Source organism: Peromyscus leucopus, chromosome 15 (genome assembly GCF_004664715.2).
Source record: "Peromyscus leucopus breed LL Stock chromosome 15, UCI_PerLeu_2.1, whole genome shotgun sequence".
Taxonomy (NCBI): Eukaryota; Metazoa; Chordata; class Mammalia; order Rodentia; family Cricetidae; genus Peromyscus; species Peromyscus leucopus.
This window is the reverse complement of record NC_051076.1, coordinates 35596385-35740563: the sequence shown is the minus strand read 5'-3', so window position 1 is coordinate 35740563 and position 144179 is coordinate 35596385. Positions and strand designations below refer to the sequence as shown.

General features: G+C 39.7%; 1 protein-coding gene across 2 annotated transcripts; it reads right to left on the bottom strand.

Moving 5' to 3' along the window:
• Positions 1-39273: 39273 nt before the first annotated feature.
• Positions 39274-104225, bottom strand: Prrx1 (paired related homeobox 1). Of its 2 annotated transcripts, XM_028864428.2 has the most exons (5): positions 102939-104225; positions 53420-53595; positions 49097-49278; positions 45347-45418; positions 39711-39795 (listed from the first exon to the last, which is right to left on the bottom strand). In XM_028864428.2, exons 1-4 carry the CDS (start codon positions 103177-103179, stop codon positions 45364-45366), a joined length of 654 nt encoding a protein of 217 aa, XP_028720261.1. In that variant the 5' UTR covers positions 103180-104225; the 3' UTR covers positions 39711-39795; positions 45347-45363. The 2 variants fall into 2 exon arrangements, with proteins under 2 accessions (XP_028720260.1, XP_028720261.1); XM_028864427.2 differs by lacking the exon at positions 45347-45418 and having other exon boundaries at positions 39274-39795; positions 102939-104224.
• Positions 104226-144179: the final 39954 nt, after the last annotated feature.

The following is a 144179-nucleotide window of genomic DNA, read 5'->3' as shown; positions in this document are numbered from 1 at the left end:
TAGTCTTTCTTCTATGTGCTCACTCCTGGCCTCTCCCTACGTCCCAATTTCTTCTTACACCAGAAGATTGGGTTAAGACACACTCTGAAGACCTTGTTTATCCTAATCACCTCTTTAAAGACCTTATCTGTGAAGATAACTAAGTTAGGAGGCATTGGGTTATGACTTCAATATATGGCTTTGGAGAGAATATAAAGTAACACATCACATTCCTAACCCATAAAGTTCCACAAACAGCTTAGTAAACATCTCTTGGGAAACAATTTCAGTTGATAAACAACTCTATATTTTTCTACCTTTAATTAAATTTTTGTTATCTCATTATATTTATTAAATATGAGTTTTCTTCCAGAAGGCTCTGCTTTTCATTTCTATACACAAAGATTATATGTGTGTTATCTTTCCACTTCAGACAAGAAGATTCCAAGGTACCCATGTAAATAAATTTCTTGTAGAACACTTGTATCAGTTTGTCAATCATTTGGACTCCCCCTAACCTCCTACCCCAATACAGTTTCCCAAAGCCTCTCAGAGAAGACAGTATTAGCTCCATCAAACCTATAGCAAGAAGACTAAGCTCAAAGCCACTTACCCAGGGAATCCCTAGTCCCTTCATTTAAATCCAAATCTTGTAATTCCAAATGCTATTCCTATTTCTATCAAACTGCTAACGAAGGCTGTAATTTACCCCCAGGTGATAAATACTCTACTGCCAGTGCTGGTCCAGTCCCTGTCTCCCGGCTTCTTCCCTGTGCTGACTTTGATAAAGATAAAATAGGCTCTGAGTAAAGTGTTACACTGTCAGTGAAACTCGACACTGGGAAAAAAAATCAAGTCCAAAGACAGCTCACAGAAAACCCTATTTGAATCCCACCTTTGCCACTAGAATACGTGTCTTACTTAAATTCCTCAAGCCTCTGAGGCTGGATAGCCTGGTTTAATATAACACTTTCCAGATGAATACATTGTTCTCCGAATTCCATTTTTCTTAACAATAAATAGAGTTCACACACATATCATATTTTCATTATTCATCTTTTGTTGATAGGCCTTTAGGGTGGTTCTATTCTTCTGCCATTGTGGATAATGCAGAAATAAACATGGATGTGCAAGTATTCCCATGCACTCAGAGTCCTTTGGGTAGTATAGCTAGGATGTACGGTAGTTCTATTTTTAATTTTTTGAGAAATCTCTGGATTGATTTCCATAATAATTCTTCTTGCTCACACTTTGACTAGCAGTGGATGAGAGTTCCTCTTTCCCCACATCCTCACAAGGGTTTGTTGTCTATTTTCTTGATGATAGCCATTATGACTAGGGTGAACTGGAGTCTCAAAACAGTTTTCATTTGCATTTCTGTGATGATAAGGATGCTGAACGCTTTTGAAAATACTTACCCACTATTTATGTTTCTTCTTTTGAGAATTGTCTCTGCATTGCATTAGTCTATTTGTTGACTGGCAGTTTAGATTTTTGGTGTTTATTTCTTTTATGTGTAGATTCCAGCTCATAATGATTATGTGTATATAGTTATGAGTGAGGCTATAGACAATTCATCTAGAAAAGAGAAGAGACTGAGATGATGAAGAGGACAAAGGTCGCATGTAACACAATAGTGAAACGTTTCTACATGTATGTTTTCAAATCTGTTCCCTAAATTGTAACACACATCTTCTTAAGTAACCATTTTTTTAACTTGTTAATTAATTGTCACTTTATTTGGAAAATGTTGGGTAATATATTGTGGATATCTCAGCATATTAGGTAAATCGCCTTCAATTTGTCTTCTTTTTCATCAATACAACATATAGTCATACTTCCATAGTTCAAGAGGTCACCACCATTTGCAGGTAGATCCCTTTTGGAAATAGCACACACATGGCACCACACTGTGCTTCCGGGCAGCAGGGTTCGGGAAATAAGGCATAGATATGCCTCCTCGAATATGAGTTGGAATCTCAGTAGGATTTGTGTTATTTAGAGTGTATCAAAAATGATAGAGGATTAGGTTTCTTTATTCCAAGCCAATACATGCTACAAAAAGATAATTGGAAACACAATTTCAAAAGATCACATTTAAATTCTGGATTTAGCACCCTCACTCTCCATATTGTTGAGAAGTAAAATGAATGCCACCAGTCCTTTCCCTCATAATTAGTTATTACATTTTGCTCAAAGTTGCAATTGAAGGCTTTTGCCAGCAGTTGAAGGTCAGTTCATCTGAGACCAGGATCACAAAAGAAGCCATCCAAGAAAATAACTGGACAGACATTTCAGTCAGAAGGAAAGGCAAATGCAAAGGCTGGAACAGGTAACAAAGTTACTGTGGTGGTGGTGGGAATAGAAACAAAGTCACGTGTGTTGAATGTAGTGAGCAGGAAGCAGTATGACACGAAGTTGAGAACATAACCAGGGCATAATGACATACATGTGTGAAGCCCAATATGGAAACACATGACGTTGTATTCTAACCTAAAAAGATTAACTAAAAATTATTTTAAAAGGCACACCTAAGCATCTTACTCCATTTTATGTTCCTATAACAGAATACCACAGACTAGGTAGCTTATAATAAGCAGAAATATACCGTTCATAGTTTTAGAGCTTAGGAAGTCCAAGATCAAGAACCTAACACTGGGAAGGAGCCTTCTTGGTGTTTCCCCCATGACAGTGGTGCAAGGGAAGGGAAATGAAGGGGAGAATCAGAGGCCAAAGCTCATCAAATTATAACAATCAACCTCTATGGTGATGGAGGGCAGAATGGGTTAAGGAAGATACGATCCTTATTGCCTTATCACATCTTCAAGGACCATCTTTTTTTTCTTTTCTTGTTTTTTTTTGTCTTTGTTTTTGTTTTTTTGAGAAAGACTTTGTGTAACAGCTCTGGCTGTCCTGGGACAAGCTTTTTAGACCAGGATGCCCTCGAACTCACAGAGATCTGCCTGCCTCTGCCTTCCAAGTGCTGGGATTAAGGGCATGCACCACCACTGCCTTGCTTAAAAGACTGTCTTGATACCATTAAAATGATTATTGAACTTCAACTTGAATTTGGAAAGACAAGTATTTAAACAATAACCCAATAATTACATTTACACATCCTTGAAGATGAAGTCAATTATTATAAACATGATGGGAAGACACTGACATTGGGCAAAGGTCTGACATAGTTAATGCTTTAAGAATTCTATATATTGGAGAATGAATTATAGATGTGAAAGACGGAATGTAATTGTAAAAGTCACGAGAGAGTTGTTAGCAACTGGAATGAGAATAATAGTTTGTAGGATTGATGGAGGAATTAACACTTGTTGATTGTTAGGCCAATAAAAACAAGTGAGAACATATTCAAGGTTAATGAAAGAAACCTGAGAGGCAGACAGTTGAACGAACCTCTGGAGGCGAGGGTCATGGAATCTGAAAGGGATGGAGATAGACTCCACTCCAGACTCACTAAGACAGAAGCCATAAAATGTGTATAATGCTGGGAGTCTATGGAGGAGACAAACCCAGAAGCCTAAAAACTTTAAAAAAAGGAAATTGCTCATTCTAATAAATAGATAGTAAATCAGAAGAATAAAATGCATGAGGAAACAAAAGGAATGGGGAGATCTTCTTAATACATTTATATCATTCAATAGAGTATAAATTTTCATTTATATACAAACCCCATTTCTCTATTAAATGAAGACTAGAGCAGTATAAGCCAGGAATGTCATGGTGACCTTGGAAATAGGATGCTATTTGTTGTCTTGGCTTTCCTTTACTATAGTCTTTACCATAGTATCATAATACATGTGCGTTTACATCATGATTGTTGCATGTGCACATTCTCTTTCATGAAACATTAATTCTTCAATGTCTAGATTGGTGTTTCACTCATTCTATATGCTCCAAATTTCTAGCCACATAGCCACTTTTACATGAGCAAGCAATGAATGTTTATTGACTTAATGGACACAGACACTATATAAATAATTTACCCTTCTTTACACTGTCCCTTCTCTTCCTTCCCAGTAGAGTATAAGATTACATGTCTCCTATTTCCCTGTGTATCTAAAGCTCTAGTCAGCCTCTGCATAGACAGTTGAGTGTTGTTGCAGATATAGGCTATATTTAACCTGATTGGCATGGTCAAAGATGTCTGATAAAGAGAATATTATAAGGGAACATGCAGTTATAAGGATCATAGATGGTGGGCAGATCAAATCTCCTAAAGACCCTATGAGAAGGTAAGTAAAATATCACACTCATCCAAGGAACCTAAGTTTCTGTCCACACCAGTAATCAAAAAATAGTTGAACATACTAAAATCACATGCTTCAATTATGAGGGGGACAAAGTCAGAGTTGCTTTAGAAATTGGAGTTTAGTCCATTTACATTTATGACTGCTACTGAGGACAATAAGTCCAAGGAATGCTTAGAAGTCTGTCTGTCACATTGTTTTGTGTGGAGCAGTTTCTTGCCACATAAAACAAGACTGTAAGAAACTTTATCCTAATAATTAGCTTGAATTTACTGCACTAAGACTCTTCATCTTTCTTCTTGATAGACACCGAACACTTCCAAAGCTTTGTGTGTCCTTACCCACATCTTTCTTAAATTATGGTGGAATGGGGAAGAAACTTGACTTTCTCATTACTCAAATCATTCCTGTTTTTGTACATCTTCTTTATATCTACTTGCATCTCTGTTGTGTCAAAGAGCCCCCAACACCAATGTTTGAACCCTTGACACAGCACTTCAGTAAGGCCCTGTTCCTTTCCTAAAACTCACATGCTATACCAGATGCTGGTATAATGTCATTTATGGATGGTTTCTATAACCCAGATTTCCTGGTTGATAACATCATGGAATGGAGATCTGTTATATTATTTTGCTCCCAAAATTAAATTTGTAATTTACTCATCTACCTTCCTTTACAACTCTGCCACATTTATTCTCCAGTGATATTTATGTCTACTTGTGTATATAACTTTGAGATATTCCTAAGGCTTTTTCTTGACCAATGTATTAGTGCACTTCTGTTTATGCATGCTCTCTCCCTTCCTCCCCCATGGGGGTGAAAATGATGCACATGAGGTGTGTGTGTGTGTGTGTGTGTGTGTGTGTGTGTGTGTGTGTGTACATGTGTGAGCGTGAGCATATTTGAGAAGGTCCAAAGTTGAAAGTCTTCTTGGATTGCTCTCCACTTTATTTACTGAACTGGAGGCTCTTGTTGAGCCCAGGAATTGCCGGTTCTGAGTAGTATAGATAGCCAGCTTGTCTAAGGATGCTCTCTCTCTGGTTCCCATGTACTGGAATTACAGGGAATTGCTATACCTGTGGGGTTCTGGAGATCCAAATTCTGTTCTTCATGCTTCCAGGTCAAGTGTCTTGTCCACTGAGGCATCTCCCCAGGCCCCGATTTTATTCTATAACCTGATTTTAGGCTGTGCTGAGAGACATAGCCAAGTTGTATGTCATCTTCAAGAAGATGCAGACACACCGATGGGACAGACTTGGCAGAACTGATCGATAGCTTGGGGTTCTGCTAGTGACTTTCCCACCAGAGCTCATTCTTGACTACACGCGGCTCATTCGGTTGACTGGCAGAACGACCCACTGTGACATTATCTTTTACTTCTGCTTGGCTTGGCCGAAGCTCTCACGCTGTGTGACACCATGTGAGCACTAATTTAAAAATTACAGTCAGAGATGACACACGGGGATTGAATGCTGTAGCAATGACTGTAGCCATGAACTTAGATCTCAGTTTGTTGCTCTTGGAACTTAACATGTTCTAAATCTTCTGACCAAAAACTTAAAAACAAAGAAAAAATATTCTCTGCTGACTTCTGTGCCTACCCACAGATAAATCTTTAAAGTGTACATTGAATAATGGTAACCAAGCCAAGCAGTGCAATGCAATGTAAACACTTCAAAGAAAATAAAATTCAAGTATGGCCAGCTTGTTACTTGACACTGTGAGAACCTAGGCTGTGCCAAATACGAGGTTCTTACTAAGCCTCACCACATACCTGACATCAGAATAAGTCACTCAGAAAAAGTGGAGCCAACACCATGACTTTCTCTAAACATTTCCCCCCAGTGTCCTTTAGTGGAAGTTTGAATTTCACTTCTTCAGGCTAAAATGAAATTCCTTAAATCTTTCCTTGCATGACTTGTTTTGAAACAGAATAAGCTTTCTCCTTGATTGACCAAAATAATTATGCCTGTGTGCAGTTTCCAAGATTTAAATTGGGAATAAATCTTAGCAGGATAAAAAAAAAAATCTGGCACTGTGTTTTCCTGAGTATAAAGAAATGGGGGCAGGGTACTCACTCTTTGGAAGTTTTAAAGAGAAGCTCATGTTTTGGGACACTAACTGTAGCACTACCTTCTGAACATGTCTTATTACCACTCACCCCCAACCACAAGAGTCTGGGTAGCACCTGAGCATGTCTGTGCTCTAGCCAGTGGGGACATTTCATTGCCTTTAGTCTCCTAGAATCCCTTTTATTCTCTTATCCACATTTTCTTCCAAGCTTTTAACTTATGCTTCCTATTTTTTTAAAAACCAATAACTTTTTAATGTGTTTAGAATTTTCCTTTTAAAAAGATATTTCATTATTTTTATATGTGTGTGTACGTGTGTGTGTGTGTACGTGTGTGTGTGTGTGTACGTGTGTGTGTGTGTGTGTGTGTGTGTGTGTGGTTATGTACACATGAATGCAGGTGCCCTCAGAGGCTAGAGGAGACAGATTTCCTTGAATTGGAGTGATGGGCAATTGAAAACTGCCCAAAGTAGGTGCTGGGAACTCAGGTCCTGTGCAAGAGCATACATTCTTAACTGCTGAGCCTTCTCTCTAGGTTGATTTTTTTTTTTTTTTGTGGTAAGGCAAGAACCTAAATGTCTTCCTGAAATAGTCAATTTAACCACCATCATATCTCTATTGAATGATAGTTTGCTTTATGCATATTAAGGTAAAGAAAACCAGTAGTAAGATTATCAGATATCATCCTGATCTGCTAACCATGTCAATCAATGCCTTTATGAATAGGACAGTCTAAGCAACTGTATTAGTATAAAGATAGTTAGAAAATGACTGTAGCAAATGAGAACAGGCCCTCACAGAGAGAACACAGTGCAGCCCACGAATCAGGGAAAAGCTGGGCTTAGCTGAGCAGAAATGAGTGTAGCTCTAGACATCCAAGGAGGGAAGGATGAATAGTTTTCCGGGATTCTGGCCTCTGGGTGGATAATGTTCAGAGGTTTGTGCCTGTTGTTGATATGATTCCTCAAAGCTAAAGATACTTTTATGATCAATCAATGCCTTTACGAATAGGACAGTCTAAGCAACTGTATTAGTATAAAGATAGTTAGATGGAAAGTCATCAATAATTGTTACATTGTGGGGAGATGTCTTTAAAGATAGGAAATTCCAACTCATCCCTCCTCTTCATTAAATAAATATACCTCTCACCCCCTGCCCATAACTCTATACTCTTAAGCTTCCCATCCTTTGCTTTCCACAACTTGAAACTCTTCAGCATGCCCTTGTGCCTGAAAGCTTTGATGGCTACTAAGCTTCCCCTAGAGGGGTATTTACTTGATGACATTTTAACTCCCCAGAGATGGAACAGAAACAGATGACTCTAGAATGGGCAAATTATGTGTGGCCTGACTACTCAGTTATCGGTTGCTTTGGATAAAGTATATCACTGTTCCATATCTTGCTTTCCATGTCTGTCCATGGGAGATCTTTGAAACACACCAGTACTGATGTAACACCCTGATCTCTAACAGAAACCCATGATTATTGTGCTGTGAGATTTTCCTGAAATACACAGGCAACAGATTCCAGAGTCAGGCTGTCAAGGGAGTTAAACCATGTAGATATATTACTTAGAAATTTGGACTTGGAAATGACAATGGTTTAGGGTTGTCCATCTCTGAAGAGAAGAGAACTGTGCTTTCCTTGTTAATGGAAAGTTATATTCCTTTAGACCAAAGCATTGCTGAAGATTGAAGTATGGGGATAAAAACATGGACACTTGGATCACTAAGGGCCTGGAGCACACACACACTTGTGTTTTCACATAACAATTACCCCCATCCCCTTCCTTCCTACAGCTTGATGAATCATGATGGCCTGTGTTCCTCTGGATAAAAAATGAGCAAGGAAACCAAATTAGGCTGTTTGGGGAAAAAAAAAAAAAACTTTATGGAACCTGAATCTTGAGCATATCAACAACAGGCACAAACCTCTGAACATTATCCACCCAGAGGCCAGAATCCCGGACAACTATTCATCTTTCCCTCCTTGGATGTCTAGAGCTACACTCATTTCTGCTCAGTTAAGTCCAGCTTTTCCCTGATTCGTGGGCTGCACTGTGTTCTCTCTGTGAGGGCCTGTTCTCATTTGCTACAGTCATTTTCCAGTATTTGCAATCAAAAGAATGTAAACTAATAGAACTTTTACCTGATTGAAGCAGCTGAAGTTCCAGATACCCAGTAACTTGAGCGAGGCTTCACTCCAGTGTAAGCAGAGGGCAAACCCAGATGGTGTGGCTCGAGGACTAGCTTCCTTTCATATCTGGTACATGCACGTACTTTTTGTCATGTGAGATACCTATCTTTCAAGGGAATGTATTAGTGCTGAGGTTCAGGGGGAGAAAAACAGTGACATCAGCAGTATGCATGTAAGCAAATGCTATTCATTAATGAAGTCTCTCTGCAATAACCTTTCTGTTGGCACACAGGACATGTTATCTTTTATCGGTGTATGATTTCTATGCTCTTTAGCTTTGAGGAATTTGTGTTTGACTTGTAGTCATGCAGAGTTTTCTCTTAGCTTAAGACATGTTTCCAAAGCCTGAAAGTAAAAGTCACAGAGCCAACTAAGGAAGGGTTACCTTTACCTTCATACCTGTCTGTCAAAATCCACAGCCAGGGAGGCCATTGTTCCTTGGGAAAGGATGTATTAATGCTGTTTTTCCAAGTGGTCATTTTGTGAAACTGCCATGCTCTCACCAACTGTGCTAACTGACCACTTCTTTTAGACTACCTTCTAAATATGTATGTTACATAGTTTTATACAGCTCCCAACCTTGGTAAGAGAAGCTTCGTATTGCAGTGTGCAGTGGTTAAGGCAGAGGCTCATAACTACTCGAAATACTGAGGATAAGAAATTGTGAGTGCTCAGCTGTGGATGGTACTTCTGTAGCAACCCTCCCCATACAGAGCTAGAGAATATCTAGAAAGAGGGGGCAGAAAAAATGTAGGAGTCTGCTGTGGATATCGCTAAGCAAAATGCTGATTGGCCAGTAGCCAGGCAGAAGTATAGACAAGACAAGCAGAGAAGAGAATGCTGAGAAGTTGAAGGCTGAGGCAGAGAGACGCTGCCAACCGCTGACATGAGAAGATGTTAAGATACTGGTAAGGCACGAGCCACGTGGCAACTTATAGATTAATAGGAATGGGTTAATTTAAGATATAAGAACAGTTAGCAAGAAGCCTGCCACGGCCATACAGTTTGTAAGCAAAATAAGTCTCTGAGACACTGCCAGCCACTTCCATGAGTACCAACATGTAAGATACTGGTAAGCCACAAGCCATATGACAAGGAATAGATTTATAAAAATGGGTTAATATAAGATGTAAAAACTAGATAGGTAGAAGCCTGATCCATTAGGCCAAGCAGTTTAAATAATATAAGAGTCTGTGTGTTTATTTTATAAGTGGGCTCTGGGACTGCCGGGGCTTGGCAGGAGCTGGAGAGAAACTCCCCAGCTACAGGAGTCAGGATGGGAAGGAAGGCTATGACATGATGTCTTCTGGACTGGACGTGGTTGTTGTACACATGAGCCCACAGCAGGTGTGGTTACCTACATAAAATCAAGCCAGTCAAAATTCCAGCATGGATGGAGGAAGGACCCCTAAGGCTTCACTCCTAGATGAGGAACTACTGACCCGTGATGGCTACTGGGGAAGGAGGGAGGAGCCATTTTTACCTTCTGGGGTGTGGCCTCTGGTAGGTTTTCCACACATCAGTGGGTGACCCCATCATCAGGTGCATATGGGAAGCATTAATTGGACCCAGTGAGTTAAAGATGAGTAAACAAATAATTTTTTTAAAGGAGGACATGAAGTTGAGAGGGGATAGGGATGGAGCCTGGGTGGAGCTGGAAAGGGACGGGGGTGGGGATCCAATAAAAATACATTGTGTACATGATTAAATATTCAAAGGATACAAAGTATTCTTTTGAAAAAAAGACCATTTCCTCTCAGAAGCAATTTCTGTACCTTCTACCTAAGCCAGTTCCTTCTCTTTATCAGTTACTCCCTACACTTTAAAGGTACTGAGTGTGTCCTGTTCAGTCCACTGCCATTGCTTGCTCAGGGAACCCCTTCAGTTTTTCTAAGTCTTCATCTCCAGTAGATGCCTTTTTGAAGTCTGTGTTTCCCCTATTGTTCAAAACAAAGGGCACATCTGACGCTGTCCTCCAGCTGTTAATAAGTCTGGAATTGTTTCTTATAAGTGACTTGAGATAGAGCTCCATCCAATTTCATTTTCCCCAAGAGAATTCCAATTGTTCCTGCTGCAATGTATCAACCAGTTTCTTACTTCCCCAGTCATTTCCCATATTCCTTATATCATGCATCAAAATGCCATGGTTACATGAGTGCTCTATTGTGTTATATCAACAGTCTGTCTCTATACCACACTTTCTAACTCTGAAATAGTTTAAAAAACAAACAAACAAACAAAACCCTTCATTTTTTTTCCTCTCAGCCTCTTCAGAAATGAATTGCCTGGTCTTTTGTCTTTGCTCTCTATGGGTCTACATACATTTTAGAATCAATCTTCAAAAAAAAGTTGGAATTAATCTTTTGCTCTTGATAATATCAACCTAGTTTATCTATACATACAATTTATCTTTCTACAATTTTAAATCTATAAAGTTCATTATTTATATAGAAATATTTATTTCTATATGAATATGATTTTATATTTATCTATTTATTTATATATAAAAGTTTATTATACATAATTATTATTCAATTAAATATTTAGGTTATTTTATTAGGAGCATTCTGGTGGCTAAAATTTTGCCACCATCCATAATTAATTACTTAGGATGGCATCATAGATATCAAACTATTTTATAAACATGTTCTCTCTGCTACCAAACATCATATCATGAGAAAATTTAACTGTGCGCATAACATAGAAAGAGGAATAAAATGCATCTCAGGTACTGAAGCTTTAGAAGGACCAATTGTCCATCCTCTTCAAGGCAGATTGCAGACACCATAACCATAGCTGAAAATAAAAATCCCCTGTATTTCATGTGTTTGTAACAATAAATAACCATAGTATTATCATTGCTGTAGAGAAAACTAGAACTAAACTCTTGGGGTCTGGTCATCCCATATTTAAATAGCTCCCAATTATCTACCAACTATCTCTTTGTTTTTTTATTTTCCTGAACAAAAATCCAATTTAAGTGTCCCTACTGTGTTAGTTGTTAAATCTTTTAGCCTCTCGTAATTGAGAACAGTTTCAATATATTTTTTCTTTTCAGTAACACTGATGTTTTGAAGCGACCAGGCCAGACATACAGAGTTCCTGCAACCTGAATTCACTAGACTGATTGCTTCCATCTGGAGGTCATTCTCCTTGTTTCTTTTATCTTCTATTCCTATAAACTAGGAGTTCAGTATAAAGAAATAATTAGCTTCATGTTAAAGATGTTGAATATCAAGATTTTATAGAGGATGTAATGTATTTTGGGTTGTGTCACATCACATAACACAAAAAAATCAGACTGTCCTGTTTTGGGTAATGCCAGTTTGAGTATTTGATTATGATGTTTCCACTGTAATACTTTCTTCCTTTAAAATTCATATAGTTAGAAAGTAAATTGAGGTTCCACGTGAATATATAAATTTTAATTATTATTTCATGTGATTTTTGTCATAGATTTGGCAATCCTCACCACACTCAATAATTTTATCACAGAGTTGAAAAATGGTAGGTATTTTCTTCAATTATAATTGCTGTATGTATTAGTGTGTGAAGAAAATATTATTTAGTCAATGAGAAAGAAACCATAATTCCTCTTTTTAAATGGGTATATATCTACCCTTTATATCTGTTTACCAGTTTTACAATATACTTTTATAGAGAAATCACTTTCAGTGGTGATTTGGCCTATGAAATCCCTTCAGGCTGACAACATCCCTTTTAGACCTTGAATTCTTGCTTCCTGCCATATAAAGGAGGAGAAGGAGGAGGAAGAGGAGGAGGAGGAGGAGGAGGAGGAGGAGGAAGAGGAAAGAAAGGTGGCCCCAAATTAGAAATAAGAAAACATTTTTCAAACTTAGGACCCTCCCCCACAATCGACCACTTTTGCAAACTATTCTTATTGTGTTAGTGTGGAATTCTAGCTGAAACAAAACTCCGGATACCAATTCCTTTGCTTTCACCAGGGAGGCATTCCTGAAGTCGGCATAAGTGAGAACTAGGAAATGTACTCTGAAAGGATGAGCTTTAGTTTTTTTTGCCAAAGTCAACTAACGGGGACCAGATTTACCATCTTACTGGAAACAATCAAAAACACATTGGACAATCTATCTGGAACAATTTTCCGGGCTTTGGATGAAAGACAACAAGGGATAGTGTTTCTCACAACATGGGAAATAAACAGGCTGAACTCTGCCTGCTCAAAGTTTGCTCCCTTAAGAGAGTTTCCAGACCCTCTTTCAGAAGTAGGAGTTGAGGCAGTGTTCAGGTCCTTCTTTCAAAATATATAGAAGATGAAACTGCAGAGAGAAGCTAGCAAACAGTGTTCAGGTCAATTGATTAAGCTGCACAAGAGTATAACTATATTTTCTCCCGCTCAGATCTGGAACCATACATGTGCTATAATTACCCAATGCGGGGAAATACCTACCCAAAGAATTAAAGCTACAGTCCATGGTAACATGTAAAGGGCTGAAAATAGTGCCTCCTTTTACCAAGCAGACTGGAAAACACCTTAATTTGGGGTTATTGAATAAGATACACAGAAGAGACTTGCGTCAGTTCTAGGAAATGTTGCTCCTGCAATCCTACCTAATACATCTGAAAAACAACACTCCACAAGGTTAAACTCTTTTTCCTATGATTCAACTGTATTTCAGAAGAAACTAGAAGACTATGTATAGGAAGCAAGCATTTCTAGCAGCTAACAAGCTGACGTTCACAAAGTCTGGTATATAAAATTAAAGAAACACCATGTACACAAAGAATGAAGAATGTATGACTTTTAGAAATGAACATCTCAACCAACTGAAAAGACACATTAAAATTACTCACAGTTATTATAATATACATACACTAAGCATGTTAACCAGAAATATAGGTATAACACAGACATTAATAAAACTTCTAGAAATGGAAATTAGTCTCAGATGAAAATACATTGAATGGAACAAGACATCACAAGGATGAGATGCAGCAGGAGAAAATGACAGTGATCTTGAAATCATAACAATAAAAATTCCTATGCAAATCACAGGGGAAAATAATCACAAAATTAAAGGCCATCAGTGCATTGTGGGAAAAACATTAAGTGCTCTATATATGTATAATTGAAATCCTATTTAAAAAGGTCACAAAAATGTATTTAAAGAAACAATTGTTAATAAAATTCTGTATTGATAAAGGCTGAAGACCCACAGACAATAGAACATCAAAATTACACAGATGTACGTGAGAATCCAGTTGTTCAAAACTGGTGATGCAGTGAAGGGCATTAAAGCATCCTAAGAAGGAAGAAGCATTAAGAACGAGAAAACAACAACAGGTAAGGATGGCCAGAGTGCTCAGGAGGGGAGTGGGGGTCGGGGGGAGAGGTGCAACAACACCTCCAAATACGGTGAGGAAAAGGTGTCACACTGGAATGCTGCATGTAGTAAAATTCTTGGCTCATTCCAAACGAGAGAGAAGTCTTTAGACACACAAAAGCTGGAGCACCTACAACTGCAGAAAAATGTTGAAGGCATTCTTTCAGACAGAAGGAAAACGACACAAATGGAAACATATATTGCCAAAAAGAAGGAAGTGCATTGGAAAGCGTTAGCTGTGTGGACAAACCTGGAATCATTTTTATTTTCCAATTCTCCTGAGATAAATTTAATAAAAGATTAAAAATAATAATGTATTTCAGGGCATATGCCATCTGTGAAAGTAAAATGCACTACAGTGCCAGGAAAAAAAATGATAAGGACTATAAGAACTTTACAGTATATATGAAGTGATAAGGACATTTCAAAGTAGGCTGTGACCACATAAAGATGTATTCTACCAACCCACAGTCTCAAGTAAGATAAAAAGTAAAACTGAAGCAAATAAAACAGCAAAAGACACATCACTGAAAACATCAGAAGACACTAAAAGGGAGACACGGGGAACAAAGAACAGAGTGGACAATCAGAGAGGATTTGGTAGGAATGAAAGGCTGACATCCTTCCTTCTCTGTCTGGATCATGCAGCCTTGTTTTCCAAATATCTCCCTCATCCCGAAGGTCTTCTCTACACAGAGTCTAACTCCTTCCCTGTTGACTCTGAGCATGCAGTCCTCTAACCCACAGTTCTTCCGGAGATTTTTTTTTTCTTCCAGATTTCTCACTGAGGATGAGGCCTTCCAGAAAGACTTAATGACATCAGCTGTGTTCTAGTCTACCCTTGCAAGGACCTCACTGTGTTATCTTCTTTTCTGCTAGTTCCATTAAGCTTCTTCACTGGTTTAGAACCTGTCTTCAGTAATTGGATTGTATGTCCCCTTTATTTCCTTATGTATAAGTCCTAGGACTATGGGTGATGTAAATTCTCTTAAATCCCATCACTTAGTAGAATGTGCAGAGGGTTCAGTTTTAGGCAGCCACCCTTATCTCCAGGAGTCTTCCTTGCTCTTCCTCATTCTCCACAGATGCATACGGTGGTTTCCTACCCGACAGCAGCTGTCTTACTAAGAGCAGTGTGCCCTTGTTGAGCATTTTAGTGAGCACTGTCTCTCACCCCTTCTCTTCCTTGGCGTTACTGTACATTTGGGTATCTGGACCATCCTCTGCTTCTTGAAGCGCTTCCTTTCCCTAGAGGCTTTGGTGTCGCACTCTCCTCTATTCCTCCCACCTGTTTGCCGCTCCTTGACCCTTTCTCTCCCCCCCCCGCCCCCGCTTTTGATTTAGCATCCGGTCAAATGTTGACTTCTCTCTCTAAACGGTGGCTCTTCATAATTTCTCTCTTCTAAACATTCCCTCCTTTCATAATTTCACTTTTCATTAATTATACTAATTATTGTCAAAATGTTTTCCTAAAATTCTTGCCCAAACCCTAAAGCAAACACACAGTTGCCTATGGGACATTTCCATCTTTTATTCCAAAGATGCCTCAAAGCCATTCTCTCCCAAACTAAATCCATTACTACCCTTAATAATCCTACCCATCCTCTTAAACATGAGTGGCAGTGATCGATTGCCAACCATTACATTAGCCTACCCCAAATCTAGTGATAATTCCTGTTTCTTCTTCTTAGTGTCCTTATGATTTTCCTACCATGACATCTGTTGACGGTCTGTTTATTATAATTAGCTTTATCATTTCCTAGTTCAAGTCTTATCATCTCTCACTCAGATTATTTCACAGAGTTCCGTCTCTCTGAGCACAATTTCCTACAGCCAATCAATAATTCATGCAGCAGTCAGAGTAAAGTTTCTGAATTGTAACTTCATTATTTCTCTCAACTCAGTTGAATGACTCAGTGTATCCTTAAGAAAAAGTCTAAATTCCTTAACATGGCTTACAAAGTCAAAGTCCATAATTTATCTCCTCTCCACTAACTCAAGCTCTTGCCTCGCTACTCTTCTACCTCACAAGTCCCATTTGTCCTGCTGAATCTTGCACAGAGTTTATAACCAACCTCAGATCTTTATTCATACTGTCCTCCATTTCATAAAGGTAATCCTGATGATTTTAGCTCTTTCTTCTTCCCTAAAGCCTTCTATGGTCCCTTCCTATTTAGAGTCATCTCCCTTTGGTTCCATGATACTTGACACTTATTTCTCATAAAAGTTATAGCTCTATGAAGATGTATTGATGTGGTAATTATGATTTTTCATTTATAGATCTGTATTCTCTGTTACAGAAGGCTTTCAGAGAGATGTCTTCACTTACTTGTGAGTATAAATCTGTTGTATATAACAAGCACTTACTGAACAGCTATAATAAGTCCACTAGTATAAAGGTGATAAATGCCTTATATTACATACTTATTCTCAGTACTTAAATTTGTTTATTAATAATTCTCTTTGTAGAATCAAAATATTCCCAATGGTATGGTTCTAAGGCTTATAAAATACTATCAACAAACCCCCCAAATTATCTTTATTATTTTAGGATATTTTTAAGATTTCCTAAGGTTTTATATATATATATATATATTCTTTCTAAATTGATGTGGAACTTTGTTGGTTCTTCTCTGGAGGGGATAATATCAGTTACTCGTATTGCTCACTCACTCTGTGTCCATCAGTGTGCCAAGAGATTTCTGGGTAATGTTGAGTCTTCATAGCAGCTTGGTGACATCGCTGGTATCCCATTTTAGGTTGGTAACAAGTGCAGGAGGTTCAACCCCAACAGTCTGCTTGCAGAATTCTTATAACTACTGTGGTTCACTACCACTTGGTTGTCTTAACTTGAGAGCGTTGGTCTGTAAATGTTTCTACTACCCTTCTTTGACATCATTCTAATTCCTTATTGTATTTACATGTGGATATGGAATCAGGTCCATTTACAAGCTACAAAACCAACTCAGAACTAACTTTATCCATTGAAGCAAACCCCAAAAATGCTCGTATCTCTTCTTGTCATGAGGCAGAGTGAAACCATTTATATGAAGTTTCTTTTTCTATATATTTGAGCAAGAATGCATGTAGAATTGAACTCTTTCCTAAATCTCAGGACTGACTAAGTGATTTGCAAGGTCCAGTGTGAAATGGAAATGCAAGGCCCTTGCTCAAAAGTTAGTGATAAGAGAATATTAGATCAAGCATGAAACCTCCTAAGCACATATCCCTTTGCCCAAGAAGCATGCCTGTGAAGCTGGTGTGTCTGAGACCCCATCAGAAGCAGCCTCCTCATCAATGATTTCCAGCTTTCACTTGGTCTGCAGCTGATATCATCTTGAGAACAATGGTGCTGGTCTGTAGGGTTAAAAATGGTATTTTCAATCTTAAAACAACAGCTTCATTGTTTAAGATAGAAGTACTTACTCACATTATGCTGTCACAGATTGTTCATAATCAAAAGAGAATCTAACAAACACAAAAAGAAATGTATAAGGTGGAGAGATAACTTGCTGGGTTAAATGCCTTTCATGAAAGCACAGGATCGGAGTCCCCAGCAACTACATAGAAAGCTTCACATGGTGATGTATGCCTGTGATGCAGCACTAGGGAGGCAGAAACAGGAGTACTCCCGGGGTTTGCTGGCTATTTTAGCTAATGTGTGAGCTCTAGGTTGGATGAGAGCCTCTGTCTCAAAAAATAAGGTAGAGATCAATTGAAAAAAGACAACTGAGGCTGTCCTCTGGCTAGACACATGAGTGCATACATGCATATGTACCTAAACATACATATGTACTCAAGCACACACACACACACACACACACACACACACACACACACACACACACTATTCGTGTGTTTTAGCCACTATAATATTTACAGTTCTGTTCAATAGCAATAAGTGATTTTATTTTTCTGAGGAACAAACAGACTGAGAACTATTAAGTGACTTCCATAAAACCACTTAGCCAGTAAATTGAGGAGCTACTAGTTAAGCTCAGAGCCACCTGCTGCCAAACACCATGGTTTTCCATTATGCCACATCACTGTTTTTACAGCAATGGAAAAACCACAATCAGTCACGGACCAATAGGACCAATAAGCAGAAGTAAGACATTTAATTTTGGCTCTAAAGAATTTAAAGCTTGATCTTGTTCCTTTTCTGTGAATATCTGATTCTTCGAACCTGGGCACAATCCTGGGGACACAAAGGACAATTCGTGATTTCTCTTTTTAAAAAGGGAATGAGAGCATCATCTGAGGCTGGGTGAGCTCCCCACTGGGAATGCTGTCATGGTCATTCTCAAATATCAGGGCAGATGCAGTCTATTAGGCATTACAACGCCAGCTGTTGTTTTATATCATTAGACTTGTAACCAACTGGGAAAAAATCTACTTCTGCCAAGAGGCAAGTCTCCAGGCTCTGCAACAAATATCAATTCCAATTTGGTTGAAGTGATGCAGGGTCATTTTTTTTCTCTTTTTCATGGTTTCAGAAGTGATTCTCTGTACATTGGTTGGAACCCAACCTGAACCATGTCACATTTTCCATTTAGATTTAAAGAGATGTACATTCATGTGGGCCCTTAAAACAGAGTCAGACACACATTTTCCATCAAGACTGAAGACTCTGGGCATCTGTCCTTGTCCTCTGATGTAGATCTGAGCATAAAACTTGCCTGGGATTTTGAGCTAAGAGTAGTACGTGATTTGCAGAACCAATCATCTTGCTTTGGAAAGGGAAGAGAAGAATTACAATTTGCTGCTCTCTCTGGTGAAAAATTACAGTGTCCACTCAATGTTATTACCAAGCCAGAAATTCACAAGTGACTCTCCTTGGCAACTTGATCTCGAGTCTGACAGACATCTGATTATTTCATAGCATTTTAGAATCATGAAGTGTTAACCTTGGAAGGGACCTTAGGTTATATCATCTAAATGCCTCATTTCACATAGATGTTCAAGGGTTCAAGGTGGCAGAAGTTATGGAGTCAGTGAACAAGCTGGTCCTGGGTCTGAGTTACTGATCATTATCTGTTTCTCTTTCCATTACTCCATACCTGTCTTCTTTACTTGCTTCATGCAAAATTCCATTTGTCCTTGCTCTGCACACAGTTTCCATTTCAACAGAGAAGCACTTTGAATATGAAAACTTAAATGAATCCAGTTTTAATTAGTATATATTTACGTTTTAAAAATTCAATGAAACATTTGACATGCTGTTGTCTGCATAGGGACCCTTAGGTCATTCTTGCATCCATGGATTAAGTCAACAAAGGTTTGTTGATCACTGATTAAAACAATGGATGCTTATTTTTATTTTAAGATTATTTTCTTTATTTTGACTAAAACATAATCCCTAGCCTAAGGGAGATTAAAATATGGAGGAATAGATATACAAATAACAATTCTAATAATTGTTCAATTTTCCTTTGTATACATGTATTGTGGTAGATAATATGGACTGTCAACTCGATAGGGTCTAGACTAACCTAGGAGACAAACTTCTGGGTATGTCTGTGAGAGTTTCTAGAATGGATTGAGGTGGGAAGACCTCCCTAAATGTGAGCAAATCCATTCCAGAGGCCGGGGTCACACACTGCATGAAGATAAAGCAAGCTGAGTACCAGCATTCATTTCTCTGTGCTCCTTGGTTGTGGATGCAATGTAACCATTTACGTCTCATTCCTGCTGCCATGCCTTCAATCCCATCATGCACGTGCCCTGAAACTGTGAGCCAAAGTAAATGTTGACTTCTCTTGGGTATTTTGTCACATCAGTGAGGAAAGTAATTAATAGATATATGCACTGTAAAACAGCACAGGAATAAAAACAAAGTTTGTCAAGAGGCTTTATAAAATAGGCTGCATGTGCAGTGAAGCAGTGTTAGGATAGATTTGTTTTCACGTTGATTCCATTGTGAGGGACAGCATCCCAGGATGCGGCAGGAACTGGAGCTCAGGAGGATGAAATGGTTGTGCTCTTATCTGAAACCCCTGAGGATGAGTTGCACAGCAATGAAGCAGGGTGTAGGAGGACAAAACAGTCTGTTAGATTTGAGAATGACAGCAGAATGTCGTCGTGTAAATTATCGGAATATTGGGGATGATTCAATTTGTGTGATCTGAGATGGTGTAAAAATTGTACTGGGGAATCAAGAGAAAAATGACAATTAGTAATAAATTTACTTCTGGGCAGGAGAGTTGGCTCAGCCAATAAGAGTACTTGCTGGTCTTCCAGAGGATCTGGGTTTGACTCCCAGAATCTACATGGTAGCTTACAACATCTGTTACTCCAGTCCCAAGTGATCTAGTACCCTCCTTTGACCTCTGCAGGCACCAGGTACACACTTGATACATACATACATACATATGTACATACATACATAATACATAATATATAAATACATACATACATGCAGGCAAAACATCCATACACATAAAATAATTTAAAATGAACTTTTAAAATAAAGTTATTTCCACCTATGTAAAGAAGCAATCTCATTCATTCTATTTGATCATCTTCAACTCTAAACTCAACCTATACTGAAATAAACTCTAATTTGTATTTTAATTCCTAGTAAGATTTGAATGAGAAATATGCTCATAAATTTCAACACTCAGAATCTGTTGGGGTGCTGTTTGGTGAGGTTGTAGGACGTTTGCAGGTACAACCTTGTAGCTGGAAGGTTTCTCCAGTTCCGCCCAGCCCTGCCGTCCCACTGTCGTTTATAAAATAATCACTGAGAGGCTTAGTATTATTTACCAATTGCATGGCCTATAACAGGCTTCTTGCTAGATAGCTCTTATAACCTAACTCAACTCATTTCTATTAATCTATATGTTGCCACGTATCTGTGGTGTTACTGGTCTGTAGGCATCTTGCTCCTTTGGCAGCAGGCTGGCGTCTCCCCTGCCTCTGCCTTTCTTCTTGCTGTATCTCTGCTTGGATTTCCCACCTGCCTTTAAGCTGCCTTGCTATGGGCCAATGCAGCTTTGTTTATCAACCAATCAGAGCAACAACACATATTCACAGCATACAGAAAGGCATCCCACAGGACAATCTTGCTGGAGAAATACATTACTGGGGAGGGGTGAGTTTTGAGAATTCATAGCCTCACTCTATTTCCTGCTTGCTTTCTCTACTTCCTGTGTGTGGATAAAAGTGTGATCAGCCTGCTTCCTGCTCTTGACACCATTTCCTGCCTCCATGGTCATTATGGACTTTCCTTCTGAACTGTGAGTTAAAATAAACTGTGTCTTCTGTAAGTTGCTTTTAATCACGATATTTTATCACAGCAACAGAAGAGTAACTAATACATATGCCAAACCTTGATTCTGCCATAGCTCTGCTTATCTCTGTTAGGCAGCAACACCATTGCTCTGTTTGCCCAGGCCCATAATGTTTGAGTTCTTGATGCCTCTCTCTTCTCAGGCCCTGTGTCTAATCTCCCAGGAATCCCTTTTGTCTCACAATCTCTCCACCATTCAGATGCTAATTGCTATAGCCTGCTATGGCCCTATCAGAGCCACCGAGAGATCTCCTGGCTAAATTCTCTCAGTAGCCACAATAGCCTACTAAGATTTTTCCCCATTTTTGTTCTTGCCCCTGAGTAGTCTTTCCCAAGGACTGCCCACTGAGAAGGCATTACAGCACTAGAAACATTCAGAGGCACTTGTTTATTTTCTCAAGTGGAGGAGGTGCAGCTGCTGGCACCTGATAGGCAGAGGGTAGGGGTGGATGGCTCCAGGAAATAGACAACAAACAGGTTGTACACCAAAGCAAGGAGCTGTCTGGTGTGAAAGGTTAATAATGCTGAGTCTGAGAATCCTGATTTCCTGTCATTGTGATAGGTGCTAAGCCAATCCATTTGGGGGAGGGGGGAACAAAGCTAATTTTGTATAGAATATTGTGTTACCTAGGTAAATTTTTTTTACGTTTTATAAAATCTTTATTGACAAATAATTTACATAGCTTACATTTTGCTTGTTTGCACAACTTGATAAACTTTAGTCCAGCATCCTCAGAAGCCTATGACACTATCACCACTTTCTATCTTAGAAGATCGCTGTCTTCAATTTCATACACACATATAATGTATGGTGATTACATTCTACCTTATTTTTTTAAATGAACATAATATTTGCAATTGTAACCATTTTTAAGTTCATAATTCCTTGGCATGAATTATATTCAAGATATTAATTACACTCATGATATTCATTAATTATACTCATGATATTAATTACATTTGTGGTATTCATTGATTGCATTTGCAATATTCATTCAATAACTATATTTATGATGTGATTTATTACATTTATGATATTATGTCCTGATACTACTGTCCGTTTGTGGGGCTTTTCCAAAACAGAAATTCTGTACTTAGGAAATCATTGCTCTATATTCCTTTTTTTTCCATCTTGAGATAACATCTAATCTTTCTGTCTCTATAAATTTGTATATTCTATATATTTCATGTAATACAATTCTATAGTATTTGTCCTTTTTTAATGTAAAAACATTTTATATATAACTACAGGAGAAATAATACACAGATAGCCTGAACATAAAAACAGGTTATAATTCAAAAGTCCAGGGTTATTTGAAACTGGAAAATATTTTCTCTGTAGAAAATATTAAAAATGATAACATTTCCCAATAAGCCCCTTTAAGCCAAATAATAGCTGAATTATACATACAAATATTGAATAGATTCTGGGATACAGAAGAAACACATCTTCATCTGTTCAGAGAGCTATGTTTTACTTAAGTTGTGTAAGTGAGGTTCCTATTCATCTTCCCCTTCACTGTTTGATTTTCAGCAGACATTTTTTTTCTATAGGCTAGTGTATAATCTAAAAAGATTTTATACTCTGGTTTCTCTTCAGATCATGTAAATCTTTCTCCTGTTACCTCGGTAATTTCATACAAACAAATATTGTACATTAGGTGTATTCCCACCCATGCTCCCCTCTCCTCTCCTTTCTATACCCCCAGCTCCGTTAGCCACCTTTGTTCCCCTAGACAGTTCCTTTTCTCTTTTCATGTCATGTATACGTATTTGAATGTACTTATCTATGTATAATCTACTAAACCCATGGGAGAGGAGACATACCTGTAGATGTAACCAACCGTCTTATTAAATAAGAAACACAAAGCCAATACAGAGATGAAAGCCAAGAGGTCAGAGCAATAGCTAAGAGCTAAAAACCTTACCCTTCACTGTTACGGTAGTCCTACCTCCCCGAAAGAGACCTACTTCCTGTGTGTTTGTCTTTTTTATAGAGTCTCTGTTCTGCTTTCTCATTGGTTGTAAACCCAACCACACGACCTCCTAGTCACTGCCTGTCTGTACAGACCTCCAGGTCTTCTATGGTTGGTATTGAGATTAAAGGCGTGTGTCTCCAATGCTGGCTGTATCCTTGAACACACAGAGATCTACCTAGCTCTGCCTACCAAGTGCTGGGATTAAAGGTGTGCACCACCACTGTCCAGTTTCTGCTATGGTTTGCTAATAGCTCTGACCCCTGGACAACTTTATTTATTAGCATACAAATCACATTTTAGTACAAATAAAGTATCACCTTTCGTACCATTTCATTTTCCTTGAGATTGGCTTGGTTTATTTAATATGCTCACCTACAGTTCCATCTACTTTGCTGCAAATCATAGAACTTCTTTCTTCTTCATGGCTCTGCTGGATGTTTACGTCAACATGAGACAAACTAGAGTATTTGGGAAGAGGGATCCTCAAATGAGAAGATGCCCTCTGTAGATTTGCCTATGGAGAAGACTGTGATGACTCATTTTCTTAATTAGTGATGGATATGGGAAGGCCCAGCCTATTATGCATGGCTCTACCCCTGGACAGGTAGTTCTGGTATGTACAAGAAAGCAGGCTGAGCAAGCCTTGGTGAACAAGTCAGTAAGCAGCATTCCTCCTTGGCCTCTGTTTCAGTTCCTGCCTCCAGGTTCCTTCCCTGAATTCCGTAGATGATGGACTGATGACAAACTGTAAGATAAACTAAACCCTTTCCTTCCCAAGTTGCTTTTGGTCATGGTGTTTTATGACAGCATTAGAAACCCTAAGACAATAGCTTTAAGATTTTCATTTCATGCTACATTTTCTCTCACTATTCTCTGTTGATGGAAAAGGTAAATTGATCTCATGAATTTACTACTGTGAATAGCGCTACAACAAATTTGATATGCAAGTGTCTCTGCAATATGCTGACTGGGGGTCTTGTAGGAAAACACCGAGGAGTGGTACAGAGAGGTCATGTGGTAGGTATATACAATGAAAATTTTAAAATGAAGAAAGAAAGATTCATGAAGTAGAATCAAAGGTGAGATATTAAGAAGTGGGGGAGAGAGAATAATGGGACACTTGTTCCATGAAAGCAAAAGGGGTTCAGGGGACACAGGAACCAGTAGTGGGAAGAGGAGGATGAATTATAATAAAGGATAACAACACATCTGCATGAAAATATTGTAACAAAGCCCGGTGTTTTTTATATGAACTTACAAATTAAAAAATAATTTCAAATGGGAAAAAAATAACTAATTCTGGGCCTAATCCTATGAGAGCACTCTAGAAGTTATTGACCACCCTCCAGCATACTCACTGTGTTCCAGATACCTGGCCTAGGCCTCCTTGCTATCTGTGAACAAGGTGGCTAGGCTGCCACTGGAGGTCTTTCCTGTAATCAGGCTCTCAGGATGTGGTGCTCCCACCTCCAATGTCCATTTCACCAAGTTTCTTGACTGCCTGCAATCTTGTCTACTCTTTTTTTTTTTTTTCAGTGAGAATTACAAATTGTCCAACCATGGTTTTGATTCTCCTCATTCTTCTTCCTATCTCTCAGAGTCTTTATTGACTTCTACACTCTAAAATTCCCTTTGTGAGGTACATGTGTCTCTGGAGCATAGCTCCCCATAGAGCTTGGATGTTCATTCATTCATCAATTTATCTGAATATTGTGCCCACACAGACACAGACTTAAATATTTTTGACTGACTAATGGTGAGTTATTGAAGGTAAAAGTCTAATACAAAAAACTAGATGTTTTAATATAAACAGATCCAGCCATTGCAATAAAAAGCCTGCCTATGCTGATTCCTGTTCTCAGATGAACAAGAAGTATAAGAGCCTTGTTTAAAGTCTGTAACTAGTAAATATGGGTGCCAGGACTCACAGGTAACAAAAATACAGACAAATAAACAAGGCTAGCAAAATTCTAATCTAACCACAGCTACCATCATCCATCTTCTATGCTTTGCCTCCATGTAACTTCTTTCCACCTATCCCCACCCCCACCTCCCACATTAGTGGATGCCTTTTGGCAAAGCAATGGGGACAGTTCCTTTAGATGCTGTCAAGGCTATCCATGGTACTGTGTCCCAGAATTCTTCTGCTGTCCTATCCTCAGCATTCTCTGTATTCTAAGCATGCATAATCTGTCTTTCTTACAGCTCTAACAGCTGGTGTCCAACATCCTCTTACATGTAAAAGTTATTTTTCTCAGTAAAATACTCTAACCAACAGGATTGGAAGTAAGAATTTGCAGGTATGACTGTTACCAGGACAAATACATGGATAAATCCTTATACATGAGATTGTTTTGCTTGGAGAAAGAGGGAAGGAGAGGGTAGCATGAATAAGGTACCCAGTAGGTGGAGCAGGCTCAGCTTATGTGGCCCAAGGGACCAGTGGAAGCTTCCTGAACATGGAAATATATTAGAGTGGACAAGCCTAAGATATAATTAATGGTCTACAACTCTGTGGTGCAATGTTTTCTTCTATCCCCCAGTCATTGGCTCTAAATAAATCTACATGCTAAAATCATTTAAAGACACAGTAAGAATATAAGCCCAGTGAGGGAAGAAGCTGTGTTTACTATTTGGCCAGTGTGGCCTAAAACAGAGAGTTTCAACAAAATGAGGTAATTGCTGAATATTAGTCCAACTCCCTAAACCCACCTCTGACAACAAATTCACAGCAATCATGGGGAAGACTTTTGGGTTCCTGTGGCCCATGAATGAGTAAGGGAGTTTAATGGTTAAATTATAGAGACAAGCTTTGTTGCTTATGTATCTCCCACCCCACTGTGAAGAACTTTAATGCTGGGTCTCACTAAACTATAAACTCAGAGCTATAGCTTTAAGCTTGAAAGTAAAAACTACAAGCATGTGCATGCTCTATCTACAAATCACTAAGAAGAATGCAGGTCTCCACACTTCTGCACGAGGCATTCTCCAGCCATGAGCTTCTTTTTCTTGCAGTGACTCTTGAAGTAGCTGTGCTTAGTCTCCTTTTTAAGTTAGTAAAATACGTCTCAAAAGTAAATTTGAAAAATCCTGGATGAGTGAGTGTGGAGACCCAAATTTGCATCTCACTGAGGCAGCTGCCTTGCCTACCACAATAGCTCTCCTTTCCAAGAGGAAAGTCACATCTCTGACCTCAAAGAATGCATTCTCTCTGACTGATGTAAAAGGGGAGCAAATGAGCTGAGAAATTACCAGTGCTCCAACCTCTTGTCTGCCTAGGGGACCTTAAGAGAAAATTTTATAAAACACCATTTCAAATGCTTCTTTGAAACACTTAAGAAGCTATTTCTGATATGCAGAAAATATTCTGTTACTGACATTGACCGTGTTTGTGAAACTCAAACAATGCCTTAGAGCAAGATACAGGAAGAAATCTCTCCTTAGAAGTCTCAGGCTTCACACAATTCTTTCCAGATCCACCTTGTGGTATTGTTGTGCAATTAAAATAACTGCTCCCCTTAGCCATCTGGCCTTAACAAGTTCTAATCTAAAGAGAATCTTTCCTGACCCGTATTGTGTTGATTCTATAGTCTTTGCTTGCCTATCACCCCTTTAAGTGGGTCATTTTCTGCACCTCAAATTTGTCCAGAAGCTGAGAGAAATGGCTGGCCAAATATATTTGTTTAGAAAAGTCAAGAGGGTACATTTTCCCATATTCAAGGAAGAGGAACAATTTTGTATTTGTTGACTGCTGCCTGGATACCTTCTATATGCATTGCCAGGGAGAGCAAAGTTGAGTCACAGGCATCCTTCAGGAGAGAGACTATGTCCCACATATGGGATAATATCACCGGAGTGAGTTCTTTGATGCTCTCCAGCTCTTCCATCATGAGAGCCACATAAAAGCACATAAAAAATTAGGTCTCACTTTGTAATTCTCCAAGGGAGAACCATGGCGGGAGAGGCCAGTGCAAGAGAAGGAGCACATGTACTGTTGGAATTTGGATCGAAGTTCTGGAATCTTCTCTCAAATCCCTGGAAAGTGTCGGCCCTCAAGATAGTTCATCTATGTTTCACAGTTTACCTTTGTCATCATTCAAAGGGATTATTAAGTTTTTATTGATTTTTCAGTGTTTTATATATGGACACTCTATATGACAATGTTCAGATAACATCTAAGATCGAGGCCACCACTTAAATACAATATAAAAACATGCATAAGACAAATAGTAATAACCCTGAACATTTTTATTCTTAAGCATTTTCAGAGCACTCTTTCCTACATTATCTGATTCCTGCTCACAGTTCTGAAAGGCACGTGTGACAGGGAAAAGCAGTGCAGAGATTCCTCTATCCCTTGTGTTCTTGTTGAGGCCATTTCAAGTTTAACTAGAATATGATCGTGATAGAGAATCCCATGGGAAATTACCCAACTCTATTCTAGGAACCCAAGGTCAAGATGCCCCAGCTAACTTAGCTTCCGTTAGCTTATACTGCCTGCTTGTGCAAACTTCGTCCTCTAGCTAGCCGCTTATCTTAGCTTTTGTTAAACTGCTTGAATACGAGGCCCCCTCCTCCCTGAAGCTGCCCAGCAAGATGCTCTCCCTAACACATGCATTGGTAACTATGACTCAAAAAGCCAAGCTATGGGGAGATCAAATGGTTTCCCTCCTATTTCGAGGTGGGGCTTTGGTTCTCAGGGCCCTCGGTCTCTACTGTACCCCAGTTACCCAAGCTGAGCATCAAAATAGCACAACTAAATGCATGCCCAGTAAATGCATTTTGGGATAAATGAAAGTGGCATAACAGAGCAGGACACTAAGGAAAGAAATGTCTTCCACAGAGTGAGTGAAATTTCCATGATCAACATGTGGCACTTGCTTTGAACTCTCCTTAGGTAGAATTCTTATAAAACAGTCCAGTGTTCAGCCAGAAAGCTGATTCCATGGCTTAAAATAAAAGCCGCTCTCATCAGCTAATGTTTGTCATGGTGTCTTTCATTTGAAAATGTGCTTCGCACATGTGAAGGCCTAATAAATGCTAGTTGATAATGACAATGAGGACTGATGAACTGAAATCGCCTTTGGCACTGAAGTTGTCAGCTTTCCCATGAGTAGCACATGATGAAGAATGCTGTGTCCCATTAGCAGCTTTCTGAATACTTGAGTCTATAAAAGTAACTTTTTGAACCCACTGTGATGGGGGGTCTGAGGGTTGATAACACAAGGCCATGTACACACAATGCCAATCATTCCGATGAAAACTGAAAAATTCAGTCAATCATCTGGGGATTTATCCACATGACACCAAACATCTGGATGACTGAGTGTTTCCAGTCCTCACTGGGATGGTGTCATGCAGCTTCAGACATCTACTATTTAAGATCAGCAATATTGCAAGGTATATACAGTTTTACATAGCATGCTGAAAAAGGGAACATAGGAGCATTTCATTTATTTCTTCTCTGGGCAACATTTGTAAAAAGACGGACATGTGACTACTCACCCTAAAGAACTCAGAGCCTCGTGGGAAAAGTAAAGCAGATTATGATGAATGCCCAAACGAGAGGACAAAGGAATTCAAGGCAAAGATGAACTCTGAGAGTTTTCAAGGCTTCAAAGATGAGGTGGCATTTGACCAAGACTTCATACTTAAACAGAGTAGAGGTAGATGTTCTCAGTGGAAGAGGAAGTCAGCGGTGTGATTTATGTAAAGTCAAAGACACCCAGACACTCCAAAAATAAAAGGAGGAATTGAGAACAGAATGCAAGCACTTTGGCAGTATCTGTCTGCAACCTGAGTGTTAGAAGGTCAGGCTTCACTCTCCCTTAGTTGCATGCTTTCCAAGAAACAAAAACTTCATGGGCAAACATGGCAGCCTTGCTCTGACCACAACCTGGTTCCTGGGCTCCAGTGTTTCCTTCTCAAGTTGCCCTCCATGGGTACCTGCAGAGGCCATTTCTCAAAGCCCCTGCTCCCAAAGGAAGATGCTGCTGCTTGCTGTACACATGGAGGGGCAGCTGTTTGTGGGCTGTGAGTTAGGGTGGGTGGGTGAGCTGGAGGCCCCTCACATCACAGGTAACAGGTGGAGAGGGCCAGCAGATGACAGGACTGGTATTAGGATCCAGACATCTGCACCCCACTCCTGGAACCCATGATTTATAAATTGGAATGGAGCCTTGCAGGTTGTTATAAGGGCAGGATAATCAACACAGTGGTATGATGCATTTATTTCACAGATTGTTACTTTATTTTACAGCATATCAGTATTTAAATGAAAGGAAGTAGGTCTCCATTGGTACTCTTTATGGAGTTCTGTAAATGTTAGGGACACTTTTATATTTGGGGAGGATGGTCAGAGGTAGAGTAGGAAAGACTAGGATGAATGAGATTGTGGAAGGTCTCATATGGGCTTGGTAGATAAATTCCTAAAAGAGATACATGAGCTGTTTGATGGCTCAAGTTCTTCCTTTCCCCATCCCCCTCTAACTGTTCCTGGAAGAGAGATCTTCCTTTTTCAAACTATTATTCCAATTAGTACCCATTGTATGAAATTGAACTCTTATATGTGGACTATATCTAACTACTTTATGAGTAATGATTGTATCCCTCAACCCAGTAAGCTCTAACATTAGCTAACAAATATCTAGAATGTTTGTTTGTTTGTTTGTTTGTTTGTTTTAACTTCCATGGTTGTCTTAGATAGTGTTTGGGCAGAAGTTTTCTTAACAGCTTTTTAATGATTCGTTGTAAAGGAGCTCTTGAAAAAAAAATTCAGTTGTACCATTGAACCATACTTCCTGCCAGTCTATCATATTCCCGTATCCCCTCAGGACTGGCTAGAGAGTTTGCAAAACCTGATGAAAAATGAAAATGTGGAAACACTTGTTCAAAACATATTCAGAATTCCAAGAAGGTGACAGCTGAGCATTAAGGCAAGCCTGGGGTCCTCTGAGCACGGGGGCCCTCTGAGCACGAGGCCGTGTGTGGCTGCACAGGTCTGCTTACCTTTATTCATCTAAGGCAAAGATGCCTTTCCTCCAGGCTTAGTTAGTGAACTCAGCGTGAACAGCCTTTTTACAATTTCAAAAAGTGTGGTCCAGCAGTAAATGAGATGATGCTAGATGGTACGCAGATGGACATTTGTTTAGTGTCAGAGTTATGTACCAATGTGTTATGATATATGTAATAGTTATGTAAATGTGCCTTAGGGAAATATAATTTGCACATCAATCAATAATTTCATGTTTATTATTGTTTAGGACAAGGCTAAGTTACAAAATAGGCCAAATTAAAGAAAATATTAAGTAAATAAGAGTCCAGGTGGCAGGCAGATGTTGCACAAAGTGGTGCTTAAATGACTCAAGTTCAGAAACACTGGGAATACTGGATGGTTAGGGTGTCCTGATGACTTTGAGTATTTGGTAGCATCCTTGGGCACTCCTGGCCTCTCCTTTTCTGTTCTAGCTGATCCCCTTTTCATGTTTTGTCATTTAGTAAGTAGGACTTTGATTTGAGCAAAGAAAGGCCACCAGATCTGGAGCCTAGTTTAAAGCAGACCTGGAGAATCTCTCAGGTCTAAAACTCCACCCTCTCTTCCCAGCACGCTCTCCTGACCCTTTTCTGTAGACTATAGAGACTCATTAGCCTAGGCAGAATGCTTGTAACCAACTACAAAGCTGGTCCCAGGCAGCCTTAGGCACTTCCATCATTCTTTATTCTCTTTATTGTAATTAACATTGCTTGTTTGATAAATAGTATCTACTATTTACCCCCAATTACTATTCTTCTCCAAATTACACATGGGCACACAAAATTTAGTAAATATTGTTTATGATTAGTCTCTGGATTTGTATTCCTTATTTATCAAGAGTGTGTTAAATGGTGTAAATGGTATAAAGGCTAACTTAATTTCATCTGATCAGCAATCCTGTAAGTGTTAGCATTTCTACTTCGTAAAAGAGTCTCAGGAGCCCAAGTGGCTTCCCAAGAACACCTAGGAGGCCTATCTCTAACTCCTCTGATTTCTATGTTCAAGATATTTTCAATCTTCTTTGCTTGTTCACTGGACATCTGGGTCCTAGTGTTCCATTCTAGAATGGTGTTTCTCTCTAAATTCACCCAGGGCAATTGCTGCCTCAAATCAAAAGGTGTTAATCTTAGGGATTTAGAGAACAAGACATCAGAACTTCTGGGAACTCTGAGGAATTTGATGTCTTGAGTAATTCTTAATGTACTTTGAACCTTCTGTATACTCTTGGCTCATTAATGTAAATGTCTAAAAATATTTGTTTAATCAATTTTATTTATTATTAATATTCATTAATAGTAATGTGAATATGTTTTGGGTAACATGAAAAACCCTGTAGCCTATAGCTAATGTACAAATGCTGGAAAACACCAGAGACCATTATTTGAAGGTCTCTGATATTCATATCATCTAATATGAATAGCAACAGTACAGATAATCACATGCTGGTGTAAGCAATTTAAGCATCATTTTTACTTCCAAACTATTATTTCTTGAAGCACTACTCAGAGAACATGACACAATATGTGATTAAACTTACTAGTATTTACTTTATTTACAAGAATGACTCATTATGAACTTCACATGGGGCCATGGACACACACTGGGACCGTGGCAGTAGCTCCAAGTAGGGCTGGCACTATGATTCTTTCTCACTTCACATCCTCCAGTCCAGGTGCCTGAAGTGACAGTCTCAAACTCTTCAATGACATTGTTTCCTGAGATCCTTTAACTTAGCAACTTCTCTTTATTAATTAGTTCTCTCTAAAGATTGTACTTGGGATTCAAGATTAGAAAAAAAATCAGAATAACTTTTTTTAATGCTTGAAAGAAAAACCAATAGGGAAACACTGCCTAAAATGGACAGCACTGTGGGCTCATGGGCATTTGAGTGGAGCAGTTAGGTCAAATTATTTGTGTTCCAGGAAAGAAGGAAAGCAACAATTAAATAAGGTTTTGAAGAGCACTGCCTTCTTTTCAGACTAAAGAACACTTGAAAACTTTACTAGATAAGGAGCATAATACATAGAATTAAAATTCATCCTGACCCTAGAAAGAATTATTACTAGGAGTTAATTGCAAGTTGCTTGTTTAGACTTTCTGTGGCTGTCAGGTTATTGCTAAGTGGAGGCCTCATAAACAAGAAGCTTCCTAACATGTCCCCTCCAGACCAAATGGACATGTGTTTCCCATTTCAGCATTTCATTGCCCCAACTGAAAACAAATCAGCTGTGTCCTTGGGATCTTAAGGAGAGAAGGTTAGGATTTATTCCTGGACAAGCCTGAGGAAAACATTACCCTAATGGATGAAATGTGTTTGTACTAAAGACTTATCAAAAGTGTTAAACTAGCCTTTCCCAACTTGAGCTCCTCTGCCTTGAAAAGAGTGAAAATTCAGGAAAGTCCATTGGTGTTAGGCTGGTTTTGTCTTTATGTGAGGAATGATGCATAAACTTTGCTTTGGTTTAGATAAGCATCAAAAGTAGTCACTGTCTTCAGGGATTACACACACACACACACACACACACACACACACACACACACACACACACACACACACACCCCTTCACCTTCACCAGTGTGGTCTAAAAATGCCACCCTTTCTTGGCTGTATACAGCAATCGAAACACACTTCCTGTTTTCTCAGGCCAAATTCCTCAATCAATTCTATTTTATTTCCTCAAGAAAACTTTCTCTGATTTCTCAATGTTCAACGTGGTCAGCAAGAATGTCGGTTCTAGAAAGATTATTTGCCTTTCTGCACTGAAAATAATGGTCTCCTTAGGTCTTCGAGCCTACTGTGGAGGAATTTTGGCTTCTTTTTATGGTTTTTACCCTGACAGAGTACAGGAAATAGGAAAATAGATTTATTTTCCTTGGCAAAATCAGAGGATGCTGGGTTTAGCAATCTGAAGGTTTTTAAGAGTTCAAGCTGGGCAGCACGACATGAAGCCACTCGAACTGGAGGTCAGATTCTCAAGTATAATTAGGGAAATTCACCACCATTAATGGTCTCCTTCTCAGTTCTGTGTGATAGGAATACCCAGCAAGCAGGGCAGTTGACTTTCCTGTTCCTCTTCTCCTCCCTTCTATTTTTTTTTCTTTTCCAAGTTTGATTTTTTCCATGAACAGATTTAAAATTTTAAAGAAATTTGAGAGTTGCAAAGTCCACAGTGTACCCACTATACTAAGGTGACAAGGAGCTGGTGACCTGCTCATGCTGACGTGATGCCTCCCTGGCTTTGAGAAAATAAAAGACGAGTGTAAAGAGGAAATTGGAAATTTATCCTTGGACAGGTGATTGATACAAATTCAGAATGAAATGGAGAAGTCACTACTTCATCACTCAGATTTGCGAGACTCCACCTGGAGAGAATCCAATACCTAATCCTTACTTTAGGTCTCAACCAGTCAGACTTGGATTTTTTAGTAGACTTTTTAGTAGAATCATTTGAGGTTAGTCTGTGGTTGTATCTTCTGGCTTTCATATTTCATAGTATGAGGTCTATCTTTTTCATTTTTAAATCTTTTGAACGACTTCAGATTTCCTCACAATCACCATTTTTGGAATGTGGTGTGAGATCTTATTTGACAAGATAATTCACATTGATGTGAAATATAAGCATATTATATCATACTGTGAAATCATACTGTATGTAATTTATACCAGCAGTACTGGCATTCAATGAGAGATGGTATTTCGCTTTCAGGAAATATCAAAATGAATATATGAGCAATTTCACCAAGATAAGCATATACATATCAATGATATGTCCTATATTGTTTTTTTTTTTTTTTAAATCTAGATACCATATTGTCAGAGAATGGTCCTGGAATAAAGTTGTGTGAGGAGAATTCTGTGTTCTTGTAAGAGCACTCAAGAAAAAAAGACAAGAGTCTTGTGACTTCAGTTTCTTCAAAAACATGGGACTGTTCTTGAAACGTGTTTTCATGCTCTCTCAGGTGTGGTGGACAGGAGTGAGTTGACTTCAGATTACTCGCTATTGCTTGCTGCTGCTATTCAATTAAATGTTTAACTGATCCTTTATATGCCTCTGTAGAAAAACATGATTTTGCTACTTGCAGCTTGTCCTTGTGACTGTATACAACTTGAACTCATGAGAACTCCACTCACGAGACCTTTCTTAACCCTCAGAGTGTAAATTGTCTGGGGCTCTGAATAAAGTTGACTATTACATGAGACTTTAGTCCACCTCATTTATCGTCTCCTTTCTCCCAGGTCCTACCATCTTTAGAATGGTGACACATATTATAAGAGAAAATATGCAATATTATTGTGTTTAAAATAGTCAACAGCTCCACCTAGCTCCCTGCAAATGACATAATTTCAGCCTTCACTGTAGACAAGTAAACCTCCACTGTGTACATTAATCAGGTCTTTAAAATTCATTCTTCTGTTGGTGAGCATCCAGGCTGATTCCATATCTTGGTTACTGTAAATTACATGTTTACTGCAGTTGATATAAAAGTTCTCTTTTTAGTTTTAGTTTTTTGAGGAGCCTCCATACTGATTTCCACCCTCCCCACCAAGGATTCTCATCAGCAATTGCCACTTATTTTCTTGTCACTGAGAGGAGATGGCACCTCCATGTAGTTTTCAGATGGTCAAGGATTAAGACATGCCTTGACATAAGTCTGAGATAATAAACAGGCTTGATTTCTCTCTTCTCAGATTCTTAGAAGCAGCCTTCCATAGCCCTCTCCCTGACTGTAGCTGTTCTTCAAAGCACAATATCTATTCCTGTGTTGAAACTACTCCCAAAAACCATTTACTAAAATGATTTATGTATGACAGGGCAATTTCTCATCTCGAAAAAAAAGCATTCATGTTTGTATCCCAAGTTGTCATTTTAAACTTCTGACTATGCCCCTGATCTTGATACTCAGTCCTGCTTTTCATGTCCTTACTTACCGGGAGCTCCCATTTGGAGTTGGTAGCTTCAACGGTATATCTGAGACCGCATCATCCTTCCCCATGACTAAGCCTCTCTTTTTGCTGTTGATTTTGATGAAGTGTATCAATGATTTACTCCCTGAGTCACCAGGGCTCAGTTGGTGTTATCTTCGACTTTCTTCCCTTCTTTCGGGGCCATCCTATTGAGTCTTCCCTTGGAAGACGCGCTCTAGTCACCATCCCCCATACGGCACCTCTGTCTTCCAGTGCTTGCTCTGCTTTAGTTCATCTTTGCCCTTTTGCTAGAAGTGTCCTGCCAAAATGGCAAGTTTGGGGATAGTTTTTTTCTCTTGTTTATAAACCATCCTTGCTTAAAACCCTTCTATGGGTCTCTATGGCCTGAAGAAAAGTCCATGTTTTTTGTTTGAAGTTAAAGGTCAACATCAAACTTCAGTGGGTTTTTTTTTTTTTTCTATTTAGTTTAAAAATAAACTCTCCATCTTCCTGAGTTTCCTGAGCCCAGATTCCTCAAGGCTGCATCCCTGGCTCATTCCTTCCTGTCTCCTGTTGTTGCCTCTTCTTCCTCTCTCCTCTTGTCCCACTCTAGCTCAGTGTTTTCTTTCTTCTTCTTCTGGAATATTCTATGCATTCTATCTGTCTAACAACTATTAACTGATTGTCTTGAATTGTTGCATAAAATTGTTTATTATCAAGTTGCCCTTTTGACCAGATTTTAATTGGTAAGAAAGCAACTTATTCCTCACCACATGGTTTTTCTGTTCTCTTTATTGTCACATGCCCACACTGTACACAACAGTTGCTTAAAATGCTTCATTTTGATATTATTAAAATAAAAGCTTGTGCCTTGTATGAAGACTATTTGTCATATCATGTGTAGTACTGTGGGTACTAAAGGCATTGGTAAAATTGCTGAATTTTCATGAGAAGTTCAGCCCTCATCTTCCCATTGTACATACAGATATTCCTTCTTCCCCCCACTACTATTTTTGCTTTTGAAGAATAATAGATTATTTTTTCTTTTACAGGATATAATATTGTACTTTGATAAAAAGTTCTCTTGCTTATAAACCATTCTTACCTTCACTTTTCTCAATGTCATCTTGAATCCAAGCAGTTCTTCATTTTGGAAGTTCAAAGTAAAAACAATCATCCGAATCCAGTATATATTATAACAAAAGATAATGTTGTATCCGTCTTTCATTTTATTGAAAAGAAATCATTTCTATTCTAGCACAAACAATGTATATTTTACATCATAAAGCAAGTTATAATTTACATATTACATTTCTTATGAGATCTTTATTACCATATGTCATTTAATTAGGTCATTACTTCTGGTTTAATTTAACCTGCCAAGTACTCTACTAATTAGCCTCTTGTTTGGAAAGGGATTGGGGACAATAATAGTTTAATGACTTCATCTGGGTATATTGATGGAGAGCAACAGGTGTATGCCTTGAGTCTGTGGCACTGCAACACTCCTCTGGCAGTTGACTTACAAGCTAGAAATCCATTCCTTCAAATTACTTGTTAAACTTATGTTTATTTAAAAAGTGGATCATATGAACAAAATTGAGAGCTAGTGTTTCAGGGATATCTCCAGATAAGTGCTCAGATAAAGATGTTGTGGTGTGGGTCCGCCAGCAGCAGGCATTCCTGTGACAAACTAGCATGGGTTATCCTATGAAATTCCCAGAAACTGCTGATTTGAAGCATCAGATAAGGCCTCCTCCCACTTTCTCCTCTGAGTTTATGGAATCGGGCTCTTTTGATGGCCACTGGAAATGAAGTCAGGATGAAGGATTCAAACAACTTCAAACAATTTTCTTATATGACTCTCTTCCAAGATTCTACCCTTCTTAGCAAAACCTTTTCATTTCTAATTTCTGTTCCTTGCCTATAATCCAAATCTTTCAGCTATTTGCTGCAAACTCTAAATCCCCAAAGTTTATCAGTCTATTGGACTTGTACTCACTTTACAAATCAAAGGAAGTTTTTACAATAAGGTTGTACTGTTCCTTTGAAATTTGATAACACACAGCAACCAATGGGGCAAATACATGAGTGGTAAGTCTCCTTAAAACAAGCAGTGTGCGTTCAGCCAGACCACATGACCTATTCTGAAAGAACTGCTTTAATAGCAGTTATTGAGAAGGTTCACTTCATGAGATCAAAGTACACAAGACGGTCTTCCTTCTTATTATTAAACAAAGTACAAAATCACTTGAAATATATTTTTAGACCGGTGGCTGTTAACTGAAATAATATCACCATTAACTCAGTTAGGTATGCCAAGGGAAGTACAAACGTGTACTAAAGGTGCATCGTATACCCCCAAATACTTTGCCTGTCACTCATATTACAAAGTTGATATATTTGGCCAAAATCAATCTGAAGCATTTTATTCACTGAGAACTATGGTCATTAGAACCAAGTTGTTGATGAGAATATAAGTTAAAAATATCTCTATACTTTGTGCCTTAAATTATTCTTTGGTCAAATGATAAGATTGTTGAGATATCTAAAAATATAAACCTATTTATTATTTTCAAACACAGGGTTGGGTTATATGTATGCACAGCCAGGTATCATTTCCTGCTAGAAAACAAAGCTTCCAGATGCTGTGTTAGTCCATGAACATTGTATGCTCTTAAAGTCCCTTTTCTCCCATGGCTACAAAGTGCTGGAAAAACAAAGAACAAGGAAGGAAAGGAGGAGGGATGAGGGAGGGAGGGAGGAAAGGAAAGGAAAGGGAAGAAAGAAAAGAAAAGAAAAGAAAAGAAAAAAGAAAAGAAAAGAAAAGAAAAGAAAAGAAAAGAGAAAGAAATAGAGCCAACGAACATAGCCTCACAGCATCCCTGTGAGGTACGTAAGAATTATTAAACCCATTTTATAATCAGGTAAACTAGACACAGTATGGTAACATGGTTTGGTCAAGTCCACCAGGAAAGTTGACAAAGCATAACCGGGAACAAAGAGAAACAAAGAAATACCTTCCCTGCCTCCCACCCTACATACTAAACCTCATTTCAAAAATACTAAAATATAAAAGTACAACTGTCCTTAATTTTTTATTAGCTTTAGGCACTTCACTTAAACATTACTTGTTTTCATATTTCTGTGGAGTGGAGAAAGAGCAGATGGCTAACTATTCCCCTTCCCCGCCCCCACACCATGCCTGTTTTCTGGGTATATTTTCCGTGATATGTCAGATGATATAGACTTTCCATCTAAGCTTAGGCTCCAAACTCAAGATCATTCTTATACTGCCAAATAATTCCTATTCCCATTAAAGCCTTAATGTGAAAATGAAAGCTGTTCTCAAACAGTTTCCTAGCAAATTGCTCTTTGACCTTAATGAGAATTTTGTATAGAATATGGAAAACAGAAAGATGCCACATTAATGTATCATTACTCTGTAGATAAGAAGCGTGGTGGTGGTGTAAAGTTTGCTTTTATAGTGTTTGAGAAACTGCAAACTGAAGCTTGCAATATTATATATATATAATATATATATAAATATACACAGAATATATATATATATGTAAGTGTGCATCTGACCACCCCTAAGGCACCAAAGAGGTAAAGGCTATGCCTTTCACAATTCAGCATTTGTTTCCCTAAAAAAAAAAATCTACAAAATATCCTACAAAAATTCTCTCCATCTCTAAAGCCAAAAGTACTTCTTCTACCAAAGAGCAAGTGACAGCAATTGTTCAAAAACAATAAAATCTTTAAGTTAGGATGTTTATTGTTTGGTTTGGATGAGGGACGGTGTTGATGGTGACATTATAATCTAGAGCTTAGGGCTTAAATCCACAGATTAGCTCTAGATCTTAGAGCTTAGAGTGCACCAGACATGGCCAATCACATTGACTAGACAGGTCAGACACCAGAACATGTGTACATTTCTTATTCTTGAAGCTGATAGAAAAACCTTACCATGACAAACAGACATGGTGACAATGATACAGATTCTTCAGAAATGCTTTGGATTTTCAAAATCTCCTAAAGAGACTTAGAAGGAGACAGAGTAAGGCACTGAGGTCAAATTGGCTACTGAGAAGTAATCTTTCACACATACATACATATATATATGTATATATATATATATGTATGTATGTGCATATACGTGTGTGTGCGTGCGTGCGTGTGTGTGTGTGTGTGTGTGTGTGTGTGTGTGTGTGTGTGTGTGTTTCTTTGGCTGCTGCAGTTTTTTTTTTTAATTCTCATACAGTTATAGGAATGGGTGGGCTGAGCCTAACTGAAGAAGCCTGGAGTATAATTAGCAAAGCATGGATAGAAGGAAAACACAATAAACACACACAGAAGCAAATGGTGATGATATCCGAGAGGAAGAAGGAACCACTGTTAACTAATTTTCATTTTGTTCCTCTCCTGCTTTTCTCCGCCATGGTCCCAATATTTTAGTTCTGGCTTTGTTTGTTTGCTTTTATTTTTTCCAGCAGATGAAGAAATGACAGAACAGGATAGGTTTCTTATGGTTTTTGCTTTCTTCTTAGGCCTGTTTAATTATTTTTTTTCCTCAGTTGACTGTTGGCACCTGGTTCCTCTGTAAACTATATTCCTTGGCCTTCAGTCTCAGGTTGGCAATGCTGTTGGCCATGTTGATACCCTGTGCAGGGCTATTGTTGGCACATGTGGCAGAATAAGTAGCCATGGCGCTGTAGGGACAAAGGAGAGAGTAGGGAGAACAACAGGCATTAGTTTCATAAAGCTGCAAGTCCATGCCCTGGGTGGAGATACTCTCAGGACAGGGGCAGGCAGGGCGTTAGGGTGAACAGAGGACCTCTGGGGTCTCTGATAGGCCCAGCTTTCAAATAGTCTAAGGTCCTTGGAAAAGGGTGGCCATCTTTTACAGGACATTGGGGAAGCAGAGGAAAAGGAGATTGGGTAGGGAGAGGTATTTGCTGTGTTGAATACAGGGAGTAATGATTTATTTCTGAGGGAAGAGGAGATTCTGAAGTCAAATAGCAGGAGTTTCATCAGCTACTTAAACAGAGTCTAAGCTCTCCTACCTATACCAGACAGCCTGTGGAACCAGTGGAGCAGATCAGTAAGGGAGTGACACTAGACCGAAAGAATTTTGCTTCTTCAGTCTGGGGAACTGACCTTCATTTCAATGCATTTTGGATAATTGTCAAAACCATAAGGAATGATATGCTTGTAGAATTGGTTAAGCAACCCAACATACTCCTCTGTCGTTGTAATTCACTGGACAGTAGTAACAAAAGTTGTCAGATCAAGACTTTCCTATCAATGGGTCTTGATTTTTAAAGCTTCTCAAAAGTGCTTGACTAGCACACACCACCTTTGGGGTAAGTCACTTTGGAGATATTTAAAATTACAAAATAAACTTCCCAAGTTATAGTTTTACCATTCTTGATCTCAGACATAACTGTTTCTCACTGTTTATATTGTTGAGAGAAACATGAGCTAGTTTTGATTGTCATAGACTATAGTTAAGACCTTGACAAGAACTCATCATTGGTGGGTTTTTATTCAGGGCATCCACAAGTCTCTTTTTTAAAGGAAAAGAAAATGTTGTGTAGATGTGGGTGCAAATGGTCTCTTTCTCTGTGTGAAATAGTTAAAACGAGACTTTTTGGACTAAGTGGAATGCTTCTAGCTGTTTCTAAGATTAGTAAAATCCCTTTCAACAAAGAGCTGAGATGAGACTTAGAATCGGGATGACATGCGCTTTTCCTGCCGCCCGCATTCCAGTGAAATTTTGTCAGCCACACAGGAGTTTGTGGTTCTGGGATCGGATGGCAAGATCAGAAAGAAGGAAAACTAAAGCTAGGGGGAATAGATCATTGGTGTTTAGTTGGAACAGCACAGAGTCAAGATTAGAGTTAAGACTCACAGTAGTCTATTTCACCTCACTTACTCACCCTATAAAACAAACCTTTTAAACGCTTTATTACATGGTATAAGTGACTGTGAGAATAAAGTCTACATTACAACAGAAGTGAAAAGGCCCAAGGTTACAAAAGAATTCTACATGCTTACATTTCCTTTGTTTAGCTTTCCCTCTTACTGATCATTTCTGGGTAGATGGCCCTAAGTCTCTGTCCCCAGACAAGGCTAGGTTCTCCTGTAGCACCCTGTATTTTTGCTTTACTCATTTATTTCATGTGTAATTAATAACTTGTTCGGTATCTGTCGTTGTCATGTATAAGCTGCATAGGTCACCACATCTGCTTTCTTCATCACCATATCCTCAGGTAGAGCTGACACCACATCCAGCACATATTTGGTATTCAATAAACCGCTTACTGAATAAACAGCCATTGATAGATACACAGTGATTAAACTGATCTGTGCTCAGTGTCCCTGCCATCTGTAATCCTGCCGCAGAGATCTTTAAAAGAAATTCATTTATTCTGGAGAACTAGTCATTTCTGCAAAATTTAACTTAATGGAAGGAAAGCGTCAGAAGGATGTGGCATAAGAGGGCATAATCATTGCATATTCCTAGATCTATAAAGATGTCTTTTCATAGTAAGAAAACGCATTAAAGCTTAATAAAACAGACTGTTTTTTTTATCAAGATTCATCCAAGAGGCATAGGAGTCCTCAGTTAAAGCAGGCTTAAATTATGAATGAGTAAATAATAACAACCATCCACTAAGACAAGGACAAAAGCCAAATAGATATCATTTAAATTCTAGATGAATTACATGTTTCTATCTAATATACTATCAGAAATCAATGCAAACCCAAAATTTATAGTTCAAAAATTTCCAGGATATACCAAACACTCAAAAATTTAGTAGCTGCTAGGTGTGGTAGCACACACCTTTAATCCCAGCACTTGGGAGGCAGAGGTAGGTGAATCTCTGACTTTGAGGCCAGCCTGGTCTACAAAATAAGTTTCAGGACAGCCAGAGTTACACAGAGAAACCCTGTCTTGAAAAAACAAAAAACAAAATAAAACAAAAAATAGTAGCTAAGAAAAGAGATAATAACCAGATTTGGGGAATATATCTAAATTGTGGATTATTACAAAATGAAATTAGCCTTTCTCAACCAGGTTTCTATGAGAATATAAAGTCCTAAAGACAGTCTACAGTTATTAGCATTTTAAACACATGGAGCAGAAATTGTCATTACAGAGTGTCTGTGTTATTTGTTAAATACTGGGAAGAGAACTGAGTGACTTCTGAGTATACAAGGCTAAAACTTCATGAGAGAACTTAAAGAAAAAATTATCAATGTGAATTATAGATTGTTATGGAATGATTTTGCTTTTAGATACTTTGTCTATGTTTCTAAAAGAGTTGTTCTCCATCCTTTGAGATTCTGGGCAGCTAGGTCCTACTTCACAGAAATTCACCTTTTCTGTGATAACTGAAAGTATTCTATTTCCTCAATGGAGGAAGGGGTTTGGAACCTTGAGGAGCATGTATTAATTTTCTGAAGTTGTTGTTACTATTTTTCTGAATTTTCTGCTATAGTGTTGGTATCCATTCTGCTATAGCACATTGTTTTGGCTACAATTATTTCATAGTCTGCTATCTATCTCATCTGATGTTCTAGCCGGAGTAATTTCTATGGTAACACAGCTCTTAGACACTGAGTTTCTCCCTAAGGTAGGTTGGCAGTAAGTAATATGAATCGATCTACTTTCTCACTCAAAACCAAATGAATAAGAATTAGGATAGTATCTTGCACAGGAGATTGAATATTCAACAGGGCATTCAAGTGGCAGCCTGTACTGGCACAGCAGAGAACAGGTCTTTTTTGCACTCTGTGGTTCTGCAGTGATGAAAGCGACATCTAGCAGTGATTCTGTGGCAATCTTATATGAAGTCCCTCAAGTTACAGGGCCTGAAGTTAAGAGAGCAGTTGATATTAACGAGTGACATTTGCACTCCCTTGGGAAGCTGGGTAAGTGATACCAGTTTCACTTGATAAATGCTTAAGAAAGTCACTAATTTTCAAAGATTGAACAAACTTAGTATTGTAGCATTTGTTAGCAGAATATGAGACTATGAAGAACAGACACCATATAATCCCACAAATCAGAATTTCAGTCATATTTTATACATTTCCCTCTGGGTGTTTGACATAGGTCTATTTTTACAGCTCAAGCTAAATGTGCGATATAGGCAAGCAATGGGAGGCTTTTTGACATACCTATGACAAACATTATCAGTCAGAAAAGAGAGAATTAACTACTGATGTCCCAAGAGTTGCTTAGTCATGCTTTAAACATAGCATTGGAAGGTGGAAGACTTGCTTGCTTAAGTGACAACAGATGCAGCAGAGCCTTGAATGGCTGCCAATCTGAGAGACTATTCATGACCACCTGTTTTCTATGTCATGGAAACTTCTAAAACTCTGCTTTAGGAAAAGAGAGAGAGCCCTTAAATATCTTCCCACCAGAGAGGCACCAGCGAAGGTAATTAATTGATTTCAACCAAATAATGGGTCATCTAGCCCATGTAAAATTACCATTTGTTCCTACACAGAATGAAACTTCTTGGAATTTAAAAAAAAAAAAAGACAGAAACTCAGTAATGTGTATCAGTTAAACACAGGACAGTCACCAAAAGCCCAGTCAACTGACAGACATCTAAGTGCTAAGTCTCCCACTGGGTAAGAATCTCTTACTCCTGTAAGCAGGGAGCACATAGGAGCTGAGAGCCCTGGGATTGAGTTTTCAAAGGTTGGCTAATGTACCATTTCTGATGAATTTTTAACAAAGCTCTTTGAATCTGTAACCAAGAGACTGTATTGCCAAATAAAGCACATGGAGACATTAGGGATGAGAAAGAGATGCTTGTCTTCCATCTGCTGACTCATCAAGTCTGCAGTGGGACTTCACAGAGCTGACATATTTTGAGAAGCATGAGGTTTTCCACTTCCTTATTTGGAGATTCCAAGCAGATGCAACCCAGCAGCATGCTAACCCCACTAACGGTTAGATAATTGTTTCCTCTGGAGACCAGTTCTACTTGATCTGAAAGGTGGTTTTTAAGGAAAACTGAGTGAAAATAATTGTCAATACCAAGGAAGTATAGTAAATATTCTAAACTGTTTGACTTCTAATCACCCATAGAGTCAGTCCTATAAATCACAAAACAACTGAGGAGAAATGTTAATACCTGACTCGATCTTAAGTGCTATTTTCTGGTTGGCCTTTTTGAATACAGAATGACAAACTGCTCAAAACATCACCCTAAAGATGATTATGACAGCCTAAGGAGTATGTGAATGGTCCTTAGCATCCAAGTTCCAATCCACTCTAGCTTGTCTTTCACAGGTCCTAGTTTGTGGTTTTCTGAACCCTGAAATACAGAGGTTGGAAGCCATATCTTTGGCTTGTTCTTTTGCCAACATGAGAACAATGGAAGTATGCTTATTTCATCTAAGAAAAGTAAATTTCAGTTTCCCTAGGGAAATGTACTTCTAAAGTAAGATCCCACAAATCCTTTGGCGATGCGCCTATGTAACTTAAATCATCATTTCTTACTTCTGCTTGAAATTTGGAAGTTGAGCTTTAAAATGTATACTTGGTTTTTCTAAGTGGACACACGGGACTGCATTTCATTAGTAAGACATTAGTTTCCATTGCCTGTTCTGTGATCCTTCTACAATGTTCAACTTCTCTTTCTAGAAACATCTTCCTACTGCCACATGATCTTTTGTGTTTCCCTTTTTCAGTCTTGAGCATGCCATATTGTTTATCCCTAATTCTCAACTCCCTTGTGAGACATACAATAGGGAAATTATGTCTAGCTCAATTTTTCAATATAAGGTTATATAATAAATCAACTATGATATTATCCTGAGAAGCAACAGAGGCAGGACAATGATGGAGTCTGACCCCTAGCTCATACTCTGGGTGTCTAAAGGCTCCCTAGTCAAAGTCTGTCAAATATGACCATCATGGGAATTACTTCAGAGTGAAACTACAGAGATCAAAAGCCCAGCCTCACTCTAGACTGAATGGATCAGTCTTCATAGGCACAGCCCGATCATCCCAGAACATAATCATGTTTGGGGGAAGCTGTTCTAGACTGTCTCACTGCCTTAGAAGGCGTGCTTTCTTACAGTTCTGAGTTCTAATTTCCCGCTTGGGGAAACTCCACTGCTTATATTTCTAAGACATCAGCCCCAGTTTCTTTAAAAAACAAAAAAACAGAAACTAATTCCCCCTTAAGCCCTACCCCAAGAAGCCACCCTCAACCCCATCTGACAAGTTACCTGTTCAGTGTCTTCCGTTAGAATCCGTTATGAAGCCCCTCGTGTAAACAACATCTTGGGAGGGACGAAGATCTATTTTTGAAAGTGTGAAAGGGAGAAATGAGCCAAATGCGTTGAGCAGATGTCAGCAGCACCATGACCAAGACCAACTGAGGGGAGGGGAGGGGCACTATGAAAGAGCAATCAGCTGTTCTTTCCCTTGCCACTAGTTTTGAGTCCAGCCCTCCCTCTGTAAATGGCACTCCAGACCAGTACTACAGAGACAAGCCATTCACGAGCTACCTCTCAGAGGAACAAAGGTGTCTGGGGAAGGGTTTCTTGGCTACTTCATCTCAAAGAATAGTATAGGATTTGGTTGATTTTTTGCTACCCAAGAGGCATAACACTGTAGTTAGTGAGTCTTGATAATTTTAGTGTTTGTGTGCATTTTCATTCTCATAATTTGCTTAAAGAAAATAATTCTCTGCTAAGAAGTGTGTTTATGTCCCAAAGACAAGCTTGCTTTAATTAGCTACCTCTACTAGGAAAGTAGTGTCCATGTTAGGAAATCCTTTGCTCCCTCTGGTACCTTAGTTGCCTGTCTGACATCATCATCTAGTGTCCTCAAGAGAATGGGTAAGGTCATACTGAGCTATAGTTAGAGGGAGCCAAATGTCCTGGCTTGCCAGGGACAATCCTGGTTTATACTTTTTGTCCTAATATAATTATTAGTATTCTAAAACCTTCCCAGTCCAGATGATATGTTATATGATCTTTACACTCAATAGCAAAGACATCCATCAAAAACAGGAGGAAGGGAACATACTTCTGGGAAGGAACATACTTCCCAGCCTATGATCTGACCATAGGCAGATACCTGCCTTTATGACTTGGTCCAGAGATGAGCTACTGAAGTCAGAAAACCATTCTCTCCAACAAGTGTCTACTCACTTTCCTGGGGTTCCATTATCAAACCACATAGGCCATCCCACTGGGATGCCCACACCCCAAGATAGAGACCCCAGCTGCAGACATGCTTTACTGATGAAGAAAGAATGCTTGAACCAAGAAGCATTTAGATAGTTTTCTGATCTTATACTTTTTAGTACTCCCAATACAATGCATTATGAATTTGAATTTGAATAGAATAGGCTAGCCATGCAACCCTATGTGTTGGACAGAAACAGGGCCCAGAAGTACTGTTCTAACTCTGCTTACTGAAGATTTAAACCTGGGGAAGTATTCAGTTTCCTCTTGTTTTGAACCAGGGCAAGGACAGAGCTATCACACAGGAGTGGTCTAAAAGGTTAACCAAGAGAAATGTCTTTTAATGAGGATCACATGTGAGGCAACTAGCTTGACATAATGGTACCAATAGCAACAACAACAACTATCATTTCCTTTGCTTTTCATCATTTGTTTTTCTTTTATATTTCCTTAACAATAATTATGTTTCCTAGCAAAGTTCAAAATGTAAAATCGTAATATATTTGATTCTAAACATAGTCAAAAAATCCCCAAGTAACAGAAATTAACCAAATTATAAACACTTCGGTCAACATTAGGTCAAAGAAACATATCATTCATTAAACTGTTGCCTTAAACTTTGTTTTTCTAAGTATCCTGGATATTAATTTATTCTTCATACAATATATGAACAATCAGCTTCGGTATCACTTCACTTAGTTTTTTTATAAACACTGTATATAAGAGAAATAAATGCATACCATGAAATAAGTAAAGGGAACTAGGTTATACAGTCTTAAGTGAAAAAAAGCATGATACAAAAAATATGTACACTAAGATTATTCCTAAATAAAATATTGAACTCTAGTCATAAAATGAACTAACTAGTTATGTCAAGATGTTGAAATTATGGGTAGATTTTGGAAATGTATTTAGAATTTCTATCATTTTTCAACTAAAATAGAGTATTTCCCAAAAGGCACACATGAATCGCCATGTTACTAGTTTTCTGTTGGATGCAGACACCGGGGCCTATCTTTGGTTCAGGTGGCCTAATTCAGTGCTAGTTCAGGACAGATTTCATCTCCATTTGTGTAGCATGCTCTGTTTGGCTTCATGGATAGAGACCACATGGCAGCCATGTGGATTGTGAATAGCTGGGGGGTAAAAAAAAATCCCAATGAAGACATAAGCAGAAAAAGGAGCAATACTTCCTGGTTACAACCAAATTCAAACCAGAGATCTTAATTCAGCCAACCCTGAACTGCACCCATATCCCACGCGGCTGGCTGAATCTGTAGACTGTCAGTAGTTGTAGGGAGAACAGGCCTCCCACTTATTTAAAATATTAAAGAATATGCTATTCCATAACAGCCTCCAAAATGTGTTCTTAGTAAGTTCCATGGGAGAAGTATCTAAATTTTAAGTAGGAAACATAGACATGACTGATCTTTCAAAGTCAGCCAGGATGGGGGCAATGAAGACCTAGAGCAGGAATAGGTCCCTCTCATTCTTCTAGACATGGGATATCTATCATTGAGATCAGAGCTACTTCAGGCTAATTTCACAAGAGATGTACCCAAGACTCCCAAAATGTTCCTCTTATGATATTTCTCTGAAGAAATTATTTGGACCAGAAAGACCATTTAGGTGAGGCTTTGAGATTTAATGACACCTACCAACTGTGGCAAAGTACTCGTGTTTCCCAAATGTGCATTTCACATCTTTAGCTGGGCCCAATCTCCTGTAATCAGTTTTAAACCCCTCCTTAGGTCAAGAATTAGCTTTAAGAATAAAAAAATATTTTAGATGTCATTTAATAGAAAAATGAACATGTGCATAGTTCTTCCATAGAAATCAGCCAGACAGAATATATAGCCTTGACCTGGTGGTGTCTCCCAGGTTTAAAGAAGGACACACAAGCCTGCTCTTATGCTAAGCACAGGAACCCTAGATGTGATTGCACCAACCTATGCTTTCTAAACAGCGTCCTGGATGGAGGGTAAAAGTCTCCAAACAGAGACTGCAATTGTCCTCTGTTATTTTCTCCTTCAAACATTCCCTTTTTAATATAAAAGTTTAGTGTATTTTTTTCTTATTTAAAGCATACCACACAGAGTGAGAGAGAAAGAAGCATACCACAGAGAGGAGGAAAAAGGAGAGTGAGATAAACATTGGAATATATAAGAATTACAAATAGACTAGAAAGGCATTTGGGGTTCTTAAGAAAGCCTTACCCCTTACCAAAGAACTAGGGCCATGAAAGTGATTGAACTTTTCTGTTGCTGAGTTTTCCTCTCCTCCCTCCCTCCATGTCTCCCTCCTCCCTCCCATCATCCCTCTCTCCCTCCTTCCTTTCCTTTTAATTCAAAATCAGTTTTATTGTGAAGAGTGCCTTTAGTCCTACAATTGGAGCATTACACATTGATTCTCTACTTGACCATAATACAGCAAATGTGTCCTAAACAGGATAGTTTTGTTTTAGAATGGTTCCAAGAGGGGCACTGGATACGGTTTTCAAAGGATCTGTTCTTTTATATTCTTTCCCAGTTTTGCAACCTTGGCAAGAATTCCTGAGTCCAAGAGGAGATTGCTGATGGTTGCCCCTCTCTCTTCTGCCCCAAACCCTGCTCCTGGGGCAACTAGCAATCTCCTGTAACAATGTGGGGATGTCAGCAAGCTGAATGTCTCTGAAGAGGTTAACCCAGTAAGGAATGTCAAACAGCTGCAAAAGCAGCCTTGAGAGTGGTGGATGGCTGAGAAGCATGTGGAAGTGGAGCAAGGGACAGTGGGCCAGTCATTCACCTGTACGGAGAGGCTGTCCCCCAGGAGAGATAATCGGTGGGTCTAGGAGCAGGGCGAGGTACTATGGGCTGCTCCACAGCAGTCACGTCTCCTGAGTAGGACTTGAGGAGGGAAGCATTTTTATTGGCCAGCATGGCTCTCTCATTCCGGCGGAACTTGGCTCTTCGGTTCTGAAACCACACCTGGAATATTGTTGAGAGGGGAGAAAGATACAAAGAGGGAGAGGAAAAACAAAGAAAAGCAGGTTACAAATTTTGGCTGATTTTACTACACAATGCCATCCCAAGAAAGATACGGGATGGGTCTGGAACCCTTGCTAAAACAATAGAAATATTGCAGTGTAATCCTTCCCCCTGGGGCTATGTGATTCAGAGTTAAACCCCTATGTCTGTGGAACACTTCAGTGGTAGATCTTAGCACATATAAAGCCCCATGTTAATCCCCTTTGCTAAAGGACCTTGAAATACTTCTAGTAATTAAGAGCCCAGAGATGGGATCTATGAATAAGAGATGAGACAAGGAAATATAGGTTATAAACCCTGCTGTAATTATAATCATGAAAAGGAGGATTTCATTAGATGTTGGCAATGGATACAATGGTTTTTCTAAGGGCATTTTAAAAATCCTTCAAAGTGGAATGTTTCATCTGCTTTTATTGTGTTTGTTATTTAAAGAAAACCCTTTATCTCCCCCACACCTTCTGGCAAGGATTAAGAAGCAAATGATTCATATAAAAGGTGCAGGAAAAACCATCAGAAAGTGAGGTGGCAATAGAAGAAAATGAACCACTAAAGAGTGCAAAACAAATTGGCAACCCTTATGGGAGCTCAATCAAATGGTGACTCAAGAGACCAAGACTAATGGAGGGCAGATGTCCCGGGGTGTCCCTCTCCCCTCAAAGGTATAGCTGTACACTGACTCCTGCCTATAAGGTTCTAGCACTTCTAATGTATTGAACCACACACGGAAACCTATTTATGTTCTATAAAGAAACTCTCAGCAGAAAAAACAAAACAAAACAAAACAACCAATGGGCACTAGCCCTGAGAATTCAATTGGAGGACATTGATTTGTACATCTCAAGGAATGTGGGTGGCCCTAACAGCATCTGCAATAGCTAATGATAAACTCATCACTTATTAAACTGCTCCCAGAACTAGTGACCTACATCGGGACTTACACGCACTGTTTCTACTTAGCATGACAATTCTGCATATTGGGTTTTATCATTTCTACTTTAAAGTTGAGGAACATGTCCAGTGAGATTACAACACTGACGTTCTGATTTTTTTACCTAAGGATGTCTAACCCATTACCATACAATTCTCCTATACTGTAATAGAATTTTAGCTATTCATTAATATTCATTCAAGAACTCTTTGTGGAGTGCTCATTGGAGCGCAGGCCTTGTACTAAATGCTGGGAAGAAAGAGATGAAGAGGACTGTTTCAAGGAGCTCGAAATTTATTAAAGGTGGATGTGTAAGTATATCTGAAATAATGCAAAGCAAATATTTTAGTCAAATCATAGAAAGTATGATAGTATATGTGAAGAAATTACTCTAGGGGATGACATTTGCCTAAAATACCATGTTACTATTGCCTTCCCCCACACCACAGAATTGTGTAGCATGCAGGACCTGAATAGAAATCAGCAAAGGTGAGATTAAACATCTCCTCCCTACTTTCCCAGTCCTCAGATCTTTCATTTGTAATGTGATCAACACATCGCCGTTACAACTAGTACTTTAAATGTAAATATAACTGGTGCCTTGCTCGATACCATCTACTGCCTTCCTACTAGAGAGTAAAATGAAAATTTCTTAACACAGAGAAAAAACTATTCAAGAATTAGCTCTCTCTTTATCATAAAGCCACATGACTTTCTACTGTGTCTTAAGCTCAGGGCTACCAGAGGACTCCCAGATGCAGTAGGTGACTGTCTACCTACACACAGTTATACCAGACATTTCCTCTACTGGCAACATTCTTTCTCTCTGTCCAAGTATCAAATCCAAGATTTTATGGTAACATCACTTCCTCCATGAAGTGTTGTAGTGAAAGGCAAAGACTTTAAGGTCTAAGAGAATTGGATAAAAATACCAGCTATTCTATACTAAGGATTTATCATTGAACTGTTATTTAATCTGTTTATTTCTTTGTCTCATAGTTGATTAAAAATGACTGACATGCTTACAAATAGTTATGAGTTGGTTCACAATGTGCAGTTAATAAGGGCATAGTTCCTTCCTTTTCCTTGGGTAAAGTGGATCATTATTTATTCTACTCTATCAATAATTCTTGCAGATTTCTTTACTGTGGGGGATCATCTCATGTTGGCATCATTTGATGGTTTTATTGTCTTTTCTCTCTGTTTCAGACTGTGTTATCCTTAAGAAGAGGGTTAATGTCTTATTTATCACCAACAAATCAAGTCAGGTTAAAAAGTCCACAGTTGCTCAATAGGCATTTGAGGAAAAGGGGGAAATGAATTTTAAAAAGCTGAATAAAACTTATCCCCACACAAGAGGACTCCATCACCCAGTGAGGGGAGTTGACCCTCACTCGAGATAACTAGATACAATACCTGTATCATATCGAGATAACTTGATACAGTACCTGTCATGTTATGATGAATGCCCTGAATATGGAGTCCCGGAGTGAGGGGATTAGTTGATCTAGGAAAGCCTGGGACTTTACTGAGAAATAATGAAGTCACAGGGGAACAATTCTGTGCCACTCGCCTAGGAAATGTTCACAGCAATGGAAGGCATTGGTTTGTAGTGTGGTGGAAAAGGAAGGGAAAAAGAGATAGATGGCAGACACCCAGATGATACAGAGATGGCATTCTCCTGTCTCTCCCACCTTGTGTGTACATGTGTGTATGTATGTGGGCATATACGTATGTATGTGTACAACATCCAACTATTGTAATTGAACAAGATAATTTCCCAACTCAAAAGTTACCCATTTGCATTTTTAAAACAATTTTCACCATTGTACTATCTATGTTTCCTTTCTCAAATTTGAAGCACTATTGCAAAATGGTGCTCTAAGACACTAGGGGCTACTAGTTTATTTATTTTAATTTTTTTTTTACATACAATATATTTTGACCATATTCTTTCCTATTTTCCAACTCTTCTCAGGTCCTCCCTGCCTCCTTACCTACCCAAACTCATGCTCTCTGTTTCTCTGTCTCTTTGTCTCTCTCCCTCTCTGTCTCTCTCTCTCTCAAATAAATAAATAAACAAAAAATGAAGGTCAAAACAAACAAAAAATAATAAAAAAAATAAAATGCCAAAAAGAGAAGAACATGTTTTGTGTGTGTGCTTTGTGTGTGCATGTGAGTGTGTGCTTGTGTGTGTGTTTTACTCATATAAATTTGTTCATTTCACTGCAGGCTGATGTTGTGGAAACAGGAGAGGTAGGTTAGGAAAGCAGAGGAAATTCAGAGCAGTGTGCAGAAAGCAACCTGGGGTGGTGTGCACTGAGGTTAATGTCAGTTCTGTGAGTATGATGGGATGGAGAAAACAGGATCATAGTGTGGTCATGAGTCCTAACAGCCAACACAGAGGTGTATCCTCAATATTCTGTCTCAGTTTCCTCGGGACCAGAGTAAGGGCCTAGATGTCTTTCCTTACATTGTTGCACTGCAATTCTTTCTTGTCTCATGGGGAGAGCTTTGAGGTGGAGTGCCTGTCTCCCCATGCAGAAAATCTTCTCACACTCCTCTTCCAACTGAAGGAGTCACCATTACTCCACCTTCCCTTTACTTGCTTTATTTCATAGAGACATTGGAGACTATAAGAAGTTGTCTACTTTGAGTGTGCTCTTAACTTAATTTCTCATATTCCTATCCAGTCTTTATCACCATTCATAATCATGAATACACAGAACAAGGTGCTGGAAGGTTTATATATTCTCCCAAGCTAGAGAAGAAAGCTCAGGTGAGGGAGAGTTAATAGCTTAGATATGGCCGCTCTAGAGCTCAAGTTGAAAGCTGGGGGTGCAGAGGCAAGCGCTCAAGTGGATGGCATAATAGAACACCAAAGTGTAAGGTTCACAGCAATGGGAAGGAGCTAGCCCTCCCTGGCATAGTCCACCCTTCCTAAAGGCATTCCATTTGATTTAAAAAAAAAATACCATTCAACCCAAAGAAACACAGCCTGTCATCATACTTCATATTCACAGCCCTTCTCAGTACCAGCTCCAATCCCAAACCTATATATTATATTAGTTATATTTATATTCATAAACAGTCTTCAGAGATGGGTTGCTGTGGAGGGGACACTTGGTACCTGCCACCCAAAGTATGAGTTACCTGCACTCTGGCCTCAGTGAGGTTCACCCGACGTGCAAGATCTTCTCGCACAAAAGCATCCGGGTAATGTGTCCGCTCGAAGACACGCTCCAGGGCCTGCAGCTGGCTGCTGTTGAAGGTTGTTCTGTTTCTCCGTTGCTTTCTCTTCTTCTTCTCCTCTGAGTTCAACTGATCATCTGGAATGAAATCGATTTGGGAATAAGGAATGAATACCACTCCAGAGGTCCCAGGTGGACTAGATTTACCATTCTCTATAATAGGAGATTGCTCACATCTCTAGCAAAGTACTAAAATTAAATGTTACTTTTCTTATACAAATCCTGGCAAGGGTCAAGAATCCTCCTCAGTTCTGGTGCCTTATTAATGCGTCTATATGTAAGATGTGACCTGAGATGGTTGCCTGAAGAATATAACTTGCATGCTTTTTGAAGTCTATTTCATACAAGAGGGCTAAAGGAAAAATCTCATGCTTGTCTCTATTCTCTGTATTTCACTAGAGATGGAGAAATAAAAGTAAATCACATTTTATCTTATTCCCTTACACAATATGATGCTTATTCATACAGTTTTATTACCAATTATACCAGCCCCCTCCTGGCTCCTCTCCAAAGCACAGACCCAAGGTCACAAGTTCACATTTACAGAATAGAAACTGTTCAAAACCAACCAGAAGGATTTCCATTTTAACATGCTTTCTCTTTGAAGCAGTGACTCAAAGCAATATTCAATACTCCATGCTATTACCCAAGCAGGCTTCAGCTTAGATCAAGGTTAATGTCAGGAAGAATACCAGGAACCCAATCATTATCTTGGGACTCACCCTAAGAAAACACAAGAGCTGTTTCCTGAAACAGTGAAATGTTGCACTCTATATTGAGTAGTAGGGTCCTGAGGATTGGAGGAACCTTTGGAAAATTACATCACTGAATGGGGTGTACAACCCCTGCTGGGGTCTGTCTTGGGTTTGCTATGAGTTATCCCAAAGCCATCTTGGTTTGCTAATCATTCAACAAGCAGCATGCCTCCATTAGAGAGTAACATGGGCCTGTCCTGAACCCTTACCCAGCCCCAGGACAAGAATTATTGAGTGTGGAAAACCGAGTGGTTGACCAACTGTGCTAACATCACCGTCAAACCATTGTCCAGACACTTGAACTTCCCAAGCCTATATGGCTCATCTCCGATGCATTCCTTTATGGCACATGCTGTTCATTAGCTTCTCACCAGAGAAGCTCAGCCTCCCAAAACAGTACATGAAGTAAAGATGATGCGAAAGAAGTTGTATATTTTCTCCATCCTCAACGAAAAGGAGCTCTCAGCTTTTTGTTTCTAGCACATCTAATCTCAGTTTTCTATGACTAAACACACACACACACAGTACTGTCAACAAAGCTGCTAGCAAGAATTAAGATGTCTCATCAACATCCACCTCAGATGTAATATTATTGTTACCACAAACTAATAAATTAGAGCCTGTTCTAGATTTATGTTTTGGTTCAAAGTACAGGTGAGACCTAGGACTTCTGCAGAGCAGATCTCTAGGTGCCTGATGGCCAAGACTACTATCTCCACACTCTGAGACTCCATCTTCCTCCAGCTTCTTCAGGACTTAAAATAGACACTATATATTGTCCTTGGTAATTAAAGGCCCAGATACAATAAACACTGGCTGAAGTTTTTTTCCATGGGAAACATGAAACTTCTCTTATCCTCAGAAATATTTCTATAGAAAAAAAATATGCAAGATCCTACCCAATTTCTCTAAGAAAGAGACTGTTGGCCACTGTTCTCTGACTGATACATGAGCTCCATTAATCCTCTTTGTTTTTGATACTTATGGCACCTTGATGGAGCTTCCATCACACTCTACTGAAACTATCAAGGCAGCCATGTTTTGATGATTCATTATTTAAATCATAATTTCTAAGGTCTCCCCAGGCCTAGAACATTCATGACTGACACTGTTTACCTATTAGGAAAATTAATTGACAATAACTTCAACACTATAATTCAGACATATAGGACCTAAAGTCTTTTAGCACTTCTCTTGCATGTACAATCTCCTCCCTGTTCAACTGTTTGAAAACATTTGTATTATTCTTATTGTCTTCCCTCCCCACCCCCAGATCTCTTATCCACAGCTCAATACGCCTAGCTCTTTGGGTATCTCTGAGTCTTCAGGGACTTTGAGACCAGTACCTTATTATGAAATTTCATGTTTCCATTAAACATGAATCTGCAAAATGTTCTTAACTTCTATACTCTTCTAAATTTGAGACCAATCAGACCACAAGTTAATATTTTTCTCATATAAAGAAATCCCCAGATTAAGTAAATACTCTGATTTTTCTTCACTCAAGAAAATTCTTTATCCTATATAATCACAAGCTCCAAATCCTTTGTTCTGTTTTGTGATCCTGTTTCTCCTTGTACTGCCAAGCTCTGATAAAGGTCAAGAATATTTCATGTCTTGTTCTTGGTGCCACAACCTGCCACATAATCACTCGGTAGTTCTTTGAAATCTCCCACTGTTCGTTGAAATTCCACTGACTGTCCACTATAAAAACCACCAACTCCCCTGACGTGGGAGTAAGGGAAATGAAGGATTACAGTTTATGACAGGGGATAAATAGCTATGATGATCTCAAGTGATTCCAGCAAGAGCTTCCCAGTGAAGGTTCTTGTTGTTTTTAACAAATGAAAACATCAGTTCACATCATGTTGAAGGTGAGAAAAGACATGCAAATAACAAGAGTCCCAGGAGTCTAGCTCTGGCCAATGTCCTTCAAAGCCCAAGTCAAATGGAAAGAGACAATGAGTAGGCAGCGGAGACAGCATGTGCGGCAGCCCTTTGGCTCATCTGTCTTTGCTCACTCCTCACAGTCTGAGAGGTTTCCCTACCACTGAGGAACAGGCCCGGGTATGGTGTCTTCCACAGCAAGAGAGCATAAGTAAATACTGGCAAGGTTTACAAATTCAGGGTTTCTTGAAAAAAAAAACGTGTGATACATACATTCATCAGACTTGGGGCTCTGGTTGAACACAAGGAAGGAAAACAGTGGGTGTTTATCAGAGCCGGAGGGTCATCTTTCTGTGGAGGGCAGCCATAGTGAAGGGGAATTTCAAAAGATGTGGTCCATAGGCACTAATATCCAAATGGATGATGGAATGGGCATTATTCTTTAGCATCCTGAAGGGATTGGGACCTTAGCACATATAATAACCATGAATTGTGAATACATTTTATTAAAATCAAGGGATGATGAATCATAAAATGCACCAAATAAAACACAAAAAAAGGACCTAATCCATCCCTCTCATTTTGCAGATGAGGTAGGGACCTAGAAGAACAGAGTGATTTGCCCAAAATAATAATGAAAATTTGAGATTTTTAGACAAAGCTGGAGGCCAAGACACCTAATTCCACTCCATTCTTACATGCGAATGGCAATATTCATGCTGTGCCATAGACAAACAAGAAAGCATCCACAAGAGTAAATAGACTGCTACTTGGGGAAATCATTCATGGGAAATGTTTCATCATGCTAGCTGTTATAAAGATATTATAAGGAGGGTCTGTGAACAAGAATCAATGTGTCATGTACTATTCTTGCTGGAATGCCCATTAAAAATGAAGCCATGTTCATTTGAGTAGGCTGCTTGCTTCGGATATTCTGTGCTTTCTTATTCAGATGCCTTCTTCAGTATCTCTGGTTATTTTCACACAAAAGAACACCCCATCTTCAAACTTTTCCCCAGGAAACATATGGGCACACTTCTCTTTCATTTTAAGAGACACATTAAACTTGATGTGTCATAGAAAAGACATCTCGCATTTTACTACCTGTGTTAAGACTTGGCCAATAATTTCATTCCATATTGACCTATCCCTTTCTAAATCCCTGCGCATATGTTAGTATTTTATCAAAAACTATGTAAAAATTATGGTGCAATTCTTTCCAGTTGGATATTCTTGCCATTGCGTATTCAATTATTACTGTGGAAGAGATACAGGAAGCCCAGATGAGCCGACAACAAAGGATGGAAGAGTTAGACCTATGCTATCATGCAGAAGCAGGGCCCAGAGAATTAGAACCCTGGTGTGTAGCATGAATCTTAGAGGTACTTATTAATAAAATTAAACCTGAGGCCAGCTATTGGGGTGAATGTTGGAAGATCAGAGAAGCAGAACAAGCCACAGCTACCTCACCTTGCCAGTTCCTCAGCTAATCCTGTTTCTTCAGACTGGAAGCCTCTGAGTCCTTATCCAAATGAATCTCAGCTGAACTGCTTCTTGAAAGCCTGAATGCTTAACCAGCCAAAAGCTTCTAGTTTCTGGTCTTCACGCCTTATATACCTTTCTGCTTTCTCCCATCACTCCCTGGGATTAAAGGCGTGTGTCACCATGCTTGGCTGTATCCTTGAACACACAGAGACCCAGGTAGATCTCTGCCTCTGGAATGCTAGGATTAAAGGCATGTGCTACCACTGCCTAACCTCTATGTTTAATATTGTGGCTGTTCTGTTCTCTGACCCCAGATAAGTTTATTAGCATGCACAATATTTCAGAGAACACAATACTACCACACTGGTGTCTAAAGGACTTGGTGATTCCTGAATTGTGATGATTCTTTTAATAGTACAAAACAACTAATTAGGTCAGGGATGTCTTTGTTTCTGGATAATTTTAAATACAGTAGGAAAAATAAATCTTTTATAGTGTGTCTTCTTAAGATCTAGACAGAGGAAAAAGCCTTGGGGTCTTGTTGCTTTGTAAATGCGAGGCTCAGCCCTTCATTTTCACCTCTTATGTGAAAAGCAGCTTTGAGATGATTGAGTGATTTAAATAATTGGGAACACATATGAGACAGAAATGATAAAGGGTGATGTTTTCAGTGGGTCAGAGATGAAACGCTTCACAAGAAAAAGGGGTCAGAAACCCTTGCAGGAGAAATTGTGTATTCACACATGGCTCGAAAAAAAAACAATAATGCTCACCCTGGCTGTATCATAAAGTTTCCTCTGCGTTCTGCATGAGATGGCTGGCATTGCCCTGGAAGTAGTATGCAGAAAGCAGAAAACTATCCCTTCAAGTATCAGGACCAGGCAGCCATGGCAAACCCTACTCACTAAGACCTTACATCCCCCACGCAGACTCTGAACATGTGCTGTGCTGTGTCCAGTAGGAGAAACCTCTGAGGTCCAAGATCAATGGTCAGCCCAATGTAATTTAAAGGTATAGTAAAAATATATTTTAGGAAGAAAATCGCAGTAAAAAAAAAATGTATTCCCTGTGCCTGAGTCACATCAATGTGGGAAGAAATCTGATGCAAGAAGATAAAATGCCAACTCCAGTAGCAGAAACCAACGACCACATCAAAGCTTGTCATCTGTCTCTGGGTTGAAATCATGGCAGGCAAGCGGATCTGAAGTGCGGACCGCTGATCACTTTATGGGCACTGGAGAATGTTTTCAAAGCAATTTATATTGCACAACAGCTACTTACTTTAATGGGATTTGTGTGGTTCGGGCCCTGTAACCTTTAGAAAATTGAGAGGAAGTATAATTGCAAAAGCCACTAAAAGCTGTTTTGCTTTGATAGCCAGGCCTATGAGAAGCAGTGAAATACAACTGTGGTGTTTGTCTGCGTTTCCTTAGGTACACTCAGCTTTAACTGAAATCAGGACAGCAGCGTCCTTCTAACATGTGCCCTGTTAAGTGGCTCAGATACCACTTAACTGAAGACACGGTTGCAAAGCATATGGAGCTTCACTATCACAGTGACCAAAGCCAGGTTGAGGAGCATGCCTACCCTTTCTTAACATCACAGTCCTTCACCACTGATTCTCATCCACTGTGCAGAGAGACGAGGGCTCTGACAAATACACAACTATTCAGTCATTATCGGTAAATGATCACCTTAGAGCTACCAGGCCCACACCATATGGTGAAATTAGACAGGGGTACTTTTCCTTTTACTGTCAAGTTGGCATGGATTTAGTTTGTTTTTAGTTAGGCACCGGACTAAGTCTTGCAAAAATAATATTAAAACACACAAAATGTGATTATTCTTTCAAGAAAAAAAAAAGAATGTTCTAAAGACATGAAAGGGGGCCTGGAGAGATGGCTCTGTGGTTAACAGCACATACTCTTCTTACATAGGGCCGGAGTGGCAGGCCCCACATCATAACCACCCATAACTTGAGCTCCATGGAGTCTGGTGCCCTCTTCTGGCTTCTACATGTCCAAAGGCACCTGTACTCACAAGCACAGACACCACACACACACACACACACACACACACCACACACACACACATTTAATCTTTTAAGAATTTTATTTTTAATGGTTCTGACTAAAAAGGTGAGGCTGTGGTTCTGTATATAATCTCAAATTGTAGCTTTCTCGTTACAGCCAACCTTCCTTGGAAACAGAAAGCACTAAAAACTACGAGGTACCTTACTGAGGTTGGTATTGCTTTAAATCTTTCATCTTCTCTGTAAGGCAAACGTATCCCCACAGTGCTAAAAATGTTAAGACAATCCATATTACTTTTATGTGCTTTAATTCTCAAAATGTGTCTCTCTCTTTTTTTTTTTTTTTTTTTTGGTTTTTCGAGACAGGGTTTCTCTGTGTAGCTTTGCGCCTTTCCTGGAACTCGCTTTGGAGACCAGGCTGGCCTCGAACTCACAGAGATCTGCCTGCCTCTGCCTCCCAAGTGCTGGGATTAAAGGCGTGCACCACCACCGCCCAGCAAGATGTGTCTCTTAATGCATTTCTGATGAGAACTCCTGAGGGAATCCAATACAAACAAACCTTCCTATGCAGTCCTATATCAGAACTCTAACTTGTTCTGGGGCTATATAGACTATGTATAAGGTTTTAGGTTTGATCTCCAGAACCACCAAATAACAATAAAACAACAACAACAACAATAATAATAATACATTCTAGATATTGAGTTATCCAATAGAGTACCTTCTCTTTGATAGAGACATAAAGATCTGGGGTTAGAAATATATAGTACCCTCAGTTTCTGAGTCCTCAATCAGGTCCACCTAACTGTAATGGAGGGGATACAGTGGAATAGAGCAGGAAGCACCCCAGCTTAGAAACCCAGATCACTGTTTTCCTGCAGTCCTACCCATTATTCTCGTTGACCTTGGACTTGGTGCTTCACTTCTCTGAGCCTGTTTTCAAAGCAACCAAAAGAGAGAGGAAGATTCATTCTCAAGGTTGCCCGAGGCCTTCACGAATGTATCCTGCGCAGCCAGTGGGGCACAGGGAAAGTATGTGTAAGTGGTTGTGTGGCTGCCATTATAGGTGTGATTTCTCCTTGGAAATGAACTAGTCTGGCCATTGTGCTGAGCCTTTTGCCTTCTGATCCCCTTGGGTAGTGTGCCATCCATTCACAGAATAGCTACAGGCGAAGTCACAAGACACTTTAGACATGGTGACCACGGTTTGATCACACTGGGTGAGTGTGTAGCTGGAAGCTAACAAGACTCATTCATAAAAGCTGTAAAAATCAGTAGGAAGAAAGACAGGGTGGTAGACCCAGCAAAGCATAAGGAAATCCCTAGTTTGTCCCAGACACTCCACTGGGGACACTCTGGCTCTTAGCTAATTACTGGCTTTTTACCGAGCCAATTTTTCTTTCTAAAGTTCGCTTTGGAAAATAAATATTCAAATATCAAGCAGATGCCAGCACTCAAATAGGTAAGGAATTCAGAACTTTTGTAAGCAACCTCACCAGAAATTAGTATTTTCGAAAACACAGGAAAAAAGAAGGCCAAAGGCTAAATCCAGGCTATGAAAATTCAATTATTCCCAGCTCATTTGCTTTGTGTTAACTAATTTGGTTGCCACATGTCTAAAAACTAAAAGTCACATTACTCAATATTTATTCAGTGAGTTTTCTTTTTTCCTCTTCTTTTTTTTCTTTCTTTTTTATGCCTGAGCATTTTGGGAAATACCAAAAGATTTTTAAAAATGAAAGAAAGAAACCACCAAGAAAGACACAATTCTAGGAAAAGAATAAACTCTGAATCAGATTTTAGAAGCTGTCTAAACTCTGGGTATGCCAGGTGTGTGGTCCCCTGAGGTGACTGCTCCCTCCACGGACAGCTCTGGGTGAGGTGTGCGCTGCTGCTGGACACCCTTCCTTTGCGAAGACTGTTTCCACTTTATAAAAGGCTTGACATCAATCCTGAACGGCATTGCCAGTAGGAACTGGCAATATCATGTGGATCAATGTGCTCCAGGTCAGCTTTTAAGATAATTCTTTTATTTGTTACATTTTGAAATGTTATTTTAAACGCTGGTTTAAAAAAAAAAAAAAAAAAAAAAAAAACAGGCTTAAGCAAAACCCTCCTGGGATCAGACTGCAATGAGAAAGATGTCCACAGTTAATGAATGAACCCAGCCCTTGGAAGGACAGAACTAGTGAAGCAGAGAGGGCTCTTCTCCTTGAATTAAAAAAAACAAGTAATAGTTAAAAGGTATTTGAGCTCTTAGAATAGAGTGTGACTTAGACTGCCTTGCATGTTTTTATTTTAGATTGAAAGGCCAAAACGCTTCTAGCAGAGAAGCCCTAGAGAACAGAGCTAACTGTCCATCACAGTAAAACACAGAGGCACGGGCATCTTAGTATCTACCAGTAAACAAGGCAGTCTGAAGATACCAAAATAATCAGAAGAGAGGAGGATGCCAATGTGCCCAACATAAGAAGTCTGACATTGAAAAATAGTGTTTTAATAAAGGAAATTAAAATTCTCCTTAAAGAATGAGAACAGTGAAAGTATAGTGGCTCACAGCTTAGAATTTATTTTTGCAGGAGTGACATCTCTGAGTGTTAATATTTTCATATGTAAACTCTGCTGCTGTCTCAGTCAGTTCAGGTTGCCATCATCAACTCTCTCAGACTGAGTTACAGAACAGAACTGTACCTCTCGTAGCCTGGAAACTGGGGAGCTTTAGAGCCTGAGTGTGGGCCTATTCAGTTCCTTAACAATATCAGAGGGGGGGTGTTTTCTTAGGGGTAACAAGGATCGAATTCTGTCTTGAAGACTCCACCCTCATGACCTCATCTGAACGTAATCACTTTCCCAATACCTGACCTTCAAACACATCACACTCAATGTTATAGCTACAACACCCGAACTGGGATGGAGGTGGCGGTGGGGTGGGAGGTAAGCATTTACTTCATGAGAATCGCTCTGATGCAAAGAATTCACGTACTTTTAGAGGAATCCAGTTGCAGCGACTAGTTACACACCATTGCCTTTTGCTTTAAAACATATTGTGTCTTAGTAATTATTACTAGTAATTCTGGAAATAAGTATGGGTTGGAAAACAGAGGGACTGGAATCTAATTCAAGGAGTTACTGGCCAAGTCTGTGACATCAACCCGCAGTGCAACCAATGTCTCACTGTGGGATCATGGGATTGTTTTTTATTTCAAGGCCCTCACCAGATAGAAAGTGTCCCGTAGTGGTTTGCTTTAGATGATAACTAAATTATGCTCTTTTGATGGTAATGTGTTCCTTTTTTTTCTTTTTAAAGAAAATCATTGGCTCAATTAAAAATTATATGAGGGCTGTGCTGTAATTAGCATGCTGGGGAAATCCTGGGTGATTGACAAATACCTGAATGCCAAAAGAATCTCACGGGGATTAATCTCCAGGTTGAAAGTGATATGAATGTTATTTTATAAGAAATAATTCATGTACAATTATTGTCTAGACAAGGAAGAAACCTAGCAGTCAGTTACCGTGTCCTGTAGCTGAACTAAAGGAAATAGTAATAACTATATACCACTTCCATTTCTTCTGTCTTTGACCCCCTTTCAGTGAGTTAGAACATTCTCCTTACGGCAAACACTGCTTATATCAACTACTGACGACCAGTCCTAACTGTCGTCGAAACCAATCATGACCTTCACATCCTCTCACTGTCACCCCAAATATCTACTAGTTTCCTGTTGCCACTTGGGAAAGCAGGCTCTCTAGATGCAGAGAAGTACCACATACAGTCTGCTCTCAGGGGATTTCATGCCGATTTGAGAAGCAAAATTGCAAGTACGTCAATGGAAAAGTAACAGCAGAGAAAATATATACATTCAACTTAACTAACGGCCACCAGAGCCAGCAGTAGGCAAAGAGAAGGACTGAGATACCACGTGAATGATAGGGTAGAGACACAACCTGCGTGAGCTTCTTCCTCTTGTATTGGAAGCTCAGCATCCTTCCTCAGGTTCAGCATCGCTTTGAGCTCCATTTTCTCCTCTCTAGTAGTAGCACTAATGGTGACCAATGTCTTTGGGATTTTTTTTAAACTTCTATTGTGTCTCTTGTGACCTAATGAAACATCCTTGGCCCTACCTTATCCATGCACTTTACTGTCCTCAAAGTCTCAACTTCCTGCCAACTCTTTGCAGGAACTTCCTCTAACAAGCAGTAGACCTCTCCTCACTGTTTCCCTGACTCCCGCATTTTAGCCCACTTAATAACCCTTACGAACCCTTTTGGCAATTATGTTTGTTGCCAACATAGTAGACTGTTGAGTCTTGAAGGCAAGCGCTTTGTCTGACTTGCTAAGTGTGACGTTGTGGCATCCAGCAATAGTACCCAGCACAATTTAGGAACTTTTCTTGGAATAACTAAAGGAATACATTAAACTCCTTAGTGAAAATGCCTTGCATGATTTAGCCAGTTCACACTTAGCTACTGAGCCTGGCAACTCTTTCAGGCATCGGTTTCTATTTAAATAATAATAAAAAATCTTGGCACATAAATTTGTGAATGACTAAGGTTTACTATAGTCTTGATAAAGGGCATAATGTCCAGGGTTAGCATTTATTCAGATCTTTGATATACTCTATCAGTGGCTTTGCATCAGAGATTATCCAGTAGATCAATAACTCTTCTCGGTTGAAAATGGAACCCTTGAAGGCAGATGAAGTGTGACAACATCACAGTCCTAGTAGCCTTTAATAAATGTTAGACCCTGATAATGGCAGCACCTATGGAATTATTGACCAGTTTGGTCTTATGAAGGCAAAAGGAATCTTGAAAGATGGCTCAGTGCAGCTAATTCTGTGTTCCAAAAGACATGCATACTTTAGACTGTCTTTCTTTTAGCCACTCATCTCCAGGCACTGTGTTTGCTCTTTCCTTTCCCTGGCAAGAAAGCTTGGGCAAAAGCCTGGCTAATTCACTCCCTAACATACAGGAATATGACTGCCTGTCAACCACACCTAACCTTAATTATATGACGATTTCTTCCCCAGGGATCTGTGAGTGTTTTAACTAGCAAGGGTGGTGATGTGCTAAGGTCAGATGAAAAAAAAAATGTTAAATTTGGGCAAAGTTCCCCGAACTCCATGTGGGATAATCTTATTCCACTGAGTCATGTGCCCTGGTTTTAAGTATCCTAAAGAAGTTCTTGTTAGTAGATGATCCTGTCTGCCTGGAGTGGAGACTGTGAGTGGCCTGTGACTCACCTCATGACCACACATCCACACCCCAGCATCTGAAAGCTGGTGGAAGGAAGTCCCGCTTTCCCAGCTCACAGCAGGAAGAAGCCAGGGTAGAAGACAGCCTTAACAAAAGGCTTTATTGATTGAAAAGAAAATGATAAGTAGAAGACAGTGACAGCATTTCAGGGGCCACTGGGTCATTCCCTCAGCATCTGTTTCCAGTGTGCCTCCCACGCCAGATATTCCCCTTTCCATAGCCTTGCGTATTTCTCAGCTTTAGTATCACTTTAAAACTTTCTGATTTTCCAATTACTTTTAAGGAAGGATTCCCCCCCCTTTTTATTTTATTTTATTTTATTTTATTTTATTTTTGAAACAGGGTCTTTCTATGTATCTCTGGCTATCCTGGAACTCTCTCTGTACTTCTGACTGGCCTCGAACTCACAGAGATCTGCCTGCCTCTGTCTCCTGAGTGTTGGGGCTAAAGGTATGAGCTACCACTGCCCAGATAAGGAAGGATTTTTTAAAAAAGATTTGGGTTTTTAAAATTATGTATTGTATATGAGTGGGTACGTGCACTTGAGTACAGGTACCTGTAGAGTTGAGAGGTGTCAGAAGGTCCCCCTTGAAGCTAGATTTACAGATTGTGGTGGGCTCTCCAATGTGGGTGTTGGGAAACTTGAATTCCCTGAAAGAACAATATGAGATCTTAACCACTGAGTCCCACAACAGGTGATCCAAGCCCAAATAGTCATCACTAAACATGTAAACATATGAGCAACACAAAATGGACTCAGCAGTGTATGTGATGTGTGTGTGTGTGTGTGTGTGTGTGTGTGTGTGTGTGTGTGTGTGTGTGTGTTCAGGAAATCCACAGCTGAACTAGCAACAGTGCTATAAATAAAAGAACTCAGAGCAGATCCAATTGCCTGTGGTGGAAAGGCCCAGACTCTTGCACTGTGAAAGATTTACTTATTTGAGCAGTCTGCATAGCCCACTAAAGCTGCTGAGACCTATCATCATTACCTGGTGGGGTACTAACTATATCTGGTAACTCACTTTGACATATTAGTTGCTGGTGGGAGTTCCCAGATAATGGCTCATATGTCACTGCCAGCTGGACTTAGCTTCAAAACAAAAGAAAATTTAAATAGATATTTCAGACATTTGAAATTTAAATAAAGCAAGGCAGAGCATGTAAGGTTCCAAGTGAAGCCAACTGGCACATTGTGCTGGTTGGCATGACCTAGCACCACATCAATGAGCTCTTAAATCATTGTACAATTCAAGCATGGAAAAAAAAAACGGAAGGTAATGGAGACATTGAAGACAATCACAGAAAGAAAAAAACAACCTTCCATTAAAATCTGAGTGCTTATACATTGACATTGAGACATTTTCAGTCCCACTAGAACCCAAATGATATATACACCCTTGGAGACATTTGAGGTGTATATTTCAAAGTTCTGAGCTAAGCCACTATGTAAGTTTTATGGGTCCCTCTAGAAAAAGGGGTTTTTTTGGTCAGAACTGGAGAAATAATGGCAAAAAGCATCCAGTCATAACAGCACAGAGGCCTGTGAGTTAGATTTCTCTTCTAAGAGAAGACTGAGAAAAACAGTTTATTCTCCAAATTCCATTTGAAAGTCTAATACTTAACACTAGAAAACTTTTGTTGGTGGAACACACCACATGTCTGACCTATTGATGAAAAGCTGTTGATCATTTAATTTGTTCCAGTTATGATTATGAGGAAGGTGAGTTTCTCCACGATCATCACATGTGGGGGTGGAGAACATGAGTAACATGGATGTCACTGGCTTTCTGAGGGACATCCTGCTTCTCAAGATCCCTCAAAGGAAAAATACAGCTGAGAAGGAACATTTGTAGACAGCCCCAGACCATCACTGCAGTGACCCATAGCCAATAAATCAGTTACATCTTAGGCATCCAGCTACACCTATGAATATAATGGCTATTTGGAATGTGTTTTTCATGGTCTCCAGCCAAAAGCTAACCACAGCCTTAAGATTTTTGAACCTCAGAAAAACAAGTAGGGATCCACACGCACCCCACCGCCACCCACTCCCACCCCCGCCACACACACACTCTATTCTTAGCATGGTTAGATCAGAATTCCATCAGCAAAGCATAATAGAATTGTGTTCTCAACTTCCGAGCATTTAGCACGTCAGGTTTCTGTAGGTCATTTCTTCCAAAGACCGTAAAACACCTCACATATGTTATTTCATTCATATTCCAAATGTTTCTGGTATAACAAAGTAGCACTTAAGACAAATTTAACCAAAAAGGGCTAATTTAATAAATTAAAACATAACTTAGTGGAGTCACATTCATCTAATTAATTGCATGAAACAGTAGCCCCTCATAATATTTTGGAAAAATTAGCCATTCAAGAGGTTTATTATTTCTACCTTTTAATTAAAATTTATCTGGGAGCAGTGGTGGCACTAGAGAGATGGTTCAGCAGTTAAGAGCTCTTCCAGAGGAACCAGGTTCGATTCCTAGCACATACACAGTGCCTCACAACAAACTCAAATGCCAGGGGATCTGATGCCCTCTTCTGGCCTCTGTGGGCACTGCACACATGTGGTCACAGACACACATGCAAGCAAAAACACCCATACATATTAGTGATGGTGATGAGGATGATGATGATGATGATATTATATTTTTCTTTTCCTGTTCCCAACCTCTAGGCCATAATAATTGTATTTTTCTTCCTTAACTCTGAGTTGGTATTTGATTCAAACATTGTAACATATTACACACTAGTTGGAAGAGAGAGCCCTTAGAACCAGACTGAATCTGTCACTTACTTCAGCAAATGCAGCTTCCTTGAGTCCAAGTTCCTTAATTGACTATTAAAAAAAATAAAACTGTAAATATTTTCAAGGATAATTTTTCTGAGGTTCAAGTAAAGTCTTCTAAAACATATGTGTAATATGTACAACACACATTACAGATGCACACATGTGAGGCATTATTATTACACACTATGAAAGCAGAGAATTTTTGCCTTCTTATATCCTCTTAAAGATCTAATGTATTGTTGGGTGGATATTATTTTCCAGGTAAGCACTCAATAAATATATCTTAATATTATACAATTATTGAGCACTTGCTATTTGCTAACAGCCACCATTAAGGCGCTTTACAGGCTCTTTTTTTTTTTTATTTCACTTTCCTTGTCCTAGGAGATCATGCTACTACCTGTTCTATATATCTATGTGTTCTATATATGAAGGAGCCCAAGCTTGGGGGCCTGAGCATTCTGGCTAAGAGCATGCAGCTGACATCAAGTAGTTTGGCTAAAGAACTCAAGTTCTGAAATGCTTTGCTCTGTTTGATATTCAAGGACTCAACGATCTTGAAAGAACTTGGAAGCTATAGAATGTCATTCCTAAGAACTAATAAGCAATGGAAGAAGTTGGATGAGGCGGTATATGCCTCTAATGCCAGCACATGGTTGGTAGAAACAAGAGGATTACAGATCAAGAGCAGCCTGGGTTGCATGGTGAAACCCAGTCTCAAAATGGGAATGAAGGATTTTTTTTTTAGTAGATAGGAATTTTTCCAAATATATTGGATTCCTTTTTAACCCAGAAACTGAAATAGATAAATGAGCCTTCTTCATCTATCAGGGTGTGATTAGATGGTTTTCATAAGATATATTCCTCTAAGATATGCATGTTTTGTGCATCTTTTGCTTGCCTTTGAGAATCGAAGTTCTGGCCTATATTTCTATTCCTCTCCTAATTCACATTACAGATCTTTCCTGGTGTCATGGGAGCATAAATCTGATAATGCATGAAGACAATGGGAACAAGATAATTGCACAGATCTGTTACCTACCCATCACACTTGACATTATAAATGATATGCAACAGCCTCAGCGTTCTGAAATCCCCAAGTTGTTAGAAATACTCTCTTGCTCCTACGTCTGGGAGAGACATATTAGACTGTCTTCATCTCAATTTTAAAAGTAAAAAATAAATAAATAATAATAGTAATGATTGGAGCGTTCGCATTCACAAAGGGATTAGATGGCAGACAATGGGAAGCAAATCAAAGTGTGACATCTTATATCAACATACATACTAGCCTTGATCTTAGGACCAGTTAGCCTCATGCTTGTGAAATTAGACTAGATAGTTTTGTGTTTAGTCCTTTTGTATAAAAAAAAAAATTGATTTATTTAGCAGAAGTGCAGGTCCACTTCCTCCTAACATACCCATCACACAGTACCAACTCCATATGGAAAAGTCTAATAAATTCTCTTCTTAGGTGGATCTTAAAATTTTTTCTACTCCTTAGAAGTTTAGGATGAAAATTTTATACTCTCTGAAATGGCAATGCTTGAGAAATGCAAGCAAAGCTTCTGGCTTGAATAGAGGTGAAACAATCAGATGTCCACAGGTTAAACTGAGTTTACCCTCAAGCTTTCCATAAGCTTGTAACTTATGGAATTCAAATTAAGCAGCAATAAAAAAATCACAATCCATATTTCCTACCTTTTGTTTTCTTTCTGGTTGTTATAACTTATATTTAATGAATAAGAATTGGTTGGTAATTACAAAAGATGAGTTCCCTCCAACAAGGAGCTCATGGTTCAGCAGAGGGGAAAAAAAAAAAAAACCTGTTTCAGCAAGAAACTTCAACAAATGATTTAAGTAAAATAATCAAGGGTATATACTGTAAAGCTGTGGCACAGAGGGATCAGCCATATCTTGATAGATGAGATTAAATGATGGAAAAGTCATAGAATAAAAGGAAATAATTGAATTTATATTTTCAAAGGGGAAAAAGTACATATTTTGACCAACTGGGGAGAAGAAAATTTTGTAATGACTGGAGCAGAGTGATAAAAAGCAGTGTGACTCATTGCTGAAAATGCATGTTTACCTCATTTATTCCCTACGAGGGTGTTATTGTCCTAATATTAGGTTCAGAGAAGTAAGTTTGCCAAGAGCTCGGCATCAGTGGGAGACAAGATGGTGGCCTTCCAGGGCTGCAGGCACTGAGAGTCTGGGAGTTCTGAGAAAGGAAGAAAGATGGAGCTGAGACGGAGGAGGTGGATGGCAGTGGGCCCTGTACAGTATTCTCTGGCTGTTAGACTTTTAGTGCAGGGAAGCCAGTAATGGAGTTCCAGCAGAGAGGTAGTCTTCCAAGCACTTTTGCCTTCCACGTGAGATCTTGGTGATTGTGCAGAGTTTGGGTTTGTCTGGGCATGAGACAAATGCCTCTGTTCTAAGATTCAGAAGAGGTTCATTTCTAAGAATGTTCTTTGTCCTGCTGCTTTAATGCTTAGTATGCATAAGCCTCTCTGATTCCCAAATGTCTGCCTTGGCCCTTCCCATCACCTCCCACTTTCTTCTCTGTCCCACTCTTTTTCTAACTCTCCAAAATCATATTGTTTCCCAGCAGCCAATGAAGTGTATCTGTATCTAAGTCACTAAAAAAAGCAAAGTATGGACTCAAAACTCAAAGGACATGTGATTTATTTTATAGACAGAAGAGATCTGAAAGGTTTTCCAAATGGTCCAGATACATCTCCTAAGCCCATGTTCACTTCTATGAACAACAAATGATCAGACAAGTCATTGGTGGCTCTACCCCAGCTGGACATGCCTTGCTCTCTAATATTTCACCTGAGACCTACTGAACTTCCTGGGCTCCTGGAACATCTCACTGTAAGCAATCTGATTCATTAAAAATAATTTCCAAAACCATAAAATCAGATATGGCAATTCACTTCCCTTTAAAAAAAATGACTACAGGATGTTTATAAGCTGCCAGCTCCACTGACATTCAAATATCATTACAGTTATGTGTACAAAAGCCCTTAAAAATCCATCTATTTGTATTGTGAGGCATGCAGGCATGTCTCAGAATATGGGGGAGTAGTAATATCAGTTTAATTGTAAGCAAGCCCTTTCCCTTTTGAGCCAAAGGGAGCCTGACTCATTTATTTACAGGGCACCATTCCTTGCCGCTTTCTATTCTATCTGGGGGTGGACAGACCCTTGGGGAAATCTTTCTCTGTTCTATACTCCATGACACCCCAGACTTTTGTGAACTGACTGTGGAGTTGTCTCCTCGACCTTTATGTAGATGAGCTTTGTGCAAACCAGAGCCTCTGCACCAAAGAGGGAATGGAGAGAAACACATGTCAACTCTCAACGAATCCTCATTTCAAGGAACCAAAACATTTACTTCTAAAAGGGCTTTGTTAAAGGTTAAAAATATAAGTGGGAAGAAACTTTATTAATGTTTTCGAGAGAAACAAAGCTGTCTTTTCCTTCCACAAGAAAAGTCTTTTCTGTGCTGAAATTGGCAGCCAGTCGGCCTGGCATTTATCTCCCGCGTAGAAAGTGCTCTGTCAGGCGATCTGTGACTAACAATAAGCTGAAAAACACACCACAGACGTCCACTGTATTTTATTTGGCAGAGAGGAATTATTTCTCAGCACAAAGTATTTGCAACTGGCATTGGTTAAACAAGAAATTACAACCTTTAAAAGCCCTATTTATCATTAGCTGCGAAAGTGTAGACCTCACTGTCAATTACCCTGACAAAGGATTATGGACCATCAACACCGCACAAGGAATCACTCAGGCTTGGCAGTCTGGGCCTCGCTGAAGGGAGCCTTGGAAAGGGTCCCCTCCTCTAGAGACCCTTTGGCCCTCCCATTACACTCTCCCCCTACAGCTGTGAGGGACTCTCCCGTTCTCTCTCTCCCTTTACCTTGGGCTAGCTGAGGCTGGGAGATCAGCAAAGAGGTGAACACCATGCTCCAGCAACATCTTATAACCCACCGGCTGAATCTAGTCCCCAGCCACTTTCCTCTGGGTCTGCTCTGAATGTATTCTGGTGATGCCCATAAAAAGTACAAGATTGATTTCTGAAAGTTAATGAAATAATAGGGTGCTAATTCTCTCAACTGCTGCAAGAGGCTAAAGAGAGAAAATGGCTGATTCGAATACACAAAAGGTCTCCACTATGATTGATTCTAATTAACTTCTCAATCCCTGAGTGGTGCCTATCTCTTAATGCATGGTCTAACCTACCTTAAAATGATATAATGCCTTCAGAATAGAAAAGTAAAGAAATAGTTTGCTTTCTAGTCTTTCAGCTTTTTAAACAATGTCTTTTTTCCTTAAGTGGATGTGTGTGTGTGTGTGTGTGTGTGTGTGTGTGTGTGTGTGTGTGTGTGTACACAGGGCACCATTCCTTGTCGATTTCTATTCTATCTGGGGGTGGAGAGACCCTTGGGGAAATCTTTCTCTGTTCTGACACCCCAGACTTTTGTGAACTGACTGTGGAGTTGTCTCCTTGACCTTTATGTAGATGAGCTTTGTGCAAACCAGAGCCTCTGCACCGAAGAGGGAATGGAGAGAAATGCATGTCAACTCTCAATGAATCCTCATTCCAAGGAACCAAAACATTTACTTCTATATATATATATATATATATATATATATATATTAGACTTTTCTCAAGGAACACAGATAAACAATAGATAGAGAGATAGATTTCCCTTCTTAGCTTTAGCTTTCCTAAGTAGCCCAAGATCATGACCAGGGTTTCTGACACATTGCTACAAGTCCATTATTTTAAATAGCCCTGAAGTATCTCTCACAGGAATGAGGCTGACTTCTGAACTATACTTCTCTTTAATATTTTTGCTCATTTTGATCATATTTTTCTAAGTATACTAGCATTAATAATGTTCAAGGATGAAGTGAGGAGGCACAACATATGTAAACCACTTCTACACAGCTTGACACATAGTGTCCAAGGGATATTGGGGACATGATAATGTAGATGTAGAGACAAAGGTACAGGTGAGCATGACATGCAGTGGAGTATGTAGTGCTAAATGTTACCTTTAAGTGCTTTTAATAATATGAAGGGATACTGTTAGATATATATGTTACATGTATATATAGTCTTAACTACATAAAACAATATCCAGCAGAAAACCTATTAGGAAACAAATCAAAATATAAGATGTTCACCTCTGAGTCATACAAGAAAGAATATTTTCTTTTCTCCTTTTCTCTATTCTCCAGTTTTCCATAGTAAGCTTGTCGTACACAGTTATTATAAGAAGAAAATAGAATAGTCGATATTGGCAAGGAATATCACCCAGACTAACATATTAGCTTTGTACGGTGGTTCTTTAGAAAGCTTTAACACGTGCTAATAGGCTCAGACTCAATTATAACCCTTCAGGGAAGACGGTTTCCATTATAGCAAAGTGACTGAGGTTTAAGGGAGGGAAGTAGCTGGTTCAGGAGAAACCAGCTCCGCTCCACAGCCAAAGCTAAGGCACAGCTGTTCTGTGCGGGGGCCTATGGCATTCCCTCTGCCCTTCCCATATTTCCTGGCTGCATATGTGGGTGCTCTTGAATCTACTGGCTCCTTTGCATTCCTATCTTTTCCAGTTAATGTATGTTTAAGAAGCGGGTCTATTCATGTGTTTGGCCCCTAATCTCTCTCTTTCATTTTGCTCTGCTGTGTACATACCAGCTATCACAGGAATATCCTGTGTGGATGACCTTCTCCAAAAATCACGCGAGTTTGGATAGCTTTATTTAGCTCTATTAAGTTCAAAGAATGTGCCAGGCAGATTCGCAGTCCAAAAATAATCTCCTTTTATTGGCACTCTAAATTACCTCATGGAGCTGTGAGCCGAGCTAAATTAAAGCTTTCATAGAGCAAGGCCCATGGATTTTTACTGAGTGGTAAACGTTTTCTCTCTCTGTGAGAACTTTACTGTTTCCTTCCTCTGAGAGAGACTGTGCTTAGAGGCAAAGGAGCTCAAAGCAGATCTGTGAGAACTCATTTTATTTGACAAAGACTCTTAGTGTAAGCCCCTGGTGTGGAATATTGAAAACTTTATAGGTTTTCCTAGCTTCTAGACTAATTTGCATATAAATGAAGGGACACTAACCTTTGGCACAAATGGCTGAATAAGTTCATCGTTTTTTTCTTAACCAGAGAGTTGTGTTCCTCAGAGTCACTGAGGGAGGGATTTTTACTTAGAAGTGACTTTAGAGAGCTTGACAAGTGGTTAACACATCCCTTCTGGACCTCCAGTTGCACCTTGTATTATCTTTTCATAACTGCTGGCCTACTGTGATACATTCCTCTCTGAGATCTGCCTATTGGAGAACAGCCAATATAAAAGAGAAAATCGGAAATTAAGAGTCACAGCTACCCTTTTTCTCTGGTTCAGAATGCCCATGCCGCTCCCAGCTAACAATGGATTTACCACAGTTCTTTCGATGTCTGGGTGATAGCCAATGAGTCTTTGAACAGCTATAAAACCAATGTGCCTGGTCGGTCTTACTACCTACCATACTACCCTGGGACTTCCTGGTGTCACCCTCTGCGCAGTGAGTGACCTGTGCAGGTGTGAGGCCTATGTGGGTCCCCTGCACCCCTGATTCTGGACTGGGTTTTGGACACCTGCACTGCTATACACAAAGGAAACTAACGCACCATAGTCTTCGCGTAGTTGGAAGAAAAGTCGGTTTGTTTTTTATCTCTCCCCGGGGAGCATGTAGAACACCTAGTCACCCACCGTTTCTCTGTACGTGCACTTTGAGTTCAGCGGAGGTTCCAGAGAAGTCCCCAGAGGGCCAAGCAGAAGAATTTACCCAAGAAAAATCGAGAAGAGAAAGTAGAAGTCAAGGCATGTGGAGAAGGGACACAAAGTTATGTCTTTCATACAAGGGCTTACGTGTGAGAACGTGCACTTGCTGCATGTGGGTTTCCCATTGATCGGGAAGATGTAGGAACTGGGTGTTCTCATGTCCAAGTGAAAAGGTCCCAATGCTGGTGACATAAATACTCTCAGCCCTGATTCTAAGGCAGAAAACACTTTCCTCCAACTATTGCTGAGAATCTCAGAAACTCCCCCAATATAAAAGACTAAATAGTCCAACCCAGAACATTTATACTTTCTACCAGCTCTATGTGAACTCCATTGTGGTTTTGGTAGAAGGGGGAGAAAAAAAAAATCTATAATCACATTGAACATTTAGCTATGTAGTATTGAGTATTTAGCATCTAATGGGATCCAAAGTACTGAATGGCTCTGACATAACACAGCTGTGGTAAAGAAGTTGATGGGATACAATGGGCAGTAAACAGGGACTTGGGCTCATATACCTGTTTTGCAAGCTAGCAAGCTGACTCTGCAACTCACTTTCTTTTGCTCAGTTTGCAAGTACGTGGTTTAGAGGGGCACCATCTCCAGCTCCTTCTCCCTCTAGTAGTCCATGGCTACAGTTAATGCTTTTGGTCATACTAACATCCAATATCTCCCATTTCAGGCCTCCAAAGACATTCCTTGGGCTTCTCTCACCGTTACCAGGGAGTGAGACTCAACCACTGCAAGTTCAGTGATAAGAAATCAGGTCGAGAACCTCAGCATTCTCTTCCAAAACAAATTTCATGGAGAAGCTAAATGACAAGAACTGATGCCTCTAGCCTACTCCTGATTCCTAAGTCTGCCCTTATTCTAACAACAACAGCAAAACATCCTAAGATGCTAACATACTTCTGATTTTTATCTGTAGGACCCTTTCAAGCACAGCTGTTACTCATTAGACTCCAGTGGCTGAAAGCATTTGGTTGCTACAAGAAAAAAAGAAAAAGAAAACCAGTAAAGTTTTATTTATAATCTACTCTCACTGTAAAATGGTAGACGTTCTGAATCAATAAAAAGATGTGCTTGGTACTAACAGCATAAGTATGTCTCCTTAAAACAGCAGTAAAGGCTGTGGCACGCTTCCCAGGTTTAAGCACTATCTCACTTCAGCCTTATTTTCCCCAGATGTATGGCTGTATTTCTCAGCCCCAGGACCAGCTTTTGAGTAAGAAAACACAGCTTTGTAGGACTCTGCCTTTCCTAGCTGGGCATACAGATTATGCATGTGCATACCCAAAATTCTCATATAATTTTCTAACAAGAACTTGCACCCTCTAAAGGAAACAAGGACTCTATGAGGTTGTGCCCTCCGTGAAAATCTTTGCCCAAGGTTGGATTATGTCTGCCAGGAATGTGAGAGGAGGAATTCCAGCTTCCAGGATAGGTCTTGGTTGGTGACGTTAACAGTTCTGTAAGTCACAAGTGTTTCCTAATTTCATTTTAAGAACCAATCCAGCCTTTCTCCCACCTTCCGTGTGGTGGCAGGTACCACAGCAAATGCAAGTGAGAAAATGAAAACTTATGGTGTTGAAATATCGATATCCTTACACCTGGGGTCTGGTCCCACTTGCACCTGGAAACCAGAGTGCGTGGTAGTAAAGCCCCTCTGGGCAGCAACTTCCATCCAGGAACTACAAAGGCTTCCAAAAATTCAAATTCTATTTATTTCTTGGACTCTCCGTGTGGTAGAAAATAGTGTTCTCACTTCCTACAGGCAGGGAGCATGAAGACTAGGACTCAGATGGATATAAATAAGATAAAAGTATTGTCTGCAACCATTGTTGCTTTGTGAGCATAAAACCCACCTGACCATCACAGGCTGCAGACACTTTGTAGCTCACTACACCTCCTTGTTCCCCCTTGGATCAGATTTCTCAGAAAATGTATTTCCTTTATCTTTCATCCCATCTTGTAAACCTAGGCTGACTCAAGGACTAACTAAGCCTTTCATCTTTTTTATTTAAATTTCTGAAGAAACCATGAGTAATAAAGTGCCATACTAAACAGGTTAGCCACTGCCCATAATACTATCTGCACTAGGAAATCTGCTATTGCTAAAAGTTTTCTTTTAGGAGGCTGGCTGAGCAGGTTTTGCTCAACACACATATTCTGACGTTTTGCATGATGGTGAGAGTTGAATTTTTTGGTAGCCGGTTGCAGGGAGAGTGGGATCTCAGCCCAGCAAGAAAGCAAAGTGCTGTTCTTCGCTCGACCCCTCCAAAAGCAGGGCAGTACTGCCACGTGGAATAGCCTGCCTCCTGAAGCCTGCTTCAGAGCTTGGTATGTGCAAGCATTACATCATAGTGGAATTCGGTCACCCTGACCCTAAGTGCGCCACATTCCAGCACTCCTCTTCTGACCCTGTCTCCCTAATCACATTTGCACGCTGTCTCCACTCTTTGGAGCAGATTTAGAACCTTTTTACAGCATATTCTATTTTGCAGGTCATTTATCAGTGCTTATTCATCTCGTCTTGCCTTCATTCCTTTGAGGTAGGACCCTGTGACTGGGAATGATGGCAAAACTATGCTATGTAGCTTTTCTGGAGCTTCTGTCCCCTGGGAACTCTACAAATATTACCAGCACACACAGAGGTCTCCTGAAATGGCTTAGGTCACAGACAGAGTAGGGGGGAAATGCTATGACTAGCCTAAATGGAATAAATTGAAGGTTTGGTTGGAACTGGATCAAGACGCTAGTGTTAACATGTCTGACTATTTAGGAAAAGTTCCAGGATCACTTAATGATGAAAAGCAATAAGCCTGTCAAAATTTGCCTGGAATATATATAGGATTAGGCCAGCTCCTAAAATTTCCCAAGGTACCTCTGGGTCAAGGACTTTCTGCAGAAGGTAAGCATTCTTGATGTTATAAAAATTCCAAAAGTCTTAGTTGCAGAAAAATGTAGTAGTAGTAGTGGGGGATGGGAGAGAGGGAGAGGGAGAGGGAGAGGGAGAGAGAAAGAGAGAGAGAGATTGAAATGAAACAAAGGGTCTCTTTCTCTTATTTCTATGAATGTTATTCAGTGAACCTGTATTAATTCCTAATACTTGTCATAGATTATCACTTCTAGGGAAAAAAAATAAGATGCTATAGCTAGGACCAATCCAATTGTTACATAGTAAGAGAATTCCAGTGGTCTGAAATAAAACACAGCTTCAACTGGTCTTCAGATACGCCTGGTGATTTAATAATAATGTAAGGCAATCCTTTCCAAGGGAAAGCTAGCTACATTCTAAAATAAAATACAAGAATGAATCAAGGAAGGTTTTCCCTATTTATTGAGAGAGGAAAAGAGGGAGGGAAAGAAAGAGTAGACGACATTTTTCTCAGTGATGTCAAAATTCATGCAAGGGGCAAGTCTATAAAATCAAGTTCATTTCCATTCATTATGCTTCCCAATCAGTGGTCCCTACAAGTCAATAGTTTACATTTGACCCCTAGATTCCTAATAAATACTTTTCATCCAACTCATGCTCGCTTGCTGGCAACTCTCACATCTCCTATACTCCATGCACTCATTCAAGGCTAATAAATACTTTGTGAGCAACAGTTTCCAGTCCTGTGAACAGCACTAAAAGAACAGTAGTTAGTGAAATATGAACTTTGCTTGAAAGCTTCGCCCTGCTCTCTCTACTGTTCCTAAACTCAAATTGGAAATATTATATACACCTGAATTTTACTAAGTAGTTTTTCCCTGGAACCAAACCATTCTGAATGGACTACTGACAAGCAATTCATCACTTCCTTGTTCTGATCCCTGGTACTGCCTGAATCAAGCTGTCTCCCTATTTTCTCTTTAACCTCTTACTTTATGAAATATCCAACCCTCTGAGGAGCTTCAAATTTTCATTTTATTTTCTTCCCACAGTCACACTTACAACACCTTTCTGGCACATTGTCCAGACTCCTATATTTAATTTCTCTGACCCAGTAAGGTATTTGAACATTAAAGCCCAATTTATATCATAATTGGAGCTGTCACACAAACTCTTATATATGAAGATAAATGAGGAAATTAAGTTTCATCAAATCTGTGTTTGCTCAAGTTTTCCCATGCAAAGCCTACACTGCGGCTAGCCATGTGATTCTAGCATTTGGGAGGCTGAGGAAGGAGTTTAAGATCAGCCTGGGCTGCATAGTAAATTCAAGGCTAGCCTGAGCTACTGCTGTGAGACTTTGTTTCAAACAAAACAAAACAAAACAAAAAGCATGTAAGCAAACAAACAAATAACTATACTATTAATGTTAACTCCTGATTGTCCTTACAAGATTGACTATACGTAAATGCTTAGACCCAGCCGGCTTTTCATCTACATACTACACATGCTTGAACAGCTCATGGGGACAAAACCATGTATTATAATAATTCCCTCAATGCACACCTACTCATCTTCCAGTGTTCAGCTTCAGGCTCATATCTATCCTGGAATTTGTTTCTTTACCCATTAGATTGACAGCTCCCCTTTGTAAGCCTTGCCTTGACTTTGACTTCATTTTTTACTCCATAAAATTCAGCCAATTTAAGGCTTATACATCTAATTCCCAGGCAGCAGGGACCAGAGGGCCTCCGCAATGGTGTTTCTAGAGCTTGTTTCACTGTGTGGGCCATTGTAGGCGGGAGGGGGGGCGTGGAGACCTTCTATACAGTGAAATGCTAGTCCTAATGGCCATCAGGAGCTGCAAGTCCAGGAGCTCCTATGTTTTACAAAAAATATATTGTATGGAATCTGCAAAGAAAACTATTTCATTCAGATGGGTGCTGCTAACCTAGTGTTTCTTAGTCAACAGGTTACCAAACCTTCGCAAGGTTTCCCTTTTTTAATTTGTCTCTCAAACCCACATGCACGCACGTGCATATGTGAGCACACACACCTTGTTTGTTCTCCAAATCTCAGGGGGCTTTATTTTTAGTTTAGGCGGTAATCTAAACTGCCAACCTCCCTGCATCTCACAGCTCACCTCATATTGCCACCTGGTGCCCAAAAGCAAGAAAAATACCCCACCCCCCAAAAAAGAAACAAAAATAATTTTTATTTCCTTGTTTTTGAGATCATTTCTCATTTAGTCCATGTTGGCCTCAGTTTGCTTTGTAGCCAAGGATGACCTTGAACTCCTGAACCCCCTGCCTCTACCTCCCAAGTACAACAGGCATGTGCTACCGTGTGTGGCTGAAAATGATTTTTCAGGGTGATAAATATCAGAACGTTGGAACCATGTGCTAAAAGTGTTTCTAAGAAGTCCTGTTTTTTGACATAGACATATGGCCACAAACAAGATTCAAATATAAATCTGCTTCAGAACGCAATCTTGTTTCCATTCACATCTTTAAATAATAAAACGAACACTCTCCAGTCCCTGTGCGCCTTCCCCAACATACTTCAGGTCTCAAAACCTTGCTTATCCAGCAAACTGTACCAGTGATTTGTATTACCTAACCTCAGGCTGTGTAGTTTGTAAGTAAAAAAAAAAAAATTATTTTATTTTGAAAATAAATTTACTATGATTTTGGTGCTATAAAGTCATTTGTTTTATAAAATAACAGATTGTAGATTTATTTAAATTTTCTCACAAATCTACATAAGCAGTTCCCAGATTCAAAAAAAAAAAATAAAATTTTATTGGTATATAGATTTCTAAATTCTGGCTTAACTTAAGCATGAATCTAAAATGAATTTTCAAGGAAAATTAGAAGTAGGAAAGCATTGGAATTAGAGCAATCTTTAGAATCAAGTATAAAATATCTATTTTTTTCCCAAACGGATTGATGAAATAAAAGCATTTTTTAAAAGAAAGTGTGTGTGTGGGGGGGGGTGGAATCTGCGAGTTTAATTTTCTGCCAAGTGTAGTCCAATTCCAGAAAAAAAATTAACATTATATAAACCACAGTTTTTCAACCCAAATTCTATTTGAATGGTTAGTGTTTCCCTAAATCCCTCTTTTACATTACTTTGTGGGTTCAAAGTCCACAAAAAGATCTAGGATTTATTTTGCCTCCAAAGGTCTCTAGGTTAATAAAATAATAATAATAATAATAACAACAACAGTTGTTGAGAAATTTAACAATGAATTCAAAGGTCACATCCGCGAATGGGTGTAGTGCCTACATACCTGGACTTCCGTTTACAGGAGGGCAGCAGATTCTCATCAAACTGTTTGTGAGGCTTAACTTTACACAAAATCAACTTCCAAAGTTCCCTCCTTTCTCCTTTCTTTTTGCCTTTTCTCTCACCACAGAGCTTTTTGGATTGAGTAGAAGTATTTGGTCACTTGCTCTTTGACCTCTAAGTCTTCTGAGACTATACATTCATTTTGCGAATGAGTCCCTTTAGTTACCTAAAGTGTCCTCACACTAAATTGTTTCCAGATGTTTACAAATATCTCACGGAAATATCCACATAGTTTTTATGGCTGAGTGATAAAGGACTCCACAGTGTCTGTTCTGCTGTAAAATGAGCTCCAAGCACTTATTATAAGAAGTCTTTGATTTGACAGGGGCTCACTCCATGATAGGCACTCGCCACATTGATACATTATCTTAGTCAGGGTTCACATGACTACATGACTACATCACTACATGGAGGGTGGTGTTATAATCTTCCTTTTAGAGGAAAGCAAAGGAGGTTCGGAGAGTATCTCAGAACAAACAAGACAGAAAAAAGATGCTGTTCCAGGTTCTCATTCTGCATCTGTGTCCTGCAGCTCCCTCAGAGGACTCTCCACTGTTGGTTTAGGACAGGAAAGACTGGAGAGTATTTACAAAAGTCCTGAGGCATCCCTAAATATCTAAAGAGTCTGTCATAGAGAAAAGTCCTACAGTTTCAACTAATAACATCAATAGATATGGTCACCAAACACACACTCAAAGGCTATGAAAGCCTGAGGCCACTGTGTTTTTATTGTTTGAAAAACGTTGTTACAGTTGAGGTCCTGAATTTTTCCTGTTGAGTGTTTATATTGTTCTGCATTCATAGTATTCTGACTTATTCTGAAAAAAAAAAAAGAACTCAAATTGCAAGATGATCTTTTATTAAGTTCTTTTCATAGAAACTCTGCCTTTTATTTAACATTTTGACACTGATGAAAGCAAGTTTAGCAAGAAGACTCCAATGATTTGCTTTTGAGATGAGGTAGGACACTGTCCAGTTGCTATTTCATTATTCTACTTAAGCAAAGGACAAAGCAGAATGATTTCTGAGGAACGCAATGAATGCTGGCCCCATTACCCAAAATAAACAATAGTCAAAAACGTTCTGTATTCAGACTGGGAAAACATTCTAGCCACTTTAATTTATTGTATTTATCTGCAATGTTTGTACTTCTGATTAGTCTTGCCTTGATGTATTTCCATGTAATTTTGAATTATCATAATGTAGGCTGATAATGAGATATAGAAATTATGAAATGTGCACACGAGACAGAAGTGTCCATGGCTGTAAACTAGCCAAAGAATTCCTGAGGTGGGAAATCCATATGCAGGCAATTAAGAGGTGACTCTGCTCTGGAATGTCTCTCAAGGAATCCACTGCACTCGCTGCTGCAGCTTGCTGCCTTCTACCCACGTTAAATGTCATCCTTTCCTGCCACCTCATCTCTTGACCTCATTAAATAGCTCCCTCCAACCCCATAAGGCTAGAATTCAAATAAGTGCCAGAATGGCTAACAACCTTTCCTAGCCCACTCCCCAAAGCACTGCAGGACTCTCATACTCTTGACCTTGCTGAAACCACAAGATTATCTGAAGGAAAAATCTTTTCCTCGTGGTTCATCCTTCCTTCCTGTTCCTTCTTCTCTTCAAGCCACCATGGCTCCTTTTAAAGAAAAGATAAGTTCTAAACCAGAGCTGCCTGCTTTTCCTTCCTTAGGTTCTTGGTCTCCCCCTCGTTACTCACTAAATTATATTTTAAAATACAAAACAAAAAACCAGAACATAAAATAATAGGTTGTGATTTTTTTAACTAAAAATATGCCAATACTTATTAATGAGTTTTAATGATGTGTGTGTGTGTGTGTGTGTGTGTGTGTGTGTGTGTGTGTGCAGATACTCATGGAGGCCAGAAGCATCAGGTCTCCTTGGAGCTAGAGTTACAGATGGTTGTAGGCTGCCTCTTGTAGGCGCTGGGAACTGAAACTTAGTCATCTCAACTGCTAAATCATCTCTCCAGACTTACTTCAAATCATTTTTAAGTGAGTTTAACACCAGTGAAAAGAGCCAGACTTGAAGCCTAGTAGACAAAGGGTCTATATTTTTAGTTTGACAAAATAGCACAATGTCAACTACTACCAAGGAGATCCATGAGGAAACATTCATTACTGGAGAGTTCTTGTGGGGTTGAGAAGGTATCTCATCAACTAAGTTTGCTTGCTTGGTGTTTATATTATTCTTAATTCACAATGTTTGAACTTGTAAAAGGAAACAATATTGTACTACATTCAAGCCCCATTCAAACACCACCTCCTCCAAAAAAGCCGTCCTTCTATATCTCTAGTAGATAGCAAAGAGTTCCCCTCTCAGCCTGTAATAAGGGTTTATTATTTCTACAGAAACTTCCATCAGACTTCAAACCATACATAGGCCCCTTGGTTTAAACAAACTCAAGCAAGCATTCTCATTTTTCATTTTCTTAATATGCACGGGAGGCCAGCAGGGGCACACTTAGGCAGAAGAGGAAGTGGAACTGAAATCTAAATTTTCTGACTCTAAGTTCCAAACTCTTTAGTCTCTGTCTCTCAAAATGAATACTTTTCAAATTACCAAGAATGGGTGAAGATATTTTCATTCCTAACTCATTCTCTCTAAAGTTTGTCTTCCAAAAGACCTGGTTTCCAGCCAGCTTTCTGGCCCCAGCCAGCTGTTGGTCCAGACTGGAGTCACCCTTTAATAGTATATCCCAAGCTCAGGCTACAAGCTTGAACCCCCTCATATCACCCCGTGTCCTCCAAAGTCAGGAGATGAACAGGGTTGGTTGGTTCAGCCACAGTAGGTGTAAACTAGCTTATTCTGACCCAATTTCCCCTCTCATTTTTCATTAATGAAGCCATCTGTAAAGGCTCAGCATCTGAAGATATGAACCTCAAATAAACAAGACCTGATGAAAAAGCTGATCTTTCAGCCTTAGGCAAAATATAGATTAAATTTCCTGTGCTGAGCAATGAATACATTTTAAAAGTCGTGGAGTATGTTAGAAGATTTGGACTCTGAGACAGAGGGGGTAGTGTGACATTCTTCTCTATTGAGACACTCTAAGAGGCACAAAGCTAAAGAAATCTGGGGTAGAAAATATTCTGCAAAAGCTACACAGTTTCTTCTGATGACTCCAAATTAATGGCTTCTTACAGATCTGAAATTGACATAGTTTGGAATTATATCAGGCTCAAAGAAAACACTACAAAAAAAAAAAATTTGAGCAAGCCCTCTGTAAGGCAGAATGTCTGCCCTGAAAGAAGGAGGCTACACAGGCTTTCAGAATAAAAACAAGAAAAGGTGAAGGTAGTGTGGAAGCTTGGACTGTGTCTAGCTGAAGTCTAGAGATATCATTGAGTATTAGGGAGAAGAAGAGCAGGTTAGAGCATCAGTGAGCTCAGGATCCTGTTAAAGGACATGTTAAAAGGAGGCTAAATTTGAACTACCCAAGGTATTGTACTAGATTTGTCTCTTGGGCAAGAGGACATGTCAGATAGTTCTTCAGTGTTGTCCAAAATGCTTCCTGTGGTACTTACACAATAAATATTTGCTAATGGAATGACCACCTGCCTGTAGCCAACTTTGTTGCTTTCAGCCCATCTGAGGTATGATTTCAGTTTTATTGTAGGGAGAAAATATCTGACTGATTTATGATCTTTGGTTCCACTAACAAGTACCCCTTAAAGAGGATCGGGAGGCTCAGAATCAGGAAATACGTAATTTCTTGAGAAATTTCAGTTACAAAAGTCTTCACATATCTGAATTACAGTATTTGGCAATGTCATCTGCAAATGTTTTGATAAATTTCAAAGAGATTGCTTTTGCAGAACTTAAAGCAAGCTCTAATTATTCCAATAATGACTTCCAGAAAGAAACTGTTTCCATGTCACACCCTACTGGATACAGTCACTTTCTCCTATTTCAGCTGCTCACAGGGAACCTGGGAGTTGAAGAGAACATCCAGATATGAAAGTGGGGAAAAGGTGGGGCTAAGAAAATGGTCTTGCGGGCCAGGCCACGCAGTTTCATCGATATCCCTTTATTTCTCTTTCATCTACTAACCTTAGCCAACTCCACGCAGCCTCCTGTGCAGGGGCAGTACACATGCCCTGGCTGTCCAGCATGACTTTTCAAGACATCATCCTCATGGATACTTCAAGATGCCAGCATCTCTTTCTTTGCCTTTACAATAACTTTCTAACTGATTTTTTTTGCTCATTTTCTAATGTCTATTGTTATAGAATGCTCAGGGTGTTCTTTTAAAAATCAAAATCTTCATTATAAAATCCCATGACTTATATCTGTCCAGTGGCTTCCTATTGCCTCCATCCTTAGAAAATAGACCTAATCCCTTTAGCATACCTGTCCATCTATATGACATCTTGCTATCACATATGTCTCACCTTGTCTTCTCTAAAGTTCCCATCACTTACTGTCCCCTGCCTACATTGACCTTCCTTCCATGCCCTGGATACTCATGTTTGGTCCAACTTCAGAGCCTTTATGTCTGACCTTTCCCACTTCTCATGGTTATCTCCTTTTTTTTTTTTTCCATTCATATCCTCGCTCAATTAAGCCTATTTCATTTTTTTTTACAGAACTCACCTGTAGTTGTAACTAAATTATTTACCTGGGTGTTTGCTCATTTACTTCTTTATTGCTTTCCTTCCCAGGAACATGTCAAACTTGTGAGAAAAAGCAGTTTTTCTGTTTGCTGTTGAGGCCCCAGTACCTTGGATAAGGACCAGGATGGCTGGTACCCAGTGCATTTGTGCCAATGGTGTGAAAACATGAGTGAAAGGAAGAGAGACTGGAGTGAGAGTCTGCAGTTATTACTGAGTTGATTCTAAACCTCCTACCTGGTTATATCAGCAAATCTTACAAACCTGGATGCCCATGGTTTATCAGGTGTTTGTCTAAATGGTGATCATTCAATGTATTATCTGTCACTTAGTTCCTCTTCTGTGTGTGTTTTTTCCTCACAGAGAACTCTCAGGGAATCAGGAGGAAGACTGAGGCACTCACATTCACTCCAAGCTTCAAGAGACCATGTGTTGTGGCAGTTCTGTAAAGGATGCTCTGAGCACACAGAAGATTTGGAAGACAGACTGTTGAATAAGGCAGTCCAGAGAGTAAACTCACTACATTCAAAGTCTGGCCTAGTATGGGTCCTACATCAAAGAAGGGGGGAAAGTTTACCCATTTCTTCCTCAATATGGAATCACAAAATCACTTCCTTCCAAGATGGCAGCATTCTGACTGTCCCCACCAACACTACAGTTCAACTATGTCATACATTTACTAACCATTTTAGGTTTCCTGGGAAACTAATCATTACTTAGAACATCACATTTGAACCAATGAATTTCCAAATCTAAACAGTCAAGTTAGAGGTCACTGTGAGACTCTCTCAAGCAAAATCCAGTATACAATTTTAAAAATCTCATTGCTACCTATCCAGAAATTTTGAATGTTTTTCCCCCTTATAATGTTCTAAAGTTCAACATTTGACCTGACACAAATAAAGAGCTTGGTTCCATACATCTGAGATAGGTAGGTCCATGGGCATCTTGTTTAGACTCTAATAGATTTGTCAAAAAGATATTCTGTCACTCCTCTTTCATAGACCTAGAGCCCAAAGGAGCTTGATGACAGATGCAAAAGCATGCGATTGGCAATATTCATGGTCAAAGGCAAGTCTCTCTGGTTCAACCATCTTCATCTCTAGAACTTGCCTCCAATTCGATACCTTCATTTAAGTTATTGAGCCCTGTTATAAATCTCAGCTTTTCTATTTAACTGAAATAAAAGTCTCTGTCATCGTTAGGGGATTTTCTTGACAAGGGTATTAGTTTTCAAAGGATTCTTGACTTTTTAAATGTGTAATCCCAGGCTATAAACTGCTCTCACAGTGTCCAGTTTGATATTCTACTAAATAAATGCCACAAAGAAAACAGGTCCTGCTCCACAATTTCTATTTTTCTAGCTACTAAAAGATACAGGAGAAAGTATTGGAGGATAATGGAATATAATGTACCTGAGGGGTCAAGACTAGTTCTGATCTTTATCAATAACTTGCTTCAAGGCTTCAGGCAAGGGGATCAGCCTCCACCGAGTATCAGAGCCACATATATATACATATATATATAATATATATATACATATATATGACAACAATATCTACCATTTAGCCTTGCTATGAAAATGTAATCAACGTAATTAGTAAAAATCACTGTCTCCTCCATTATGAGTGCTCAATAAATATCAGTTTCTTTCCTTTAGTATTCTTATTCCAATGAGAAATCCAAAGGCACTAGTTAAGAAGAATCATTTCTGAACTTCAGGGACAAACATAAAGAAATATGCAGGTAAGTCCAGAGTCTCTTTGCTTACCCAGAAGCCCTCTTTGCTGTCTCATTGATATCACTTTTTCACCCGTGAATTAACAGAAATAGAATCTTGTTTCTCAGTTGGGTTGCAGAAGTTAGGATCACATTGTTTGTCTATGGAGACATGCTTACTCCTCGGCAAACTGCCTTTAAGCCAAGAGCTGTCTTTAATAACTACCCACCCCAAATAAGAAGATTCATTGAGAAGGTGAGTCAGCCAAGATAACTTCAGGATAGTCGTAAATAAGATCAATATCTGCAAGTCCCAAGACATGGGATGTCATGACATTTGGTGAATGACTTCTGATGTACTCGATTATGTAACAAGGAGATTTGCAGAAGCATAACCACACAGCTCCCCTGGGTAGGCAGCCAGTGTGCTCACAAATGATTAAATGTAAAATAAACAAGAGTGAGCTGTGAATTATGGAGTTGTAATTCCACCAACGGGGTTCCAGTGATGTCATAGACCACCAGAGCAAAGTTTGTGTCACCAAAGGGATCCCAGATGGGCTTAGAGGCCTGTAACTCTGTAGTGCAGTCTGCTACAGACCTGGATCCAGGAAGGCCTCTGCCCCTGCTGATGGCTCATCTCATTTCTGCAAAGGTCCATCTTTCTTGTTCCTTTTCTTTGACCTTACTGAAGTCAAACTCACTCTGCTTTTCTAAGACCAGCTCCTTCTCATCAGTCCAACATCCTATCAGTTGACATGGGCCAACAAATAGACCATTTGGAGACCAGTCTGCTCCAACATGCACTTCATTAGAAAGCATGTCTTGGTATTAATAAAACATCCATTTGGGACAACATCCCAGGAGCATACTTAAAAGGCAATATTGAAGATCTAGCCCTAATACATGCCAAGTCCAAGCATGTCATTAATGAAGTAAATTCAGTTGCAATTAAACAAGCTACATTTGGGAAAGTTGTGGTGAAATCTCATATACAACCTTCTCATAAATACACATCCAAAGGGGGATAATTTACTAAACCAAATAAAAGTAACCAGATTTCAAAGTGTCCCAAAACCTGTGCTTCATCAACTATCTGAAAGTAACGAAATACTTTATTTTTAAAAAGGAAGAAGAGGAAGAGTGTGAACACCAACTTCCCAAAGAAGAACACCTTCATTTGAGAATGACTTAGACTTGAGAGACTAAATTCCAAATGCAAATATCTGTGTGACAGGGTGCCACTTTCCAAATGCATACTTCTTCGAGACTAAATGCCGAGACAACAGTCACCTAAGCTTATACTCAGGGGCTGTCTGTTTCTCTATAGTGTCTTGCTTGTCCTTCTAGATCAGTGCTATGTGCCCATAAATGCTGTCTGCATGCTTTTACTTCTCGTTGATTTGTACAGATATTCATTTATTCAATAGCTGATTTAAATGTAGCCTGCACTAGGAAAAGCACCATGAGAGGTGTTCTGAGGTATAAACCTTCTGTCTCTCTTTCCTTGTCTTCCAAACTGCATGGACCTGGATAAAGACATAAGATTGACAGAGTTTAAGTGACAATGGAACACAAAATATTCAGCCTCTGTCACAAGGAAATACCTTACTCCGTTACTCGATACCAATTGCTATGGATCAAAGTGGTCTACGTTAGGGCTTTCAAACTCAGTGCCACAGAAAAATATTATCCGTGATATTTAAAATGTGTGCTTTTTGGAGAGACTCATTCCCTGGATATATTGGAGTCCCAAATGTGTCTCTTGATCATGTCGGTGCCAGTGGACTGGGTTTGTACAGGAAGGGGTGTGACTGTGTTAGAGAAAGAAACAGGTGATCTAGTATTTCTCTTTATTTCTTTTTCTGCTAATCAGTAGACATTAGCAGCATTTCAATAGCATAAATAACAAATCAATTATGAAAACAAGGGCCAAAAGAAAGGTCTTTCTAGATAAAGAAGAACTCCATATCCTTTGAAAGAGAATGGTAACCCAGAATTACCTGTGTACCCTAGCACAGAATGCACAGGTCATAAAATGAAGACTATTTTTTTAACAAACATGTGCAAATGCTTCTATATATAAGACTGCAATTTATCCTCAGCAGATCTAGATGATCTTTACCTCATATTCACTGAGACTGTTTGGGGGCATAATCTGCTTCACTCCCCAAATGAGCAAATGGCAAGCTGCTTCTTTGGACCACACTGGGGAAGAAGGCACACCGCCTTGCAATAAACTGTTCTCAGAGCGCCTCACCCATAGAGACTGGTTTTCCCCACATGTGCCCCAGCTGTGAGCAACACAGATCCACTGCTTGAAAATGCCAGGGAAATTTGATTGTTAATGGCTTGGCAAAAAAAAAAAAAAAAAAAAGGAAAAAATGAAGTCTCAGATACTTCATGATATAGAAATGCAGTCTGTACATATTCTAGGCTTATTAGATTTCGAAGAGGAATGTAAGAAAACAGGTCACGTATCAGATGGAGGGTAGAATGTTTATATTATGCAACTCATTAGGAAATTGAAGTTGGGGAACAGAATGGCAAACTTATGTGTAGTCATAGTTAACATGGTATTATGTCTGTACAAAAACTTATTAAGCCCCATAGGAATCTCAGTGGAGTAGTCTGTTAGCACTGCTGTGGAAACCCGGCAGCACGGGGAGAATGCTTCATGGCAGGTCCCTAGGAACTTACTAAATCAGGTCTCAGTTTAACAGTCTTGCTGCCTTGTGTCCTAAGTGTGTATCATAATCTATGCACCATTCAGAAGCTCAACAGAAAAAAAAGAGGGGTTGCCTCCCAGCCTGTAAAGCCCACGGTAATGGCCGAAACAGGTGGGGATTAAGAATGCTCGTGCCCCCAAAGCACTTCAGGGTCAGTATGACTATTTGTCATCAAGAGAGGAAGAAGCATGGCCTGAAAGCAAGGATCTTATCCAGAAAGTTCTAAGGCAGACACACGCCTAGCAGTCCTGGTGGCATTTGTGGTGGAGCCTTGTGAGCGTCACAAAAAGTCATGAGGCATCAGTTTCTAACTCTGGATTAAAAACGGCTGTCGACTCAAGTCACTCAGTCAATGACACGCTGGAAGAGTTTGACTTTCAGAGTATGGGAATATTCTAATTTCGGTAGTACTAAATGGCCTCCAGCATCGACTGGGAAACCACACTGAATATATAACCACGCTGGGGAGAAACGATACGTGTCAGAGACGTTTGGGGAAGTGCAGAAGAAGAAAAAGGCAAGCGTTTATTTACACCTACAACAGGAAGTGTACTGGGGTACTGATCACTTTGCATTCATTACCTCACTCTAAGCAGTGAACCTCGGTCATCCATATTAATGCAACACTTTTATAGATGAAGACACTGAGACCCAGAGATTTGTATAAAATCAAGTTATAAGTGCACTGTTGGAATCGTAATTGAATAGAGAATTCTCTGAATCCACAATAAATACATAGAAATTCCTAATATAACTAATACCCAGATAAAATATTTCTCACTTTTGTGTGTATAGGCTCTAGCTCTAGGGATAGAATCCAAGTTCTCACACATATTAATAAGCACAGGCTCTCCTAACCGCCTATATTGCTAGTCCCAAGGATTCCTCACAGTTTGAGAGCTGGGCATGAATCTAATGAACTGTATGTTTAATTTTTTATATTTTCTTGATAACAATTTTGAAAGTTCTGTGTTCTATCTCTTACAGTCAATTAATGCACACATGCTTAGCCCTTTATTTTATTTTTATTTTTGTTTGTTTGTTGGTTGAGGCAGGGTCTTGTTATGTGGCTCTGACTGTTCTGGAACTCACCATAGAGACAAGGCTGGCCTGGAACTCTCAGAGACCTTCTTGCCTCCGGAGTGCCAAGACTAAAGTCGTGAGCCATCATGCCCAGTTTATGTTTTATTTATTTTTAGAAGCACAATTTTTCCTTGGTGTACTGCATCCCCATGAAAGAGATAGGCAGAGCAAGGGCTTTATAGTCAAACAGTGTGATTACTTTTCAAATATTTATACAGCTTGGGAACATATTGTAAAATAGCTTGCTAAGTCCTCATTCCTAATTCACATTGTTTTCTAAGAGGATAATGCAAGTGAAATAATTTTGCTGACATCAAAGGTGATAGGGTAGAATTTTAAAAAATTAAAATGGAATTAGAAGAATGAGTCACGTCACAGTAGTAATGCACTAAGATCCTATACACAAGCAGGACTCCTATCTATAAACTGAAAACAATGACCCTAACTCCATCTACTTCTCAGAATTAGCTTAAGAGAATTATTAGAACAGCAAATTTGTGTTTTAAATGTTTATGAAGAAGGTGTACACTTTATCTCGCTTTATCTTCCAAGTATTAATGTTTTCAATACTTCATGACAAAGTAGGTAATAATCATGCAAGTAATCAAGGCCATGAATGAAATAAGCTCGCAGTGTAAGTAAATCAGGTCAGTTGAAATATTGCCACTTTCAGGCCTAAGCCAACATAGGCTAAATTTCCTCCCTCCTCAAAGTAGAGCTGAACCTTCAAAACACACAAACAAACCTCAAACAGGGCAGAAAACAAATATTTGCACCATCTCAAGAAAGCAGAATAGTGGAGGTAAAGGAAGAGGGGAAGATGAAGATAAACATTTTTAAAAGGGCCTAAAAATTATCACACTCAGGAAAATTGCTCCTTCCCTGAGGCTGGTTGAGAACAGATTGTTAAGAGTCGAGTGTGCAGAGATATTATTTTCTGTTTCTCTTGTCAGAAGGGATTCAGTCTTTGAAATATGTCTAGCTGAACTGCAGAATTCAGTTCCATGATTAATGAACTAAATTACGTTTTATTTCTTAAATGTGTTGGGGATTCATCCTGTGGTCTTCCGCCGGTCTTAAGGATTAGAGCGGCTGGAAGGCACATCTGGTTACAGGCAGCCTGCTCACTGGGTGTTCTCTCCCCTCCCTCCTTTAGAAGAAGGCAGTGTGGGGAACTGCAGAAACTTTTATTGGTTTGGTTTTCTTAATTCTCAAAAACTGTGCTTACTCTATTCCCTCTACTGAGAAAAGAAAAAGTAATTATTAAGCTATACAAAATACAGCTAATTCATAAACTAAAAGTTTTTATTCAGCATGGCGTTGTACCCCTTGTTAATTTTCCCCCCTCAATAAAATGTTGGTACTCATAGAGCAAATATTTTAATGGTAATCTGCCTTGAAATGATTTTTAAATAGACTTCATAGTAACTATTTCATATCTTCCTTTAAACAAATGCTCATGACTGGATAAAATTCATTATCATTGATTTTTTTTTTTTTTTTTTTTTTTTTTTTTTTTTTTGCTTCTTCCTTTGTCAAAATGTTCACTGGGTCCTGAATCTGCCACTGTCACTATCATGCTACAAAGTAGAAGAGAATATATGGACATTCCAACATTTAATAAAAGGAGATGCAAGATCCAAGAACCTACAATAAAAGAAACCATGTTGGTCTCCGCTTTGTGTCCACTTGGTGAGCATGCTGTACCAGTTGCGTCAAAAAATTCATCCTGTGGAAAATCCCTTCCTAAGTGTGCTCTAGGAGCATCCTTTAGATATGAGGCAGGCCTTTCCAACTTCAGGAAATGTGTGTTCATGTCCAGGGAAGGTTCCCAACTAGAACAGGCAGAAAAGAAAAAGAAACTATTTATTCTGAAAGAGTCTGGGCTGGAGATGCCTCCGCTGGAAGCCGAGAGAGAATTGACTGTGATGGCCAAGGTTTGCATAATCCTCTGGAGACATTTGTTTGCTGTTCGCATGTTTATTTGTTTAACTTTCTTGATGAGAACAAGTGGGATAAATGTTTATGTGTTTTCTTGTTTAAAGGAAACAGGATATTTGAAAATGGGCTTAAAAACTCCTCTACTGATTAAAGAACAATCAGTCATCAAGGATACTAATACCATATAATCAAAAATTGTATAAACAAAACTAAAAAGAAAACACTTCAATGTCAAAATATTAACTGTATTTACCTCAGAGTAGTGAAATAATGACTTTACTTTTTCGTTTGAAATTTTAATGTAAATCAATATAGTTTTCTAAAATATGTGCAATTCTTGGTTTTTACCTTATAACAAAACAAACAAACAAACAAAAACCTTACTGAATGCACACAGTCAGTAGAATGCCTCCAGGCAGATGTATCTATTCAGTATTTGAGGTAATATGCCTCACCCCACAGTCTCTAGTCTTAAGAAAATTCTAAAGGCACATTCACAATCCTAAAATATTTAGAAAATAAGTAAACCACACGTGGGAGAGCACCAGGTGTCTCTAGAATATGCACCATAGAAAGGCATTTATAGGAAGGGATCTGCAGGAATGATAATTAAGCAGAGGTGTCACAAAGTGTCCTGGAAATAGAACCTTGGAAGGTAGCACATGTGGTGTGGTGCAAGCTCCTCCACATAAGAAGCCCAGAGACAGAAATGAGGCCAGCACATAGGAATGCACTTGCCTAGCTACCATACGAGGGAGGGCGTAGCCGCAAGACAGCTTCTGTCAGGATTTGGGATGAACGGGGCAAGTTGCTGGAGCTGGATGGAAATAAAGACTGTAGAGAATGTGTTTAAGAGAAATTAAAAAAAAAAAATCAGGATAAGTCACCCATCCTTGATGTCAGAAAGGTTGAAAGGAAATTGTGCATTCTAAAGAAGAGTAGGAGCTGGGATTTATAAACAGTGTATTTGTGGGAAAAGCCATCGCCATAACTCTCTAGTCATACTTTCAGAATTTAGTCCACCTCTCTGCTCCTTTCGTCAGTCACCTGCATGTAGGGAAAGACAAGGATGCATTGTGGGGAAAACTGAATGGAAAGGAGGAGGAGGAGGAGGGAGGCATGCTAGGCATTTTAAAGGAGAGGGGTGTAGGTAGATTTTAAAGGTAAAGTCTCAGGGATGGAGCCAGCAAGGGCTTGGAGGAAGGAGCGTCAGGGATTGGTGTGGCAGCCTTCAGGGATGCCATGTGTTACTACCTAGAAGAAAACCAGGAAAACCTCTCTGAGAATCAAAGGAAGGGAGTCCCACACTTTGTTATTTCTGAGGCCAAAGCACTTTTGTGACATTGGAACAGCAACATCAAGTAGGTGGCTGCATACGTAGCTCTGGAACTGAGCTACGTATGCAGCCTAGAGCTATGAAGAGGGAATAATAATGGCTGTTGACACGATGGGCCTAGTCAAAGAGCAGGAAGTGGGAAGGAGAAACTAGCATGCTGAGTACTTTCACTCTATAAGAAAGGCCTTTGTTTGAAAGTACTTACTAAGCACTAGTGAGCACGGACAACCAGTTGACAGCTGTCTACCTGTCACAGCTGCTATGAGCTATGTATGGTAGCATTTGTGGAAGAAACATTGATAGGAAGTGGAAAGGAGAGTGGGCATGCATGCACATAATTATTCAGTGCAACTTCCTGGTCTGGATTAATTGTGATGTATGAAAATGACAAGGTGCGAAGATTTAGAATCAGTACTTTTTTTCCATCAGAGCCTTCAGTTCTGAGAACTAATCAATTACCCCAAAAAGAAACAGAATACAAAAAACAATCTTCCAAACTACAATCACCAACAAGTTCCTAACTGGGAAGAGGCTGGGTATGGTAGTGCAAGCCTATGATTCTAACCTACAGGAGTCAGAGGCAGGAGTATTACTGTACGTTCAAAGCCAGTCTAGTCTGTGCAAAGAGTTCCCAGATATCCAGGGCTACATGATGCGAGACCCTGTCTCAAGAACCACCGAATTAAAAATGAAATAATAAACTGAATTAGCAGAGAGGAAAAATACAGGTAACTACCTGGCATAGCGTATATACTGAGCTTAACATAACTCTCTTTCTGAAGATTCCAGAACATACTATTTAAGAGATATTTTATGTTCTAGCACCAAAATTGTTGAGGCAGAGGATACACAAAGAGGAACAAGTAAAAGGGGTACTGACACTCTTACCACCCACCAGGCCCAAGCCAACCCTACCGAACTCTTGGCATACTGACACTGGATTTGTATAAAAAGATTGCAAAGAAACATTAGAAAAAGTGGTTCTCTGCATGTACCTACTTCTCGCCAGGCTCCCCACTTTGCCCATAGTCAAGCAGATTGACCTTAGCACATTCTGGCACTGGGTTTTGATTGAGTTGGGCCCTTTGGCCTTGGCGTTGTATTTCTGAGTCTCCTTTGAAAAGACTTGGCCTCCTTGTATGTACTCAGATTATAATTGAGAGAGCACCCATCTGTTTTTATGCTTATTTATAACTGCACCTCCTTCCAGCACTGTGAGGTCCTTTAAAATATAATGACATGAGTAATGAGGAGAAAATAGCTGAATGGGATGAATGTTCTCACTCTCTGACACAGGATTGTGGGAAAGGAATCTCCCTCACAGTTCTGGCCTCCTGCTTCTACTTCTACTGAACATCTGAGGCCAGATTCTCGGGAAAAGTTTATATTGGACAGCATCTATGCTAAGACAACAGAATCTTCATTCGGCCATTGTCCTGCCCCCAGAGTTGCCCCGTCTCCCTCCAGTTAGCCTTAGGTAAGGAGGGAATTAAAAGACCTGCAAAATTTACAGAGGAGGCTAAGAATTTATCCCCAAGTCTTTGAAGCTTGACCATCAAGGGTCAGATTTAGGGATTGGATAGTGGTTTCAAGTGTTCAGATTTCAGTGTCACACACATTTTGGGAAAGTTTTCACCTTCCTTTGGTGGAAAAGGTTACCTCTAGGGTGCCAGATTTCCTGCCCTATTTGAAGACTTTAGGTACTCTAAGGGTTTCTATTGCAGTCTGACACATCTTGCTTATACCAGCCAAGTCTCCACCTCGTCCTTTAAAACCTCGAATGCATTTAGACACCCATGTGTACGTGTATGCGTGTACACACAAGCTCACACACACACAATTACACGCACATCTGCAGGGTCAAACCCCACCCCATCCATGGAATCCAGGCACCAGTTCTAGACACTCTAACTGAAGGGCCAGTCTTCTGGCCTTAGCACCTTCTACCTTTTCCTTCTTACCCTGGGATCTTGGTGAGAACCATTTCAAAGGAGCTAAGGAAAGTAGCCCCTTCTCCAGCAGCTATCTCCATGTTTCTGTCAAAACACATCTGTGTGGAATACATTCATACAGTCCCTGAAGTGTCTTCATGCTATCAAGATTTACTGTGCTTTGCCATTCATGCAGAGTACTCTTACAGCTAGTGTCTCCTGGCCTAGAGCTTGGAGAACTGCACCCCCTATTGGAAAGAAAAGGCAAGGAGGAGCCAGTCAGGCTAGACTGGTGGTCCTACCCTGCAAAAGGCAGGGACTTTTGGACTAGCTAGAAGAGGGTGGAAATGGAATAGGTGGGCTTGCATCTTCCCTTGGGCAGAGACAAAAAGCAGTTAAAACCAAACACACTCAAGATTGTGTTTTAAAATTAAAAATCTTTGTCCAATTCCTCTTTACTTAATACACACACACACACACACACACACACACACACACACACACTGTACTACTTCTCACACACATTCCAAATTTATTCCTTATTTGATGTTGAGCCTAATAGAACCAATAATCATAAAAAGGGAGTGTAGAATTCGCAGAAACTGGGACTCCCTCACTCTGCAGTGTAGCAAAGGGTTTTAGGCACTCAGGACCTAAGAATGTCTGTGGTCACAACTCAGTCCCATGTCCCTCCCGGTATTTGAGGACCGCAGAGATAACAGAATTCTAAGATTTTTTTTCCTGTTCTTGGGCTCTTCTAAAAGGCCACTGTGAGTTTTATTTGTGGTCATGATTTTTGTTTCTTTTACGAAACACCCTTAAGTGGTTACCAACAAGGGCTATGACCAACTCCTCTATACCAAGGTTATCAACCTCTGCAATCAGCTTCTTCGTGTGTTTTTTTTTAATTAAGTGATTTCAGTGCTAATGAAATACTGTAATTTTAAAATCTTAGTGCAAAATTGATAGGTCATAGGGATCTACATGAACACTTCTTTGAGACTTCTATGTACAGATGCCAAAAATCTACTAGTAGTCCACCTCCAGTAGAGACATCTTTCTGTGAAAATAAACTTGCTAACTTGCTTAGAAACGCCTGTGACTGCCCCGCTGTCATTTCTCTGATACCTTCATCTACCCTGGCATAACCAGAAGATAATATTTAGAAAAAAGAAGGGCATGGTGCTTTGCTGATATTTTCACTACCGTTGGTGAATATTGATTTTTCACTCGAGTGCTATAGCCTGCACACCAAGGTCTTTCATTTTTCCAAGAATCCCAATTCTTGTGGATCAATGCCATTATCAAAGACATACACATCTTCCTTTTCTTGATAAAGAGGGAGTTAAAGTGTAGGAAACCCATGCGAGGTGGTACCACAGAGCATCAGAGTAAATCGGGGAAATGGACAAGAAATGGCCAGTCTTAGAGAAATGCTCTGCATGCGGGGAATTCTCTAATCGTTGGGACACAAAATGGCCATAGAAAGTTGGGCACTTAACAACAATAAAAATAATCATTCTTTTGTAAATGTTTCTAGCTCTTAAGGTCCTTGTGGTTAAACTTATCAAGACTTAGATAGAGTATTCTGAGACCCATATTTTACTTTTATTTGGGGGGCAGAATATTTCCGGCTTAAAAAAAAAATCTCTTCTTGCCCATCCCCAACACAATGCAAAACCTATCTCCTCTTCTATAAATACCCCTTCCAGTTTTAAAGTGGTTCCTCATGTGGCTCTTCTACAGGGTTAATAAAATGAACATTCCACAGCATACAAAGAGGATGGAGCCTTAAGCTGGAGGCTCCCTGGGGTCACAGTGCAAGACCTGCGGGCACAAAAGTTTGCAACAATTGGGTAGCCGCAGATCCAGTGTTTTCCCCACCGAAGGGTTGGGGTCTGCTTTGACAGTCGCTGCAGTGAGCCGATAAACACCGCATAGGAAGAGAATTGTAAATCCTTTAAAATAAAACATCCATTTGGGCTAGAAACCCTCATAGTTGAAAATCTATAGCTGTCATTTAGTGCACAGGGCTCCATGCCGCCGGCCTGGAGCAGCGGTCAAAGCTCTTCAAAACTCGGTCCTGGCTAGAAGTAATACAAAAACTGGGTTCTGGGGTCCCTGCTGTAGAAAAATACCCACTGCTTTAGATTAGACTGCTTCACAGAGGGGTGGCATTTGTTGGTTTAGGGACCATTTATTCACTCCTGTTGAAAAATCTAAAATGATTGTCCCGGGAAAACAAAGGTCCTACCAAAGGACCATCGTGTGATCCACTACAGGCCTGTCTAGCTACCCAGCATTCTGCCTTGAGTGCCTCTTGAGAAAGGTCATCTACACGGAGCAAAGGCTAAGGCTGGGATGCTATGGTGTATTGGAAAGGGCTTCAGGGAGAGTGAGATTGGGGCAGTGACGCCCAGAGTCGCTTATGTGGAGCCTCAAGGAGTCTGCTCAGTCTGGGTCCTTGGCTCCCAGGGACCCAATTCCCTTACAACTTCAAACCCAAGCTGTCCTTGGTCCCCAAACTTCGAAATTACTTGATTGTTCTTTTCTCTGAAAATTTTAAACGGCGGTCGGTCACCAGGCTCTTAGCCTCTGTGTGTAAAATAAGCAATTCACCACCAGCCTTTGCATTGGGCTTAATGCTCTGGGGACTCTCTTGTTTCTGAATGTCATTCTCTGCTCCAATGAAGAGAGAATTTTCCAGGCCACCATTAAAAGGACTTGTTTTATTATCTCCATCTTAAATTAAGATCACTGAGGCCTGAATTCAAATTCAGAGTACCAGCATGGGGCACAAATCCCAGGGTGGTGCCCCCGAAAGACACTTCTGGCGCCATAACTGTTGCGAAATGAGACGCTGCGGGGAGAGAAGGAATTGATATTATTTTGATGCGGATTCCAACTGGGGAGCGCCTTAGAGAATGTTCCTGCTCTCCTGGGCGTTCCTCTGGCGCAGAGGAATTGGGGAGCTGGGCCAGCGAGAGTGGGGTTGGTGAATCGGGAGGGCGATCTTCTGCCTGCGTTTACACCTCTCCCTTTGTGACAAATCGATTTCCCCGCGCCGCTGTTCCACATTTGCATCCACCACGGCCCGGGACCCAGCTGTGCCCGGGTGCACACTTAGCCCTGGCTGGTGACTGTGTGCGTGTGCGCGCGCGCGTGTGTCTAATTGACTTTCCGTCTACCTTTTTATGACTACATGTGTTTCCAACAAAAGGTCTTATTAGGACAATCTGGTTTCACTAATTTAGAGGTTGGGAATGTGGAAGGCAGGCGTGCTTTTTTTTTTTTTTTTTTTTTTTTTTTTTTTTTAAGAGTTTGCAGAAGTTGAAATTAAGAAGTTGACAGCGGGATGAACTGTCCTCCCAAGAGTAGGTCTGCTTGTTTTAAATGATTCCTTCTCCCTCCCTACTTATCCCTGTTCTTCCATCACCGGCTTTTATACACCAAATGTTCCTCCACTACATTAACCACAGAGTAAAGGTACCAAAAAGATGGAGAAAAATACACTGGGCTGTAGAATCAATAATAAAGAATCAAAAAATAAAAGCACCCTTCCACAGAAGGGAAAATAAAGTAAGAATCAGCCCCCACCCAGGGGATCGGTGGAGGAGACAGGATTGCTGAATTATGGTAGGAGAGGCCAATAAAGACTGTACTTTTTATAATTGGCCAGGTTGAAATGCCAATTTTTGCACAATTAAAAATCTAATGTTGAGGGTGTCTGTGGAACCTACATGCTAATTTCTCCAGATAGGTAATTAGAGAGGCCAGGTTTCCATGTACCTGACAAGCTGAAGCAACTGTTCCTTGTCCACATCTCTTTGAAGGGTATTTTCCTTTCCCACTCTGAGCACCTGAAGCCCTGTGAACTTCTCCATCCTCTGTGACCCCTAGTGTGACCCCTAAATCCTGTCCAGCCAGATCTCTGCAGTAGCTCTCCTCTGTCCCAGACTCCCCTCTTCTCTGTCTGTACTGTCTCTTCAAGCTGAAGAACCAGTGCTGCCCCACAGATCTTGATTTCCAAGGACCTCACAACTTCCTCTGCATTCTACCTGATCCCCAAGAATAAGGATGGGGTTCCGGGGGCAAAGGAGGGTGCTGCTTGTCTGACCAGACTGGAGTCTCCTGTTATCACCCCCCACCATGGAGAAGAGGAAGGCTGAGAAAACTCTGCTTCCAAAAGCAACAGTCTCTTAGTACAGCCCTGCAGCCATCTCCCTAGCCATCAGCCAAGTCAGCCTGTGCCTGTGTGTTATGCTTCCCTGAGTCCTAAGTGCTGGTCACTTATACCTCTCACCTCACCCTGCATTGTCTTGACTAGTGAAGGTCTTGTTTGGTGCATCCTTTCCCCTGGGCTAGACTTAAGAGGTTCCGTTCCCTCTCTCTGGGTCCTCTCTCCATCGGCCTCTTTATTCATTACGAGTATGAGGTGAGGCTGAGTTCAATGCAGGCAGATTCATGGGTTCTTGTCCCTTTCTCTGGGGGTAAAGGGTGCCCCAACTCAGGTGCAGACCTTAAGCTTGTCCAGGGGAATTTGTATGCATGATGTGACCTGGGTGGGTCTAGGCATGAGGCTCCTAAAAACCTCCCTGGTTTCCACCAGCTTCAGTACAGCCTCCACAAACCAGCTCCACAATGGCTTCCTTAGCTTTGCTTTCCCTATAGGCCTGCTACACGACCATGACAATCCCCAAGTTCCCTTCTCCTAGGTTTCCTTAAAGAAGAAAAAAACAAAACAAACAAAAATAGTACTTTCTGTCCCCTTCCAGCCCCACGGTTTCTGAGGCTGGTGGCCACTCTGGAGCTGCTCTTGCTTGCTGAGGCCAGCCTGGGTCCGGCTTTTCCCGTGCTCCAGCCCTCTTTTGGAGCAAAGCAATACTCCCTCCTCTCTCCTGCCCACACTGGTTTTCTACACAGCAGTTTCTTCCAAGCTTGCTTTCTGTTGGGGTAGTGTGTATACGGGTGGTGGCGTGAGGTCCCAACGTTCAGTTCTTCAAACAGTGATAACTGTCGGGATCAATAATAAGTCGTACGGAGACTCTCCTGACACTCACAGAGTAGCTGCAGCTAGGGTTCCTGGGACTATCTTCCTAGTCTTTGTTTTCCATTTTCCCTAGTGAAAGGATTTAAATAATCGGAGAATTACATAGCCCATTTTGTTAGAGCTTCATCCTTGAGATGATGTTACTATGTATACCAGGACCAGCTTCCCCCAAACACTACACGGAATGACTATAGTTCCAAACCTAGTCCATACTCAGGGTTTAGGAACACTAAGTCTTCCTGGGTGTGGTTTGGGCTAGTTTCTGTAATTCAAATGGTGACTTTAGACCTCTTCATCCAGCTCTTGTGGCACTCAGTGGGCCCAATCCAGAACTGTTTGTCCCCCAGGTTACTGCCATCTGAACTAATTCAATCCTGGCAGACTGCAGAATTTAAGACTACAGAACTAGGGGCCAGTGCCCTGACCAGGTAGGGAGCTCCAGTGGCCTGCCTCAGTGAGCCTGACCCCTCACCACTGTGCCCAGGTACCATTGCCAGCTGTTTCTGATGCCAGTTTGCTTTGAATGTCTTTTTTAAATCATTATTTGCAAGTCTAAGATGGGCAGCGTCTTGAGAGAATCATGGAATGTCCGAGGACCTCCAAACTACAGAGTTCAGGAAAGAGCGAACAGCACATAAAGATAAGGAAAGAGGTCATTTTAGAACTGTCTTCTAGATCCAGACTCCTGCGACTCCCAGGAGGGAAGGGAGTATCTGTGTGCATCTGACTAGAGGCCACTTGGGATGAACCAGGTGACAAGTGTGTTACATACTCAGGGTCCGCTACATACGCTTGCTTGCGGTCAGTCCTTTTGTAAGGGCAGAGTTAATAACTCCGAGATGAACATTTCGTGGGGTGAGGATAGGTAAGACATCTTGTACATAGACTTTTCTGGAGGTCTAGGGGCCAATAGGCCCCCACTGCGCTGCTGGAGGACTTGGGCCTGGAACCCGTGATTTCCCGGTGCACTTACGGTGCTAGATCAAACTAAGCAGTTTTGGATTTTGCTAATAAAGAACATTCTTCTAACTTCATCAAGGTTTGCCCTAACAGATGGGCTTTTAGCTCCGTCTCAAAACTGATTTGCAGGTAGAAGTGACAGCATGGGGCAGAGAGCAAGCCTAGTCAGCTAGGGCAGGGCATTTCCCTACTGCCCTCTGCCTTTTCCAGGCCTGGGTCTCACGCACTGGGTGTGTGCAACCTGAGTGGCTTCTGCCAGACCCCCTTGAGCACAGTGCTTTCCCGAAGAAGCGCTCCCAGGCCCACCCCGCATCTTTGTCGCCGGTTTTCTCTAACCCGGTGGCTGTGCAGTCTGCGCTCTGGCCAGACCGCTCCTACCCGGGCGCAGACGCCCCGCCTGCAGGATTTCTGACCGCCGCTCTTGCCCGAAACCGAGATGCAGCCGCGGTGGCTGGAGACAGTCGTGGCCGCAGAGTTCCAGCCTGGGATCGCCTGGCCTCCCAGCGTCCCTGGGCCTTCGGGCCTTTCTCCAGCGCCCGCTTGGCTTACACCCTTGGCGGAGCACTCTTTTTCTCACCCGTCTTTCTGCAATCTACGATCAGCCACTTTTCCCAGGACCCTAAACTTCCTCATCTTCACCTCTTCCAGAACCTAAGCCTAGAACACGCTCCCGCCGCCCTTCCCGGGCCTCCGCCCGCTGTCCCCCGCACACACTTCCCGGAGCACGCGCCCCTCACTCACTGTCCTGCTGAGGGGTGTCGCTGCCACTGGTCAGTCCCGGTGACTCCAGCAGGCTCCGGCCCGCCTCGCCCACACTTTCGTCCGCCTGTGCCGCCACCATGTCCCCGGCCTCCTCCAGGTCTAGCAGGTGACTGACGGAGAAGTTCTTTTTCGCCTGCAGGGTGTCGAGGTTGCCCGGGCTGTCCAAGCGGCCGCCCAGCGCCGGTTGCCGCTCCAGAACGTGCCCGTAGCTGGAGGTCATGGTCTCCCCTCCAATCCCACCCACCCCCCTCTTCCCGCTCGAATCAACACCAAACGCTGTGGGCGCGAGGGGGGGAGAGGAGTCGAGTGGGGAAGAAAGAGGGGGGAGTGGAGGGAGAGAGAGAGAGAGAGAGAGAGAGAGAGAGAGAGAGAGAGAGAGAGAGAGAGAGAGAGAGAGAGAGAATCCCCTTCCGAAGAGCAGAACTTTCGGCACCAGTAACTTTCCCGCGGCCTCGGTTGCTTCCCTGAAGCCAAGTCCGGCAGCGCGGTCCAAAGAGACAATTCACACCAAAAAGTTTAAAAAAAAAAAAAAAAAAGTTACCCTATGCTTAAATCAAGAAGAAAAAAAGTATCCCTTCGAACTCTCAAAAGGCGTCCACTCGCAGACACTAAAAATAATAATAAGGGGGAGAGAGGAAAGGGGAGGCCAGCAGGGCGGGGGAGTTAGGCAAACAGAAGAGAGAAGAGGGGTGGAGAGAAGAATCAAAGTGGGTTTAAAAAAAAAGGTTAAAAAAGTTATTCCCCGGCAAGAGTTCAAGCACCAACAGAAGGAGGCTTGTTCCAGCTTTAAAATGTCTTCAAGAAACCGCGTTCCCCTCTCTGCACTCCTGTGGATTCTCGGGAGTGACTAGAATTTCAGGAGAGTGATGTCTTGCAGATGTATTAGAGAGCAGGATTCTCACTTTACTTTTCGTTAGGAGAAAAAAAAATAAGAAATAAAGAAGTAGGGCTTCAAGAGTCTGCAGAAGGGCGGCGGGTCCCCCCTTCCCTTCTCTCTCTCTCTCTCTCCTCTCTGGGTTGAGTTCCTCTCCCCTTCTCAGTCGGATCAAGAAGCTCTCTGGCACTTCAAAAGGCACAGACTGGCATGGAGAGGAGGCTTTGTAGGGAATACAAGAAAATTGGAGACCCCTGGGAGGGCAGATCTCCACTTAATAGGAGCCTGTAATTACGTGGCAAAGCCTTTGTGCGGCGCCTGACGTTTTACAGACCCCCTTTCTCCATCACAATCTCCTTCCTCCTTTCCCTCGGACCGAAAAAAGTCTGATTAAGAAAACCCCCTTTGCGAGAAAGAGGGAGGGAGGGAGCGAGAGAGAGGGAGGGAGTAAGGAGGGAAAGAGAGGGAGGGAAGCACAGAGAGAGTCCCTTTGGATTTTTAAAAATAAAGGTCTAATTATCATTCCCTTGCAGTAGTATCACAGAGAGAAAAGAGCCGAAACCCACAGTCTTTTTAATCGGGCTGATTATTTTGTTTGGGCATTAACTCCTCCGGATTTGTTTGAGATCCTGTTGGAAAATCTCATTTGCATGCTTTGATAACAGCTGAGGGCAAACTTGTTAAGGGAAAAAAAAAAAAAAAAAAAAAAGAATGCACATCTCTAACAATCAAATCTTCTGCTGCTGCCCCGCCCCCGGTAACTTTTCCTGCAGATTTGTTTTGGCGAAGAGCGCAGGGAGAGTCTGAGACAGAAAAGCAAAAGAGCAAGCCTATTAAAGCTCGTTTGGCTCCGTAGAGACAGCCTATTAAATAATGTAATAAAATAACAAGAGCGATAATAACTGGAGGCTCTCTGCGTTCTAAAGGCGCCTTGGAGAGATCCAGAAGTCTTCAGCGTCGAATGGATTCGAGACTTTCGCTGCCACCATTTAGAAATCTCCAGGCATTAGACAGTAGAAAATTTACATATTTATTAAGCAGGAGAGAAGTCTGTCCTGATCGGTCCACTATCCTTCCAACGGGTGTAATTTCTTAGGTGTGGTCAAGGTCGCTTTCCCAGGCGACAATTGTTGTTAGCATAGAGGCTGCCCAAATTCGGAGCAGACAGGAGCACCCCGGCTGAGGGAACTGGGGGAACTAGGGATTTGCTCTGTGCTAATCTGTGTCCAGCCGGGTGTGGTCCTGGCAGACACCGAGTCAGAGGAAGCCAGGGTCGGTGTCTATGGACCAGGCTTTCAGAGGACAGAGAGGTGCTGGGCGGTGTTTTCATGACCTGTTGGAATCTGGTAACAGCTTTAATAGTCTCATTAGGAATGAGTTACTATATAGCCAGTAAGTAAAATAGTAAGTGCTTATTTGTGGGGTTTTATGTTCTTGAAACACACACACACACACACACACACACACACACACACACACACACACGTTTCCCCTCACTCCCTTGATTGCTAGATTTTTTCCCTCCTCCTACAGCTATGAGGTTGAATTGAAAAGGAGGAAGGGTCCGAGTGTGTGTAAATGGTTTCTGGGCTCCAAACGGCCATAGTTAGCCCAGAACTTCCAGCCCTGATCTGGGAAAAGAACATTTGATGCCATCAAAGGGTTGTAGATTGAAACCAGATGTGCGCGCCTCGGTTCTTTCCATGCATTTAATTAAGGAGCCAGGATGGAGGAGACTTTTTCATCATTAGTCCACCCGCTGCCCCTCCTTTTTCCACCCCCTCGCCTCCTTCCAGCCACTCGTGCCCCCGACTGGCAGCCAGCCCCCACCCCCCCAGCCCCGCCAGAGCCCGCCGGCCGCTCTGGCTCCTCAGTCCAGGCTCTGAGCAGCGAATATTTGCATGCCAGCGCCTGAGAAGGGAAAGGTAGTTAGTTCTTACGCTAGGAACTTGCGCGTGGGTGGGCTGGGCAGATTGGGAGCGTGGGTATCCTGGGTGTCTTTAGAGATGCTAAAGGTGAGGCCTCTAGAGCCTAAACCATGGGCGCCATTCTCGGGAGCGGTAGCGACTCTGGACAGGTTAAAGTGATAGTTTCCACCACCATTTCCCGAGCTCTCTACTCTCTTAGGTGAAAGAAGCTACCCTTTCTTTCTTCCCTAAGGCCAGCATAGGTCCCCACAGCACCAGTCTCCCCCATATCGTCCCAGAACTGGAGCCTTACACTCTCCAATTTCACTTATATAGTTGGATTTCTTTTTCTTTCAGACTCGAGTATTGCCATTTGTGATCAAACCCTGAGCAAAAATTCAGGAAGTCAAGCACCCCAAGACAGTTCTTCCAGGTGGAAGGACATCACCCCCCAGAGAAGTAGCTTTGTTTCTGTGTGCAGCCAGTATGGTTGATGACCCCGGAATATTGACAAGGAAGAGAGATCATACACCATCTCTGGAAGTACCATCAAATGCCTCCCCTTGCAGGTACCCTTTTTTCTCTAGAGGCAGGAGACAGGTATTGAAAATCGCCTTAGTGTTACCCATGCGCATATGCAATAGTATCAGCTAGGGTACTAACGACTTCTACAGGAACTTAGGATATATACCTAGACATTTGTGCGTCCAATTTGTTTATATAGTAACAAATATAGCACCTAGCATATAGCAAATTCAAATGTGTGCTATTTTCCTAAGATTCAAATGCAAACCAACTCTGCCGGTTGCCGGTCTCCCGCGTTGCTTCCACCTCTACTCTAGAAAACAGAATGGCACACTAGAAGGGTGTCCTTTGAAATCAGTGGGCCCAGAGTGTACTCAGGTCTCCTAAGCAGGAACTCAGGAACAGAGTCCCAGAGAAACTTGCATCCCTTAGTGCCTGGGGAGGGCAAGGCAGGCAGCTGGGCCACCTCCCAACCGGGTTTAGAATCCTTAGAGGCTGTGCTAGCTCAAAAGGCTCCTGGGACCTGTACTCTTCCTAGAAAGCCTGCTGGGCTTCTGCTGCGTGCATTTAAGCCCTTTTGTCTGGCTAGGGAACTTAGCTTATGACCCCCGGCCGTGGGGGGGGGGCGGGGGAGGGAGAAGGGAGGGTTGGCTCTTCTGGAAGAAACCCTCTGAAGCAAGTTCTCTAGGAACTATCTCCCATTCTACCCCAGGCTCTCTTTTAAAAAAGAGTTAGTGAGTCTCTCTCTCTCTCTCTCTCTCTCTCTCTCTCTCTCTCTCTCTCTCTCTCTCTCTCTCTCTCTCTCTCTCTCCTTTCTATTAGCAATTTCAACCGGATTGGATCTACATCCTGATTGTGTTTACATATGGCATTTGTGATTTGTTGAGATTCTGGATTGCAATTAAAAACTGTGGAATAGCCCCAGGAGGAAATTCAAGACATGGCAAACAACATTTACATCATGAGCCTGTGCTAGAGCAGGAGAAGGTGTTCCAAGATCCCACGGAATCAGCACCGTTAATGCTCTTCTGAGACACTCAGCTCAGGGTCGGGGAGGTTTTTGCCTCCTTTCTCCTCTCTGTCCAGGCTCGAGGATGGCTTATTGGCTGCAGGGGTAGGTAAGGAGAAAAATGTTAAACCAAGTTCTCTGGGCTCAGGTTGCAATTACCAGGAGAGCCAAGAACTTTCAGAATTCCGGAAGAGAATGACCATCTGGCAGAAATATGCCAGGAGGGGCTATTCAGGGAAGCTACGGCTATCAGCACCCAGTCATCTTCCAGGCAGGATGCTGGACTGGCCTGAGCACTTAGAAGGTCCTAGAGGAAAGTGGCCCTGGTTTTGCCTTTGTCATTCTCTAATCACTGTTTTGTTTTCCCAAGGGACTTCCTTGTAGGAAGATTGGAACATGTGTAGCCTCCCCCTTGCCTTTCGCTTTGACTCCTATCCATCAATCATTATTTATTAAGGTCTGTAACTTTGGATGATGTAACTTACAGAGCTCTCTTCCTAATAATCTACCCAGCACCTGACAGTGGCTTCCCACCCATTCTTTCTGGTCTAGTCCCCTTTAAAAGAATTCATGTTTTCAGATTCCTCCTCCCCCACCCCTCAGTGGGTGCAGAGCTGGAACTAGGGAGGCCAGTTGCCAAGAGACTAGACCAAGGTAAGAAGGACTTTTGGTTGACAGCCATGTAGTCTTGGGTGGTCCTGCATAGGCTTGGTAGTGGTTATTTGTCCAGGGTTTCTCTGGTACTAGAAGCTGGTACAACATTGCCTCATCTGGCTAACAGGATGTCCCCCACCCTAAGCAGCTCCCCCTCTGAGCTAGAAGCCAGGAGTTGTGCTCTCTGACATCTTAATTTGCTGACATGATAATCACACATGACAGGTCACAGGTTCCATGACACATAAAGAACACAGTATTACCCTCATGTAAACAACATGCCAGGGGTGGAACTGCTTTCCTGATCATGACTGACAGTCCAGTACATATTCATTAATAGAGAAAACGGGGGTGGGTGGGGGAGAAGTGCTAGCTAGATTCCACAGGGTGCCCATAGTTTAATATTTCTATGGAGCTTTTATGTCAGACTCTATCATGTCCTTCCAATTCTAGTTCCTGTAACCCTAAGTGGCACATTAGGAAAATTCCTCATGTCTTGAGTGGAGGTTTCCTACTTACCCCAAACTCTGTCTAATATTCCCATTGAAAGATTTTGAAACTTTGCAGTAATAAAAGGAAATAGGACTAAAAACAGACTTGCTGGCAGTGAGTTGATATGGCCCATTCTACTGTAGGGTGTGAGATCAGTATATTCAGGGACCTGGTGTGGTTTTACTGTATCTGTCTGCCTCTCACACAATCAACTAGCTGCCTGTGTCACAGGGGTCATTTTAGTCAAAGACACCTGCATGCTGGCAATACAAGTGAGCCCTTCACAGGCCTTATGCTACTAGAAGCTTCTGCTGTAACTTACAATGTAGAGTACTGTACTTGGGGAGATCTTCCTGGTCCTCGCTCTATGTCCCTGGCTGCTTCTCTTGGTCTTCATGGAGAACTTCTCTCCTTCTTAAAGACTGATATTTTCCTGAGCTATGTCTGTCATCCTTACTGCCCTTGATAATAAACAGATTGTTCTTAGATTTCACATATACTCATCGGTTAACTGCTACTTGTTTGCCCCAAATATCCTTGATCTCCTGACCCCTGTCTCTGCTGTATAACTTACTTCTGAGCAATAGCATAACCAGCCCTTGTTTACCAATTAATCTAAAATCCATAATTGTCTTGGTTTTTTTTTTTTTTTTTTTTTTTGCTTTTAAGATAGAATTTCACAGGGTAGCCCAGGCTAGCCTCACACTAGGAGTCTTTCAGCCTCAGCCTCCTGAGTGGTTTCAAAGCTATGCCACCAGGATGGAGCTCAAAAGTGGTAAAAATAAGGTTAATTAGGCTAATAAGGCTTCTATCACACTTCTTTAAAAGTTAAAATGACTGTGCATGCAACTCATATAGTAAGCCTTGAAAACAAAAAGACAGCCATCTCCCTGATGATCATGCACATTTATTGAGGAAAGTGAAATTTAACATGTCCAAAATTTAATTCACTGTCTTCTCCCCATATGAATCCTCTTCCCCCAGTAGAAATGAGTTATTTCAGATAACACCTCTAGCTTCTCCAGGTAATCAGTACTATCTACCAATCTGAGGGCTGGGGAGGTAATAGCTCAGCGGTTATGAGCACTTACTAGTCTTCCTCAGGACCTACATGATGGCTCACAACTATCTATAACACCATTTTTCAAGAGTCTGATGCTGTCTTCTGGCCTCCACAGGCACAGACATACACATGGTGCATAGACATACATGCAGGCAAAACACCCATACACATAAAAAAATTAAATTAAAAACATTTTAAAGGGTCTACCAGTTTTATATAACAACCTATAATACTGACACAAAATAATCACCATATTCCGGTGGAATTGAAATGGAGGAAAATTAGGTAATAATGGGGGGCGCATAAGAAAAGCTAAATGAAAATATGTAGGTATAATATTTGGGTGTGTTTATATTATGCAAACATGGTATAATCTGTAGTCAAGGTTCCTGGCCAAGTATCCTCAGAAAAATATATGTGTAGATGCCTCCTTGGAGGCATCCAAGCCTTAATCATCAGGTCATTTCAGATGGACCACATATGACTCTTGGGAAGATTAAGACAGAAAACAAAGAGGAATTGTCTTACCATGGTCACATCCAACAGGTATTAATTCTCTTTTTCTGTCTCTTCCCTTATATTTGATGGCCCAAACTACATGTTCTTTGGGGCTTCACTGAATATTAAGTGGCTCAATTCTTGTTACCGCTGCATATTTTAAAGATCCTTTAAAGATGGCAAGGGCATGTAACTCTGAGTGATAGCACATAGAGCTAATGAGAAAACCATCACTGACCCTTCAATCCCTGACAGGAAGAGAGCTGATTCTTGGTTGTGAGGGTAGGGTTCCCCATTCTGAGAATTCATGAATCTGCATACTCATTGGATTCTCAGGCCTTACACAAGACATGTGTACCTAGATTTGGGGCCTCTGCAAAATCCCTAATTTTGGGGCCACAGATTTGTTTATGGCCTATGCCCAGATGACATAGATTTTTTTTTTTTTTAATTGGAGAAACACAAATTCCTGGGTGAATTTGGCTGATCAGAAACCAGTTAGTCTCTTCAACTGACTTCAGTGTTGATTTACACAATGTCCATGGGTATGCTGTGGATAACCTTCTTTGTCTTGTTGTCCCCCCAAAATCTGGAGCCAACCCCAGACCACCTCTCTAACTGCTTTCTTCTCCCTGAGTGTTCTCACAGATTTCTAATTACTTCAGCCTTCCTCTCCTCCTTTTCCCTGCCTCTCCACTTTTTCTGTAATGCTGGATGGTTGGGAATTCTCCTCTAATTTCATATGCTAGGTTAAGTATATATTTTTACCATCACTTCCTTATGTTTTTTTTCCTGTTAAACACACGTGGATCTGTCTTACTTCAAGCTCTGCCACAGATTAAACAGTGGTAACAAAAATTCAGAGACTTTTTTTCCTTGCCTGGCTCCAACAGATGCTATGGGCAATGTATATGTAAGTTGGGGTAGAAACCACAACTGTATATAAGACCAGTTGAGTTACCATCACTATCAATTATCTTTTCCTAACATTCCTGCCTTACCTTTTACACCACAAATAAGCAGGAAGCTTTAAGGAGGGGAACTGAGGCACCTGACTTTTAAAAATCCGAATAATGTATTAGTTTAAGAAAAGAAACTAAGAAAGCCATGACTATTCCAAAGTCCTCCCCCCCACACACACACATTGTTGCAATGGGAAAGCAAGCTTTCGACGTAACAATGTTTAGTGACATTCCAGATCCTAACTGTGACAGGAGGTATGATGGTGGATGCCTGACATCTAAAATTTGGAAGAACAATGCCAGAACATCCTGAATTTTAGGCCAGCATGGGCTATACAGAGATATTATTGTCACAAATAACAAAAACATAACGAAAAATCCCAAACACAAAATTTGAAGGTAAGATTTAGTGATGTCGCTAATATTCATTATTTGGTTGATTTCAGTCTCCATTAAATTATTGTCTAAGACTTTAGATGTTAAAATTTATATCTGTTTTGTACCAAATGATGTAAAGTGCAAAAGAACCATTAATTCTTATAATCACTACTAGACATCTTGCTCTGGCCATGTAGAGCCCAATTTGGGGGAGAGAAAATGGCTTTAGATACCTTTGGTTCTGCCTTCTTAACACAGCTTTAAACAAGTTACTTAGTCCCTCTCAATCTCCAACTCTGAGCTTCAGCATTCAGGATACTTCAGAAATGCTAAAATAACACGTGGAGGATCGAAACCAGTTCCTGGAATGTGGTAAGTAGTCAACAAAAGTTAGTTCAGTCTCCACATTTGGCTATGATGTAGTTGTTTGGATCAGACCACCAATGCTCTCTCCAAGAGCAAACAAAATACCCAAAATATTTGTGTCCTTGTCATCTCCTCAAATATCAAGAGGAAGCCAAGACTTGAGCAACAGTATTCCAGAAAAAGATGCTCTGAGGTTAACTAAACTCCCTTCCTTCTCTTTTAATTCTTGGTTTATCTCCAATACTTCAGTGTATAACAAGAGACTGGAAAATGAGTAAGTGCTCATCAAGACAAGGAAAATACAGTCCAGGTACTTACAATTGTGTGGCCTTGGAGAAAGACAAATTCGAGATTGTGATTATGATTTCAAAGACAACAGAAGCTGAGACAAAGGAGAGTAACTCTCGCACCAGTTTCCCCTAAAGGTGTTCCCAGTATGGAAGCACAGGCAAGAGGCTACAGATGGTTAAGCAGATAAAAGTCAGAGCAGAAATTTTGGCAACTTGATAGTTCCAGGAACATCATTGGTGTTTACGATTTGCTGAAGAAGAAAATTTGTAAAACACACTCTAGTATATGTCAGGATTTCTAGAAAGCTGAGCTTTTCATCAAGTCTCAAAATTATTGAAAACACTGAAACAAGCCAATTAAATCTTCAAGCTAGCTAGAGTTCAAATGACAGTAACCTATTCATCAATAAAAAAAGATAACCAGATGATCTCTGAATGCTTAGGAATTAAGCTATTCAATTCCACAGACTGTTCATCAAGGAAGAAATTAAAATGCAAATTACAAACAATGTGGACCACGTATCTCTCTCTCTCTCTCTCTCTCTCACACACACACACACACACACACACTATACAGAAGGTATTTGAGGCATGAGATTAATGGGAGATTTTTATACCCTTAAGACATAAAAAAGAACTAAACCTATGCGTCACATAACTGTATCAGAGAAGACATATGTCTTCAGTTTAATGACTAACAGAGTACAAGGACAAAACAATAAAGGTAAATATTGAAATTTTAATAAAGTAAAGCTGAGAGTGAGAGAACATACCTTTAATCACAGTACTCTGGAGGCAGAGGCAGGTGGATCTTTGTGATTTTGAGGCCAGCCTCGCCTACATATTGAGTTTCAGAACAACCAGAAGAATGTAGAGAGACCCTGTCTCAAAAAACTCCACAAAGATAAAAGCAGATGCTTTAAATAGACTAAGAAAAACCAATAAACTCATAGCAAGGCTAAGAAAGAATAGTAAAGAAGGAGAAACTTCTGATGCTGGGAACAGTGCTATGAATACCTTACAGTCAACACTTAAAGAATGTAGTGATGTTGGAAATCCTAATCATGGCTCATGTATGCCAGGCAAGCACTGCACCACTGAACTGAATCCCTGCTCGGTCTGAATGGAACATTATAAATGTTTTATTACAATAAGATTGAAAATTCAGAGGACATAAAAGTCCCATAATTAAACATAATTCATCAAAATTGACATAAAAATAATTAGAAAGTATGAATAATTTTGCACCTTTTAAAGAAAATAAGTGTGGAATTCTCTCAACAAAGAAATTTTCAGGCTCAACTGTCATTAAAAGTGAATTCTTCCAAGAATGTAAAAAAACAAACAACAGTAACATCATAAAACTTAGTGAAAAAAAAAGAGGAAATACTTCTTAACATTATATGAGAACAGTGTGATCATATCAACATCACCAAAATAGGAGATAAAAAAATAAATCACAAAGAAGAAAAATTACAGGCTAATCTTCATAAGTAAACAGATAAAATTTATATACAAATTTTAAAAATTCAGGCAAGTGAGATACAAAAAGCCAAACACTTCACAATCAAGTTGGGTTTATTGCAGGAATGCAAGGTTGGTTTAAAATTATAAAATGAACCAATGTGAGTTTAACTTAATGAAAATTTAATATAATGAAAGAGAAACATGTTTATCACATGATGAAGAAAAAGCATTTGATAAAATTCACTAGCTATAACTTAATTCTATTTATATTTGTAGGTAAATTTAATTATAATTTTTAAAATTATCGGAATTCAGGAGTTGGTCAGTGGGTACAGTACTTGCTGTACAGCATGAAGACCTAAGTTTGGGTCCCCAGCACCCATGTCAGAAACTGGATATGGCAGTGCATGTCTGTTATCTCAGCACTACTAGGTAGAAGGTAAAAAAGATCCTGGGGGCTTACTGGTCAACCAGTCTAGCTGAATGGGTGAGCTACAGGCTCAGTGAGAGATTGTATCAAAATTAATGATAGTAATAATAGTAATTAATAAATACTGTGGTGAGCAGCAAACAATAGAGAAATGCACCCAACATCAATTAGTTCCAACCTACATGTGTGCATGTGAGCGCGCACGCACACACACACACACACACACACACACACACACACACACTCACACTTTCTTAACAAACTTGGAATAGGAAGCAATTTCTTTGGTCTGATCAACAGGAGTTATGAAAACTCTATTGAAACATAGGCACTTGCTGGTAAAATGTAAAATAAAAGTATTTCTTTTAAATTCTTTAATGAGTAACCGATAACTAATATTTCTATATAAACTTTTCTGAAGGCAGAGGATGTGCAAAAAAGTGGAAATAGTTCTCTTTGTATGAAAAGAGTGGAGTATTGTACCTAAGATGCCATTATACATGCACCATAATGGTTAACTAAACTGGTATATTCAAGGATGCAGAACAATAATAACTCCGCTGTCATGCCCTAGAGCACTCATGCTCTGCCAGTAAAATTAGTACATCTAACTGTAACTCTCATGTACTGTTGTGGGAAATACACACAGACAAAACTCCGGAAAGCTGATAATATCTACAAGCACCAAATACATGCTGTGACCCAAATATGTTATTCCTAAGTAAATATACAACAGAAATGCATGGACTTAAAAACAACAGTATATGCCTGTAATCTAAGCAGTAGGAAGGCTGAGACAGGAAGATGATGAGTTCAAGGCTAGCCTGGGCTACAGAATAAGAACCTGTCTTAAAACAAAACAAACAAACAAACAAATAACCCAAATCCCCAAATACTCAAAATCAATATTATAAAAAATTTGTACGCTAATTAAATTGAATACTGGCAATAATATGAATAATTTTCTCAAAGATAATATTTGAAAAATAGTAGACACAAACAGCATAGAGTTTATATATCACTTCTTTAGGATGAAAATGCTGTTTCTTTGCATATTATTTTTCCCAACCTGAAAAGATTTCATATCACATCTCATAGAAATGATAATTCAAGCAGGAAATCAAAGACATAGTTTTGTTATCAAGATACCATTTATCTACCATAGGATATTTCTATATGAGTGAGTTGGAGCACGAATAAAATGTTTATAATATAATGCTAATTGGTCTAATGAATAGCAATTTTTTTTATAAGTTGCAGTCCAAAAACTGAAGTAGATTTTAGCCATGCTCTTCTGTGTCCAGTGAAATGATATACTGTGCTGGTTGATAACTGTCAACTTTGTACAAACCTAGACATATCTGGGAAGAGAGAATACTCAGTGAGAAAATGCTTCCATAAGACTGGCCTGTAGAAAAGTCTGTGGGGGTATTGTCTTAATTAATGATGACTATGGGAGGGCAGAGCTCACTGTGGGCAGCAGTGCCACATCAAGCATGTTTTTCTGGTTGGTATAAGAAAGCAGGCTGAGTAAGCTCCAGGGAGCAAGCCAGCAAGCAGCATTCCTCCATGGCTTTTGCTTCAGTTCCTGCCTCCAGGTTCCTGCCTTGAGTTTATCTCCTGACTTCCCTCGGTGATGGGTTATGACCCGAAATTTGTAAGATGAGATTAAACCCTTTCCTCCCCAAGTTGCTTTCAGTCATGTAGTTTTATCACATCAGTAGAAACCCTAACTAGGACACATGCCAAGAAAATATCATTGCGCACAGTTATCTAAGATACATATGTTCATAGTAATTTTCTATCAGGTATGCAATTGTTCACACTGCCCTCAATTTCATAACTGAATAACTACACTTTGTCATCTTCAGATGTGTGAACAGTATGTCAAATACCACATTAGATGCTTTCCTATCTACTCTTTTACATGGTCTTCACAACAGCCACATAATGGAAGTTTTATCCCCTTTTACAGATTAAAAAAAATCAAGTAGATTCCCCAGGGGAATCATCAAGCCATGATTAAAATCTCGTCCTAGCTGATGATCAGTCCCAAGGTCTGAAACACCAGTCGAAGGGTTACACTGGAATGAATACATTTACAATGTAAAAAAGTACTAATTCAGGGACATGAAACTGTAAGTGTAAGATTTAAATACATTCATCCTTGAGAGCTGCTGTTTCCCTTCCTTAGCCCATGCCTTTTGAGTCTCATCACTCTAGAAAAACAAACAAACAAACAAACAAACAAAACACAATGCAAAACAAAAACAGAGATATCGAGAACAAAAGAGCACTGATACCAGTGTTTATTTTGCCAAAGGATTCAGATCCCAGGATAACTTTAGCAATGAATGCTTCAGAACTTGTCTAGTCAGGTTCCTTCTCTTACAGTCAGAGTAAAGGAGGAGAGGGCTGGATTCAGATTTGCTGGTAAGTTTTGGGTACAACACAGGTTAAAAGGACCACAAAATGTACACTTAGCTGTAAGTCAGAAGACACCTGACCATGCTCCCCTTCATCATTCCCTTACTCTGTGTTTGAAAGCTGTTGGTTCTCAGGTTGTGACAGGGATGCACATCTCAGACAGGAGCCTCAGTATCCAGGAGGCAGCTGCCTGTTCTTGCACAGAAGGGAGACCTATTATCATGACTGCCTCTGCACTGGCCTGGTGAAATGTGTTCTTTTGGAGATAATAGCTACAATTGAGAAATAAATCTGTACTTCCACAAGTTGAAGAATTTGAGCTACTGCTCCCTGCTGCCGCACAGGAGCTAATAAAAACCTTGAACCCATTATTCATACATCAGAACAAAGAGGGCTTTATTGAAGATCAAATAAAAAGTATAACTACTGAGCCAGGCAGCACTTGAAGTGAGGATTCCAGAATCCTTTATTGCCCATATTGCTTTTAATGATATTGGAGATTAAAGCTCAGAAAGAATCAGCTTACACAAAAATGACAGGCCTGATTTCTCTGTATTTGTTGTTCTGGGTATCCACAGTTACCTGCTCTATCATCAGTGTCTTCTCATGTCTGTTTAACTGTAACCATCAAAAACAACTCCTCAGCTTTGGCATTCAGTATGCATGCCCACTATCCCTAAGAAGTAAAGAAATCTGCCTTGCCCAAAGTATGTTCACTGCAAGGAGAGAAAAACAAACTGGTATTTGTAAAGTGATTTGTGTTGCAGGATTGATCATTGAATATTCTACTCCTCAGGTCTTAAAAAAAAAGGGAAAAGCAATTTCTACAATTTCTATAATTGTCCCATTCTCCTAGATTTTCTATGTGTAGGACCAAAGGAAAAGTTTAAACTGATATTTCATGGTACCTCAGACTCCTAGACATTGAAGTGTTTCAAAGGTAACTTAATGTCGTGGCATTTTAGAATATTGTGGATGGTGTCTCAAGTCTCACAGGGACTGGGAGAATAAATCTAAGATTCATGTATGAAAGTTCTGCATTGACTTTGGATCCTCTGTGACAATATGCTTTTGGGGGCTCAATTCCTGGACTCCTCTTTGACAGTTTTATTGATAAAGGTGTGTTTTTATTCTCTCTTAACATTCATGCTTGTTGGTGAACCTTATCCAGACTGCTCAGTCTCTGCCAGCTGAGTTCTGCTTCTCCACACCCAGAGCTTTGTAGGTCTCCCATCTCTTCCCACAAACATGCCATGCTGGTCTAACAGCTCAGCCCAGCTACCTTCTGAACCCCAACCTCATTCTGCACCACAGAGGATGCAAGCTTCTGGGTCTTTCTCATACTCTGGAGGAGATGAGGAAGCCATTCAAGGGATAACCCAGGACTCATAAACAAGCCAACTCCTTCCGCCACCTTATTTTGATTCAGGATAGAGTTCCATGAGGCCACCGCTTTCCAAAGATCTGAATGGAAAGTGGGTTTTTGAAAAGACCTTGGAATTGGCAGGACACTCTGTAAGGAGGATGTCTGAGGCATCGAGGCTAAGCATTCACTCCTCTCTCTTTCTCTTCAACCAAGTTGACTGTCAGGGTAGTGTCATCCTCACTATGCAGACATGACTTGCGTCTTGTGAAGTGTCTCTACAATGGAATATCTGATATTGAAGTTAGTAAGCCCTAATTCTTAATTATTTATAGGGCTTTAAAAATTAGAAATGAGTTTTGTCTTTCCCAATACTTGCCTTCTAGAATGCTATCATAAAACTATTCTAAGTCCATCCCATGTTTAGTCATTTGTTATCAGCTGCTTTCTTTTCTGTTTTTACTTTCCACCTTGACGCAGATGTTTATTTCTGAATAACTAGAGTTACATGTACGTAAGTTTTTAAAAAGTGTGTATTTTAGTATTTACTATATTTGATCTATTTCTCATATCTTATATTTAAAATTGCATATGTAGATTTATATTTTACTTGCTATTGTTTTTGCATTTTATGTGTATGTATGTGCATGTTGTACATATGCAGGTGCATGTGTGTGCATGAAGTCCAGAGGACAACCTTAGCTGTCTCCCTTAGGAATGTCATTCACTTCCTTTAAGACAGGGTCTATTATTAGCTCAGTGCTCACCAACTTCGCTAAACTGACTGATCAGCTAGTCCCAGGAATTCTCTGGTTTCTGGACTCTGCCACCCAGAATGCCGTTATATCTTCATGTGAGTTCTGGTGATCAATCTCAGGTTCTCATGCTTGTAGGACAAGCACTTCACAGACTGACGCATTCTCCCTGATTCCATTATAATTTAAAAATACATTATCTTATTGTAAGTTTATAAGTCACAATGGAAACAGCAAAAAAAAAAAAAAAAAAAAAAAAAAAAAAAAAAAAAAAAAAAAAAAAAAAAAAAAAAAAAAAAAGCCTAGGCAACCAGAAGTAGAGTTAACTGAATTGCTGCAATTGTTTTCTCTTTGATACTCTGGTGCAAGATACAAAAATAAGTTCCTTCCTGTTAGGATTTATTAGAGCTTTCAATGACAGAACACAGATTTCTCATACAAAAGTCTGAGATGTGGACTCTATTTTAAGAAGTCATAAAAATTTGAGCCAGGTATAGTGACACAGCTACTCAGTGGCTGAGGGAGAGGATCACAAATTCAAAGACTGTCTAGATTACAGAGTGAATTGTAGGCCAGACTGGGCAACTTAGTAAGACTCTGTCTCAAAATAAAAAGTTATCGATAGCTAGGTATATAGCTTAGTGATAGAATGTTTACCTAACATTCATGAGGCCCCGAGTTCAATCTCTTGCAACACACACAGACACACACACACACACACACACACACACACACACACACACACACACACACAAAAACACACACACAAACACACACAAACACACACACACACACACACTGAAGAAAAATGAGATGGCATATGAATGTAAAATCTGTCAGCTGATGAAGAACCTTTAGGCATTGCAGAAAAACAAACAGACAAAACAAAAACCAAAAATCAATTGCTCTATCATCCTAAAATCAATAGAAATCAAATATTGTTGTGATCATTGAATATTTCAGAATGTATTTGGGAGAACAACAATAACAAATAAATAGCCTAGGAACAAAGGGCCTGACATGCCAGGTAATGAACCTTAGTGATGGCGTACATCTTGTTATACCCCGATAACAACATTCTGCCCTTTCTCATAGGAGCATCAAGTCAACTCAACTTATATATAGGCTTCTGAAAAAAGAGTGACTCACAAAATTGAACGGTAAAATATTGTTGCATTAATAAAGGTTACAACCCTAAATTCTCTTTAATGCTAATGACAATGTCTGGGTATAGAAAAGAGAATCAATATTGCCAAATCTTATAGGTGGTTAACCTCAAATTTGTAATACATGAATTTAATTTAATTAAAAAGTTAAAGATTAAACATTTTATTGTCTTCCTCCCGAAGAAACTAACACAAAAGTCTTTTTTTTTGTTTAGTTTTAGTTGTGCACTATAGTGTTATTTGTTTTGAGTTTGGCTGCCTCTGTTTAATAAGACAAGGCTGAACTACCTTATTAGTGAATGGATAGCATTGTGTTATGGAAAAATAGATAATTCACACACTATCGAAAGTATTCTATTTGCTTCTGGAATTGATTAATTACAAGATTCAGGTCTCCTAAATGTCCACCATATGCTCTATTTCTATATCCCTTTTTGTTGTGTTTTGAATGACTTTCGTAGATCTATTTCTAACATATTATCTCTTTAGCAGGACCTGATCTTTTGTTTAATCCATCTAGTCAATTATTTTATTTCAGTGGCCATCTATATTGATTCTTTTTAATACTCTTCCTACCTTTACTTAATGATTTTCAATGCACATTTTATTTTTAATATTTTGAATGTATCTATTTAATATCTTTAAAACTGACATTATCATTACTTAAGGTAAAAGTTTTACTATTTTCGGATTCAGTCACTTTCTCTTAAGATAGTTTTATAATTGTGACATTTGTGATTTTTAATGATTAACTGCAAAAATAATCATGAAAATTTAAAAAAAGGCTAAAAATTTAAAGAAAATTATGCAGAAAATAGAGCATGGATTTAAATAATTTTAAGATCTTTGTGTCAGTTTCTTTGGGAGGAAGATAGCAAAGTGTTTAATTTTTAACTTTTTAATTAAGTTAAATTAATGTATTATAAATTTAAAGTTAACCATTAAAAAGTATAAATTGAGCTGGGCGGTGGTGGCGCACGCCTTTAATCCCAGCACTCGGGAGGCAGAGCCAGGCAGATCTCTGTGAGTTCGAGGCCAGCCTGGACTACCAAGTGAGTTCCAGGAAAGGCGCAAAGCTACACAGAGAAACCCTGTCTTGAAAAACCAAAAAAAAAAAAAAAAGTATAAATTGAATACACAACCTAAACCCACTAAAGGAAAATAACATTAATAAAAATCAACAAAATTGATAGAGATTTGGGAATAAAATCATAGAGAGATGCACAATAAATATAAAACATGAAACCAAATACGTCAATAATCACAGCAGTTGATACACACAGATTAAGATCATCATTAAAAGTCAAAATTGGGCCGGGCGTTGGTGGCGCACGCCTTTAATCCCAGCACTTGGGAGGCAGAGCCAGGCGGATCTCTGTGAGTTCGAGGCCAGCCTGGACTACCAAGTGAGCTCCAGGAAAGGCGCAAAGCTACACAGAGAAACCCTGTCTCGAAAAACCAAAAAAAAAAAAAAAAAAAAAAAAAAAAAAAAAAAAAAAAAAAAAAAAAAGTCAAAATTGGTTAGAAAATATTTGAAAGAAAAACGCAACAAATGATACATTTAAAGCAAAACAATACCAACAGACTGAAAAATAAGAGAGCAGACTATTAATAATGGAAAGGATTAAAACTGGTTAGTCAGCTCCTGGATATAGCTCAGTTGGTAGGATCCTTGCCTGGTATGTACAAAGCTCTGGGTTCAATCTCCAGCAGTATGTATACTAAGCCTGTTGGCACATACCTATAGCCCCAGGACTATGAAGGTAGAGAAAGGAGGATAAGGTTTCAAAGTCATCTTCAGCTATGAAGTGGGTTCAAGGCCAGCCTGTTCCACATGAGGCTGTCTGAAAAGACAAACAAATAAGCAAACCAGCTTTAGTCATATGATAGAATACAATATGGCAGCTAAGAGGCTAGGAATAAATGGTCTCTCCCTAAGTTATCTATATAACTCCATCAATCAACATATCTTTTTGAAAATAATCCTAAATATAAAAGATATAAATGAATTTATCAGCATGGTAGTATCTGCAGGGTGCTTAGGACAAATGTAAAGCATTACTAAGTGTTTGTGGGTATAGACTTCAGACATTTTAAACTACCAAGAATTGACAGGTTCATAGATAATTCATTGTAATGACTGACTTGTTTTATTCTACCAAAAAGAATGAAAGAGTGAAAAACACAATAACAAATACAGTAGTTAATAATTAATAACTATAGGCCCATTAAATAACACATCCTGTGTACCAAACATATATATGATAGATGATAGATAGATAGATAGATAGATAGATAGATAGATAGATAATAGCTAGTAATATTGATAGATAATGACAGATAAGTAGATTATAAATAGATAGATGATAGTTAGACCAATAAATGTTTTCCTCCCTAGAAATGCAACACAAACTATATTTACAATAAATTCATATTCTTATTGCTTTTACCATTAGGCAAGGAAGAACAGCAATCAACTTCTTCTAAATAGCTAGAAATCTTCAAAGTAAAAGGAGCTAAAATACAAAAGAATTAGAGATCTACAAAACAGAATTTGAGAATTTATAAGAAGGAATAAGTAAACCCAATTTAGTTTCATTAAAGAACAATATATAAAACACTAATCTGCTATTTTCTGTTTTAAATATTTATTTATTTTAGTTTCTGTATATGAATATTTTGCCTGGATATATGTCTGTGCACGGCATAGTGCCTGGTATCGGTGGAGGTCAGAAGAGGGCATCTGATCTGCTGGAGCTGGATTTGTGAATGGTTGTGAGCATCCTGTGGGTGCTAGAAACTGAAACTCTGTCCTTTGCGAGAGCAACAAGTGCTCTTAACCAGGGGTCCTTCTTTGTAGCCCTAGCCTGCATTATTTAATACTATTAGTAACTGTAACTATAAAAAGGAACAATTACAAGAAAGACTAAGTTCATTGACATCTCTAACCTAAGACAAAGATCTTAATGCATTTCAACCACATGACCCACTGAAATTCTTAAATTGTACACTTACAATTTATATGTCTTTCCTTTATATGTCATTAAATCTAAGAAAAAGCGCTGATGGTCTCTGCCCACTACCTCTGAACTAGAGACATTACTGGCTCTTATACTCCTTAATCTTGGGAAATTGACCTATCGTGGTAGAAGTGCAGGGAGCAGTATGCCTTCATTCCCTACATTCACGATGTTACTCCCTCACCTCCTACTCTACAGTTACCAAAGGACAGTCTCTAGCATTCAGAGAAGCAGGGGACAGCTTGCTGCAGGTCATCTCCTCCACATTAGCCCCTGCTGTTTTTCACTGCTCAGCTAGTAGGGAATGTCTTGAGAGCACCAAAGATTTCTGTTCCACGGTCAGTCGCTCTCCTAAGGAGCAGAAAGCAAGTGCTAGAACAGCTGTGCAGATGTTTGTTTTCTTTGGGGCTGAAAGAAGAGAATAAAAAACAAAAAAAGTCTAAATCACAGTTTTTTTTCCTTGTTTATATAAGGGGTTACAAAGACGGGCACACACGTTTTCTTTCAAAATAAAGTTCTGCATTTCCATATCAGTTGTTCATATTTAATCACTTATATTTCATTTAAAAAGTATATTGGCTTATTACTCTGCTTACCACTTCTGATCTGGAAGCACCAGAAATTCGAACTCAGGTCCTCATGCCCACAGAGCAAGCCCTCTGTCCACCTGAAATTATCCTTCAAGTTGAGGGAATTCATAGCCAGCAGATCTTCTGCAAGAAATGTCAAGAGGAATTCATCGAAAAGAAGGAAAATGATATGCCTGAAATTTGGGTCCTATGCAAAGTAAGAAAGGACTAGAGAAAGAATAGATGAAAGTAGAAACATGTCACTGACTATAGGGACTATTCAAAAGATGAGCTTGTATGCATGTTTTAAATCACTAACTGTTCATAGTCGTGAATAGTAATGACAAAATTTTCTGGTTTTTTTGTATAGCCTTTGCTTCCTGAAATTTGCTCTGTAGGCAAGGCTGGCCTAGAACTCACAGAGATCCTCCTGCCTCTGCCTCCCTAGTGCTGGGATTAAAGGCATGTGTCACCAACACCCCACCCGACTACTTTTCTATTCTTTTTAAGGATTTATATCTTCTATTTTTATGTATACATATATGATGTATATTATATATGTATAATACATATATACATATGTGTGTGTCAATTGAGGTTACCTCTTTGCAAATGACTCTGTCTAGCATAAAGTTCAATTAAAGCTAGCCAGCATGTTACCCAAACCAAGGAACAGAGCCAAGATCTGACCTATTTATGAGAGAATCACGTTTTAAAAGAACTGCACTTTTCAGTGGTATGGTGAAAGTGAAATAACTAAAAGTTTACTGGGATTGGTTATCTGTATATTGCCATTTAAAAGAGAATAGAAGTGCACTGGAAACCAAGTGTGCTAGGGTCTGATTCCCAAAGACTAGAGGTTTTGCAAAGAGCATTATCTGGGCCCATTCATGCACTGAAAACACAGTAACAATGGAGTTTTTAAAAGGCTTTTAATAAAGTTTGAATTCTGGCAGGATGATAGAGAATAGAGAAAAGTGGTGGAGAAGCAATAGAAAAGATGGATGAAATAATTAAGGACAGAGATAGACACACAATGAAAGCAACCCAGATTGGTGAGATTTGTGGTGCACTTGATAGGAACTTCCATAGCAGAGCAAAAGATACAGCTTTCCAAAAGAGTGAGAGCATGGGAAGCAAGTGACATGCTGTCTAGAAGCACCATGAAGAAAAAAATAGAAAGGATGAAGAAGCTCACTTGCTAAACAACATTTTTTAGGAGCCATAGAATATTAAACTGTAATATCCAAATTCAAATATTATATGAATGATTGAGTTGAGGGGAGGGAGGGAAGGAGAGACAGAGAGAGAGAAAGAGAGAAAGAGAGAGAAAGAGAAAGAGAGAGAGAGAATGAAAGAAAGAAAGGATGGAAGGAAGAAAGAAAGGAAGAAAAAGCACTAGCTGGTATTTCCAGAGGTCTCTGGTTCAATTTCCAGTACCCACATGATTACTCACAACTGCATGTAACTCCAGTTCCAAGAGATATGACACCCTCTTCTGGTCTATGCAAGCACCAGGCTCTCATGTGGTGCACAGACACACCTGAAGGCAAGATATCTATTTATATACAAATTAAAAATAAGAAAGGATAGAGTTGAGAAAAAAAGGTAAAGGAGCTAAAATATGTGTTTCTTATTGATGCTTTGTGGTGGGTAGGACTGACAAATGCAGCGTGTGTGTGTGTGTGTGTGTGTGTGTGTGTGTGTGTGTGTGTGTGTGTATTAGAAAATACAAAGAAAAAGAAAAATATACTTGCAGTTCCTTCTTTTGTCTGAGTTTCAATCTTGCCCTATTCTATGTTGTGTTGACATATGGCTTATTATTATTGTTGTTATTATTTTGTTTGATGCAGAAAAAATAGTCTGGGTAAGATCAGAGAAAATGGCTCAGTTGTTGTACAGAACACAGAAATTAGGAACTTTGTGATGTTCTAAAAGTATTTAGTGCCTAATTCATACTGCTCATAAGAATCCTAGAATATAAGTTATTAGTTCATCACATAGTCCTGTAGACAACACAAGGACACTAGGATGAAGCTCTCTGAGACTCTGAGAAAAGGGTTAAGATTTTTACCTGGGTTACTATAACACCTTGGCAAAGAATAGGCTGTCAGCTAAGAATAGAACAGGCAGCTGCTTAAATGCTGAGTCAATTCTCACAGTGGGAAAGAGGAATTCCTCCTTGCTCTGTCGTATTCCTCATGCTTCATCACAAGACCAGTGATAATCAGGACATATCTTCTAAGAAGGTTTTGTTCAAGATATTACTACCAAAGTTGTTTTATTCTTGGCAACAGCATAGACCAAACGTGATTCTGAATAAGCTCCGTGCTTTGGCTGGTCATGCTGAACCCTGTTTCTGCCATGCACATTGGAATCTGTAACTGGCAGTGGTTTCCATAGATATACATGTATATGTAAGTTCCCTTCCTGTCTTGGACATTGCATTGCCCCATGACCTTTGCCAAGTCACGCCCTTCTGCTCCACTATAACATAAGGTTGTAATTACAATGATTTCCCTCTCAGAAATGCGATGAGAAGCTATTCATAACAAAGATTGTCAAAATTGCAAACATCATGAGAAGCAGATATTAAATGTATAAAAAAGGTCTAAATTGAATATTCATTTCCTCTTTGGCTCCACGAATTCTTAAAATTTATATGTAAAGACTAGAGTCGAAAGAATGCCTGATTAGGCCCTTCTGTTAATGCTGTTCATGAATTAAACATGTATTTGGCCCCAAATGTGACCTTGATTTTCAGATAAATAAATTTTGCACAGGGGAACATTATCTTTTCACTGTTCTCTCACTAGACACGTGTCCTTCTTTTTTTCCCAAGAAAACTGAGGTCACTTATTTGATTTTAAATTGGCAATGCAATCTTGCTCAGTGCCAGACACATGACATGTCCTAGTGGCTGTCTGGACTTGGATCTGGGATCATATTCCCTTCAACCCCCAATCTATGTTCTAAACACTTGAGTGCAGGAGGGCAGAATGCTTGAAGAGGTGAAGTCAGGCCAGGCTGGCATTCACTCTGTAGGATTCAGGGAGCGAGTCATACTTCAAAGTGATACAAGGGAATGATTGACAGTCCACTAGGGTTGCTCATGGTAGGTGGAAGGACAACAGGAGAGAAAGAAATTGGCACAGTTTTTCAAGTCTCTGTTTCTCTTCCATCTGTAGACTCTTTAAGCTGCCTTCATATTTGGATGTGGACATTGAAGTATTGCTGACCAACGCCAGTCACAGGAATACCCTGCTGTGCCTTTGATCTTCCCATATGACTGAATTTCCTGGATCATCATGTTACTTTCCGTGTGTGCACATATACACACGTGAATCTTCTGGCACATCTCCCAGAAGTGCTAGTTCTTGGACAAAGGGTCCATTGGTGCTTTCAGAATGTAATATTGATCACTTTGGCTTTCCTTGGCTCAGGGCCAGACACTTCGTCTTTCAGTGCACAAGATGGCTGCCAAATCCCTGGGTTTGTCTCATTGTGACAGCCTTCAACACTACTTCCTGAGGAGCGGGGTAATTTTTTAAGAACCTTGATTTAAAAATGGAACTCCGTGTTTTACCAACTATGGGCAGGAATTTGGTTCTTTAACCCTTACAGGCTGCGGTACATTCTCTAGTCATTTATACAGTACGCTGCATTGTTCAGGGAGCAGGGAAGTCAATGATGTCAATAATTCATGGAATTCTCCCTTCCTTTTGTAAAATATCTATCTAGTACCAGTCTTAGTCATATTCTTAATTTATACTTCAAACTTCATGCTAACTCAAAGGATAAATATAAGAATAAGGAGAAACCTCCAACGTGTATTTTTCATCCATTGTATTATGGATGTAAAATGGAAGTATCTAGTTCAGAATTGACCCTGATACCAAAGCTGGATCTTTAAAATGATTAAAAAAAAACCAGTGTACACTAGCATAGGGCCAAAGTACCATGGTTATCTTCAGGCAGACATCAAGAACAGGCATAGAATCTTCAGACTCTTACAAGTACCTAGACTCCAAGGGGAAGGAGATCACCAAAGTCTCCCTTTCTCCACATGCCCCAAGATGCTATGTCTAGGGCCTGACCTAAGCAGAACATGAAGTAGAGGATCCTTTCATTTTCTTGCTGCAGCTTCTTTCTGTTTCTAAGCACCATCCCCTGCTGTACACAGCTACCTTTCTTCTCAGAAGAAAGAATATTCAAGTAGTCATAAAACACTTGAGTGTGCATTTATATCATATGCAATTGTCTCATCTTCCAGACAGTAGTTTTTGTTAATGTTTTTAAAGAAGGGCCTAGCCATAAGCACATATAGTGACTTGGGGGATCCTGTGATCTAAGAGAAGGGATGGTGGAGGACAGGACTTTTAATACTGCCACGATGGGTACTCCAATGGTGAGACCTGGTCCCTTGTTTTGTTAGGAGATAAATCAACTGCTTTCACTATCTTCTATTTTATTTGGCTTCTGAGAGATGCCCAGAGCAGATCTTTAATGCAGGACTAAAAGAAACTTAATCTGAATTCCAAGCATTCCAAATGTAACAGAAAGACAGCATGCTTCTAAAGCGGAGTGCTAGGGGAGCAGCCTTCTGCCCTTGCCAGTTGGGCAACCTTGGGGAAGGTACCGAACCTCTCCAAGTCTCAGTACTAATTTACAGAATAAAGGAAATATTAGTTGGGGGAGATGGGAACATGATCAAAATACATTGTATGGAAGATATTTTAAATAAAAAGAAAATATTACTTTCATCTTATGGGACTGAGGTAATGGACATTAAAGTCTCAGCATAGTATGCGACAGTGGACTCTTAAATTAAGCCAACTTCTTTCATTGTGTGCCCTATTGTGTGAGCAGCCTAAGGCAGACCCTGTGGAGTGCCTTTCTTAAGGACAACTTATGCAACCTAAAGGCTCAGCTGTGATATTTTTAATAAGTTATATTCCATGGTTATGATATCACTAGTGTCAAGTTTAAACTTGCGATGACCGAACAGCTGTGAGCTTTTTGGGTGCCGGCCCCTTTGGAAGCAGAATGCTGTGACAGTCCTGGAGAAAATAGCCATGTTTGGCATTCTGTGGGCATTCTTGTTCAAGTCTTGAATTTTCAGACAGAAAGAGCTGGTGGAATCTTGTTCACTCACTCTGAGTGGTGTACTTCAAATCTTTTCTTTGAAAGCACATAGGCCACAAATAAACGTGTAGTGTTACTATATTCCCATGTAGCTATCCTTGGTAAGTAGCCCCAACAATATTCATGATAGTTCATAATATCTATTTTGAAACCCATCTTTCAAATTAAACATTTAAATTAATAAAAATTTTAATTAGGGAGTAAAATAGTTTGAGTTCAGTAATAGGTACATGACATCACAGAACAACAAGTTTATTAGCAGAGTAATAATAGCAGTCTTGAAAATCTAGACACTAATATTTTGACCCAGGAAATTATTCTCTCCTACTCTTGAGGAAACACAGTGTTTGCCATAATTGTTACACAGTGTGCTGGCACTGTCGGCTTAATCCCACACATCTTGATGTCATCTAGGAAAACTAAAAGCAGGTTGTAATTAAGAACCCTATTCAGACAGCAGTAGGGAGAAGAATCCATCAGAGTCCAGTTAACCACTAAGTAGGTTTGCAATTCAAAATCTGATTTTGGCCCTTGTCGCTCTGACTTTGAAATCATATTTTAGCGCTCAATGTGGGCAATTATTTCTTCAGCATTATAATATTCAGACTGTTTATAAAGAACAGGACAATGAATTCATTGTTTCCCCTTCTCTGCAAGACTCTTAGGGAAGCATTGAAAATAAGAAGGAAATGAAAAAAGTCAATGTTTTTAATTCATCCTCGGGCGTTAGTAGACAATGCTTTGCATTTATGAAATCTTCACATTTGCATCCTTGGGACAAAACTTCCTGCTTCTGCATTAAGCAAGATCCACAGTCTGGCTGATCATGTGCCCTAGAAAAGTTGCATAGCTGAGACCTCAGAAAGCAAACAAATGCACATTTTACTACTTCCACTGAAATCAATTTTAAGGGTCTAATTGTTAAAGACACCACGCCATGTGCTTCATACTTTTTATATTGAAAATAGATTTTTTTTCTCCACAGTATATCCTGATTACTGTTCCCCCTCCCTCTACTCCTCCCAGTCCCTCCTGCCCTCTGCTCCCATCCTGAGCCACTCATTTCCAATTGCTTCATCATCTGCTTCCTTTACTGAAGTACTGTACGTATTCACAAAGGTTGTCTTTCTTCATTCCATAAGATATATGTTTATTGTCCTGTGTATACTGCTTGGAAGATTTGGAACCCTGGATGTCACAAAACTAAGTGGGGGACCTGCTCGCACCTTCATGGAGCTTATTCAACAAGAAAAATGAGGGTTGCTGACCACTGTACAGTATGTCCTAGTCAGAGGTGGTCATTCATCATCCAAAGCACTACCCACTCTATAAATTCTAAACCTAAGACGCTTCTAGCTACATTCCTTCTTCAGACATATTTGATTTGGTTCATACAGTACTGTCAAACTTGATTTGGAAAATCATCAGTATTATGAAGTGGAAATATATTTCTTATAGGTGTGGATCTAAGATTTTCTTTTTAAAATGGAGAAAAGTGGGCAGCACTTGAATAGAGCACCCCGATTCTTCACAATTATTACAACTCTTCTACTGTATTCTCCCTGTTACAAAATTTCTTCAATATATAATGGGAGTTTTCCAGAAAAAAAAACAAGTTAACTAAAATATAGCTTGTCTTCTCTCCTCTTAATTTACCTCTCTTCTGCTCTACCAACACTGACTCACACACTCACTTGTGAAGCTTTACTTAAACTCATTGATGCACACTCGGGTGTGAGGTTTTACTAAAGCTCACTGGTGCACACTCCTGTGAGTGTGTGACTTTCCTAAAGATCACTGGGGCACACTCGGGGTGAGGTTTTGCTAAAGCTCACTGGTGAACACTCATGTGCAAGTGACGTCCAGCTGCATGGCACCCAGAGGAGAAGCTGTGTGGAGCTGTATTCTGTGTGGTCTTGGAGAAGCTGAGATCAGAAGACCTTCCAGACGAAGACTGAAAAACAGCATCCTTGAAGGAAAATTCCCTGTTCCAAAACAGCATAGATCCTCAGAAGAAAATCAGTGTTAGTACTGAGGTAGACACCTGTTGTTCTAGTCTTCATAGAGGAGCAAAGCAGGCTGGGTTCTTACTAGGCCAGGAGGAAGGGGGCGTGGATTTCAGTCTGAAAGGATTTCACCTACTTCCTCAGGAGTAAAAGCCTACTGCTGTCCCTTCACCTCCCCGAAACCAAGGGCCTCAACTCATTTCTAGTTATTCCAACAGCCACACTACTACCTCATGATAACAAGCAATATGCTCATGAGAAAAACATACAACACTTTGCAATGCTCTTGGAGACAGATGACAATTTATATGGCAATGATAAGAATGCAGCCCAAAAGTACTTATCGTGTCTAAAGTTGTAATTTCCAACATGAACAGCTTAGTGAATGAATAGATGAATTATATGTTTACCACTGAGGCTCAAACCAATGGTCTAGACTATTAAGGAAAGGTAATATCTCCAATCACATCATAATATCTTACACATGAAAACCACATACAAGGCATTATACAGCACACACACACTCTCCTACATTCTCCCACACATATGCACTCACGCGCACACACATACATAGATGCACTCACATGCACAAATACTTACCACATGGGACTTGAAAGGTATAATGCAGGAGTCATTTAAGTGAATGATGAGACTTCTAGAGGGTGCAAAGGAAGATGAAGAGACAAAAAGAAAATTATAGTTTTTCTGTGGAGTTTAAATAAAGGTCTAATCTTAAAGTTAAAAGGGTTGATGGGGAAGAAAACCTCCAAAGACAGATTTTTTTTTAAGTAAAAGTTATGTTCAAATCCTTTCAGAAACTTCATCAAAGAAGTAGTGCGAGCATTATAACCATCAGGAGCCATCAGACATATTAAAAAACAATGCTGAAATCAGGTTTACTAACCACACAAAATAGACAGTTACGATTGTCATGTTGCTGTTTTAAGCCATGGGGGAAAAATGAAGGGCTTGTGTATGAAAGGAAGGCCCATTGTCCAGCTGGTGACAGTGCGGAGAGGTAATTGAACCCTGAGGACACTAACCTTGTCACCTGATGAGTTCCTAGGCTAACAGAAGGTGAGACCTTCTCGGGTTGTAGGCCAGTGGTGGTCTGCTTTGAAGACTACGTCTTGTCCCTAGCCTCCTTTTCCTTCTGCTCCACCCACCACAGGCGAGATGCTCCCATTTTCCTTATTCTGCGGTTTCAGTTTTGTCGAAGCTTCGAGTTTGATAGAATCCCATTCGTTTGGTTTGGGCTTTGTTGCCTGTCACTGGTTGTCTGCTGTGGACTGGAGCACTGGTGGGACAGTTGATACAAGGCATGTGCTGGTGTGCTTCTTTATTTGACTCTGAGTGTTCCAGAGTCTCTGTCTCATTCCCACTCTGCTCAGTGATTGTCTTCAAACGTTCCAGTGTAGTGATAGTGCTCATTCTTTTCTATTTCTCCTCTGCAGGAGAGGGGGTCACACCACGTACTTGTAGTCAGCCCTCTTGCAGGAAGTCACTCTGTTTTGCTATTGGTAATTTGTATCTTTTATTCGACCGTCTATGGAGTTGGTATCAGCTCCATTGGTCTTCTTGGTGAATCAGCCTTTGGTTTCATTAACCCATTTTCTGTTTCATAGATCGCTACTCTCATTGTAATTGTTTCCTTTCTTCTGCTACTTTAGGTTTCTCTGGTTCTTCCTGATCTAGCTTCTTAAGGTAGGACGGGGTCATTGTGTTGAGGACTTTCTCTCCTGCTTTGATATGGGGCTATACACTTGTACATTCTTTCTTCAGGTTTAGCCATATTTCATGTAAATTATAATATGTCAGCTCTTTTATCCTCCAGAATGATTGCAGGGATTACAGCATGTGCCTCCACGCCTTGCTAGAAATCAATAGTCTTAAAAAATGAGACCAAATTAAATTCTTATGAAAATATAAAATTTACTTGTATCTATTTAAGTGTTTGGTGGCATTAACTGTATTCATATTCTTATATAGCCATCCCCATTATTCTTCTCCATAATACTTTTACATTGTTGTTGAGGCAGTCTCTAGACCAGGCTGGTTTCAAACTCCCTAAGTAGCTGAGGTAGACCTTTAAACTTCAAATCCCCTGCCTCTACCTCCCAGGTGCTAAGTGCTGGGATTATAGGTACACACTACTGTGCTGGCAAATACATGCTAGGCAAGCAATCCTGCCAGCTCCTGAACCCTTTGTCTTCTAACTGTCTCTATCCACTAAACTACAACTCTTCATTCTCTTCCCTTAGATTCTATCCACTACTAGTGCTGTCTCGTGATTTTAATGATCATATAGGAGGAATCATACACCATTGGCACGATTTACTTTACTTAGCAAAATGTTCTCATCATCTATGTCAGAATTACATTCCTTTTTCAAGTCTGACACTATTCTATGTCCATTTGACCATGTGCATAGCACATTTTTCTCATCCATGAATTTATTGATAATACTACTTGAGTTATGTTGATGTTTTTGTCTATACTGAATTTTTCTATGAAACTCTGGTTTGGGGTTCTAAGATTATTTGAGACTTTGTTTGTTTTTTCATAGGCAAGTCCTCACTGTCTTGTCCACACTGGACTAGCACTTGAGAGTCTTGTTCTCAGCCTCCCAAAGGCTAGGATTACAGGCATGTGATACTCTAGTTGGCAAGACACTCATCTTAATTCTTTGAGGCCATGCCCTGTATTTATTTGTAGACACCTTCTTGCTATGATTTTAGCTGAACTAGAGCTTGGAAGCATCCTTGTTCATCCTCCCAAATGTTGTAATTACAAGCATGTGCTACTATACTTGGAAAGTTACTGATCTTAATTCTTTGGGGGTCATACCCCCAAAATGGAACTGTTGGATCATGTGGCAATTGTATTTTTATTTATTTCTTAAAAGTTGATCTGTTTTCCTTAGTGTTATATCATTTTACTTTTTTATGAGCAGTACATCAAGTTTCCAATTTCTCCACATACCTCTAAAACAGAGGTTCTCAACCTTCCTAATGCTAGTACCCTTTAATACAGTTCTACATGTTGTGACAACGCCCAACCATAAAGTTACTTTTGTTGCTACTTTATAATTGTAATTGTGCTACTGTTATGAATAGTAATGTAAATATTTTGGGAGATAGAGATTCCCAAAGAGTCATAACCCACAGGTTGAGAACCACTACTCTAACATTTGTTATTTTTCCATTTTTCTTTCTTCTTGTTCTGTCCAGTATATTAGCCACTCAGATGTGTGAGGTGGTATCTCCTTGTAGCTTCAATTTCCTTTGTGATTACATGTTGGCATATTTTATATTCTCATTTGAAATTTACATATATATAAATTAATGTCCCCACAAAGGTTTTTGCATGGCTTTGAAATTATCTATTTTGTTGTTGAATTTTAGAAGTTCACTGTAGATCCTGCATTAATCTGCTGTCACACATATGATTTGTAAATATGTTCTCTTATTCACTGGGTTGCCCCTTTGCTGTTAATAGTTTCTTTAGATAATTAAAATTTCATAAAGTCCAATTTATCTACCTTAGTTGTTGTCTGTGCCTTGGTGTCATATATAAGAAATCATTACCAAATTCAACATCAGGAAAGTTCTCATCCTGTGGTTTCATCTAAATGTTTGTTTTACATATTAGATTTAGGCTACAGAGCCAGTTTAAGTTAATTTTACCATATGGAATTAGGTAAAGGTCCAATGTAGCACGAATCTTAACAGGTCTTATTAATAAAATCAAACCTGGGGCCAGTTATTGAGATGAATGCTGGAAGATCAGAGAAGCAAAACAAGCCAGAGCTACCTCACCTTGCCAGTTCCTCAGCTGATCTTGTTTCCTCAGACTGGAAGCCTCTCAGTCTTCATCCAGAATGAATCTCAGCTGAACTGTTGCTCAAAATTCTAAAAGCTCAACCAGACCTATAGTTCCTTGTCCTCACACCTTAAATACCTTTCTGCCTCCTGCCATTACTTCCTGGGATTAAAGGCATGAGTCACCATGCTTAGCTGTATGCTTGAACACACAGAGATCCAGGCAGATCTCTGCCTCTGGAGTGCTAGGATTAAAGGCATGTGCTACCACTGCCTAACCTCTATGTTTAATATTGTGGCTGTTCTGTTCTCTGACCCCAGATAAGTTTATTAGACTGCACAATATTTTGAGGAACACAATACCACCACAGTCCAAATCTGTTATTTTGCATGTGGATATCCAATTCTCCCAGAACTGTTTGCTGAGAAGATTTTCTTTGGCTTATTGAATGATCCTAGTAAGTCACTTGAAAAATCATGTGTTTCAGGAGTTATTTCAATGTCTGCCTCATGCCAGTTTTGGAGTTTGGAACTTTGACTATATATATATATACACATGAGTTTTAGTTTATTTACACATTGGGACTTTGATAAAGATTTTGTTAAAGCTGCAGATCATTTGGGTAGTGTTGTCACTTGATGGTACTGAATCTTTCGAGCCAGGAGTATGGCTGTCTCTATTGTCTCCTTTACTTCTTTAGTTCATCCCTAAGTATTTTGTTCTTTCTTGTGAAACTGCAGGTGTAATTACTGTTTTGACTTTCTGTGTGGATTGCTCATGTCACTGTTAAGGAACATCTGATTTCTGGTTATTCATCAGTATTCATGTACTTCTTTCGTGTCTTAACACTTGGCTGAACTTGTTAGTTCTGTTAGTTTTATTTTTGTACAATGTTTAGGATTCTCAGCATATCTAATCATGCCTACAAACAGAGATAAGCATACTTATTCCATTCTAAATGGATTATTTTTTTTTTATTTCTTTGTCTAGGACTTCCAACAATATGCTGAATAGAAGCAGCAAAAGTGAGTTTTCCTGCTTTAGGTTAAAGAAAAATTAGTCCTTTGCCATTCGGTGAGATGTTCACTCCCGGTTTTTCCATATACATGATTTGGTTTTTGTTTGTTTGTTTGTTTGTTTGTTTGTCTTGTTTTGTTGTTGTTTTGGTCTTGTTTTGTGGGTGGTGATGGTTTTCTGTTTCTTTTGGTTTTTTGCTGAGTGTTGATTGCTGGCTTATTTGCCACTGGAGACAGAGTCTCACTATGTAGCCAGGCTCTGAGCCTCCTGCCTCAGATTCTAGAGGTGTATGCTAGCTACCCTACCCAAACTTTGTTGACTTTTTGATATTGAAAACTATCTGCCATGAAATATCAACAGTATAGCTAACTAAAGAAGACCTGAATGATGACAAAACCAGTTGACATGCCAATGTAGATGTGGGAAATCTCATAAGGCCCCACCAATAGATGAAAAGCAAGAGGAAACTAAAGACTACTGAGATGGAGAATCAGTCTTCCCCAGGGATGAGCTCCCTAATTGGTTATTCAGTACCACGTAGTCAGCCCTAAGAACATATGTACAAGCAACAGTAAGTGGAATCAGCAGGTTATATAGACATATACATACTACAACTATCTATCTATCTATCTATCTATCTATATATCTATATATCTATATATCATAAGTATATAAATCAACAATAATTAAATTTAAAAAGCCATGAATTTGAAAGGGAATGAGGCAAGGGATATAGCAGGCACTGGAAAGTGGAGAGGGAGGGGAGAATGGTGTTAGTACAGTACTCAAGAAATTCTCAATTGTATAAGTAAAAATTTTACAAAACCCTGAAGTAGCACTCATGTTAGAGCAACTTTGAAAGCTTCGATGCATTGCTTTTCAGGTTTGTCCATTTGAATGCATATTTCATCAAACTTGATGAATAGTGTAAAGACATAGATATATATTATACAAAGTAATGTATCCATATTATTCAAAGTAATTTACAGTGCAATACTTATCAATTCTTCACAGAACTAGAAAAATATCCTAAAACTCATATGGAATCACAAAAGCTCTGAATAGCCAATTGAACAAGGCAGGAAATATTAAGGTCTCTGAATTATATAGTGCAAAACTCTAGCATGATACCGGCAAAGAAACAGGCACATGAATTGTTGGACAGAAAAAACAAAGCTATAACATATACCTGTAATCCACTGTTCTCCAACAAAGTTGCTACAGTCATGAGTTAGAGAAGTCTATAGTCTTCGATGAGTGCTGCAAAAGAGTGAACCTAGCTCCATCTTAAACAATTAGAGACCTGGAACTATGAAACTATAAGCAGAAAGAATATGGGGGTGCTTTAGGACACTAGACTGTATGTGGATTTATTATTTTTTTAGATACAATCTTCAAAACACAAGAAATAAAAACCAAAGATGCACACACAAGAAATTACAGTAAGCTAAAAGCATCTGTACATGTGAAGAAAATGTTTCAAACATACATCAGGAAAAACTTAATATTCAGCATATTTAGAAACTCAGTAAATCCAATAACAAAAATAATAACATAATTTTAAGAAATGGGCAATGGACCTAAATAGATTCTTCTCCGAAGAAGACACACAAAAAGCCACTAGACAGATGAAAAACATATTCAATATCACTAGTCATCAGGGAAATACAAGCCAGAGATGCAATGGGGGGGTGTGATATCATCTTTGGAAGTTTGAATGGCTATTATTAAAAAAAAAAAAAGACAAAAGACGGCAAGTGCTGGCTGAGAAGGAAAGAGAATCCTTGCATCCTGTAGGTGAGGATGTAAACTGTGTGTAGTCATTACAGAAAACCATAATAGAGAGTCTTCAAAAATTAAAACTCAAACTGCCATATGAGCCAGAAATCCCACTCCTGGGAATTTATCCAAAGGAAATAAAACCAGTATGTTGAAGAGATATCTGTACTTTGATGTTTATTATAGTACTACTCACAACAGCCAAGAATTGAACACAACCAAAATATCCCTCAGCTGATGAGTGAATAAAAAAAGTGATGTATTTATATGTAATGGAATGTTACTGGGTTATAAAAAGAAGGAAAGATTTTAATTTGTGACATCATAGATCGAACTGAGATGATGATGTTAAGTGAAATAAACCAGCCACTGAAAGATACGAGTGCTGCACGATCTCACTTGCATGAAGAGTATATTTCTAAAATAATCTCATGGAAGTGTAAAGTAGATGTAGTTTTAGATGCTGGGAACAATGAGTGGATGCAAAGATAGGAAAAGTAGATCAAGGAATATGAAGCTGAAACAGCAGACATGGTTTCTGCTCTTTCATAACACAGTGACACAACTATAAATGAAGGCAGAGTATTGTGTGTTTCAAAAAGCTAGAAGAAAGGATTTCAATTTTTTTTACCACCAAGAAATATTAAATATTTAAGGACATGGATATCTGATTTAGACATTAGTATATACATATGTGTGCATCAAGCCAGTGTGTGTATATCATTTCATGAAAATGTATAAATATTTGTATAGATTAAAAAAATCAGTCCAAACTTAGAAATATATCACTTCTTTTAAGAAGATATTTTGCATGTTATCAAGTAAATGTATGTGCATATATGATCTATAAAATTTCAAAAGTAAAAGTAAAGTAAATTAAAAAAAATGAGAGTAGATGCATTACATAAAGAATCAGCTAGCAACAAATATGTTTAGCTTGGATTTTGAATGGTCCTTGAGGGTCATTGTGTTGAAGGATGGTTCCTTAGCTCACAGTGCTATTGTGAGAAGGTGGAGTGTTTGGGAACAGGTCCATGAAGAAGGTATTGGAAGCACCAGTCTCCTTGCTCTTCAATTTCTGCATTCTGTAAGAGCAGGGCTCCTCACATGATGTGCTGTGTGTCATAGATCCAACGTAACATGGCAAAGCGACCATAGTGATTGTGGTCAGAAAACAAGAGCCCAAACACATCTTCTTTATTAAGTTTTTGTTGTTGTTTTGGTTTGGTTTGATTTGTTGCTGTTGTTGTTGTTGTTACAGTAATGGAAAGCTGACTAGTTAACACATTCAGGAACTGTTCGTGGAAGAAATTACCTTGTATTGTAGCTTAACAACTATTCAATGTCCAAAAATCCAAGATAGCAACAAAGTGTGCGTTAGTTTTGCCTATGATTTTTTTTCTTCTTCTGAGTGTTCTCACTGGGACTTCACAAGGATGAGTAAGATTTGTGGACTAAGGAGTATTTTAGACTCAAAGTACTACACTGGATCAGATTGTCCAGGATGAAATTCTCAACTTTATACTTTAAAGTCATGTGAACATATGAATGTGAGTGCATACTTAACTTCTCTAAGCCTTAGTCTCCTTATCTATAAAAAGAGAACAGTTGCATATGGCATCTGGCTAAGGTAAGAAATGACATGGTTACATCATAAACTATCTAGCTCAGGAGATATTCCAACAACAGCAACAAGCTGTCAGAGTCCCGATGCGAATGAGCTATGTCTTCTTCGGCCTTTGTGCATTTTATTTATAGACTTCCCTGCATTTCCATCTAAAAATATGCCCTGTCTGTCAAGAGTTACAGATAAGATGTCTAAAATTGCCACTGCATATCATTGGTTATTGAATCTCATCCATTATTGAAGAGTCTCTAAATGAATTAAATTACTAAGACTGAAATAAAAGAAACTTGACAGTTCATTTTAGGAATGCACAAAGAAAACAGCTTCTCCTAACAGTATCTTTAAGAGAATGCTTGATTTTAGTGAACAAATGGGGGGAAAAAACCACATAGAGACATAGAGGGGCCTTTTTCTAGACTAATTGTTCAATTCATATATCACTTTTAAAGAGTTTCATAAACAAACTTAAAGGTAATTATTCTAAGAGTAACTACCACAATTGTTGTTTTAATCTAATGTCATGGTTCATTTGATGCACTCAATTACTTTATTCAAAATTCCAGCATATAAAAATGATCAAGGCTATGGACTGAGGTAGTAAGGAAAAATTGCTGAACTCTCTGGGCCTCTGTTATTGTGAAGATGAGAAGTGCCAAAGGTTCTAGGAAGGATATGAATTGGCTAGCTTTACAACCATGGAAATAGGAGCCTGACCAGGGGAAAGTGCTGAAGGTGAATCTTAGCTGGGAAATAGCCCGTCACATTCCAGGGGATGTTTCAGTGCCCAGGATCACTTCCTATGGCCCATGAGACAATGGGGGCATACCCTGCCTTCAGAACCTAACAGTTCAGCATCACTCAGCAAATATTCAACCTATATTACACTCTAGCTCAGGGATCAAAATCTACCTTGTTGAGTTATTTTCGTACTTTGTGAACGAAAATTGAATTTTAAACACCTTTTCTTCCAAGTGTTAAACTAAATTTAATACACATACATCCACTCAGTCTCATTCTCCAGGGAAGCCCAGGATTGGATACTTCTTGGTCACCAATAGCATCTGATTCCTTTCAAACACTGACTTCTTTAGTCCTCACTGTGAACATTACCACCCTTTATGCTACCTCAGAAAGTCCATCCACAAAGTGCTATGACCATAATGGATTTTGTCTCCTTCAGTAAATGACAGTCCAGGAAAATAAACAGCAAAACTGAGGCTAACTGTATGTACATTGGTTTCATCTTCTGAGTCATGTAAATAAATTGGTATTTTCCCGGGTTTTCTGTTGCTGTTATTGTTGTTGTTGTTGTTGGTGGTGGTGGTGGTGGTGGTGGTGTGTGTGTGTGTGTGTGTGTGTGTGTGTGTGTGTGTGTGTATTGTTCTGGAAGCCAAGTAAATGTTTTCCTGGGTTTCATCTTGGGAGCATGTTGTTTTCAGAGATATCTTGTACTAGCTTGAGCTAACTATCCCTTACTTTGCCTTGTGTTTTAGTCTAGCCAGCTGTCTATCACTATAGCAAAACACCCAAGAAAATGTTCACTGGTCTCAGAGTTTTGTAAAGTTCAGCCATCCACTTGCTTCAGGCAAGTGGTGACACACAGTGGCAGGAACACAAGACAGAGCCCAACAATTCACCTCATGATCAGGAAGCAGAAACGGTAGTGGAATCCAGTGAGAGACTCCAGGGGTAAAGATGCTGTCTGTGCTGTCTGGAGACCTGAGTTCAATCCTGGAATCCCTGAAAAGGTGGAAAGAGAGACACAACTCCATAAAGTTGTCGTCTGACCTCTGTACAGTATGGTGTACACACCCACACACATGTGCATTTGTACACACAGCAGTAACTAATTATTTATTTTTTTAAATAAATGATAGTGAGTATGGGATGAGGGGGACTTAATCAGCTTCCAAGGCAAAGATTCAATAACCTAAAGACCTCCCTGCAGAATCCACCTTCCAATATCTCCACCCTGAGGATGCAACCTTTCTTTAGCATCAAGCCTTTGGGAGATACTCTAGATTCACATCACAGTACCTTGTAACTTATTTCAATATTGTAACTTCCCTTTGGGGGAAATGGAAGCCCAACAAAGAGAATCGTTTCTCTTATTTTTCCTGTTTCCACCCGCCCCTTCTCACCTATGATGTTTAAAAAACGGACGTCTCTTCAACACTTGCAAGTGTCTGCTTCCTTCTGCATTGACATTCCTCCCATGTGCTGGGAAGCTCTCTGGCGTCGGCAGAGACTTTTTCAGACTTCTTTGGTTTGCTTGTTTGTATTTTTCCTGTCTGAGGTTAGACTGACGATGGGCTTTCCACAGGAGAGGCGGGAGTTTGGATAAGCCAGCAGTTTAAGCAGGTTTTATGAGCAGCCATGTAATAAAATGCATTCAGGGGTCACACTAGAAACTTTAATCAGCACCAGGGGTCACTGGATAGCACTTCTGGCCAGGAGAGGAAGAAATGGGGAACAGAGGTTCAAAGGGAAGGAAGAAGCATTGGGGGAGGGGGGCAGATTTTTTTTTGAAGGTTCTCAAGTTATCAGAAATAACTAAAAACAAAACAAAACAAAACAAAAAACAAAGTGTTTTGCAATCAGAAATGGTAAAAAAGAGCCTTAATTGCCCAGCGGAAACTGGTAGAGATCTGCTGTAAATTAGATGAGAAATTTACCCAAAGACTTAACTTTTTTCCCCTTGCACAGTTTTGCTTGAAAGTATGGCCTTATGACTGGTCTCAGGATGGATATCAGATAACTCACCCTGAAGGGAGAAACATTCCCACCAAATCCTTCCCTGGAAAAAAAGAATTCTCCATCCAAAAATCAGAGTCTGGGCAGACAAACTGGCACCAGTTTTCTTCTCTCTCCCTAGCCTTCCTTTTATATTCTGTGAGAGAGAAGCCTTCAGACTTGAGTCACAATTCACAAATATTTAGTAGTATTATGCTGAAAAAAAAAAAAAAAAAAACCGGGGAGGGGAAAACCAGAGGAAGGTAATTCTTAAAAGCTTTGCCTTCACTCATGCAAACAAATTTTATGCTTCTCAATAAATCTCCTGTTTTGTAAGTGGCCATTAAAATAACAGATCATTTGATTAAAATTCTGTTTTCTTTTCACAACAGTCATTTGGGGTTTTGGGGACCTCCAAATGTGGTCTTGGCCATGATGTCATTAGCATTTTATTAATGCATCCAAAAGGTTAAAAGCTCTTAGGTTTTATAGGGCTTTTAAAAGCAAATGTGATTGTCTCTTGCATAAACTGAGTCTGAACCCATTAAAATGTGACAACAACTTCAATACTGACCCTGTTTAAAGGTTAAAAAAAATTGATCAAGGATTTGCCACATTTTTAATTGCTTTGAATTAAATGAAAACTGAACAGAGTCCAATATTTGGGAATGGAAAGAATTAAACGCAGTCCAACACCTTTCAATATATTATTTTTTTAAATTGGGTTTCACCTTCTCTTTTACACTTGAATGATCCTTTATGGCACAAAAATAGTTTATAGTTTGAAAGGTTTGTTTTTCCCTCTCTGGTCCAGTCACAATACAGTCAGATAGAATATGCATACATTCTTTTGTATATAAATATATAGATTCAGATGTCCTGGCTTTAAAAACAATGCCCAGAGCAACAGCTGTCATTTCTTCTGTGTTGTTTATTTGGGTGGAAAAGGAAGCCAAGTATAGCTCCAGGATGGTCCTATCAAACTTTAAGGACACAAATTATTTTCTGGGGATAGCCTGGAAGTCACTATGTAGCCCAGGCTGGTAGCAAACTTAGGCAATCCTCCTGTCTCGGCCTCCCATGTTCTGGGATTACAACCACATGCCACCAGACTTGGTTTTAGAAGCTCTTACCTGGGTATTTTGGGGAGTTACAAAACAAATCCACAATAAAATAAGAAAACCAGAGTGTCTGGGACATACATGCACTGTTATTCTTTTTTTTTTATTTTGTCTCCTCTTCAGATTATGCCACCCTATTGAGTGATCTTGTATACATACACCAAGAAAGAAACAAAACAAACAAAAAACAATCTCTCCTCCCATTCTCTGATTTTTTTTTTACACTAAAATGAAACTGAGTTAGTTCCGGTTTTTCCCTATTCTTATAGGACTGATCGTGGACTGCTCTGTTTACCCTTCTTGCTTTTCTCGCTAACTTTCATTTAACCTCATTTGTCATTCTAGTCCATCCTGTGCCTTCAGAGCACATTAGCACTTTTTATTTTATTTTATTTTTTAGCCCTCATAAATGAACTACTGAAAAGCTCTCTCCTTGACTCTCCTTGTTTAATTGCCTCTGTGGTCTGAGGGAGCCTTAACTAGCAGAAGCCGATGGGCAGATAAGCTCACGCAACATGCGCTTAATTATACAAACAAGTCTTTGTGGGGAAAGTCTTCAGACAATTACCTCCCGAAATAAATATACCCCAGCGACTGTCAATAGCAATAAAACCCACACAATCATTTCTTAAAGCTTTTATTGTTTGCCTGTAATTAGCATGTTGATGTGATTAAAGCTACATTTGACTTCTGATAAACTCCAGACTCCTATAGATAACATTTCCAGCGGTTCAAAGCTGCTTTCATTAGAAGCGATATTTATCTGATTTGTAACCAATCAATTGGAAATAAAACTTTCCTGTGGCATGCCGTGAAAACAGCCAGCAGCAGCCCTAGCTTCTCCCAAACCCCTCCAGCAGGCTAGGTCCTTGAGTGAGATGGATTCCATATGGTTAGGAGGAGGAACCAGCCGGGACTGAAAAGGTAGCGAGAGAGCACAGAGTCGCTCAGACCTGCTGCGCATTCTCTACACTCCTGCAACAACGGAGGGCGCAACTGCTGCAACCAATTTTCCTGAAAAATATACTTCGTGTGGTTGCAGAAAAGCCTGCAGAACTGGGGTTCGCTGAGGCCATCCTTTGTAATGTTACCCTGCTTCCATAGTTTAAGTTTATATTTGATTATTTTATCAGAGTCTTTGAATTTGCTTTTTAACTTTTGTATATATTCTGGCTTTCTCTCAAGTTAGTCCTTTCCGTCTTCCCTTTTTCTTCTTCTCTTTCTCTTCCCCCACCTTCTCTCTCTCTCTCTCTCTCTCTCTCTCTCTCTCTCTCTCTCTCTCTCTCTCTCTCTCTCTCTCTCTCTCTTCTCTCTTCTTTCTGTCTTTTGGCCGTATATGGTTTTTTTTCTATAAAAATATTTTATTTGCAATCACTTTAATTTGCCTCATTCAAAATTACAAAGCTCTAAATGTTGAGGTTTTGACAACTAGATTTTCAAAAGTTTATTTGGTCCAGCAAATATGCTGGGAATGCCATAACAGAAGAGGGCTGAGCAAATAGCATCCTTACAATGTAGAAACACTACATCCTTCATCTTGTTTTCTGCATAGTTTAAGCCATGCACCAATGTATTTATTTTTGTTCTTAATGGGAATGTAGAAAAAAAGAAGGAAGAAAGCCAGTTACGCTCGATATCTTTATACAGTATTCAAAGTACTTCTTTCTCACCCTCCACCCTCTTCAAATATTTCATATTTTTAGAAATGAAGTTGAGGAAGGAAAATATTTTCTATAATGGAATAGTGTTGACATG

Coding starts and splice junctions, on each gene's coding strand:
- Prrx1 (XM_028864427.2), bottom strand. CDS start 103,179: ATGACCTCCAGCTACGGGCACGTTCTGGAGCGGCAACCGGCGCTGGGC. Junction 53,596..102,938: donor CGACACCCCTCAGCAGGACA/GTGAGTGAGGGG, acceptor ATTTCATTCCAG/ATGATCAGTTGAACTCAGAG. Junction 39,796..49,096: donor GGGACAGCCTCTCCGTACAG/GTGAATGACTGG, acceptor TTGTCCCTACAG/CGCCATGGCTACTTATTCTG.